Genomic DNA, 142,457 nt, shown 5'->3' with positions numbered 1-142,457 from the left:
CACAGTACCAGGCTCTTCACAACCAAACAGTTAAAGGAGGAAAGAGAACAGGAAGAGAAGGACAGGAACGAGACTCCCTCTGCGATCATTAGGTTTGTGTAAGTTTGTAATATTCCAAGGCCAGACCAGAGTCTTCTTCTGAAGTCCCATCATCCTGCCCTCTGATCATCACAGCCTTTGTCACAAAATGATACACTTAAACAGTATCCCCCTAAATCACACTTACAAAGTTTGAAACTAAGAAATGGAAAGCTCATGGCTTTTAATGAGCTTCACGTAAAGTCCTCTCAAACCTAAGACAACAATCACACTTACTATTCACACAGAGTAAAAAGGACATTTATTTTCAAATGTCACAGAAACTTAATAGTTATGACAGTTCCTCCTCTTGTCTACACATTGGTGGTTTATTGATATCTTTCTTTCCTTCTTTCTCTTCCTTCAGCTTGATTCTTATTCGTTCATCCTCTCCACAAATACTCCCTGCGGGATCTTGCTGTCTTCTGCAGAGAATCCAGAGAGAAAGTGGGAACAGTCACATCTCCTGGGAACACAGAGAGACATCCTCTTTCTCTTCCTTGTGGCAGCTGGAGAGGCTCTCTCTTCTCAGGGTGGGGACTAACTTGGAGAAACAAGGAAACAGGACTTTCTTATTAGGAATATCCAAACATCACTCCTCAGGTGGGCCCCAGCCCCCCCCACACACCTGAATCCTACTGAGCGTTCCTTGAAGAAGTGCTACTGCTTGCTAACCTGCTCAGATGGGATTCTATTGGCTTTAATAAATTCAGGAAGATCCATCTCACGTTATTTACAGTTTTCAGCTCTCTACATGTGTATGTTAAAAGTGGACCAAGGGGATGAGTGATGTCAGGGGCTAGGTTTAAGCTGGACCTTGAAATTCTGTGAACCTGTTTGACAATAACACTTCCCCCTCTCTGTCTCTGTGACCCCATGCAAAGGAGCTACCTCCATCCTCTGTGCTCAGCGTCAGGAAATCAGCAGGATCTGGCTGTGAATCTGTCTTCATGCCTCCTTAAATGTCAGGAAACAATATTTCAAGGGGGGCAAAGGTACTGTTCAGCTCCAAAATTTTCTCCAAATGGCGACAGGAAAATGTCATCCCTCGGCTTCCACCCCTAGAAGAATGTTGCAGGGCTACCTGGGCTTGCTAATAAAAGCGGAAAGTGTAAACGGACTGGTGATGACTGGCTCTCGCCCTTGGACGGAGAAATGAGATCACGATTTTCACGAAGGGCAAGAACCGCCGGTGCCGCCACTGCCGAGGCTGCTGCTGCTTCTCCCTGCGCGGGTCCCGCATTACATCACCGGTGAGCTCCTGCGGGGAGGGCGAGAGGAGGGTCGGCCGGAGACTCAGCCCCAGCCCAAGAAAGATAAATATAGAATAACAAGGATAGAGGGGGAGGGGGCGAGGGAAAGGGAGAAGAAAAAAGCAGGACCAGGTTTCCCACCACCACCCTGAGTGTGTGTATGGGGGAGGGCGTTGCATGGGCGCCGCACCCCAGATTCCGTTCCCGCATCGCCCCCCGCCCCCCAGCCGCCCTCAAGTCCCAATTCCAAATCCAGCGAAAACCGATATCCAAATCGGCCAGGGAAGCCGCCTTGAGAGGCCCAAGGGGGACGGCAGAGAGGCTCCCGGGGGCTGGGAGGGACGGCGGTGCCCGCGCCTTCTTGGGGGAGTCGGGGGAAGGCGGTCGCTGCTGCGCCCCCGCCCGGCCCAGCCAGCGGTGCCTCCCTCGCCAGGCGACAGCCGCCAGAGGGGGGAGGCAGAAGCGCCTCCTCCCCGCCCGGAGCCGAAGCGGCGGCGCAGGGGGAGGAAGGCGCCTCACCTTGCCCCCGATGAGGGGCGGATCATGCCATGGCAGCGCCGGGGAGCGACAGCAGCAGCAGCGGCGGCGGCGGCGGCGGCGGCGGCGAGCGGAGCCCAGCCAGCAGCCCCGGGAGCTCGACAAGAACCAGGGGCGCCGTGGCGGGAGCCCGGGGCAGCGGGGACGCGGGAGCCCGGAGCGCAGCGGTGATAGTCCCCGGCCTCCCTCCGCTCGAGGACTACGAGTGCAAAATCTGCTACAACTACTTCGACGCGGACCGGCGCGCGCCTAAGCTGCTGGCGTGCCTGCACACCTTCTGCCAGGAGTGCCTGAGCCAGCTGCAGCTCCGCGCCGCCGCCGCCGCCAACCCCGCCGCGCCTGAGCGCCCGCTGCGCCCGCCGCCCTGGCACGGCCCGCCCGGCGCCATCGCGTGCCCGGTGTGCCGCCACCGCACGCCACTGCCCGACAGCCGCGTGCACGGCCTGCCCAACAATACCAAGCTTGCCGAGGCCTTCCCGCTTGCCCGGCGCGCCTCTCAAGACCCGCTACCCCAGGACCGCCTACCGCCGCTGCCCCCGCGCCGCCCAGTGCCCGCCGCGGCCCCTTCTCCCGCTGGGGCCCCGCCGCCGCCGCCCGCGGAGCACGCGGCCCGCGGAGCACGCGCCTACGAGAGCTGCCAGAACTGCAAGCGCGCCGCGCTCACCGCCGGCTGCGTGTGCGTCGTCTTCTCCTTCCTCTCCATGGTGGTGCTGCTCTTCACCGGCCTCATCTTTGTCAACCACTACGGCGGCGGCGGGGCGCCCCCCGGAGGCGGGGCGCCCCCTGGCGCGGCCCCGGCAGCCGGTTCGCCCTCGCCTTCGCCCGTGGGGCCCATCTGTCTGTCGGTGGCCAGCATCCTAGCTCTCTTCTCGGTCGTCGTCACTTGGGTCATCTGCTGGCTCAAGTACCGGCCCGAGGGCGCGGCCGCAGGCTCGGCTGGGGGCGGCGGCGGCGGCGGCAGTGGCCCGAGGGCGCGGGCAGCGGCGACGAGAGGCGCGCGGAGGAGCGACACGTAGCGGGGCGGCGGGCCTGGTCTCCCGCCTGCACCTCCAGCCCAGAGCGGCCTGAGAGGAGGGGCCCTCTGGCCCGATGCGCTGGAGCTTCTCCGCCCTCTACTTGCGACCCCAGGACGCGCACCCCCTCATCTCCCGGCCACTTCGGGGCTTCGGTTTTCCGACTCTCTGGCCTTCCACGCCCCCTACTCCGCGCTGGGCCAGAGGGAAACCGAGGAGGCGGGGGTGCTGGTGGGGATCCCGGTCTCCACGGACTGTGCAAACTCAACTTCCGCTTCATGCACCACCCTCATTCTCTCCAGAGTGCACAGCTGTCCCTCCCTGGAGTCCGAGGATTTGCAAAGAGCGGAGGAAAGAGGAGTGGGAACCCCGCCGCCCCGCCTGGAAGCTGGTTGTCTGGCTGCCGTGACTTTGAGTTTCTTTTCAGGGTATAGGTGCGCGCGCGCACTTCTGCAGCAATTGTGGATGGGCATGAATTGTCCAGAGGAAGAATTGAGATGTAAACAGAGAGAAGGTTTCTCTGCTTCTTAGAGGTCCTGGAGAGCGAGTGAGCCGGAACACTGAGAATGATGGACATTCCGCGGGGGCACGGCGCCGGCGTGAGTGGGGCTGCTCAGACCAAACGCCCGCGTCTGTGCGAGATTGGGCAGGTGCGCAGGGCGCGTGCGCGCTGGGATCTGCCTCCCGACTCCTGGCGGAAGAGAGGTGGTGGCGCGCACAGGGCGGTGGGTCCTTTAGCTTGCGGCGGGGCAGAGCCCAAAGTCCCAGCTCCTGGAAATCTGTGGTTGTTTTATTCACATTATTGCTACCTGGAAGTCATTTCATCTTCTGTAACTGGACTCAGGGAGCTTTCAGAGCCCGTTCTCTCTTCTCCTTTCAAAACTGACTGACTGTTGCCCCCACCTGGAAGATACTGAAAACTATTCAAGCAGAATAGAAACTGTAGGCTTCCCCCACCCCCCGCCTTTTTTCTTAATTTCATTTTAAAAATTATTTATTTTCGAATATATAAATCTGGAAATTTTGTGAATTAAAATTTCCAGAAAAGTTGTTTGATAAGCAGTAATATTTCTCCGGTACCTCTAGTCCAAATACATTTCAAAATTAGGAGCAGAAAGTAAAGGCGTGTTGGTAATTGAATCAAGATTTTATGCTGTGAATCAACTAATGACTTTCAGTTATCTGATAAAATAGAAAATACGGCTCACAGACGAAACAAGTCAACTAAGAAGTCTTTCTTCCCTTAATTACAAATACATATTACACTTATCAGAAGAATATTATTTTGAATTTAGCTGTTTAATATTGTTAGAAATCACTGAAATATTCACATCTGATCCAATTAGATGAAAAAGAATACGTATCTATCCGATTTTGTTGTAACTAAAAAGATGAGCTGGGAGTGTATGTTCCATTGGGAGTGTTAGATGCTTTTTTTAAAGAAAAAACCCTAAATATTCCAAATGTATTTTATATGAAAACATTCTTTATTCCATCTTTTGAAATTTGGAATAAGACAAAGTTTTCATGCCTAAAAACCACAGAAGTTACTAAGGATATGCTGTTATTCCTTGTCTATTTATGCAAGCCGTCTGCATGATATTCTGACACTGTTCTATTAACTGAACTTGAATGGAGCATTTGTATCTATCAGAGAGTGAAGTAATTTATTGACCATTGATAAGTGGTATGGCTACAATTTAGTAATTGCAATATGGAGTGTTTTATGTTTGCACTGTCTTAATAAAAATAAGAAGCGTTTATAGAAAAATTATTTTCGTGAAACTTATGGGGAAATCGGTCAGTTATTTGCGTGACACTTTTCTTCCTGAAATACACATCCCCATCCAAATGTCTAATTTCACATTTTGAATGGGGCTGAAAGAGAAATATCTCACATGTGGGAATATATTACTAGTTTGGGCATTTCATGGAATTACTTCTCTCTCAGATTAATGGGACTCCTGAAGGCCAAGTGAGATTCATTGTATTCTAAGACATACCTATCCACTACTATAACATCCCCTACACTTAAACTCTCTTGTCAAATTTTGTTCTCAGTTTCTGTTTCTGCAAAATGTTTTCAGATTCCTAATACTAAGAATCACATTTCAGAGATTGTCTTTAATTTACTTTTACCTCCAACAAGTAACTTGTGTTATTTTTATTTCTGAATTCATTTTTATCTTTTATTCTTTGTTTACCCCCTGTGCTGAGATCCTGTTAGCATTCACAACTGTTTAGTTGTTTAAGTGCATCTACACATGTGTATGTATTGTGTATGTGTGTATACGTGCTAGTAACTGAACTTGGTTTTGTGGATGTATCCATATGTACATGTGGGCACACACATGTGTTTGTTATTTCAGTCCCTTAAATTGGCAACCTAGAAGTATGTGTAAATTTACTTGGAGGCCAGCTTGCTTCTGATAGAGTTTATGTGCCACAGAGGAAGGTACACCAGTGACATAAACTGACTTATTGCTCATAAATGAGAAAGAGATCTTTGATTGCCTGAGTCACAATCCCAGCCACATTTTGCTTCTTTCATAAGTTGCACATGTAAATTTCTTGTAACAAAATTTTTTAGTTAGAATGTTTTAAAATCAAATAGATACAATTAGTAGCTTAGTACCTGAACAAGGAGCATTTTTTTTTTCCTTCCCTCACTTTGCTTTATTGCTAATTTCTGACTTAACGTATCAGGAATTGAGTGGCAGGATGAGGTGATGGGAAACATTTGTCCCATTGCTAGTGGTTTTCTGGCATTCAGTTCTCCCTCCATTTTGCAGCTGTGATTTAATCATTCCTGTATATCTCAGAAAGTCCTAGTACACAAGAATCTAAGACAGAACATGAGTCTAGCAGAAATTGTTGAAAGATCAGTGAATTGTCTGGAGGGTTCCTGTAATGGTAGAGTATTTTTCCCCCTTCTCGTGGAAATTCTTATCTTTTTGGAAGAATGGCTCAATCCTGGACACTCTCTAGCTCATGAGTATGAACAACCAGTTAAAAGTCACTGCAAAAATCAGACCTGGTCTGGCACGCACAGCTGCTCAAGAACTCGTGGTTCCTACCGCCCAGGTTCTGCTTAGGTTCTGAGACTGCTGGTTAGAGTTAAATTTCACGTGAAAGAAGCTTATCTTGTGGGTGATAGGTTACATACTTAGCCAATGAAAGTAATATGTTTTGGTGAACAATGTGTACATCCATAAAGAACATTGGTTTGGGTTCTAAAGACCAATAACCTCACCAACAGATGTGAGTCTGAAGACTGGTTCTCTCCTTTCTTGGAAAGACCTTGGCAAGTCTTTTAAATTCTCTGAGCCTCAGGCTCCTCATCTATAAAATGGAAACAAAAATAATCAGCCCAGCTTTCCTTTTGGGGTTGGCATAAGGATTTGTATACAGAAGAGGTTATATGGATGAAAATGCTTTGGAAACAAGCCTTATATGGATCTATAGTTTTATTTTCATGAAAGTTTCCAAGGGTCTAATATCACCTACCTAGAGAGGTTGGCCCTGACCACTCTATCCACAACATCTATTGAAGTTTTATTTTCTTAACACTTACTACTATCTGCAGTGGTTTTATTTATTTGTTATATGCTTTATCTCAACCTCCTTTAATCAGAATGTAAAAACAAGAACAGAACCTTGTCTGGTCACTCTCTCTATCCACAAAGCCTTAGCCAGTTCTCAACATATGGTAAGTGGCAGATAATCTGTTGAGTTGGTTTAATGGGAAACTCTGGACTGAATATTAAGTGACTTGGCTCCCTTTACTCACACTGCCACTCAATAAATCCAGAAACTCTGGGGAACTTAGGTAAACAATTGCTCTCCCCGACTTCAGAAGGATTCATGAAGGGTGAAAATATATGCCAAATGCACCTTGCCAAAAAGCACCTTGAGTTTTGAGAAAATTAGTTCCATCAGAGGGAAACTACACTATAGTCAGTGACAGGAAATACTGGAGAGACTAAAGGATATCTGGCTTCCATTTCCTGTCATTTTCTGCATGTGAGATTTCAAGTTATGACTCCTTTTGGCTTCCTTCTTTATGAGCCTGTCTGTACTATTCCCTCCAAAGCTAGCAGCACCTATGCAGGTGGGACAAGTTTACATTGCAGTGAAGTTCCGCCACCACATTAAGATCAAGATCTATTAGGTTTCTCATTGTTTGTTACTCCCTGTTTTATTAATTCTTCAATCTTTGCCATTTGAAATAAATTGTCCTTCCTGGACTTGCTAAATTTATAATCTCAGTAGCTGAGTAATCCCCCATTATTCTGTGATCCAGCTCATCCTCTTTAATTATTTAATTCTCATTAGCTAATATTTGTATTTTAAATTTCTGGTATGATATAAAGGTGATTAAGTTCATGTCATGGACATTGAACTGCATCCCTGTCAAGTATGCGATTTCCCTTTCTTTCTCTGAAATAATACGTTTTTATTGTATATGTTAGTGTGTTTGTTTGAGGAATAACTAACATTCATTATTTCTGAACTGTTTCTGAAATGAGTATTAGAAATAACTGTAGCCAGATCTTAGTTCCAAGTTAGGTGTATGAAGAAATTGTGAGAGTTTATCTGTCTTTTGCTAGATATCTTTTCACCATCCAGTTAAGGAAAGCTTTGTAATATACACTATTAGCGTTGTCTTTCCATAAGTGTATCCAAACTTGTGGCTTCTGTTCTCTTATGCAAAACTAGAACATGCCAATGAAAGACAAGTTTGTTTCTGTGATAAATACACTGTCATTCCTGATCATAAAAGACTTTCAGGGAAGTAAGAGTGTTCAATGTTCAATTTCCAAGAATATTCCTAGGAGCTCAGGAAGAATGTGCACACTTCCTTTAGAAAAGATTGTCTCTGCATGTAAAATTGGATTATCTTTGGTTTAGAAATACCACATCTCCATGGGGTGGAAGAGAGGAAATGCTGAAGTGGGATGAAAGAGACTAGGGAAGACATGCAAGAAAGTTCTCCTAGCTCCTAATACCACAAACACAAATCCCAAAATAAATGAGAGAGAAAGTGTTTAATCACTTACAGAATAGAACACTTTTATTTCAATATTTATTATTCCAAGAACCATGGTAATACTTGAGTGGCTCAGCTATCTCTCACCACAACGACAGAGTACCCTCCATCATATGAAAATGATTCATTGATAGGATTTATATGTCTACTGTGTGTGCATTTAAAAATAGTCTTTGGTCAAACATGAGAAGTAGGGGGCAATTGCATCTGACTTGCAGTTTTGGGGAAGGATTAATTCCAAGTGAGAAGTAGACAGTTTTTGCTTAGAAGAAAATTTGGGACTGAACTCTGCAAGTAAAAGTTTTGGCTCTAGAGCCCACTTCTTATTAAATTCACACACAGCAAACTTACTTCCTGATTGGAGCCTTAGCTCAGCTCTGGCCGCAGGTTAGAATTACCTGGAGGGCTTAAGGAAATAAGAAAAATGCAGAAGCACCTGTCCCACCCCCAGAGACAAGCATTTAATTGGTCTGGGAGTGGGGGTGAGGTGGGGTGGAAGGCGAGGCACATTGGTATTTTTTAAAGGTGCCCCAGGTGATTCTACTGTGCAGCAAGATTTTAAAGCCATTATTGTATTTCAGAACATTTTCATTGAAATATGATGCTCTCCCTAGCCTCACTTTAATGAACTAAACGCTGCCATGTTTCTTAGAAACTGAGAAACTGAGAGATCGCGGAGCAGCGCTTGGATTTTTTAAGTGACCATACTTTGGGTAACTAATCGTTGCTCTGGTCTCTGACTTTCTCTCTCTCTCTGAAACACGCACACGCGCGCACATAGGAGTCACACTCCTGTTGACTTTGCATTCTAGGAAAGTTAAGTAAATATTTACATCCCCGTTTGGAGCGCTGTGATTTTTCCCAACGAGGCCAGGGTGGCGTCTGCACCTCCCCGCATAACCGGGCTTTTCCGTGGGCTCTCCTTCGCCCCTCAAAATAGGTGTGTACTTTCCAAATCCCGTGAGTCATCAAAATTCAGTGACAATGTGGGGATTTGAAGGCTGGTTGTGTGAATAATCAGGAAAGTCTCGAGGTTAAATGAGCAAAACCTCGCCATTTGACAGCTGTGGATGTCCTCGCCCGTGGCAGCTGAGAGCGAAGCTGCTGACCGCCAGCAGGTGTGGACGTGCGAGAGGATCCAGCGCAGAGTCGTGTTTAAAATACTCGCCGGGAGAGTTACTCAATTCCTTTAAAAGACCCTTCCGAGTAGCCGTTCTGCGTGCAAATTAATTCCTCACTCTCGGATCCAGGTGTAAAGGGATTTGCCCAGAGACCCGGCGACCGGTGGGCGGCGGGAAGCGGGAGATTACCTCGGTTTCTCTCCATCTCGGAGCGGACGCCCGCGGCAGCTCCTGGCCGATCCCAAGGACTCTACCGGGAAGAGCAGGGGCGCGCGGGGCGTCGAGGCTGCCCCTGCCCACTTCGTGGGGACCTCTGGGGGCAGCCACAGAGGCAGGTTCTCCGGGCGGATCCCGGGCGGGTGGGGTGGAATCGGGGTCCTGGGGCCCGCCTGTGCCCTCATCCCCACAGTCTCCTGGGTTGGAGAGAACTCGAGGCTGCCTGGAGCGACAGGCTGGTCCCCGCACAACTGGGCCAACGACAACGACTCGAGCGTGTCCCCTTCGCAGCCCCCGGCCCCAGCGCCCACCCCCATCACCCCGTGACTTGCGATCCGGAAGGGCAGGAGCGGGCCGGGGAGAAATGGAAGGACGCTGTCACCAGTCCACTCGTCCTGCGCAGGGGGAATCATCTGGCAAGGCATCTTGTCAACTCAGCCACTCAGCATCCCCGCCTAGCTTGTTTTGTCTGTTTATTTGTTTTGTCTTTGAATAGAAACTGGCCTTAAGCCCTGACCGTCCGGATTTTGTGACGCCCCGATTGCAGGGTCTGAAAGGTAGTTACTACGATTCGACTGTGTAGTTACCATCTCTGGATCCGCGGGCCCCTCCCAGCGCCCGCCCCACATCTCCACTTCCGACATACGTTTTTAAAAATAGCAGAGCAGTCCCAAATACACAGATTAAGAAGAAAGAGACACCGAGGGCGGTGGCTGCGGAGCGCGGAGCGGCTTGTGCGTCTTTCATTTGTCCGCTGCTTTCGGCCCCCAGCTCGAGTTCTCCGCGAGTCTCAGCCTCGCGGGGCTCCGAAAACCCGCCCCCCCTCGCCCGCTGGGTCCCCCCTTTACCCCACATCTTTCTAAGATGCAAAGGAGGTCCTGACAAACCCTCCCAGTGTCCGGGGGCGGGTCAGCGGGACGTGGACAAGAAGGGATGGGCTCTTGAAAATGCCTTGGGCGTCTTCGGGTTTCCTTTTGGAAATTCTTCGCAGTTCTCCTCAGGGGCGGCGCCGGCATCCCGCTCCAGCCCCTCCACCACCAAGAGGTGGTCCTGAAGAAGGCTAGGTTCGCCACTCGCCTGGGCACCTAGAGGGACTTCGAGAAGCGACACGTTCCAAATATAGCGTTGATCCGCAAGATTTGGATTCTTCCTGCAAACATTCACCAGCTGCCTGCCACGTGTTCTGGCAGAATTAGAGGCGGAGGGATAAAGCTAACGTGCCTCAGGTTTTTCTGTGCGTAGAAATACAGGCCAACAAACTCCCCCTTGCAGAACGAAAAAGGGTTGTTTAAAATAAGCAAAAATTTTAAAGTAGGTTTATATAACTGGATGTGTTTTAAAGGGGAACTGAAATGGAATAAACTCCTCAATAATTTTCAATCGAGGTAAGATAGTTCAGTGCCTTCCAGAGGCATTAAAAGTAAATTTCGTTGAAATTTATTTACAACCAGTACAAGGCAAACAATGAGAGGTAAAGTATGTAACCAGCTCTGAGGTGTCATTTCTCTGGGGTCTGATGCGAGTGTTGAGAAACCTGTAGGGCTTTCTAACTGAACAGGCATAGCAGGACCACATTGTCTGGGGTTTAAATCCTAGTTTTGCTGCTTCCTAGCTGTGTGACCTAGAGCAAGTTAAGTAATCTCTCTGGTCCTTTTTTTTTTTCATTTTAACTGGTAAAATCTAGTTGTTTTAAGCAGTAAGTAAATCAGACTTTGCAAAGAGCTGAGAATTATGCCAGTACTTATGAAGTCTTTGATAAATATATGCTATTATTCTTATATAATATATTACTGTTATATATATATAAATGATAATGCACCAGTATCATCAAGTGCTGTCATCACCACATAGCCAAGTTCCCCAGTTCTCCCCAAATAGCTTTTTCAAGATGGGGAAACCAAGCTGCTAGACCAAGGAGCACCAGGCCTTCTGAGCACTCATGTTGCCAAACCCCGGACACTGGGCGTGTTTTCAGAGAAGTCTCCTGGACTGTGTAGTCTGACTCCTGGGAGGGAGGCTGGGACAGGTGATGGAGAGAGAGCTTAGCAGCCTGTGGTGGTGGGGAGAGAATGGTGGCATCAAGAAAACCTGGTCTCCCCACCTTAGCACTTAGAAAATTGGTACCTTAAAAGAGTTTGTTCCAAGTGTTGGTTTTATCCATCCCTTCTCCCATCATCCTGCACTTCTGTAATGCATGAGCTGACAAAGTCCATCTTCTATTTCACTTTATTTTTAACATAAATAAACGTTAAAACCTTGGGAGTAAGCTAAATGTCTTATTCTTAAGTCAATACTAAGTAAGGATGTATGGGATGTGTCTGGCACAGAGTAGAATCATAACGATTTTATTTTTCTTCCGAAAGTCCTTTTCTTCCTTTCAACCCCCTGTATCCTGCTATCCCCAATCTACAAGTATCTCCCTCATGACCACATCTTCTGGAACAATGAAATGGGGATTCAGATCACTTCTCCCAGGACAAACGTATCCTGCAAATCAGAAAGAGATATTCCTTGCTGTCTACTGTGAACCCACCTTGACTAACATCAGTTAGGATGCTTTTTATCAGAAATACTTAGTCATAGTGTTTCTTCAGTGCTTTGCTATTCTCTCTCTCCCTCCCTTTTTTAGTCTTAAAGCAATCCTTCTTCTAGAAAGGATTTTCTCTTTCTTTTCTCTCTCTCTCTCTCTCTCTCTCTCCTTCTCTCACTCTCTCTTTTCTGTCTCTGAAACCTTCAATATTCATTACACTTTCCTGCTTTTTGAGTTCGGAAATCTTGTTTGATTTCTCCTGCTCAGAGTTTCTCCTTCACAGAGTTTCCAGTGCCCTAGGACCTAGCTCCTGCTCTCCTGGTCCTCCTCCCCAGGGAGACCACACCATTTGCTCTTCTGAAGCTGGGGCTTCCTCTCCATTCGAGGAATAGAGTGCATGCCTCCTCCCCAGCTTGAAAAATGCGATCTTGTTCTGAGAGACCAGTGATTATCATCTCTATTACAGGAATGACTTAGAATCTCATTGTGACAGGACAGCAAGGGCTTTCTGAGAACCTCCTCAGATTGCTTTGGAGATAGAAAACTTAGGTCTGAGATGCTATAGGGATTCCCTTTCCACGTGGGCCTTCTTACCTCTGCTGCCGTTATACAATGTTTGTTTTTTTTCTCCCCTGCTACGTAGCTCTAAACTCTAGTGGATTTTGCTTTATCAGTAGTTTTTCTGACAAGTAAGAGCTGCGCCCTTTTGACTAATTGTTCTGAGAAAGCCATGGCCTCCTTTCAAGCCCCCACTGCAGGGCTACGTGTTATTGCCTCCACCCCATAGGCTGGGTCCCTTGATCCCAAACCTTCACAGGGAAAGATGTTTTCAAAGCCTTCATATTAATAATTTGTGAAGCCTTGTGAAGACCTTCTCTCCTGAATGGCCCTGCTGTTTTCTTTCCCATTTACCTCTCTGGGGAATGATGACTGGTTCTCTAAGGTCTTGGGTTTCTCTTAGAGGAGTCCTTCGTCTCCCCCTCCTCTCAGAGTGGTGGCAGCTGCTGGGAATCGCTCACGAGAGACAAGCATATCTGCCCCCACTGCCCAGGTCATTTTCAGTCTGTTCAATACTTCCCTTGTCTGGAGGGAACTTTCTCCCATTTGCAGAATGGGAATGACAGGTCCAGGTGACTGTGGGTCCTGGACACCAAGAAGTTGGACCTTCATTTTCTTTCCAATAAAAATGCAATTTGCAGGCAATGGCACTGAAGGGCAGATGCCCAAGCCCATGCTGGATTTTTGAGCCACAGACACAAGAAAGGAGGAGGCAGGGAAGTCTCAACCTCCTGACCTCCAACAGGGACATCTACCTTTCTTGCAGAGGTGGGAAGAGGGGTGACTTCAAGGAAGCCTCTGTCTGCTGGTGGGAAGATTCAGCCCCATTGCAACCCTTAAGGTAGAAAGAGGACAATGGGAACATCTAGAGGAATTTTGAGCCCCAAAGGGATCCAACAGCTGCCTCTTTCCAGGTTTCCAGAGCACATCTGGAGGTTTGGCTGCCCAGGCCCTGCCTTGAGTTCACTCCACTAGCAGCAGTAACTCATTTAAGATGATGTCCATCTATGCAGTTCCTTCCCTCTCCCTTCACCCTCTTCCTTCCTTCAGCAGCCACTCCCTCCTGCCAGCCCTTCTCTGCAGTAGCTTACCTCTGCTGAGCCTGTCCAGACTCTCTCTGCTGAAACAGCAACACCCCCACCCTGCCCAGCATTGCATCTGCCCTTCCCCTCAAGCCCTTCGATCTTCTCCAGGGCTGTTTCATCCTTACAAGCAATCTCTTCACAGGTTGCATTGATATTCTTTTTGGCTATTTTCTGAAATTCAGTTCTGCCAGAATGAGGACTTTGTTTCCATCACTAGGGTAGACCTAGCCCTTGGAACAGCATATAGTAGAAGCTCAATAAGTGTGTGTGGAATGAATGTGGAGCTCTGTGTGCCAGCTCTGGGACAGGCTCTGGGGACACAGCAGGAAGGCAGGCTGACCATTCAGTGGGGGAGGCAGTGGTAGAGTAGGATAATCAAAATTGCCCCAGGATAAGGCTTCAAAGACTAGGTTTGCAAGTATCTGAGGCCCTGGGGGTAACCAATGAGTTAAGGAGTCTGAGCATTTAATGAGAATTTTCGGAGGGGAGAATGAATGTTGAGTGTTGGACACGGAGTGTGCCCAGCCTCTGCATGGAGGAAGCAGGAAAGGGGGCGATGCTCCAGGTTCTGTGAAAGCCAGGAGGATAGTGCTAACTGGCCACTGCTTTCCACACCTCTTGACTCTGCCAGCGCGCCCTAGAGCAGGACAGCAGATCGGGCTTCTCCTCGGCCATCCGGTCCGCAGGTCTGTAGCCCAGGGCTGGACAGCTCCAGGCACCGCGCTCAGGAGAGAAGCTCAGGTGGCACAGTGAGACTTCTCGTCTCCTGGGAAGGCTTGGAAAAGCCCGCCGGCCAAGAACTCCCAATCATGCAAGGGCGGGCAGACCAGTCCTTTGGGGCAGAATCGGCTGATGCCAGGCTTGAGGTTGCAAAACCAAGGGAGGCAACTAGAGGTTCATCTTGTGTCCCTCGGGTTTGGATCCTCGCCGTCCCAGCCCAGGAAGAGGGTTTGCTCAATACACACTTCAGCCGCTATGGCCTCGGAAATAATTGCCTTGTTAGGGCTTCTTACGGCAGAATCTCTTTAAGGGGCTCGAGTGGAAGAATCTGAGACCCGATGATCCAGGTTCAAGGTGCAGAGAGGACAGAATCCGCTAGGATGGCGATGGAGAGGTGAGGTGTTAGAGGGGCTCAGGCCCAGACCAATCCTGGCCAGGCTGAGAGGGGTGGTTGCACCGACACCCTACCCCAGGACGCTTTACAGAGTGAGCCCAAGGGCCCCTGCCCTCAGCGGACAGGGTGCAGCGGGGCTGCAGGGAAGGAACATGAATGGGGCGACCCCCATCTTCAGCCAGCTTTCCCACACAGGACCCAGAGGCTTGGCGCTTTCCTGGATTTCTCTGCCAACAGCTGGAGCCCCTCAACCCCCACCCACTCCGGCGCGTTGCAGGCGTTCTCTAGCACCCTCCAGCGCCCGGGAGGAGCTGGCCTCCAGGACGGCTTCTAAGGTCTTCCCCGCCCCCAGGGCAGCTTCTGGGAAGGGGGGGAGAGGTGCGGGGGGCCTGAGATTTCTGCTCTCCATTACGGTCGCCTAGCCCCAGGAGTAAACTGATCCCCCCACCGCAGGACCGCAGCTCAGCTCGGAATTGGGGTGCGCACAATTTTTGTGCGGCTCCTTCTGGGAGCATCTGAGGGAAGAGGAAGGTGGGGACCTGTGTGGGCCCTGCGGGGGACTGGAGGTGGGGAGGGCGAGGAAACAGGCCGTGAGGGGTGTTCACACGAGTCTGTGTTTGTGTGTGGGTGAACGGGCGGGTGCCCAGATGGGGGAGGTACGGGAGTAGGAGGGCATCCGGGCTCCGTCGGGTCTCCGGGAACCTTCGCGACAGCGCGCAGCAGGCTCTGGACTCGGGGAAAGGCCCGGCGTGGCTCCGAGGGCCGCGTATTCTCTGGCCGCGACTGCAGCACCAGCCCGGAAAGGTGGACGTGATGCGGGCAACGCCGGCCTCTCGGCTCCTTCTCCAACGGTGCTCTGCGAGGGGATTAGGCGCCTCCTGTACTTTCGCTTTGGGCCTGATTGATGCGAACTGCGCACCCAGGGCTGCGTAATTAATAAAGATTACGTCCGTTTTGTCGAAATGTCCCTCTTAACGCATGAAGAGGAGGGAGCAAGGGGTGATTTATTTGCATTTGGAAAATTCCCTCGGCGGCACGGGCTTTGCGGTGGAGGCGGCCCCTGGGACCCAGGACTAATTGGCCACCACAAACTGAGTCGTTCTCCTCTCGGGTCCAAGTGTTCCCCATCGTCTTCCTCTGCCCTCGCTGTCTCGGGGGACTACTCTCTGGGACTGAACACCCTCCTCCCCCACCCCTGCAGTCAGTCTAGCTCTGGGTGGCCGTCCCTTCCTTCAAAGCATGTTGCAGGACCTGGCGGGCACTCCCCTTTCTTGCTCATCCCCTCCTCCTCCCCGCTGCGTCTCCTCACCGCTCCCCCATCCCGTCCAGAGGGGACCTCCGGGAGCCGGGATCACCGACCCTTGGACTCGGCCGGGGCTTCCATCGGTGCTTTCCGGAAGGGAGCTCCGAGAAGGAAAGACGCGCTAACTCCGCGTTCCTAAGGCCAGGGGCGCGCTGGAAACGCTGGGAACCCATCCTCTGAGTGTGAATGTGCGTGTGCGATTGCGTGCGTGTGTCTCTGTGTGAATGCATCTAAGGACAGATGTTTGTGTATCTGCGTGGCTATGAATGCCTGCGTGTGCGGATTTCTATGTGTCTGCGTGTGTGCAAACAAGTGTGTGAACGTGTGTGACTATGTCCACTTGTGGTCTTGTGTCCGTGTCTCCAAGTGTCTCCAAGTGGTGCGTTTTGCTTAAATACCACCCTCTCTCTAGCCTTACTGTCCACCTGCTACAGCCCAGGGAAAAAGTGCCTCTTTGCTGAGCATGTAGAATTAAAACACTCCTGCTTTAGCCAGAGACATTTCCTCTGGGTGGAGTGTTCCAAGTGTTTCCTACCCAGCAGGGGCTGGGGGCTGCAGGTGGGGGACACCGAGTGGCCGTGTGGAGGGCCAGAGAGCCGGGAAATGGCTTCAAAGGTTTCGGTAACGACTCTTCGGTCTTTATTTATGCCCCTATTAATAAAATATCCATCATGTAGATATTGATCTTTATCCTTTAAACTGATACGCTAGAAATCAATTAGCCATGCAGATTACATTTCCTACATATCCAAATGTTAATCTTTCAGACTCTGGGCCAGTGACATGTATTTTTGCAGCCAGATAGTATTAGATTTCGTTTATAAATGAAAAGAAGAAGAAAGGCTCTCTGAAGCTCATTCCTCTTGGGGCTACTTGTTTTAACTCTTGTCCGGGCTGGGCACTGAGGGTCTGGGGGCCAGGATGCCTATCTTGGGGTTTTCCGGGGGAGGGGGGAGAAAGTCCAAGGTGGTGCCCTGCATGCGGGGCCACAGAGAGGATTCGGGACAGCTTTCTGTGACAGGGCTCCTGGCAGCCGGTTCAGCACCGGGTCTGCATTTCTGTCTGGCGCTGGCTCCAGCTCACACTTTGCCTGACCAGTTCCTTTCCATACTTTCAGTGTTCAAGATGGTCAGTTTTCATCTTTTTAGAGTTTTCCCTCAGAGTTCTCCCATCTCTCCACAACTGAATCAATTTTTTTCTTCCACTCCTTTCCCCCAAACCCAAGACTAGATCAAAGTTTCATCTCCAAAAAGGGAAACTTTCTCAGAAGAGAAAATAGGTGTTTTCCTGTGGAAAAGGAGATGGAGAGAAAGTTTAAGGTCTAGGAAGAAACTTAGTGCAATTCCTATCTAGAGATTGGAAAGGCTAAGGCATCCTGTTGTGGTTGTGGTGAACTTCATTTCCTTCCTTCCTTCCTTCCTTCCTTCCTTCCTTCCTTCCTTCCTTCCTTCCTTCCTTCCTTCCTACCTTCCTTCCTTCCCTCCTTCCTTCCTTCCTCCCTCCCTGCTCCTTTCCCTCTCCTTGTCTTCTCCCCCCTCCCACGCACATTTGAAAGGATGGAAGGGGTCAGGAGAGGATCTATTTCAGGGCAGGGCCCCCCCCCTCCTCTCCTCCGTGCCAGGTAGGCTCCCAGGGGCTGCCCTTACAGGGACGGGGTTGGGGGGAGGTGGCTTGCTGGGGGAAGGGTGTGCACAATACTCTTCCTTATATGTGTCCCCGGACCCTGTCTGAGCTTCTTGGGGCTCTGGCCAAATCACACCCGACGCAGCTTGTGGCGACCCGGACTTCTCCAGCTTCTACACCTGTTGCGTTTACCCCGCTGAGTTGGCCACTCAGTCTCCAGCTCTGGAAGCACTTTTAAAACCTGGGGGCTCAGTGTCCGAGGGCTCACTCACAGTTCTGCTGCCATAGACTCCCAGGACCCCACTGTGGCTCAGCCAGAGCTCCTGGGTTTGAATATTCTCCCAGATCTTTCTTGCTCCTAGTGTCACCAGCCTCCCATGTCTCCCTCCGAACTCCACCTCGGAGAGAAATTTCCTGCAGGGATTGGAGGGATTCAGGCCGAAAGACGATGGCATTTTGTGATGGTGGCTCAGGCACTGGGGCCTCATGACGTCAGAGAGAGACAGGGCCTGATCACAGTGCAAGGCCTGTTAGTACACCCCACTCCACCCCTTTCCCTCCACCCCACCCCCTCCACTTCTCTCCATCCCCCACCAGCAGAACACACAGTCCCAGCACTTCATGTCCTGACGCACACCCAGATACCCTGGGGCAGGAGTTCCTGGAGTGGTCACTCGCCTTCTTTCTGCTCCAGGATTCAAGGAAACCCAGCAGACCTCTTGTTTCCCCCAGCACTCACATTCACATTCCCAGCTGTGTGTCCACCCCACTTCAGATCCCCCGCCTGGCCCGCTTACTTCCTCTCTTCCCCAAGGCCCTGGCTGCCCCCAATGCCATCAGTCTCCCTCTTCCCAAGACTCTTCAGTCCTTACCTCCCACCCGGGATCCCTTTACCCATGGCCCTGCGTGCTCCCACCGCATAAACACACACCAGCAGAGTAGTTACCGAATTTCTCTTCTAAACTTTAACACCTCCCTCCTCACTCTTACCGAGTTGGACAGAACATCTTTTGAAGATGAATCGACCCTGGCATTTTGCCTGCCTTATTTGCATAAAAATAATTTTTGCAGAACCAAACGAACGTTTGTAGGAGGCAAGTTGCAGTGAGATCCTTTCTCTCCCTCCCTCACTGTCTTTCAAAAAAATTTTTTTTACATCTCTTTTCTTTCTCTCCCATGTTTCCTTTCCTCTTTTCCCTCCTTCTTTCTTTTCTCACAAACCATATGTCTTTATTGAGAACCCACTCACACATTCTGGAGTCACTGCCCCAGCTGCAGGGACACCGAGGGGGCAGAACCACTGCAGCTGGCCCACACTGCACTTCAGTGCGACGCCCAGATCCCCATCCAGTCCTTAAAACATAAATCCAACCCCATTCCAATCGATTTTCCAATGGGAGAGAATTGCAGCGCCAAAGCTTTTGCGAACAACTGCAGGGGTGGGGTGGGGCGGGGTGGGGGAGGGGGCTGGTGACAGTCACTAAACCAGGTGCAACATGGGCCACAGGTTGACCCAGCAATCACCAATTGGAATCCGTCCAAGAAACGCGAGGTCAGGACCTGGCGTTTTGATTTCGTCCTGGTGAACACGGGAAAGCCATTCTGCAGAACTGAGGGTTTCGTCGAGTTTGCTGAATAATCAGACTGCACCCTGAGAGTGGTGGCTGGGACCCAGTGGGCAGCCAGGCACATCCCCGTGAAACGACGCCCTCTAGATAACGCAAAAAAGATCTGGGTGGCAGGTGACCCCACCCCCTCCAGTTCAGGGACACTATTTTACACAGAAAATAAGAAGAAATTACATTCCTCCTAAGGCTTGTGTCTGGCTCAATGAGGTCATCTCTCAGGGCCCCAAGAAGTCCATGGGCCATGAAACGCTTGTGCCTGGGGCCCACAAGTGAGTTGGAGGTTCACTTGGTCCAAGCAGACTCCACTCATTCCGGCTGGACTATGGATACATGCATCCAAGCCGGCCGGGAGGGAGGGCCCTCTAGGAAACCGGGCATGCCTCCCCCAGGCTTGGAGGGGCAGCAGCCATCCGTTTCACCTGAGTCTCTGACGCTGGGGGCAGAGGGAGCAGCAGCAAGTTATTTCCTTTTTTTTTTTTTTTGTCTAATTATCCTGCTATTGTCCTCAAGGCTCCAGCTTTATTTTCCATGTGCACAGATAGTGCGGGTGGACACCACGTTCGTTCACAAAACTGTGGTGGAGACTCCCTTGGCTGCTTTCTAGGTAATTTGTCAGCCTGGGGAAATGACGCTGCCTTCCCAGCTTGTGCTCATGGCTGCAGGGCCCAGGCATCTGCCTTCCAAGCCACACTGAGAGGTCACTCTCTTGCCAATTAGCGGAATGGGGACTCTGTGGCCCACAGGTTCCGGGCGGCGGAAGGGGCCTGCTCCGGGGAGTCTGAGACAGTGATATCTTTAGCTTCCGCAGAGACTTTGGAAAGAAGTAAAGGGGAGGCCCAAACTTCAGAGAGAGGAAAAGAGTGGCTGGAGTTTAGAATCGAGGTGCGGTCTTTGAAACCAGTCTGGGAAACCGGGAACCACCCGCCCTCCGCGGACCTGTTGCTCGGGTGGTGCCTGCTCCAGGCTCTGGGCCTGATCTGGGCTGGTCTGGCTGTGAGTGGGCGCCACCGGCCCAGGAGCCTTAGCCAACATGGCTGTCCTGCACTGCCCGTCCCTTACCCCGCCAACCCGGTCTCGGACTTCGGGGATGTCAAACTCAGGGAATTTGGACTCCAGGGAATTTGGAAGTAACCCCAGAGCCCTACCGGCCCAGCTGCCGGGAGCCTGAGTGTGCCCTCCCGCCCTTCTCTGGGTCTCCAGGGTCCTCTGTCCGCTGCTAGGGTGGGGAAGGGACGAACTAATCTTCTGGCTACATTCAAATGTACTCAGAGCGCTCCCGAGGGGAGAGGCTGGGAAAGAAAGACCCCTGAGATGCAAGTTCCCACTCTCCACACCCTCTGGTCTCCATTTGTACATTTTCATAGCAGGTGGCGATTGGCTTACAGATGTGAGTACTGGACTGGCACCCACGGGCACTCAAAATCAATTTCACCCGTCAGTACCTCCATTCAAAGGTCCTCCCGGCTCCACGATGGCCATGGACGCGCAACCCGGGAGAAAGAGTCTGCCTGCCTCAAGCGCGTCCTTTCATGGATCCACAGGCTCTCGGGAGAGAGCACGCCCCGCGGGAGAGTGCCGGACCGCGGGGATGGCTTGGAGACGGAGCCCTCGGCTCCAAAACGAATGAGACTCAGCCTTGGACGTTCTCTAACCCCTCACCGCCGCAGGTCCTGGGATTCCTTTTAATTGCGAGTTGAGTCTGCATTTGCCCTCTTGAAACACACTTTGAGTACCTCCCTCCTCCAACGAGGACCACTGAACTTAGTGCTCTGGCTGCTCCACTCAACCTTTGGAGACAGAAAATTTGGAAAAAGCCTAGCTCTCTGGAAAGTAGCTTAGAAAACAGAACACAGGCTTTGGTGGCCCCCAAGTGTGCAAAAAGGAAATGAGAAAGTTTTCCCTTTGACAAATTGAATCATTTAATGTCAAACCAGGTTAAACAGGGCTGCATTCTAAGCAGCATCCTGCCTGTGTACTATGGATGCACATGGGGTGGGTGAGGGGATGTCCAAACTTTTTCAGGTGCTTCCAGAGGCCTGTCTCCATTGCTCAGAGGGTCAACCAAGCCTTTTAACTTTGGGTCCGGGCCGAAAGCTGCCTGCCTTTCCCTCTTGCGAGTGAATTTTTAAAGCGCCAACTCGCAGACCGCTGAGCAGCTAGACTTCCCCCAGTCCTCATTTTACTTTAGTTTGCCTTAATTAGGAGGTGGGGAGTTGGGGTTGGGGGCCTGAGTTCACGTAAAAACTATCAGGAGTTAGTTAAGAGAAGTGGGGACAAGAAAGAGAGGTGGAGAACTCCAGCCCAGAAAAAAAAATTCAAAAATTGTAAAAGGAAAAGAGGGAACTGGAAGCCCAGAAGTCATTGTTTCCTTTATTTCAAAGGGAAAAACCTGCCTGATTCTCATCCTTTTGATTGATTAAGGCCCTGAATACCTCGCAGCCCCGGAGTGACAGTCCCTGAATAGACCCAAGCGAATAAAGCGCAGTGCAGAGCGCGGGGCTGGCACTCGGGGGTGTAAAGGAGGCGAGTTCGCTGGCACTTACCAAGTTATAAATAAAAGGCTATGCACAATGGCACCTTCTCTAAGGACAGACAGTCTTTACAACACTCCTGGCGTCATATCCTGCTGGGGACACTTCAGCTCCTAGCCAAGACTTCGCTCCTTTTATTTTTCCAGCAGTTTAGTCTGAATACCATAATAAATTCCTGAGAACAAACGCTGCAGCGGGGCAAAACTTTAACATACAGACGCATTTCTGCCGAAGCATTGGGGGGATCTATACCTCCAGATTTAGAACTGGGGCTTCCTAGAGCGGGTTTTTTAATCAAGAAGAGGAAACCCTTTTCGTTTTCCTCCCCTCCCCAGCTTACAACTAGCCAGTCCCAGGGCCTCCAGCCATTACCTAAGCTTCACACTATTCCTGCCCCCAGACTGAGAAGACAAAAGAACTGATCAGCACACCCTGGGCTCCTCCTGGGAGGAACCCCACTGAGAAGACCCCCATAACAAGCCTAGGCCAAGGGGCATGGACCAGAGGAAGGAAGACTGAACATGTCTGGGGGCTTCAGTGCCTTCTTACTGGAATTGCGCCCCCTTCAGTGGCAGTAAGCCAAGAAAAATGGGAACAGGGAAGAGCCACAGGTAGAAAAACAGAGACATAGAAACACACAGAGAGATGGAATGAGAGGAAGAGTCGAAGACAGCAAAAGACACGCGGAAATACACAGAGAGAGACAAGGAGACGGAGAAATAGAAAGTCAAGGAGAGAGACACACACGCAGAGTGACAGAGAGACTCGAACCCCTCTGCACTCCCAGAAGGTGCCATCACCCTCGGGCTGTCTCTCCCCGTGGGTCTACCCTCCTCTCTACGGGGAAGGGGCGCCGCGCGGGTCCCTCTCTCGGGCCGGCAGAGGCCCCGGCACCACCGGGGATGGGAAGAGAAAGTGGCCGCTGTTGCCCAATCAGCGCGTGTCTCCGCCACCCGGGACGGTCTCCCCGTCGGCCAATCGCAGCTCAGGGCTCCTGACCAAGCTTTGGGTGAAAGAACTAATAAATGCTCCCGAGCCCGGATCCCTGCACTCGGTGTCACGACGGGAGGAGACTCAGGCCGGCCGCCCTCCCGCTCCCACCCCCACTCCCCGGCTCGTCGCGGCGCTCGGAACCCCCTCCCCAGCGCCCCCAGCCGCGGGGCCGCTCGCCCAGACTCGCACCAAACTTTTCCGCCTCGGGCTCAGGACCCTGGACTCTGGGCCTCCCTGCCCGCCCCTTTCCTTGGTTCCATCTCGAGCCTCTCTCTGGACTAGGAGCGAGCAGCCCCCCTCTCCGTGTCCCTCCCTCTCTCTCCAGCCTTTTTGGGGAGGGGCTCCCCAAGCTCGGGGGAGTTGCTGGGGGTCACCAGCGCAGCGCTCGTCTTTCTATTTTGCCTTCACCTGGAATATAATTTCCGAGCGAAGCTGCTCGAAGGATGACCACGCTGGCCGGAGCTGTGCCTAGGATGATGCGGCCGGGCCCGGGGCAAAACTACCCGCGCAGCGGGTTCCCGCTGGAAGGTAAGAAAAGGCCGTAGAGCCGCGCGGAACCCGGGCCGCGGCCAGGCAGCGCCACCCTGCCCGGAGCCTCTGCAGCTTCCTCTGAGCGTCCAGCAGCCCATTCCCGGGGTACTCCCACCCAGGAGGGAGCAGTCGGGGGGAGATCCCCCAACTCGATTTTTCCTGGGCAAACGGGGCGCCGCTCTCTTCCAAACAGCTCGCAGCGCTTGGAGACCAGGCCTGCTCCGGGGCCGGTCCGCTCTCCCCTGTTGTTTTGGAGATGCCGCGGTGGGGAAGGGATCAATCGACTTCTGAGCACCAGAAAGGAACTTCTTCGCATTTTGTCCACCCAAAGGCACTTCAAAACTGTCCCAGCTGCTCCCATATTTGCCGAAGTCTTGTTAATTCCGGAAGGATTTTCCTGCCGGTGCAAAGTTGTGGTGGCACACGCCGCGCAGCATCGTGCTTGGAAATTTTAGTATTACTTGATTCATTAATTAGAGTTCCATTCATCTCCAGAGGCATCTCAAAGTTGTCATAACCCGTTGGGGGAACTGCTTTTCAGTCAACCTGAAGGTTCTGGAATCCCGGGGAGTCAGGAGGATTTGCAAGGAGACTTTCTAGATAGTTTAGGAGGTTGGGGCGCCCGAGCCGGGATGCTGACGGGAAGGCTCCTGGCCTTGGCCCTCGGTCGGTCCAGAGTAGAACATACTACCCAGAGCACCATAGGAGGCGAGGACGCCTGCAAGCAGAGCTGACTGTCGTCTCTGTCCCCGAGGTGTAACAGGTGACACGTGCTGCCACCTGCGGCCTGCCTTCAGGAGCCTCTTTGACCTTTGGCTGGAGTGCTCTTAGCTGGAAACCTGAAGGACTGTCAGCTCCTCCAAATCCCTTAGAAAGAAAGCCACCCCAATTAGACAGAGTTCAGTGTGAACTGGAGAAGGCCAGTGCCTCCTGGCCAGGAGGATGTTCCTTGAATTAGATATACTTTATTCCAGCCTCAGGGTCTCCTTTCCCCGCAATTGTCCCCTTTCTTGGGCCCAAAGGGAGGGCAGTTTCACTGGGGAGAGTTATTTTGCCCTGGTTGTTCCCTTCACACAAGATTATGTGCCTCCAAGTTGCTTGATAATTTGAACAAAGTTGATTGGAATAGGGTCTGGCTCTGGGAGCCTGAATTGAGCAGTTTCAATGCTGAGGCTGTAACATGCCGATTGGCCAGAGGAGTATGAAATTAGTTGGGTTCATCTCCCCTCTCCCAAAATGACTTTCCGTTTGCTTCTCTTTTCGCCTTCTGCTCCCAGTGTCCACTCCCCTCGGCCAGGGCCGGGTCAACCAGCTCGGCGGTGTATTTATCAATGGCAGGCCACTACCCAACCACATCCGCCACAAGATTGTGGAGATGGCCCACCATGGCATCCGGCCCTGCGTCATCTCCCGCCAGTTGCGCGTGTCCCACGGCTGCGTCTCTAAGATCTTGTGCAGGTATCAGGAGACGGGCTCCATCCGTCCCGGTGCCATCGGTGGCAGCAAGCCCAAGGTGAGTGCGCCGCCTGGCCCTGAGGCCTTCGATCTGTGGTGTCCAGAGTTAGGGAAGAGCAGCCCTGGGGCAAGGACTGCCATCTGGAGCTTTCCAAGGAGATTTTCCCTAGTCCGGGAAGGGGTGTGTGTGTGTGTGTGTGTGTGTGTGTGTGTGTGTTGGGAGGTGAAGGGAAGGGACTAGATTTCTCTCTGAGCTGGTGTTCCTTGATAAATGCTAAGGAAAAACTCCAGCCTTTCTGCAAAAGGGATAAAGCATTTGTTTTTCATGCCTTAGAATCCTGAAAGCCTCATCAAATTATTTTAACAGGCAAAAACCTAAAGCGTGCAAGCTGTGTGTGCCCACCTGTTGCTGAGTTCTTCCCCAAGGATCCTTCCAGCTCCCAGCACTGCCCTTTCCAATACTAATCCAAGGAGCCACTTTTGGTTCCCTGATGATTCCTCTGCCAACTCCTGTCCCCAAGCGCCTCCAGTCCAAAGTGTCTTCAAGCAGTTAAAAGCTAAAGTGATTTTTCTTTGTAATGAGCCAGTTACTTTTTAAAAAGAAGTTTGGTGCTATCCTCAAATTATTTTGCTTCTCTTTAAAAAAGGAAAGAGAGCTACACAGGCCAGAGCTGAGTGGGAGTGGGGTATAAAGGATCTGCCTTTTCTTCTGGATGTGGGGGAAATTCAGTATAATTTTCTGGTTGCCACAGGGCAAAACCAAAGGAGAGTTCTGGTAAACTGAAGACTTCCAAACACCCACCTCTTCTCCTCCAATGCCACCCCCATTTGCAACCTCTCTAAGAATCTCTGGAAACTCCTTTTATTGGGGAAAAAAGGAGCCAGTCTTTTAAATTATCCATATTTGTTACCAGCTATAGTTTAAAAAAACCTAGATACTCACCTTTTGTATTTCATTTTGCTTTTCACTTTGGCTAAAATCTTATGCTCCTTTGGAAAGGCACAAGTCGCAGATCTAACTTGATTTTTCAGCTCCTCTTTCAAGCATTTCTTTTTTAGTTTCGTTTTCTTGCTGATTTAGTGTAAGGAGTTGCCTTTCTTTATTTCCATGGATCAGATAGCACCCTCCCCCAATGCGTTATGCTTCTTAATTTATCCTGATTATGAGAGCTGATTTGGGAAGGAGAGTGCCCAGTCTGCTGCGGGGTGGGATTGTTTCCTGTCTGCCCCTTTCTAAAGAAAACTGTCTCAGAGAGTTGAGATCCTTTTGCTAACTAGAGGAACCTTCCCATGGGGCACTGGAAGGAGCGTCTGGCCAGGCCCGGAGGCGGTAAGGCTGCCACATCTGGTCCAGAGGACTGGGTACCAACGCCTGCCTGCCTGTTCTCTTAAAGCAGGTGACAACGCCTGACGTGGAGAAGAAAATTGAGGAATACAAAAGAGAGAACCCTGGCATGTTCAGCTGGGAAATTCGAGACAAATTACTCAAGGATGCAGTCTGTGATCGAAACACCGTACCCTCAGGTACTAGGCCCATTAAGGTCTTTTGAGGCTCAAGTGTTGGTCGCTAGTACCCAGGCAGGTCGTCTGAGCCATAATCACCCCAATGATCAATCTAAGCGATCCGGAGGCGACCGGCCCTGCCCAAGTCTCTTAAATATTTATGAACTAGACATTTTTGACGTTTTATGGAGGGAGTGATGAGCTCCTTATCCTGGGGTTGAGAGACCGCCGCTGAGGGCTCCCCAAACAGGATTTCTGTCGAGAAGGCACGGCAGGAAACGCGAGGTGGAGGCCAAGCGTTTATTAATATTGATGTTCCCTTTTAAAGAGAAACAAATGTTTTGGTAACCCCAACCGAAGGGAGAAGTGGGGCCGCACCAATCGAGACTTCGCCGTGTGCGCAGAAGAGGGGAGGCTTCGGCAACGGCCGGGATTCCCCCCACCCCGAGAGTCCCAGGGACCAGCCGGCGCCCCCGGCGGCTGGGGAGGGAGGCGGAGGGAAAAGAGGGGCGAGCGCAGAGCGAGCGCGAGGGCGCGCGGGTTTGTTTTTAATTAAAAGGAAACTCCTTTTTTTCCCCTGCGAAAATAAGATATTTCAGAGCATGGATTTGTTTACTCCACTGGAATCTGGAAAAAATAAACGGGGGAGAGTGCATTTTCTTTTGAGTTTCACAATAGGAAACGATTCTGCAGTTGAAATTTAAACCCTTTATAGCCTCAAAAAGAATTGAATGGCAGGGGACGGGTCCGCTCTGATTCTTCCTCCCTCAACGCGAACCGCGGGGCTCAATGCCTTCAGGTTGAGGGGATGTGGGCTGGCAGGAGAATTCTCTTAGTCTGGAGATCTAGAGAACCGTCTGTGGAGTCCAGAAGGGAAACGCTTCCTACCGGGTAGAGAGGACAGAGTCGGCGGTTCCTGGCCCTATCGGGGCGGTGCGAGATTTCCAGGCTCCCGCCTCCCTGTTCCTACAAGCCGATTGTGTGATGGGGGGTGGAGGGTGTTGAGTGGGGAGGGGGTGGAAGGGCGAGGATGCCCAAAGATGCAGAAGGAGACAGAAGCCAGCTGTACAGGGCAGGCCTTCTAGGCCCCCTGCCCCCACCCCGATTCGGACTGGGGGGCTCCCTCCAGCACAGTCCCGCAATCTCAGTCGTATGCGCTCCTTTCCTCCTCCCGCCCCCAGTGAGTTCCATCAGCCGCATCCTGAGGAGTAAATTCGGGAAAGGCGAAGAGGAGGAGACCGACCTGGAGAGGAAGGAGGCAGAGGAGAGCGAGAAGAAGGCGAAACACAGCATCGACGGCATCCTGAGCGAGCGAGGTAAGCTGCGGCGCGTGGGGCGGCGCCCCGGGGGGCCTGCGCCCGGCGGACTACGGCGCTCGGACGCTGGGGGCCCTGAGGGCGGCGCGGCCCCGGCTCGTGTGAAGGTCTCTCCCCGCTCACATCCACTGCATCCCGGTAAGAGCCTTCACGTGAAAGACCAGAGACTCACTTACAATGAACACAAAAATCTTTTCTGTTCGTTTTCTTTTTTCTATTTTATAAATCGTTGTTCCGCACCACTTGCAGCCTGTCGGACTCTAGAATTTCGAACTGCGCTCTAGGTGCGGGGCTGCCCTCTTGCCCTCAGGCATCCAGGGCTGGGCATCTCTGAGCGCTTGGGGGGCTGGAGACTGTCCGTTGAACCTCTAGAGGTTAAAGGAACTTTTGCGCCCTTAGGAAAGGCGCTGATCTCCAAAGAGTTTCCTGCATCAGAAGAGTGAGGGGAGGGAGAGAAAGAGGGAGAGGGACGGGGGCTGGGACACGGACCGGGAGATGGAGAGACTCAAAACTCTTTAAGGCAGTGGCGTTCCAAAGTTGCACCTCATTGATTGCCTTAGAAGTGTGTATGTGTTAAGTTGGCTGTTTTTTCCTTTGTTTTAAATTGGTTTTCAAATGCGGTAGGGTTTGAGCTGTGTGTGTCTGGGAAGTCAAACAAGTCTAAGTTCTGGGTTACAAACCGAAGGGATCTGGGTTCTAGGGCAGAACTAGCACCCTTTCTCCGCTCAGAGGTGCAGACCACTGGCTTCTTGTTGGCTTCCATCTGCCAGCCTCGAGAGAAAAATCTCTTCCGCGGAGCCGTAAGTGCAGCCTGCTTCCCTTTGACCAGATGTGGGTTATCTTCAGGCTCTAGAGGTACCCCCACTCCCACAAAAGAAAGTCAGCCTTGTGGGAGTTGAACTGGGAAAGGCTCAGGGCAGCAGGAGGGTCTCAGTAGTTTTGCGTCTCAGCACTTTTAGCCTTGGGGATGATTGCGCCCCTTTAAAGGCGCGGAGAGTCGCCGGGTGCCCCCGCCCACAAGCGGCCTTCCTATGCCTGGACTCGGGACTTAGTTGGGCTGAGTTGACTTTAGAGTTGCTGTGGAAGGGCAGGTGGCTTTCCAGAGGGGCTTGGAGCGGTCACCCACTTCGACCAGCTGGGTCTGAGCCCTCAGCCAGTGGCGTCCAAGGTAGGAGAGTGGGTCGGGAAGCTGGTCGCTTCTTTTCCCAACTCTTGGGCAGACCGCTGGTCCCCCGAGCCACAGCTTTACAAATCAATGCAAAAATCTGCACACAACCTCGAAAGGACACTTAAATTTAGATGTTGCAAATCCAAACCACAGATTTCAAGTATAAACAGAAGCCTGGCCATTCTAGCACACACAGGCAATCAAGAAAAGACACCAAAACCCACAGCAGGTTGAGCAGGGAGATACATATGCTGTTTCCCCCCCCCCCTCCTTTTAAAGCAGAGGCTTCACAGGGACTCAGTTTAAGCCCCTCCTTTTGGAGAGGTGAGTTTCTGCCCTGGTCTCTGAGAAGACACCCCGGCTTTTATTCCAGGTCTAGATGCAACATGGAGGTATTGGGGAGGGATGAAGGCAAGAAACCAGCCAACCTGAAACCCAACAGGCCCCTGAAGGCAGCGGGGCAATGAGCCCAGAGGGCAAGAGAGGCTTGGGAGGGTAGGTGGAGGGGGCAAGGCTTTGCTACTTGTTGCTGGAGGCGCCTGCGCGGCAGACCGGCAGCTCCCTCGCAGCACCAGCAACCGAGGACCGGGAGACAAAACGCCCCAAATGAGCTGGTCAAACATTTGTACAACTTTTCCAGCTTTTACAAAGAAGGCCTTCTCTACACAATCTACACTTGGAGATGAACTTGGGAGACAAAGCCTGGAGAGTCCATTGAAACTCACACTTTAGCTCGGCCCAGACAAAGCTCCCGCTCCCAGCAGCTTGATGTGAACAAAGGAAGCCAACCTTTTTATAATTCAAGGAGAAAAGAAGAGAAAACAGCCCCACAAAGGGCCGAGAATAGACATTATGGGCTTGCAATGAGGGATGAATTATTCAATGAGCCCCAATAGCTGCTGCGCCAGGAAGTTTTATGGACTCTCCAGCGTGGAAAAAGTGGCCATTTCACCTACAAAATGTTTCTAGTCTTTTGGGCCGTCTAGCTGGGCCAGCTGCCATTCAAGGGCAATTGCTACCATTTTTAAAATCAGAGTATTCTCCCCAGCGGGGGCTGGACCGTTGAAAACACACACTTCTACACACCTCGGAGGCTGAAGTCTAATTTAATTTGGGGTTGTCAAGGAAGATGCAGCGTCAGTCTCTTCAGCGCCTCTAGCTCCATTTCCAGATGATCCCCCGAGGGCAAGAGGGGCCCAGAGAAAGGACACAGTGGAGTGTAGTTTGAAGGGAAGTTTAGAAACCCCCTCAAAATTCCCTCTGCTTTTCGGGACTCAAACAGTCCCGGGCTGTCCCGTTTGGAAAATAGATTGAATATCGATAAAAGGCTATGAGCGCCCAGGCGAGGTGGGAAGAGCCTGGCTGAGGAGGGACGTTTGGGTCCAGGGTCCGCCTGACCAGGGCGGCGTGCTCTCTCTCTGGAGGTTCCAAATTCCTTTCCGGCCTGCCGGATGTTGGAGAGACTGGCTTTCTTGGGTACATCTTTTTACTTGTCAGACTCTAGGACACAGAAGTACCCTGAAGGAGGTCGAACTGCCCTCGTTCTTCTCTCCAGGGTCTTGCTCTTTTTTCTAGATGGCCCCTTTCACCTTCCCAACTTTGCCTTGTCCCTTGCCCAATCCAAGAGCAGCTCTGCGGAGGGACCCGGCGCGCTCTGGGCCGTGTGCCCTGGCGCGCAAGAGACGCTTTGTGCCCCTCTTGGGTCTGTCCTTCCAGCTCTTTTGCCCTGGTGGAAGGAGAGGGTTGGGCGGCCAGGAACCACCCTCCCTTAACCTCCCCCCTACCCACGCTCTCTCGCCCCTAGTCAGCACCGAGAGCCGAACTGGCGCAGCCGGAGGAGCCAAACCCCAGTCGCAGCATCGGGGGCTGTGGGCAAGGCCCACGCTGCGGCCACTCAATGGGCGCCTCTGTTCGTCCCCCGGCGCGGCCGAGCGGGCCCGCGGGCGCCGCCACAATGGGCCGGCCCCCACTCCAGCGCCCTGAGCCAAAGCGCCGCGCCGCCCCCTCCCCTGCGCTCCGGCCGGCTCGAAGCTTAGCTCGCCGGGCTGCAGCCGACTCAATTGCCTCCTTTATGTCCTTCTCACTTTCATCTAGACACAGCCCGCTTTCCCCCCCTTCTTCTCCTCTTTTTTCCCCCCTTCCTTGCCTGAGGCTCACATTAGTGAAATTTCTGCAACCTCCCCCCATTTTTTTTCTTATTTTAAAGAAAGCCCTTAACACAAAAGCAGTGACTAATCAATAGAAACTGCTCCTTCATCAACTCCTCCTCCTCCTCCTCCTCCTCCTCCTCCTCCTCCACCACCACCACCAGCAGGGTGACGCTTTTCCTGTTTGTGAGTTTTGGGAAACATTTTTGCTTTGTGCTGTAATGGAATTAGAGGACAGATGAGGACTGTAAATGGACACGCGACTGCACGACTCTCGCTTAAATATTTAGATGCAAAGTTACAATTACTGACTTGTTGCAGCGGCTTTGAAGTGGCAGCTCGGGAGTGCAGGGGGAGAGAGGCCAGATTGCCAAATTGATGTTTTGATTGGGGCTGGAGATACACTTTCATGGGACTCTACTCCTTTTAAGAATCACCAGTGAGCGTGGGAGGTTTGCAACAATTTCAAAGATTGAGCCAAGAGACCCCAGGCATAGGTCTGTTGGAGCTTACACTCCTTTCATATCGCTCCCTTTCTAGTTGACATTTATGGAAAACAGTACTTTTTTTTTTTTTTTGGATGTGAGAAAGTAAAAGTGACAAAAGTTTTGCTCCAGTTTATAAACTTATGAGCGTTTCTAAAATTAACGAGGGAGAGATCAACTTTTCAGCAGGGCATAATTTAAAGCAATTAAAAACGCACAGACGTTTGAAAGATCCTGGAAGTATTTCATTTCCAGTGGAATCATGAAAAGAGCAGTTTATCCTTAACGGGAACGCTACTGAAATTGAGGGGAACCGAAGGCCGTCTCTTCCCCCTCCCCCGAGTTTTGGCGCGAGGAATGGAGGAGGGGGAGAGGCAAGCGAGGGTGAGGGAGGAACTTTCACACAGATTAAAAATCATGAGCTGTAAGATCTTACGTTCGTGGCATCGGAACCTTTATTAAAGTGGACGGCCCACTCCCCAAGTCCACTTGTTAGAATCACGAATTTAATTCCCAAGTCGTCTCTAGTCTTTTGGGTAAATTTCCTGTTTTCTGAAGCCCTTACAGTACTCAACAAGGAAATAGCACCCACTTTAAAATGTATTGGAAATATCAGAACTTGGATTAAAACACAGCACTGCGTTTACAAGGGTGCAGCGGCAACGATTTTCCTGATGGGAGGATTTAAAAAGAAGCACCAGAGTTCGGACCGTAGCTTTTTTCTTTTTCGCTGGCTTGTTTTGTTTGGTTGACTGCTGCGTGCTTGCTTTCTAGCCTTATTGAAAACATGCAGGTTTTCTAATTAATGCTTGAAATTGTATGTTTATTTTGAAGTTTGATTTGATTGTTGATAGCACCGGAACGGGGACGTAGGGGCTTCAAGTGCGTAATAATTACTGAAGGGTCATTTAAGAGTCCCCAGGGCTGCGCAATAAAACCCACGGGGGCGGTGAGGCGGAACCAGCAAGTGCTCCTCGGTTCAGGGAGTGGAATATGCGGAAATCCATCAGGTGAATAGGAGCGTTGCCACTGAACCCAGGTTCAACATTCATGAATAGATATATTTTAGGGACCAAAAAAAAAAAATCCTTCCTAACCAGGAGGTTAAATGTTTAAGTTGTACATAAATAAATAGCCGAAGAATATTAAAAGCTTGAACAAGAACAAGCAAATGCTGGGAGAGTTTGGCCAGGGCTAGGGCAGAGAAGACTCAGTTCGATTGGGTCCTCCCACAGATAACTTATTTATGCGGGTAAATAAAGATTAAAGAACCATTAAGAATGTACATAGATAACTAACAAGACACTAAAAGGCAATTAAGCAGTCAGTTTAATGCCTTATCTCACTCGCTGCTCTGGGGTTGTTTTACAACTAGGAATTAAAATCTGAAAAGGAAGTTTTCAGCAGCTCTGGCCAAATATTGATTAAGTAGCTGTTTGTTGATACCATTGTTACACATTAAAAGGCCAGGATCGCGGCCCCTCAGTGGCCATCTTCCATTGTGAGGGATTCTTAACCACTGAGATCAAAGCGGGATCATTTCAACTTATCTGTCTTGGAAAATCCTCCTTTCCCTCTGAAACCGCTAAGGAGGATTGACCAAATTCTCTTTAGGAAATAGGAACCGAAAGCAGTTACATGTCATAGGTTTGTAGAGGAGAGATTCATGGGGTGTTTTTAATTATCCTATGGTGATTTCTTGTTTAGAACTTAGGCGAAGAGGGTGAATTTATCATCATATAGATCCTCATTTTGGGGAAGGAGGCATGGAAGCTAAGATCACATGTCACTAAATTTCTAAAAAATGGAAGTTTCACTGAAACTGCCTTCCAAACTAGAATGATGTAAAGGAAAGATGCCAGAGTTTTATGTAAAACTAGGTGGGGAATAATTAAATACACAGGAAACGGAGTTATGTTGACTGCATTTCTCTACATGTGTTTCCACAATTTTTGTGTTTATAGATAGAGTCCCATGTATATTTTTAAACCTTCTATAATGTAGGACCAGATATGCGTTGGTTTGTGTGTATAGTTTGTGCATCGTTTAAGTTTATTTATAAGTTGGTCACCATAAATTATACTGGCAGTAAACTATACCCAGTTGCACACACAAAAAAGTTTATAGTTTATTTGTTCTATGGATTACACTTTCTAGAATCATCAGGATTTGAGGTAACAGCACAGTTTCCCAATTCATTTTCAGCAATGCTGTTGAATGCTAGGGAAAAAATTTCCCTGAATAATTTTATGATTTTTTGGCTGTTGATTTTGATTTTTAGATGAACTATTTGACATTTTTTTGGTTTAAGAATTCAATATATTTGGATTGATTTCTCTTTTATTATGAGAGCTGAAATTCCTGAAAAGGATCTTTGGAAATAGCATCTCTGTGCTTAATTTGCAAATTCCAACAAATCATTCTAACTGAGGTTGTGAAATTTATGCCAGATTCCAGTTTTGAATATTCAGCTGAGCATCATGGATCTGCCTGTGTGGGGGATTTTCTGAATCCCTTTCCCTGACTGTGTTTATTTCAATATTAAGTAATTGTGCATAGGGTTTTATTTTTATTTCACTTTGTTTTAATTATTTTTTTTACTCTTCCTTGTTCACTATTGAACAAGGTAAATCTTGACATACAGAGTCAGAATCATTAGTGCGTATTTTCTATTATTATCTCCCAATTAATTAATAATCTACCTGTGCTCAAATGTTCTTTGAAATAGTCCCAACCATTGCTATGCGGGACAGCTGCCTGAAATAGATTAAGCTGCAAGTGTGAATCAGCTCAGATCTATTATGGTTACCTTGTCCTTGGTCCAAATGCAGCCTTGGAGAGTTCTCTGTTGTATTTTCCATGTACATGTATATTTCATATACTTGCAGAGTTACAGTGACTTTTTCCTCTTATATATCAGGCTATGTGTTCATATACTGCCAGGGGGACAGCAGAGTCATGCTCCAAGTGAGGTCTGATCTCAATACCAAGGCAGAATTACTGACTCAACAACTGGCTTATGTCAATTATATTTCAATAAGGCTGGAAAACAATAAATAAAAATGTGATATTATTATTAAAAAAAAACTACTGCTTTTAGCTAGGGGATTGTGGTCAGAGAAAGTGAAAGGGAATTTCAGAAGTTGCTGTTCTCTTGGAAGATGCACAGCACAGTGGGAACAGAGGACAGTCCTCTGCTCTGTTGAGAAGGATTTTCTTGCCCATTCCTGCCAGTCTCAGGTAGAGAGTGTTACAGCTCAGTTTTCAGCTCTACTCTGCACTATTGGGCCAAACACTGATCTCCAATACCACTGAGGTTGTGCTCTCTAATGAACAGAATATACAGAATTTCCAGTTTGTAACTGGGACATGTACAGTTATCAAAATGCTCATTAACATTTAAAAACCATTTATTTAAGAGAGATGAATTTGAAACGTTACCATTGTCAAAGGGAGCTATGAAAACCATGGGAAGTAGTTGTTGAAGACACTTGAGGAATAATGGGCTTTATGAAGTCTCTTCTTTAATGTCTGTTTCCCTTCCTTCCTGATAAAAACTAAGAAGAGACTAACATAATTCCTGCCATGGAAACAGCCACTTTTCTTTAAATAAGTAATTGTATGTCAGCAAAGGACAATGCGATCAAATTTAGAACTTGATTTGATGCACATATCTCCTAGAATAAAAATCATCAAAAGGATTTTACCTTGTACATCGAATACAGCAAAGTTTGTAGCATTTAAATTTTTGCTGCTGCAATTTAAGTTAAAAACAAACAAACAAAGACAACAAAGAATCCCTTTTCTTTGGGTTGAAGCAGCTCGATCAAAGTAGTCTGAGTTTTTAATGTCTTCCTTCTTACTGCAGTGACTAGGAAATGAATCTTTGCCAGTAAAACAAATTAGAAATCATGATAGGCCAACTAGCCATATATTTGTCTCCTTAACCTCATTTAGTGATTTTTTGACTCTTATGGTTTTTTTTGGGGGGGGGGCAGATTTACTGCATCTACAACAGTAGATTAATATAAACTCTTGATTCTAGGAGCCAATTTCCCATTCATTCTGGATCTAATTCCATTGGATTCTATTTTAAAATAGCTGATCAAAATACTTTGTGAAAAGGAAGGGAGATTCTTCTTGGCTAACTAGTATAGTATTGAGGGAGAAGAAATATCACCAATTTTCAGCATTTAAAATTTTTCAGGATCATATTGAGAATTTGCATAGTATAGTTTTATGGAGATTAAATGTAAATTTTCAAAAATTTTACAATTGGATGGTAGGCGTACTTCTGGAAACAACTGCAGAACTAAGTGTACTTGGCTTTATGTCATTAGATGGAAACAATAAGTAAGTTAGGAGAGAATGGCTAAGAAAGGAAAGTTAATTGCCATGTGTAACTTATCCTGCAACATGGAGTTGGTATAATTTCATAGTTAATATGGTCACGTACAAACTTACATTTTTAACAAAAAGCCTACATTTGTAGGCTTGTGATTTTTAGAGGTACACAGATATGCTAAAAGGACAGCCACCATACCCTTATATCATCTCCCCTCCCCTCCCCTCCCCTCCCCTCCCCCTCCCCTTCTTCTTCTTCTTCTCCTTCTTCTTCTTCTTCTTCTTCTTCTCCTTCTTCTTCTTCTTCTTCTTCTTCTCCTTCTTCTTCTTCTCCTCCTCCTCCTTCTTCTTCTTCTTCTTCTTCTTCTTCTTCTTCTTCTTCTTCTTCTTCTTCTTCTTCTTCTTCTTCTTCTTCTTCTTCTTCTTCTTCTTCTTCTTCTTCTTCTTCTTCTTCTTCTTCTTCTTCTTCTTCTTCTTCTTCTTCTTCTTCTTATTTTGGCAAACCCTAATATAAGCATTACCTTACCCAGTTAGCATGGACTTAGGCATTGTCTGGGAATATTAACATCATTTTTGTTTCCTCTACAAGGTCTATTTTTTTAATCTTATTTTAAAACAATTATAGACTCATAGAGTCTACTTTCAAACACATATTTTAAAATTCTTCCAATATTTAAGTACAGTATCATGATTAGGAAAATCTTGGCCAGAGGGTGTGTATGTGTGTCTCCCAATTACCATGGTTGAGCTTAACCTGAACCAAAGAAAATTAATTGGTCCAATTCATTTTATTATTAAATAAAGCAACAGGTTCCTTCTTTCTGGATTCCTACTTGGCTAGTTTCCTGACTGAGGTTCCCTTAAGCAATTAAATGTTTCTTGCCTGACTTAAACACACCCCAAAGTCCTTTTTCATGTCTTTGCTTGCCTTATAACAGCATTGCATCCAAGGTAAAAGTGGTCTCTTCTTGCATCCCTAATTTTGCTCTAAAATTGAGACCAAGCATATTCCAGGTGTGACCCCTTGAACTTCAGTTTTGATGTCTGGTAAGATGGGGGCACATTATACCAATTTCCCAGGGTGATATGAAAATAAAATGAGAAGATGCAAGTTATACTTCTCTCATAGGAACACTCAAAATCTTGGGGGGAAAAAAACCCTCTGAACATGCAGAAAGTGACTAGTCTACTGGCAGATGGGCTCTGCCCAAGGGCAGATAAAAGCTTAATTCAGGCTTAGGAGCAACAATGAAGACCAACATACATACATGCACCCACGCACGCACACATCGCCTCACACAAAGTACACTTTTACTGAGTCAAAAAAATTGAGTTGAGTTGATAAGAAACCCTTTAATACAATAGGCTTTATTGATTTAATAGATTTGAAAAAAAAAGTAAAATTCGAAAACCATCCACTGAGATGTCAAAAGATAGTCTAAGTCACTTTTTCTCCCAGTTCTATAAAGATTACTTTTCTCTCTTAGGCTAACTTGGCTACTGAAAACTCTTCCAAATCAAACTTTTCTTTGTTTTGTTTGTGCATTTGTTTGCACAGATTCCCTCCCTCACCCCCCTCTGGATGGACAAACAAGTTGCTTTTGGAAAACAGATCTCACACATACGTTCTTACTCCTGAAATCCTGTCGCAAGCCTTCATTTTGTAGAACTGTGTTTGTATAATGTCTCATTTCATCCCTTCTTCAGCCGGCTTCATTGTTCGTAAATGTCTTTATAGCTCCGCACGTGAGATTGTGTGCATTCTTTCTTTCTGCGTGATTCTTCTTAATCCCTCTCCTTTAAAATTTGCGTTCAGAAATATTAAGGAAACTTTGCAAAACAGCATTTGTTAAGCTGGAGGATACATTTCAGTGACCTCTCTATTCAGTTTCCCTCTATCCAGCCCCCAACGCTTGGGGCTTCTGTGTGATTGGGGTGTGATGCGAGGGAGAATAGAAAGTAGCCTGGCTTGTAAGACGTGTGGGGGCTGGCGGGCTCCTGCCCTGTGGTTCTCCCGCTGGAGCAGCTTGGCAGTGGAGCCGCTGGAGAGAAGGAAGGTTGTTTTCTTATCCCCGCATGCACTGGGCTGACCTGTCTCTGCAGTAGGTCAGGCTGGGGCACCGCCAGTTTACGCAGCTGTCACGGCTTAGGCGTCGCAGCAGGCAGCCCGGGTTCCTTGGCCAGCCGGCCGGCCCCCAGTGAACTGATAAAAATTCGCTGGCGAGCCCTGGGCCTTCCTTCTGGACTCTGCTGGCCCCCCGAAGGCTTTGAGAGGCAAGGGGACTCCTGGATTATGGGGGCCAACTCTCAGCCTCAAAGGGGAAGTGTTCTTTTATCCCAAGGATTGCCCTCTTGCCCATCCAGACACTCAAGTGAGAAATATGTGCTTTGTCATATTGTATTCTTAAATCATCATATTTATTTTTGGCTGGATAAAACCTTTACTCTGTACATAATTCAAAAGATAGAAGAGGGGGAGGGTATAGCTCAGTGGCAGAGTGTGTGCCTAGCAAGCATGAGGTCCTGGGTTCAATCCCCAGGAACTCCTTTAAAAAAAAATATATACAACCTAACCCCCTACCCTTACTGAAAAAAAGAGTATACGGTGCTGTATGTCAATTATATCTCAATAAAAGTGGAAGGAGAACAAAATTTTAAAGATAGAAAAGGATGTTTTCCTCCCACCCGGGTCCCTCGATATCTTGGCTATCTTTCCAGAGAGTTTGCATAAACAAGCAATTAAATTTCTCTCTCTCTCTCACTCTTAAAAATAGTCTCTCCTCCTTTGCACAAGTGGTAGTCCACTGTAGAAACTATTCTGCACCTTGCTTCCCCCACCCCCACCTTCGAATAGACCTCTGCAGTCACTCCATGTCAGGATCTGAGGGTCTCCTCAGCCTGTTTGTGTAGCAGCATCGTACTCCATTCTACTGGCAAATGATGATTCATTCAACAGCATTTAGAGTGTTTCTGCCCTAACAGCACCATTTGGCACATGTGCGAGTTTATTTGTAAAATAATTCCACTGCGGGAGAGGCAAAGGGAATGACATCTGTAATTTTGATAGCTTTGGTGGATTGGGTTCTGCATTGGGAGCAAACGGTGGAGAAATGCTTAGCAAACATGGAGTGTGTGCATGTTTGCCTGTGGCCACCTGCACGAGAAAAATGAGACACTTCCTTCTACCACTGTACGTTGGTAGGGGCATAGGTTTTGAAATTTCTGCTAAGGAAGCTCCTCTAATATTCTGGTATTTCTCTAAACGGGACATTCTCTAAATCCAAGGAGAGCTTTTTGCTTTGCCTTATTGGTTCCTCTTTTTATTCTTTTATTTTTTTCGTATCTATTGCTTATTTCACTTCACCTCCATCAAAAATGGTACATGAATTTAAGCATTTTGACTTCTTTTTCTTTCTGTGCTGAAAAAGTGATGGCTAGCTTTAGAGCTATTCAGAGACAACTTATTCTGATTGTTTAGTTACAAAAAAGAAATTGTCTTTCAGGGTTACCAAGTTAGGTTTGAATGAGTACGAGTGCAGATTATGAATAATAAAACATAGTTTGTATTCCTAACTTTTGAAAAGTGGTGGTCTGATGCTCTTGGGATTTCTTGAGTTCGGGAAAGACTAGTTTTTAATTTTATGAACTTTTAGGGGGATGTATGCATTCCCTTATAGACACAAAAGACTTCTTATGTTTTTGCACATACCTTGCCTCCCTCAAATCATTTCAACCTATTTTCCCTTAAATCTGATGCTCAGGAATTCAGTTGTTGATGCTGCTGAGTACCTGGCTTACCTAAGCTGGAAGTTCAAGTCTACAAAGTGAGCCAGAAAGAACTGTGCTCCAACTACTGAGAAAAACAACCCTCTCCAATCTCCCCTGAGAAACCTGGAGCTGTGAACACCAACAAATATTATAAAATCAATGTATCAAGTCTTTCCTTCTTAGGACTGGGCCTTTCAGAAACAGGAGAACAAGTTTGGGGCTAAGGATTTACTTTTGAAAATCAAAATCTTGATTCGGTTTTTAAAAATAACGGAAAAACAGAAACAAGTCTTCTTTCTTGACTGTTCCCGCAGCCAGCCTCACAGCGTGTAGCGCTGTTCTACAGGGCACGCGGCAGGAAGGCGTGCTCTCCTAACGCCAGAACTTTTGTCTGTGCTTCAACAGAAACAGCTAGCTGGATGCCTTGGGTTCTCTTTCTGCTTCTCCTCTGACTTATGGAAATCTAAAGGGATCAGTCAGGGATGTGAACAGGCTGGCATTTAGAGCATCTGTGAAGAGCTGAGAGGAATCAAAAGCGGCTCCCCCCCACTCACTACCTCCCAGCTCTGTGCATAATTTGGATTGAATCAGACCCATAATTTGTGACATTTGATTACTACCTGCCAAAGTATGCAGCACTCCATATAGGAAGGAGGGGCTTGGGAGAGTTAATCCCAACGAGGAAAATTGAGATTTGTCAAGTTGCTGTGATGTCCTCAACAGAAAGCTAGACCATATAATGTAGGTGGGTTTCAAGTCCACATCAGCAGAGCAACCAAACTTTCGATTCTCAACACACCATCAGGCAGCCGTGCTGGTGTCCTCATACAGGTTCAGGGAGGGAGCAGGCAGAGACATTCTCTGGGGAATTGGCTGAATATCAGGGAGCAGGGGTTTCGGTGGGAGAGCTGTCCCTTCTCTTCTAATTTTTAGACCTGCAACTTTTTAAAATAAAAAGAAACCCACGAATTCATTTGAGGGAAACACTTCAACTTTCCATTGCATGATTCCCAAGTGAATGGGATCTCAGGGTCTGGAATTGTTGGTTCTATTTTGGAAATTTGGGGGAACTTCTAACATCCTCTCAGACCATTTCTAAAGGGGCCTTGGAGTTCGTTTCAGGAGGTCGCGGGAATAAATGAGGTCTCGTCACAGTGCCTCCGGGGAACCTACACTGCGCCAGGGCAGAATATGATTTGGGAAGCTATCCAGGGTGGAAACTTTCCAGGTGGTAGATTTGCTTGGCTTCTCCGCAGAAGGGGCACATCCGGGGCTTGAATGCACGCAACGCACATTTATCAGAGGGCAGTGGAAAGGCAGCTTCTATCGTTTCTTACTTGAAGCCAACCAATGTCTGCTTGTGGTCACTGGCCCTGCCAAGCTCTGACTACTTGCTGAATTTTTGTCTCAAACATGAAGGCAAACGGAGGGCTGAGGATTTAGCATCAGGTCAGAAATTGCAAAGAGCCTGACCTAAGAATGCAGGCACGAGGGGGTGCCTAGGGTGTGGAAAGTGGCCCACTCTACAGGGAATCAGCTCCATGTAGAAGGCCAGGGTGGAAACTCAAGGCCTGGCCCACTTTGAATTCAGCTTCTGGGCTCTTGTCAGTGAACTGTTTGGGCTTTGACTCCTGTCTGTCGTCTTCCTGCCCGTGGAAAGTGTCAGCTGGGGTTTCTTGGGGGCACCCTGCGCACAAAGCCAGATGGGGACTAGGAAAGGCTACCTACCTCATCTTAGTGTCATCAGAGCCTCAAATAAGTGGTCAGAGAGTGTGGAAACACACAGAGCTTGTGCAGGTCAAGGTGCTCATTCCCTGGCACACCCTTGTGTCATGGGGTCTGTCCTTTTTAGAAAAATTGAAACTAAGCCACTAGATAGGCTTTTCTTCCTAGTGCAGTAATAGCACATAACTTGGACACATAAGGAGCGGAACAATTTCCTTATTACAAAAGACAAATGACACAGAGAGCCAAATTTGGTCTGAATCTTTGCTGGCTGGCTAACTTTCATCGTTTTATTGAATTATTGTAATTTAATGTTACGAGTTTAGAGTAACGATTTTTCCCCCCTGAAATGAATCCTTTTTATTTATTTATTTTTAAAATTGGAAACCCAAATTAAATTTATTAGGAAAGACAATGACTATATTTCACAGGGACTTGGAAAACCCTTTTGGAAAAATTTTAGGAGACGGTCACTCAGACTGTAGTTTATAGGAAGCAATGTTACTGGAACAAGTTGGGTTTTTTTGGACAGGGATGTTTGAAAATCTTCCTGCCTGCCATCCTCCTTTCCTAAACCCTTTGAAAATGTTTTCCTCACTTTCCTTTCACAAAGGGTTCTATGAGCTGACTTTAGGTAAAAAGAGGGAGGTCAGCCTTAGCTGCTTTCCTATCTCCTTACCTATCTCCCGTCCCCATCCTGCTTCTGCCTGGCTTATCCTCCCCTTGTGCACCCCAACTCCACACGCACACATATACCATTGCTTCCACTGAGCCTTACCTCTCTCACATTGATCCTACCTCTTAAGGATATTTTCAGTTTCCAAAAGGCACCTGGCACATGGAGGAATGAATCCCTAGTGGCAGAATTCCAGGTAGCCACATAGGAAATCTTTTGAGTGAGGGCAAGAGATAGATTTCTGATGCCCCTGAAATCACACCCCTGTGCATCCCAGCTTCACCATGAATGGGCAGAACCAGTTCCACACTGAGGAGGCTCCTTGCTGGTGAGCACACTCTGCCATGGCGTGGTACCCCACTGAGCTCTCCAGGATGAGGCAGGTGAGGCCAAGAGCGTTCTCCCCTGTAGGGAGATTTTCCACACTTCCTGGATGCCAGGGAAGGGCCTCAGCTTGTGTCCTTTGGGCTTCCTGGCAACAAGCAAGGCCAGAAGAAAGACATACAGGATCTGTTCTGGCTTAGAGCCATGGACAGGGAGGGCGCTGTGGGGCCCATCTTGCCTCAGAGCTCAAAACCTTCCCAAGGAGCAGATATCTGATCTGAGTGTCCGTGCTTCTAGTGGTGGCTGGATCATTGTCAGAGGTCAGAAGAAGTGAGGCTCTCTTCCACAAAAGGAGTAGGGCCTGGGGCTGGGTAGCATTCATGATGGACCCACTGGCTAGGAGAGCTTCTGGAAAGTGCTCTGAAGTCTGAAAGACTTCCAGGAGTCTTCTGGAAAGCCAGAGGCTCTTGGACTCTCAGTACTGGGGTTCTGGAGAGCTTTAGAAACACGTTGCTTTGGAGGATGTAAGCCATGAGGTTTCCATTCACCTGCAATTTATGGGGCTCAGAGACAGCCTGCTGTGTTTGTGGACTCTGATGATCTTGGATTCCTGCTAAGCCCCCAAAGTTGGCACTTAGACTTGATTGATGCTTTGTAAGTACTAGATAACAACCAGGGATACAAGCTTCTAGAAACAGCCCCATCTCCCCCAGGCCCTCTCAGGTGGAGAATGAAAGAGGAGCCCTTGGCAGAGGTGGGCTTACCACGGAGCTAAGGAACACTTAGTTCCAGGGCCCCTCATCTGTGTGCTTGCCTTTCAGAGGCACTCCTGAAATTATAAAAGCCTTTAGGTCCCCCAAAACTGCATCTACCCTTGTCCCCATTCAGTTTAGGGTGGGAAAGGCAGAGTGAGGAGACACGGGCTCCCTGTGCATGGAGTATGGGCTTGGCACGGCCGTGAGTGACAGCAAAATTCTGCCATTACTGCTACTGATAATAAAGTCAATTAATTACCCTCCACTTGTGTCTTGGACTTTGGAGCTTCCAAGATGATGCTTTCTGATTTCCCGCGCCTTATCTCGTTCACTTACAGAGTCAAAGCCTGGGTCTGGCAATCCAGGGCTGCTGAGAATTTATCCATGCGGCCCTCATGATACACAACATGCTCAGTCCTTGAAAGGATCCCCTTAAAGGGATCACGGACTGAGTCCTCACAAGAAGATGAGGGACCTCTCGTCCAGTCCCTGGATGTGGCCAGATGGGTAAGGCCCTTAATTCTGGGGGCCCTTTCCCTCAGCTGTCAAGGCTGCATTAAGCAATTTTTAGATGTTTCTCGTAGGTCTCTGAAACTATCTCTGTGACCAGGCTGCTTTCCTTCTCCGGACCTCATTCTCCTTTCCTCTGAAAAACGGGATCGTTGGTCAAGAAGGCTACCATCTCCCCTACGTCTGGCAGTCTGTGGCAGCTGCAGCCATGTCCTGCTCTCAGTGGACTTTTGAAAGCCCCAGACAGCTGTTTGAGCAAACAGTGGGGCTTCCAGGCAGTTGGGGTATCAGCGCAAGAATGGGGAAGCCTGTGGCCCCTCAATGCCTTAGAAGGTGAGCAGCTCCCACCGGTCTTGTCTCTGGAGAGAAGGATGCCCTTCGTGATGGAATAGTGAGGGTGGGGACTTGCTGTGCCATTGAGCAGGTGGACACGTTGGCTCTTCCCCATCCAGGTGGGGAAATGCATGCTTTCTTGCACCCCATCATAGCTGTGGTTCCAGACTGGAAAGGCCTGGGGGTTTTGGTTAGAGAACTCCTCCTTGAGTTAGAGTTGCTTAAGCAGGACGGTAACATCCTTCTTTCAAATCATCTGTGCCCAGAGAGGGACACATGAGATTTCTGGTAAGTGATGAGGTCAAAGCTAGAAACTGTCTGGGCTTGAGGAGAGAATCAGACAATGGTGCATTCACTTCATCTGATTCTGCTGTCATAACTTAAACTTAAATTAGCTCCCTCACTAACAGTTCTCAGAAACTGAATCAATCAGATAAACAAGATTTTTTTTCTTGACTGTGATTTAAAATAAATGCATATACACTTACAAATAAAAAATCGTATTTGAATCATTTAAGAATTTCCACGTAAAACAGAGTTTGTGAGAAAACCCGTAAAGATTATATAAGGGATAATTACAAATCTGAAAACTTTAATTTTTCCCCTGAGGACTTTGCTATGAATTATTTTCGAAACTTGGAGAGAACATAAGAAATATTTTTTTCTGTGTTACATTGAAAACAATTCAAGGCAAGATGTCACAGCCTAACAAGAGGAGATTTTAATAATTTCCCCCCTCACTTTTTTACTCTTATTTTTGTTGAGGAAAATTATTTCAAAAGCCAACATCTACTAGATATCAATTTTTTAATATGTATTCTGAAAACAATGATTCATTCAAATGCTGCAGTCCTTAGTCACAAAGATCAAGTGATAAAATTGCCAATGTAAAATGAATTGTGAAAAGTCATTTTTTTTTTGTTTGAGGAATTCCTAGAGCATATAAAATAGCCAATCTAATATTTACGTGCATAATTTTTCTTATTCATCTGATATCAGTGGCTCAAATTTTGTTGTAGTTTTTCAAAATCTTAAGCAAATAGATTTACGGAAACATATGTAAGCCAATACTGCTACACAGTATCTACCCATCTTAAAAAGTAGAAGCTGAACATTATGAAATGAGAACATCAGGAAGAGAAAACTATACCCCTTTATACGTTCCGAATAATAAGCACTACTGCTTACCATACAAAAGAGTTTGTTTCTGTTTTTCTTAGTGATTATTCCGTACTCAGATCAAGTGTATTGCAGTTTTGAACTTTGAATCGCAAATTAAAAATTTTATTTGATAGGAAAGTCACCACTTGACCTATAGATTAAAGAAGAAATCTGATCTCAGCTACTTTTAGTCAACATTAGAAGTTTAGTTGAGTAACCGCGTACAAACAAAATAATTCAGGTCAATGCTGCCCCTTTACCATACGCATAAGCAAACCTCTGACTTACACTGACGTATTGGGTTCCAGCAGGTTTGAAGAAGTTGAATTTGTGAGCATTATGGCAGTCATTTGTTTAACAGAGTTTGAATAGCAAGATAACCGTATAACTTTTAAAACAGCAGGCATTTATAATGCTTTGCCAAGTTTGGGGTGGTGAGCAGTATTTGATCTGAATATTTTATTTCCTTTACTTATTTTTTTTGCATGTTTTCTTAGGGAAGTGCTAGTTGAGATTCGAAGAAGACTTGTTATTCTGTTTAACTATATAAAAACATTAAAATATTTTAAGGAATGCAAAAATACATATGCTTCAGGTTAAAATATTGAGACATCTTGGATATTTTAATAACATTTCCAATATGAAGTAGCAAAAGCAGACTTTTTTTTTAAAAAATTCCTTTATACAAGAGGTTACATTTGCTGGTTAAAGTAATTTGAACACATTGGGAGGACACTTCAACTTTCTGTTGGTGAGACATTCACTGTTTTCCATGCTGCAATTAAAAGAAGTGTTTTTTTATTTATAGGTAGAGTACCACGATGATTATTTTTATAACTGTTCAGAGGGATAATTTTGAAAAGTCAGTGTGAATGCAAATTTATACACATTGAAGAAAATGAGATCAACAAATGCTAAAACTAAACTGTAAAATGACATTCTGTAATATAAAGTAAACATACATTCCACTTAAAGAAGTTATATTAATAATACTTAAAGACTTTGTTCTGTAATTCAATTTGGATGTTTGAGATTAAAAATATCCCTTTAGAATTTGGAGAAATTGAAACTTGCTTTTGCAAGGAGAGGCAACAGCAGAGCAGAATTTATTCTAGACAGTACTTATTCCAAACATTCTTCAAACGCTAAGGATTTTGTATATTTTACTTCATAAGTCCTTTGTGAAGTTGATTTCTCACATTAAGATCAAAAAGGTAATTCCCCTAGAAACCAAAGGAAAAAAAACAACCCAAACCCCCACCAAACACCAAATTCACTTGTAGGGCAGATTACAATTTAGATTTGCTTTTATTCAAATGATAAGAATTTTGTAATGAAGGAAGTGAACTGAGCAACAAATTCAAGGAATTATAGCACCTACTTTGCTATACTGTGGTTGAATTTTTATTCTATTATAGTCCCAAGAGCTGTCAAATTACCTAAAGGGGACAATGAGCTTCCTCAACAGAAAAACAGAAAAAGAAAAAAGAAAATTACCCAGAGATGCTGCAACTTACAAAACAATTGTTCCTGCTAAGCTTCATGAAGCTTAAATACAATTGAATATTAATTCTATCAGACCTAGTTGACTTAAAAGCCAGGATGGATCAGGAGCTGATTTTTGGCATTCCTTCATTTTTCCACTCTTTTGTTCACTTGACACACAGCTTTTATACACTGGCTTTGCGGGAACCACGGGCGTGATCTCCAAACAATCTGTTGGAGGGGGAAAGGGCTCCTCCAACCAGCAGCCAGAGTTTTAATTAAATACTGTGCATCCTGTCCATCTCAAACAGCTGAAGAAATAGCTGTTGGCGTAAAGGTACCAATGAACTTATGTTCTTTGGCGCTAATAGGGCAAAGAACCTTCTTGGTGGTTTTAAAAAGAACCCTGAAATAACACCTCCCCCCAAATCATGTGATGATTATTTTTTAACTTAAGAAGAATCACAGCAAAGCAACAGTCTGGTTCTGCGGCGCTTGACTCTGTGTCACGTTGTAAAGGCTATGCAGGTTGAAGAAATTATTTTGTTTATTAATTCAGGTTACATGTCCTGCCGGGCTGGCTGGAAGAGAAAGGAAAGAGAGGTGTAACTTTTAAGCACACACTGATTTGTTCTTATTACATAACAAAAGTCTATTTCTTTATCATGTTATCATTCAGTTAATAAAAATTAGCTACAATAACAGCGTCAACTTAAAAACCCCTCAAAGTCCAGGGGATTTTCTTTCACAATGAACATGAATACTGTTCAGAAATACAAACAGTCAAAGGATAACTTTAGGTCTGAAAGAGAAACCTGGCAAGGGTAATTGAATAAGCCTGGGTCCCTTGACTGTGTCATGGTGAGGGCAGTCAACATGTCATAATTAGGTTTATTGAGGGCCATTCCAACAATCTGCTTCTATTCTTCCTGCCTTATTGTCCACAGCTAGGCAAATAGCCAAGGGACAAAAGGAATCAAGTGCTGACAAAACATGAAAGAGGAAAAAGATTTAGCTGCTTTTATCAAAGAAACTGAGAAGGACTTTGTGTAAATAAAATAAGTGACTGGCCATCCTGCATTGAGGCAATGCCGTTTTCATTAGAATTAATTCTTGACATATTGGAAGAGTTCCAAGGGAAGGATTTCTACTTCTGACAAGTTTAATTTGTAAATTAAAAACAGTTGGTTAAACATGAGCCTCCATCAACAAAACTTAACCAAAGCCATACACGGCAAAGGGCTAAGCAGGTGAAAAAGAGAATTACTTTGAAAACAAAGTCTTCCCCAAAATTATGCAAATTCTTATTACTTCATAACAAATGTTTCCCATTGAAGCCTACAGCAGGATGTCTGCTCAGAGAGGTTTGTTTAGATCACATTTTCTTCCCCTCTAAGCCTCTTTAGTTGACATAACACTTACTTCAGGCTCGGGCACCGCGCTGGTTCTTGGGAGAAGTGACAGTACAGAACATTTTAAAAGAAGTCAAGCTAATACCACTGTTGTAAGTCTACAAATTTCAGGACAGCTCGCTCTGCTTTTTCTTCGTGGAAGGTGAGAGCTCCTTCCAAGTGTGCTTTTGGTTCCCAACCGGGATCAACAGCAGAGGCTACTAGGTATGCTGCATTTCCTGAACCAAGTAATCCTCATACCCCAGGTCCGTGTCGTCTGGGCGGAGGGCTGCGTGCGATGCCGGCAGCGTTCTGGTTATGACTTGGTGACACAGAGAAAGTGAAAGCCTCCAGGAGAGAGATTCAGCCAGCCTCTGGACAAGGCTTTCTTTTAAGTCTAGACAGCCCTTTAATAAAACAGCTGTTTGTGAAGTTGGAGTACCTTTCCTGTTGCTTTTTTTTTTCCCCCCAGCTTGCAGGTTAAGCTTCAGAGAGGGGTCTTTTACATGGACCTGAATTTCAGAAGCTGCAAATAAGAAGGTGGCTGGAAAAGAGAAGGCTATCATGAACAATTTGTCTCTTGGGAATACAGAGGTTACTTGGGTATCGAGTGCCCCTTAGTTTTATTGAGAGTTACATAAGAAATAAGAAACCTATTATTTGGGTCATTTTAGTGACTAGGCTGTTCAGATTTAAAAACTTCATGTTGCTTTACTTCACCTGACATCAAGGCATGTTAGAGATTTATATTGCCTTATTATTCCTTGGTGCTTAAAATTAAAGTAAAAAAAATTTTTTTTATCTCAAAGAATCATATAATTCCATCAGACAGTGGGTATGAAAAATACTTCAGGAAGACCAAAGCCCTGGACAACTGCAGGATGTAGCCAGCATCATCAGCATTAGCACTGATATTATGGCTGCGTTTGAATGGAGCTTATCACCGGTTGTATTTAAATGACTGCAGCATCCTGGGGAAGCACTGAAGTACACGCTCTGAACATTCGTCTTGCGGCTCATTAAGCTGGTTCTGCAGCCTCTTAAAGTTTCTTCCACTTGTGGATTTTGGTAAAGAAACCACAGCACATTGGACTGCTGATCTAGTTCTGCACCAGATATAACTGTGGCTTTTGTGAAGGGTTTTGGAGTTAAAAGACTTTACTTTTTGGCCCCAGTTCAATCTCTAACTAGCTGTGTGATGAAGGGAAGCTCGCTAGCCGTTCTGAGCTGGATTCTTCCAAAGTGGGGGTGGTACTAACTTGCTCCATAACCTCAGAGGATGGTTGTGATGTTTCAGTCGCCCTGAACACATTTGAAATTCCGAACAAATATTAAGTATTATTTCCTTATAATCTGCCCTTTGCTTTCATATTTGGTGAAACAAGATTTGATAGCTGATTGATTTGTTTTAATGCTTTCTTAGAGTACAGTTTAACAAGAATAAAGTGGCTCTTCCTGTGGTCAGTCCAAAACACCCTGAAATAATTCCATACCCAGGTCATACGGCACCTAGTTGCTGGGATAACATTGCTTTATTATAAAGCAGCACACTGGTGCCCATCTAGTGGAAAAGTGGTATGGGAGAAACTGCATTTAAGGGCTTTGGGCAAAGTAAGTCTTTTGATTTCCACATTGTTCTGATGCCCGTTGGCTCATGTCACAAGACTGGAAGTCCCAGCAGGGCAGGAAGGAGTTTCTCTGGACGGAGTTGGAGATTTATGCAGATTGGCTGCCTCTCTGACATTTATTTGCTGCCCTTTCTCACTCTTATTTTGGCAACTGTGAACCAGATGGACAAGCTCATGGAAAATAAGGCCAGTGAAGAGAAGATGCTTTTAACTTCTTCAAAGATAAGGGAGAACGCTTTCTTTCTCTCTTTCTTTTAACACAGCAATGGCAATTTTATGTGCACGAATTCAAAACTGGCAAGTAAGTCACTTTTGGAGACTGGATGAACATTTGAACAAGGACCTTCCTTGTTACGTCATTGAGAGTAACATAAACTCTGTTTACCAAGGCATTCGCTGGAGAGAAATGTCCAGGCGATGGTCCAAATGTTGTGTCTACCAGAGGCCAACCATCTACTTTGTAGCTGGGCACCGAGAATGTTGTCTGAGCTTTAGCTCAGATGATAATTCAGCAGGACTGAAATCCTTCCTTAATCACCAACCTCTCCGAAAGGAGAATGATGAAGAGGGAAAGCATGGCTTACTGTTTCACTCTGTAATCATTTATGATTTGAGCTGTATTTTACCTTACGATGACCTCTGGTGCTGTTAGTAGACTTGTTCTATGCTTGGCAGCTATCGTATTATGGGGGACAAGGAAGACAGTGGCCGCTCAATGGTGATTTCTCTGGCAGAAACAGAAAATATGGCCTTCGTGCATAAAAAACTACTGAGATATGGCTTACTATTTTAGACCCAAATGAAATTCTCGGTACTGAAAGAGTTAGTGAAGAATCAATAATTGAAGCACAAATGTCCGTATCGAAAGTAATTATGTCTTGTGCGCTAGGACTTTTTTTTTTTTTTTGTGGAAAGTTACATTTCTTTCCTGTATTTTAAAATCATAACCTTGTCCCTCTGTTGCGTTACCCATGGTGCAAAATTTCAGACAGAAAATACTTCATCTCTGGCGTGTTGCTGAACCCTGTCCTTGGAATTTCAATGTTGAAATGTGGGATTAAAAATGGTGAATGGATTTGCTAATTAGGTGCAGCTTTCCTTTCTTTTTCTTTTCTTTTCTTTTTTTTTTTTTGTAAGGGAAGTGTGATGGGGGGGTGCGGCTCCCGATTTTCGTCTTATTATTTATCGTACGTTGTCGTTGTCTGTAGACGTTTTCTTTTATTTGTTTACTCTTGTTTGTTTGAACTAATCACTACTTAAGGAAAAGTCCTCTGGGGACGGCCTCCTCTTCCCGAAGCCTGGAGCTGCGGTGACCGCTCAGGCATAAAAACGTGCTTATCTGCAAATGAATGGTAGCTCTTTGCTTCATTAAAGCCCCTTTCTCTTTTGGCACTCGCATTGTGACCCTTTGATATTAATTCAAAGGGCAATTAAAGAATGCGGCCCATCTTTGAAGTAAGGCATTCAGGGCCAGGGTAGGGATGAACCTGGGCCTCTGATGGACTGTGTGTATTCAACAGGCCTTTTCAAGACAGTTTGAAGTGAGTCAAAGAAAATGGGCAGGAGAAGGTCAAAGAGAAAAAAAGGGCTAAAGAAACAGTCTGTATTTGTTCGGAGTATTAGCCAAGCAAACTGCAAATAGCAACAAAATGAAACAGTTAATAGAGCAGCCAGACAGAGCCATGTCAATCACTTAACTTGAACAGCATTAGGCCTACGCAGCTCCGTCCACTGTGTTACCTAATTATCTTGGGAAAGGCAGTAACTGGAAGTAATGGTATTGTATTTCTTTCTGCTTACTGCCCAGAAAAGGTGATAAATACTCACTGTTCCATAATTATGCAACATATATACATAAAGGAGGAGGAAGGGGTGGGAGGGGGCTGGAGTGGGGCGGGGGCCCACAGTGAAGTTGTGTTCCTAGTAAAAGGACCAAATATGGCACAAATATGGCATTTTCAAACATCAGCATGCTGGAGAATCACTTAACTCGTTTCATCTGGAGCTGGCTGAAATATGCATGATTTCCCCTTTAACAACCCTTAAAGACAAACATGTTTACCCATGCAAGAAAGTTCTTTTTCAGAAAAAAAAAATTAGCCTGCAAAAGCTGTGCTCAAATAATATGAAGGATTGGGCTGCGTCCCCTGCCTCCATGGAAACTGAGTGAAGCCGCACTTGGATCCTAGCTTTCCCCATCCCGCCAGGCTGTTGACACACCCTAGCGGGGTGGCGAGGTGGCCAGAAAGTCCTCCCCCACAGGGCGAGGAGCACCCAACCGGATTCGTTTCTATTTGTGTGGTTTGGACGAATATTTTTGGATTCCACTTTTCTTGGTCATCATAAGACACAAAAGAACAGAATCAGCCATCCGCTTCTTTGACCGTGTGCGCAAACTGATTTTAAAAAGATTTCCAACTCCCTCGGGGGTATATAGGTAAGAGAGGGGAAAACCCCTAGCACCCTTAGGACTGTCTGCAGATAGGTTGAACTTGTCTCTGAATTGCAAAATGTGGCCGCCTGTTAAAGGGGCCCATGAGGACTCTATTCAGATCCTTTGCAACATGGCCTGTTGCAGATTGTTGTTTGATGTTGGGTTTGTGCATAATAGGTTTTGTTTGGAGGGACAGTAATAGATCTGAAGGATCTGTTACACAGCTTTTGGACATACTGTTCCAGAATGCATCTATTAATATAACAGTTTCTGCCTTTGTAAAAAGTCCATTATTGAACTAAGTACTCAATTCCTCTGCATTTTAACACACCCATCGTGCACTGGCTCTTGAAAACTTTCTTCCTAAGAAAAAAAAACAAAACAAAACCCAAAACCAAAACCAAAATTCAGGGGGAATTGTATACAAAGCTAGTAAAAAAAATTATATAGTTAATTTTTGAACATATTAATAACTTCAACTATTTAGTAGAACCAATGCATAAATACTCTCTCCTGCTCTGTTTAATACCTCATAGGTCAGAACAATGTTGGAGGGGCTAACAGGCATTTCTATGTGGAAACAAAGGTAGCAGAACAGTAGCTACTTAAGGACCTGGAATTTCAGTGAATCTGCCAATTTCCTTAGGTGTCCTGTCTTGGAGACAAGTACCACAAAATACCCTAACTAATAATAAAAACTTAGTTAAATAGTAATTATCAAATAAAGGAAAACTCAGGCAATAGAATAATCTAGGACATTTTCCCCAGCAGTAACCACGGAAACTTTTCCACTTATAGAAAGAGGCCCTTTTTTTTCACACTAATTTGAAAAATTGTTTTATTTTAGTTTTAAAATTATGGAGCTCATTTTAATGTTCTTTTTAGGATGACTAAAAACCATAGTATCTGGAAATATTTAAGAAATGTCCATGATCTTGGAATACTGAAAATATTGACATCATTTTCAGGTCAAAATCAGCTCCAGGTAGGAAGAAAGACTGGGAGCATTTTTGTTTTTCTTTCTGTTCTTCCTAATCCTGGGTAATTTGCAAGTTTCCACCAACTTTTACCCTTCTAGCCTCTGTTTCCCACACAAACCCCAAATTTCTGTTGCAAGAAGTGAAGGCTGGGGAACAGTGGAGGGGAAGGACAATTTCGGTTCCCTTTGGTCTCCCATGTTAATGTTGCCCATCTTGCTGAACTCAGAATTGTGTGCAATCTCGAGGTGAGACTGTGTTTCTGAAGTCAAGATAAATTTTATCATTTGCCCTGCCTGTACCTTGGAGAATTTGTACTGAGATGGCTGAATCTAGCTTAGAAAGCAGTGTTATAGTTATTACACTTGTAGCTCCTGCTACATTCAGGTTCAGTGCCATATCCTTTCATAGGTTTACAATGTAGCAAACCCCATTCTGTCATCCCCTAAGCTGCTTCTTAGAAGTCCACAAAGAATTCCTGGAATCTATCTGTATGATCTTTGGGATCTCATGGTTTTTGGGATTCTTCCAAGTCAGAATTTATCCTTGGATCAAAAATCAGTCCTTCAAAGGCCAGTCAGATAACAACAAAGCAACAATATAATGTACTTCCTCTTTTCTGACTGAGGATGCAGACGTTTGGAGAAGTTGAGTAGCATAGCTTGTCAAGAGAGGTTGAGTAAGACAGTGGAGCTGGGCTGGAAATCCAGGTTTGCCAGACTCCAGACCGTGCACTCTTAATTGCCTGCCACACTGTGTAACTGGCTTCTGGCTTCTGGGAAGACATACGGCATTAAGAAATTATCGAGGAGGGGGTCTGATTTCAGGGAGTGTGCCTAGCACCTCTGCAGCTGGTAGGTCTATGAAACGATAATAGTACTTGCCTTATAAAATTGTGATAAATATTGTATGAGATGATACACAGGGGCACAAGTGCGCCTCAGGAAGCATCAGGTGTTTGTCCTTGTTAATCTTATTTGTGGGGTGTGGCTCAGAGGTGGGTTTCCCAGGAAGCTACTAAAGCTTCAACTTTAGGGTTCTTATGTGCATGAATCCCTGAGAGTGTTCAGAGTGCTGGGTGCTATAGAGTGTTCTAGGTGGGGAGAGGAAATCAGGCTGTGTTTCTATGTAAGCTTTCCTAACAAATCGCCTTGGATAAATACAAATGGTAACCTCCAGTAACTTATTGTGATCCACCCCCCCCCTTTCTAAACAAATATTTACTTTGTACCTGGATTTTATCATTGTAAATTTATATTCTTTTTAAGAGAGTCCCCTCAAACCTGGGTCAACTACTGGCTGCTGCCACACCTTTGGGCTGGCCCTACTTTAAAACCTGAGGAGAGATACCCTCTCCAGGCACTGGTAAGCCAGATTCTGGCATGAGGTAGGAGATGGTTACTGTACTGATTGGTTAGTTAAGGGTTTGATTCATTCATAGGCATTAACTGAGAATTCTACCTGTCCTGTCAGATTCTATGCATATGTGCGTGAACTAGAGATGTCAAAAGTACCTTCCTATTCTGGAATTGTTTGAAGTCTGGCTTGCTAAATGTTCTAATTCCCAGGATCCTGAAAGGGTCAGAGGGAGAATCTTGCCCCAAGTATTAAGAATCCACAGGAGGCTAACTTAGAACAATTGGGAATGCATAGAACCTGGGGAATTGGAATTCATTTTAAAGCAAGGGTAACAGGTCCTATATGAATGAGGAGAGGCTACCAGTTGTTCAGAAACCGTATCAGACTGCTTTATGAGAACCATACAGCAATCAGTGCAAATCAACCACACTTATCGAATGCCTACTATATACTAGGTTACTGGAGAGAATAATGATTAGTAAGATACACCCCCTTCCTCTCCAGGAGCCTATAGCTTGGAAGGGAAGACAGCCACATGAGCAGATTATGGCAATTTAATGTGTGGAAATGCTTTTAAAGTCCAGGGCACTGAGGCAATGCAGGGGAAGTTCATCTGGCCATCTCCAGGTTCAGAGATGTTTCCTGGAGGAGAAGATCTCAATGCTGAGTGTTAGAGGATGACCAGGAGCTGATCAGTGCAAGAAGGACTAGACGAAAGGCATCTTAGGCAGCAGGAAGATCAAGGGCAAAGGCACGGAGCAGTCAAACACACAGTGTATGTGGGGACTGGCAAGCAGCTGAAGACGACGAGGGGTCCCATCATGGCGCTGCTCAGTCTTAAAAGACAAAATAAGCCCTTCTTTCGTTTAGTCTTTTGTGTGTCAAAAATGAACAAGCAATGGACTCTAAAACACAACATTTTCAAAAGGCTAGGGAGGTTGCCTCCGCTTTTCCAGCTTTACTGAGATATAAATCACATATAACCTTGTGTGAGTGTATGGTTTTCAACGTGTTGATTTGATACACTTATGTATTGCAAAATGATTACCAGTTCAGAGTTAGTAAAAACATAGTTAGAATAATTATCCCGTGACATAATTAATATTTCCCTCTTTGTGGTGAGAACATTGAAGGTCAGCTTTCTTAGCAACTTTCAAGTCTATAATACAGTATAGTTAACTATAATCACTGTGCTGTACATCAGATCTCCAGAACTTACTCATCTTCTAACTGGAAGAGTGGACCTTTTGACCAGCACCTCCCCTTTTCCTCCAGTCCTTGGTAAACTATTCAGAATACACATTGGAGATAAAGGAATGGGGAGCAATTGCTTAATGGGCACAGGGTTTCCTTTTGGGGTGATGATCTCTATTTTCGAGTTTGGCTCTTTTAGATTTCACATGTAAGTGACATCATACTGTATTTGTCTTTCTCTGTCTAATTTTTTTTTCATTTAGCATAATGCCCTCAAGGTCCATCCATGCTGTCAAAATAGATACTTCAACATTTGTTATCAAGTAAGGGCTGTTTAAAAAGAAATTGAATATCATATACTTGAGTTTGTTTTTTATGGGATTAAAAATTAAAAGTTATGGGGCCATTTTGCAGGGGCAGTTTTGGGAAGAACAGAGTCTGAGGTGCAGAAGTGGGAAGCCCTCTGGAATGTAACAAACTTAACTCTAACTCTTCTTTCATGCTTGTTCAAGGGGGTAATCTGAGAATGGAAATTTTACTATTTTTCCCCCTAGTTTCCTTCTTTTTGTGACTTTTAACTTATTTAAAAAATTATCATATAGTAAAATAGACTTAATTTTTTTTATTGAGGAGAAGTTTATATAACATAGAATTTACCATTTTAAAGGGAACAATTCAGTGGCATTTAGTACATTTACAGTGATAGTGCAACCACCAGCTCTACCTGGTTCTAAACGATTTTCATCAACCCAAAAGGAAACCTTCTACCCATTAAGCAATTGCCCCCCATTTCTTTGTCTCCTAGCAACCACCAATCTGTATTCTGTCTCTATGGATTTAATAATTCTGATTATTTTATATAAATAGAATCATACCACATGTGACCTTTTGGTCTACATTCTGTCAATTAGTGTAATGTTTTAGAGGTTCATTCACGTTGTAGCAAGTATCAGAACTTCATTCTTTTTTATGGCTGAATAATATTCCATTGTATGCATATACCACCATTTGTTTATCCATTCATCCATTGATGGACATTTGGGCTATTTCCACCTTTGGGTTACCATGAATAGGGCTTCTATGAACATGTGTGTACATATATTTGTTCTTTTGTTTTTGAATTTTGACACATGTATCAATTCACGTAATGACCGTCACAATCAAGATATCGTTCCATCACCCCCAAGACCCCTTCGTGCTAACCCTTTGAAGTGACACTCTCCTCCCACTCCTAGCTCCTGACAACTACTGATTCATTATGAATAGAGCTGGCATAGGTGTTTGTGTAAAAGTTTTGTTCAAAAACAAAATTTGATTTCTCTAGAGTAAATGCCTGGGTGTGGGATTGCTGGGTCATATGTTAAGTATATGTTTAACTTTATAAGAAACTGCCAGACTTTTCCACAATGGCTGTACCATTCTGCATTCCACCAGCAATGGATGTGAGTTCCAGTTGCTCTGTATTGGTCCTAGTCCTTGGTAATACCAGTATTTTTAATTTTACCTGTTCTGATTAGACGTGTAGAGCTATCTTATCATAGCTTAGTTCACATTTCCCTGAAGACTAATGAGATTGAGCATCTCTTTATATGTTTATTTACTATCCATATATCCTCTTGAATGAAGCATTTGTTCAATTCTTTTGCTCATTTTAAAATTATTAATTTATTTTTAATAGCTGAATTTTGAGAGTTCTTTTTTTATATTCTGGATATAGCTCCTTTGTCAAATATTATGATTTGAAAATATTTGCTCTCAGTCTTTAGCTTGTCTATTCATTCTTCTAACAGTGTCTTTTGCAGAACAAAATGTTTTGATTTCAATGAAGTCCAATTTGCCGATTTTTCATTTTATGGTGGTGATTTTTAGTACTATGTCTAAGAAAATTTTGCTTAGCCCCTGGTCATGTAGATTTTCTCCTATAAAACACTGATTTTACGTTTAGGTTTGTGATCCATTTTCAGTTAATTTTTGTACACGGTTTTATGGTTAGGGGAAGATTTATTTATTTTTTCATATAGATGTCCAATTTTTCCAACACCATTTGTTGAAAAGATTATCCTTTCTCCATTGAATTGCATTTGCACATGTGTCAAATCAACTGGTGGCATTTGGGTGGGTCTGTTTCTGAACTCTCTATTCTGTTCCCTTGATTTATGTACCTATTCCTTTGCCAATACCACAATGTCTTGATCACTGTAGTTTTGTAGTAATTCTTAAAGTCCAGTAATGTGATTCTGCCAACCTTATTCTTCTTTTTCAAAATTGTTTTTAGCTATTCTAATGCTTTTCCATATACATTTTAGAATCAGCTTGCTATATCTACAGAAATTCCCACTGGGAACAATTTATTTTGTGAAAAGTGTTTTGGTTCTTAAGAGGTTTGGTAATCAGAGAGTGATAATAAAATGAATCTATTTTTATTACATGAAAAATTAGTGAAACTGTGTACCAAATTGGTGATGTCACTCTATTACAAACTCTTCCTCTATATGAAGTGTTCAGTTTTAGTGAAATGATTGGCTGTAAGTCAGAGAGATTGAGCAAAATCATGTCTACACCAGAGATAAACTTTGAATCACCACACATGTTTAACCTGCTTTTCGAATCGGTCACGCAACACTCAAAATCAGTCTCAGAGAACAAGGAAGGCATACGTAAAACATTTAATGTATGTTCATGAAGAACAGGTCAACCTGCCCTTGGCTTTTGTATCATTTATTTAATTTACATAGTTTAAGCCTTTGGGTCCTTTCAAAAACATTTGCAAATGTGCAATATTATAGGGTTTCCAGGCCAATGTTCTATCCCATGAATTAAAAACTAGATTAGGAACTCAAGGAAGAAAGTAGAAGGTAGGACATTTTGCTTTCTTTTTCTGCTTTGAGTGAAGAAAGAAATTACCCCCTGCTCTGCTTCAGCATGGGACACTTAGAAAGATGTTACAATCTTCTTGGCATTTTTTCCTTCTAGTCTGGAGTTTCACTGCAAAGTTCCAGTGAACTTTGACTGCCATATCCTAATGTTTTACACACATTGGCATGTATGCCAGGTATTTAGCGTGGCTTACCTACCCATTTCTTAACATTTAGAATAGAATGAACATTTAACACTTACACAGTCCATGCAAGCATTATGAAAATGAGCTTAAAATATAATCCAAGGATTCAACAAGTGAATCTCAAATTTGACAGAGGTCGTCGTGAAACTTTCAGTTTTTTCGAAGGAGGCTGTTAAAGTCAGTCATCTTGGACCAGTTGGCAGCCCATTATGTGCATATGAGATCTGCCAGAACAGTTCAGCTTGTTGATCTAATTTTGGAACCTTTGGGTTAGATAAAGTCTGCTTATTTTTGGTTACTCCTTAAAAACTCTATATTGAGATGAATATCCAAGGTTGAAGTTTATCAGTTAAGCAATCTTAGGAAATTTACATTGAGGCTGCACTGCATTGAAGGATGCGGTGCTGAACATTTGTGGCCACTTGAGTTCATTTTAATTATTTATACAAAGTCTAAGCGGCTCTAGATAATTCTTCTATTGTTACAAGGATAGCATTATTTAAAAATTTTGTGCTTCCAGAAATCCCTTTTTTCATTCCTCAACCAAGACCTTACGGTGTTGAAATATAGCCACGTGTAAACAAAAGTTAGTTCTCTGATTTCTTAAAGAACAGAGGGAAATATGGTTCAGTAAAAAGATCACAATTATCAGCAAATTTTAATGTTTTATTTTTCTACAGTTCTTTTACACATAGTTTTTATTTGCCACTTCCCGTTGCGATGTGCTGCAGAAGGGCATGGGTTTCCCCACCTCAGAGATGCAAGTGAGACTCAGAAAAGTTCAGTGACTGATTCAAGGCCACTGAGCTGGTAGCAAGCGGCAGAATCAGCATGCCAACACCATTCTCCTGAGGACATTCTACGTTTAGTTAGAACAAAAATCTGTGAGAAAAGGGAACACATGATGCCAAAGTGCTGAGGCAAAAGTTATTAGATTTATGGATTTTTTTTCCATTAAATAAAATTTAAAAAAAGACAAAAATGCTGAACTCTAGCACCAGCTCTGGTTCTGAAATATTTCAAAAAACTTAGGCACTTGCAATTTTCTTTCTCTAAACACAATCAACATTATTTCGCAGTGTAATTTCTCTGTTTGGACTGGTAGTTATAAGCCCTTGTATTCTGATGTTCTTAATAGATATTGATTGGTATAATGCTATGCCTAGTCTTTGTATTTGATACATCTTATAGTACCTGCAAAGTGCTTATTTGCTTTGTACAGTCTTTCATTCTTACCTTTTGATCTAGATATAAAACAGGCAGGAGCAATGAGAGTCCTGCCTTTAATGTAATATGATTCTGGGAACTAGGAATTTCCATCTCAGAATGTACCAGGAAGTGGGGAATGGGCTTACTCAACAATGATGTTCTGTTGGATGTATTGTGTTGGTTGCTCCTGTGTGTGTGTGTGTGAGTGTGTGTGTGTGTGCATGTGGGTGTTCATTTAGAAGCAGTAAGAGTAGGTTTTTCCTCTCCCAACAAACCACTCTTGGAAGGTAAATAGATCTCGGCAGCTGTAGATGAGGTAAAATATAAAATAAATATCATTTAGAAACATTTAAAATTTAAGATTTTTAATTAAAAAAAAAAAAAGGAAGCCGAGGCACAAATCTGCAGGAAGAAGTTTTCTTATTCCAGTTCCCTTATTGAGGCCAGTTTAGTGGCTTACTTCACAGTATGCCTCAGGGTTTGAGATTTTTTATAGTGTGTATAAAATCAGTGCCATGAAGTCCATTCGAGATTTGACCCAAGACAATAAGACTCAGGGAAAAGAAATTTCAGCATTACCAGTAAGAGAACTTCTTTTTCTTAAGAACCAAATTTCAGACCCACACTTCAGAAAGATACAGTCAGCACCCAATAAAACTCAGATTAAAAAGAATCCTCCATCTGCCCCAAATATTCTCTAATTGCAAACAATACGCAAGGTTTAGAAATCAAGTCCAAAGGTTAAAGGTTCTTGCTGGCAAGGCAAAGAGGGAGGAAAGAAGTATATTGATGCATGTCAGCTTCCAGATTCTGAGGTCAAGCTGTCCTGCCTAAAAGGAACAAGGGGTCTTCAGAAAAAGTGTGATTATCAAACAACAGGTCAAAGTTTATCTCTAGGTCAATGCAAAGGCGGGAGAGGTGTCATCACTCAGGCTATGAATATAAGCTTTGTATTTAAGTAAATTTGTGGCAAGGTACTCAGTTAAAAAATACCATATTGGGTTTATTGAATATTGTTTTATTAAATGTTAGGTTTATTAAATATTATTTAGATTTATTGCATATTATTTAACAATGGAATCGGAAAATTGTTCTCATTTAAATTAATATGGAGTAATAGTAGTAATAATAATAATAATAATAAAGCTTCACATCTATTATATGCTTTAATTCTCAAAACAATGCTGTGAAGTATACATGTTGTTATTCCCACTTCACAGATGAAATAATCGAGGCTTAGACACACGGACACTTCTTCTAAGGTCACAGTAAGGGGCAGATAAGTTTACTGTTCTTTCCACCACTATAGTTCTTTTAAAAAATTGGGTGATGTGAAATGAATTAGTCCTAATTTGATTTAACATCAAATAAAAATGTTCTTGAGAGCCCAGCAGAAAATCACGTCGGGTTTAGGGTGGAAGGATATCTCTTGTATATTTCTCTTCCTTGAAGCGGTTCTTTTTTCCTTCCCTTTTCCCCAGAAGCGTTTGCCGTCCACGCGGTTACAAAGTCCCTTCTGTCCCTCCTCTGGACGTTCCCGGCCGTGGTGGTGCGGGGACTCCCAGCCGGGACAGGACCTGGACAGGGACAGCGGCGGCGGGGCGACGCGGGGAGGCCCCGGAGGACACAAAAGGGCCCCTTCCCTGCCCAGCCTCCAGCCTTCTCAGATGAGAACGGCCTTTCACTCTTCACTACTCCTAGCTGGGTTTTTCTTTCTTTCTTTTTTTTTTTTTTAAGGAAAATATTGCAGGAGGGCATTCGGATCAGTGTGTGTTTGCAGGCATTCTGGTCAGCATTCAAAAAGATGAACGGGGACAGGAAGTTAATATGATTACTTTTTCTACACAAAATAATATTTTTGAAACAATGTCTGGAAAATAGGTAGTTTCGAGTGGAAGTCATTCAGAACAGAAGTCTCTACAATTAGGATGATAAAACCTCAAATAATAATTTTTAAAAAATTCACAAGCTATGGTGGTTTAAATTTTTCTGGTAGCTGTGGAGGCAGAAAAAATTGTTCTAGTGTATTACTATGCTCAAAACATAAACTCCTGTTGTTAATTGGCAGTTTGGCTGTGTGAGTTAAAAGCAAAAGAAAACAAAATACACCTTGAATTACTATGACGTCATAACCTCAGTAGTCGGGCAAAGACTGGAAAGAATTAGACATTATCCGAAGGTCTGAAAATGCTGAGACCTTTAGTCAACAAATATTTATTGTGTCCTTGTTAAGAAAAGGCACCTGGAGACCTTTAAGCAAAGTGGAATCAGTTTAAAATGTGTATCTATGTGGAAGATTTTTTTTCCATTTCGTAGTTTTTTCTCACCAAAAAAAAAGAGCCCGTGGAATGGTGTGTCTGTGTGAGCCTATTACGTGAATATTCTCCAGGCTTTACCAGCATGTTATACAGTATATTATAAATATTACTAGTTACATTTTCTATCATCTCCAATTTGCCTTATTAAACAAAACTCTCTCACCATTGCAGGGTCCACTTCTGTGATGCAGGTTGAGCTGACGTTTAGTGCTGGGTGGACCCACCTGCGCTTTGAGAGGCAGAGCCGTCTAGGGACAGTGTAAAATTTCAAAACGGGCCAGAGGGCCAATTCATCAGATTCGACGCCTGCTTTCTGACATGGGGTCAGGTTACTCTCCCTAAAACAAGTCGTGCAGTTGAAGCAGAACATTAGGAATCCCGCATTCGTACTCACGTTCTGATTTTTAGGAAACGGAAATTTAAAAGAGTATTAGTTTAAACATCGCCGTTACACACAGGGTTTAATTTTGTACTCCTGAGAAACGAGACTTCCAGGCTACTAGTAAAGAAAAGTTAATTCCTTGCAGTAGAGAAATCAAAGAGCGGCTTCCAAATCTCCCGGGCCGAGGGCCTGGAGGAGGTTCGGGAGTCTGGGCCTGGGGGACAGTCTCGGTGGGAGCGGAGAGAGAGAGGGAGAGGGAGAGGGGAAGATCAGGAAGTGCCGGCCTCGGCGTGAGCCCGAGGCAACAAGCAGGACCGCAGGGGGCCCGGAGCGGGCGGGAGGCGCCGGCGGACGCCAGGATGTCCTGCCCGCATCCAGGCATCTTCCAGGCGGCGGTGAGCACAGTCCTCGGGGCTGGTAGGACGGGAAGAATGGTTTTCTGTGAACAGAGAAAGTCCTTCGTGGAAACTCTGAAAATGCTTACGAGGCTCTGCCTGCCAGCCCGTTTGCCCCCCTGGAATGTGACTGATGCCGGCACACTCCCGATTCCAGAAGGAAGAGTCCACCGGCTCTGAGGCTTCCAAGGACAGGGTCTGGCGCGAGCCACAGGGAAGGGATTGCTCATTCTCAAGGCAGGTTCTCACAACTGCGGCGAGGAAAGAACGTGACTGGGCTGGTCGTTGCAGCGCAAGGGTGCACGGTTCCTTAAGGGCACTTGAGCGCCCCCTGTAAGACAGCACGCCCTGGGCCAGCTCTCGGCGGAGTTCCAGCGCGCTTCTGTTGGGCGCGTTGTGTCTGTCAGGGACTCCATCATCACACCACCATGCAAAATAGGAAGTGTTATCCCTGCTTTACACCTGAGTTCCCTCGGGTCGGGGGAGGTTAAATAACCTGCCCGTAGCCGCACTGATGGGAAAATGGCAGATCCAGGATTTACCTGTAGGTGCATCTTAGCCCAGTGCTCCAGCTTCACAGAAGCTGAGTCATACATGGAGAACCTGAGTTAGTGTATATATATATATTATATATATATATATAATGCTCAGAACTTTGACTGACAAGTGCTAGGTTAGTATCATTGCATTTAATTTCTGGGTTTCTTGCTTAAGAGAACGTTTCTGGGATCATCTTCAAGTGATTTTGATTTTGCAGATCTGGGGTGGAAATCAGAAATCATAATCTTTTAAACAGATATCTCAGGTGAGTCTGATGTAGATGCTGGTAGATGGTTTGGATGATATCCCCATGCTATGACTTCATCACTGAACGAAGACTCTGCAGCTAGGAGGTCCTGAGACCCCCTCCTCCTGTCTCCTTGAGACCTTGACCATATTTAAACAGGGCAGACATTTTCTACCACATAACCTCAAGAGTGGGACTACCTCACTCATTCTCAGTACTAAAACCAAATCCCATGACTCATGTTTTTGAAGATCATACATTCCCTCTCTTCCCAGTGAAAATCTGTAAATGGATTTGGCTATTGAACAAAACAAAATCTCTGTGTCTCTTAGTGTTGCAACTTGCCCAACTGACTGAGTTGAGAATAGAAAGCTTAAAAGTAAACCTTACGCTTATGAGAGTTTATGATAAATGCATGTTGATATTAACCGAGCTGTTTGACCTGCTTACACTGTAAGGTGGTATGAAAATAAGACCTCTGAGAGACGTCAAGTGGTCTCAGCCAGCCACAGTTCTTTCTTCCATCCTAAATAATCATGCCCTTGATGGAGACAAGTTTAGAGGCAGGGTCTGAGATGGGTCTCAGAGATGCCTTTGTGATAAAATAATACTCAGAGACTCTAGGAAACCTAGATTTCCAAAGGGCTTTCTTGGTATCGAAGAGACACTGAATTTTAGACCTTCAGAGTAACCATGTGTGTCTGGAGTTTTGGGCAATATTTGTTGTGGGAGGAAGCATGTCAGAACAGACAAGTGCATTTCAGCACAACAAAAACAATCTAAATGTAAGGTGAGAAAATGCTGACAACATGTAAAGTGAAAGAAGACTGTGACAGCTACTCACCCCCATCCCCAGGCAGAAGTATATCCACGGAACAGAAAATGGGATTAGAAGTACAACCATTATCTAGCAAACCATCTAACACGTCTGACTGAAAACTTAAAGTGAAACTCTCCATTTAAAAAAAAAATTGCAACTGGCATTTTCTGAAGATTGGATGTCAGGTTTTTGTTTTGTTTTGTTTTGTTTTTTGATATTTGCTAAACTGTGAGCTCTGTTCTGTTCACCTTTTTGCATGTACTGCTTTGCACAGACCTGGACATATAGTGGCACCAAATAAACATTTGGTGAGTAAAGAAATGAGGAAATAGAGAAAAATTTTGTGATGAGGTTATTAAAAACCTTGACCTCTATTTTTTTTTCCCCCTGGGAAATAAAACCTATGACTAAACCTATGTATGGTGTAGGTTATGTCCTGTTACCTGGGCTCTGGTTAAATCTTTGACAACTTGTTTTCTTGCTGTTTCTGGTGGGGCATCATCTAGGGTTATTCGTATAAACAGGGTCTCGGTTAGCATGAAGTTTTGGATCGTGAATCACATCCCAGAATGTCTTTAGTGTTTGAGAAAGTTAGCATACTCATGTCAAACCTGCATACGATTTTTATACTTCAAAATATAATCTACTTTTATTTTACATTTCTACAGTACTCTACATTTTTCAAAGTCTACTCATACCCCTGTAAATCTGTTCCTCATGATCACCCAAGGATTTTTATTACTTCTTAACAGATGGTAAATCTGAGTAATACAGTTCAGTCAACTGTTTGTCCAGCTGACCAGAGGGTTGAGGATAGAATCCTCGGAGTAGAATACTAGTTTTTTTTTTTTTTTTGAGCTGCCTCTAGCTTCTTTTTTACCAAGCAGGTGAATTTGCTGCCCTGGCATAGGCCACTTAGATAAAAAGGATGTGAGTGGTGTATGGGGCATCAGGGCAGAGGAGTGGGGAGTGAGGTGACAACTATGAGTCTAGCATTTCTGAGGGTGTAGCCAGTGGCTCGTGTCAGAGGTCACCGTGTTCATGGCTTGGAGATGCAAGACAATCCAAGAGTCTGAAGTCAAAGCCAAGGTCAACATTTAGGTAAAGTGACCATAGCAGCAAGACTTCAGACCACCTAGAAAACTGCTGTTCAGTTAAAAGACTTGCCTGGTTTTTGATCTCCTTGTGAATCAAGCAATAATTCTGGTTCTTGGGTGTAATTAATTCATGAGTTAGTTTTGGCACCTGCTCTATAAAGTTGAATAACATCACAGGGACCTGGATCCTCATGGGAAAAAAAAAACCCCGAAACTCTGGCTTCATTCATGCCAGGACATGGGGGAATGGCAGCAGCAGGAGACAGAAAGGCATCCCTCCATCCACACTGCAGACAGGAACTGGGACTTGCCTCACGCTATGGAAAAACGAGAGTTTGGGTTTTATATTCTGCCTAAGCCTGGGCGAAGGTAGTGGTGGTGGGCTTTGGGGTGACAGAATGAGAGGATGAAATTTGGCACAGAATTCATAAACACAAGCATCTGTGTGAGAAAGGTATATCAAATTGATACTAGTTATGTAACTCTCTCTGTGCCTCAGTTTTTCCCTCTGTAAAATGGAGAATAAAAATAGTGTTAGTTTGAAGATTAGATGAACGAAAGCAAGTAAAGATGTTTGACATGGTGCTTGGTGCACAGTAAGTACCCACAACATGTTGGTTATTGAATAGGCCAGGTACTGTTGTATCGACCTTTTCCTCTAAAGGGCTATATAGTGACTATTTTTAGGTTTGTGGACTATTGGTGTCTGTCGCAACTACTCAGTTTGCCCTTGTAGCGTGTAGCCATAAAAATGCATAAATGAATGCGCATGGTTATGTTCCAACAAACTTTATTTATGGACACTAAGATTTGATTTCATTTTTATGCACTGATATCATTCTTCTTTTAATTTTTTCCATCTATTTAAGAATGTAAAAACCGTCCTTAGATCACAGGACAATTCAAATACAGGCAGTAGGTCGTGTGTGGCTGACCCCTGGTATAGACCTTCACATCTTCAATTTGGAAGTGTTAATTTATTTCCTATTGCCACATCTCTGTTTATGGTGATTCCCATTATTAGAGTTCTGCTGGCAACTTCTGGTTCTGCAGCAAAGCCTGTGATGGGTGTCCACAGTCCTTCTTCATTCACCTAAGATTGGCTGTGCTCACGAGGTGGAACACGCCTAGGAGACAACTGAAGCGATGAAATAGATGGTCCTTTCCATGCAAATGTGCATTTTCAATTTTGTGGAGTGTTGGTGAAGTCAGCTCAAAATTTCACGTTTAAGAAATCTTTCTCAAATGATAATGTGTTAGGAACTACTGAGATCAGTGAAAATTAGTGCTTGTTCTATTTAAAAGTATGAAGAAATGTAAAGAACTTTAGTCCCAAAAGAGTCATTTGGTAAGTGAGATGCTAAGGCACTTGTGCCTAAAATACCAACCAATTTAAGCAAAAGTATTATTTTTCCTTATAACTTTGTAATCACTCCATTTCTTCTACTTCAATTTCTGGGGTATTATATCTGGCCTAAGTCTAGAGCAAGTCCCTCTTTCTTTTCATAATAATTTTTTCCAAGTTTCTGTGGTGCCAGTATTTCCTATACAAGTTGTTACAATGTTAATTAACGTGCATAGAATTTTTAGTTGTGCTTATAATTATTTTGATTTTTTCCAAGTTTAAGAGAGTGCTAGTCGTGTCATCTTTTAGGGACAAGGAAAGTTTCACATGCTGGCTAACGTGTTGAATTGACTCAAGGGTGTTTGCAAATTCTCATAAAAATACCCAGGCTTTACAGGGGTTACCTCTCAATACTGGAACTACTTCCATTACTATAAAAGTAACACATGTTCATAGCAAAAACTATAATCTTTAAAGTAGAATTTTACAAATTGTTTGAATTGCATTCCTTTTGAGGCTCATGAGCCTAAGGAACATGCACATGGAAGAACCAGACCCATGAGATCCCAACCTAGAACGTGTTCCAGGTTCCCAAGATGTTTCTTTAAGGTTAGAAAACAAAGCAAACTGGATTTCTGTACTTATCATGAGGTTCTCTGCCCTATCCATGACCTGTATGTCTCTGTTATCACAGTTTCTAAAATGGGCTTTGCTCATAGGCTGAGGAAGTAGCTACCCCTGAGGGTTGGCTTCTGTGGAACTGAGGAAGAAACCCCATGTCCCCATGAAAGACGCCAGGTAGTTTACAGTCATGAGTACTGGTTGACTGGTCTGCCGCTGCTATTTGGGGGGTAGACTGGGCTGTCATTGCTGTTGTCTGGGGATGTTTACACTGTGTGCATGGCAGGAAAGGCGGATGTAGACAGGGTATCTTTCTCGTGTGCTGTCCATTTAGGGACTCTGGTTTTACCAGCGGTTCATGAAGAAAAGTGAATTTACAGTGAGCCCTTACTGGCGAGGATTCCCTCCAAATCTTTGCAAAGGGCCCCCAGAATGTGTCACGTTGTCAAGTGATTTTGTAAAATGTGCAAAAGTAAGCTAGTTTCTTCTCCTCCTCCCTCTCCCCTCCCCCTCTCTTTTCTCATTCTTCTTCTGCTTCTTCTCCTCCTCCTTCTAATTCTAGTTCTAATTCTAATTCTTTCTTCTAATTCTTCTTCTAAAGGAACTCTGTTCCCTCAAAATATAAAAGCCTCAGAACCCACGAAATATGAATCTGCTTCTGGTTCTGTATTTTCAGGCTCAGGCTTACTTAAACCTTTTTGGAAGGGGAGAAGAAAAACATCCTTGTTGGTAGATATGTAGGATTCTGGAAGTTGAGAGTGAATCTTCCCTAAGACCTAAGACTGAAGAAGACATTGTGGAAAGTAAAGATTTTTCTCAGGGAAAGGAGCATGAAGCTTAGAGAGGAATGACCCTGTTGGTGTCTTCCCGTACGCAAAAAAAAAAAAAAAAAAAAAAAAAATCAGGAAGTTTGAAAAAAAGAGGGGCAATTATCTTTAGTTGATCAGAGAAGAACCTCATATACTCATTTTTATTTTCTGTTTAAAGTGAAAGGCTTACTTTAATGCCTCTTGAATTTAATATTGGCTCATAAAGTTTGGTGCTGCATTATCTGCTATGATCATGATGACAATATGGTCATAATGATAAAGATAAAAACACCTATGTTACGTGAATGTTACCATTTACAAAACACTTTCATGTATTTTCGCTCGTTGGTAACTACTGAAGCCAAGAAACAGTCACTCTACTTATGGCCTCTGGATGCCTCCAAAATTGACTGGAATCCTGTGAAAGACTGAGGGAGAATGGTCTTTATGCTCCTCTTAATTATTCCTTCCTTATTTTGTAATAAAGCCATGACATCATCAGTCAGTTTCTCTTCTTTTGTGAATTCTTCAGCATCATGTCAGTCAAAATAACCATTGAAATTTCTGACACACAAAACCATTTCTCTTCAAATGGCTTCTAATTTTTTGCTTGCAAAACTATTCAACTGGCAAGCAGAGAACCATATTCCCTTAAAACCTGTTCTTAGTAAGGCAATGTTGGCATTTGTTAGATTTGTCTGTATAAACTTACTAGTTGCTTTGCTGACCTCTGACTGTTTGACCCTTTAAATGAAAACGCACCACTGGGACATACAACTAAATTTATCCACATTCGAGGAAGTGGTCAATCAGAGAAATGTGTGGTTGCAGAAAAGTTGACCTGAATGCTTAGTCAATTATTCCATTAAGAAGGAAATGTGCTGATGGGATGGAAAAGATGAAGTTCTCCTGCAGTACAGAGAAAGGTAGGATATTTAGGATTGGGAAGTTCAGGGAAGGATTTGTGGAACTGGGTTTTGAGACCTGACATTGTATAAAGATGGGCAGAAAGGGCATTCTAGGTGGAACAGACAGTGAATTAAGGTGGAAAAATCAGGATATGACTAATACTTGGTCCATTTGGCAAGCGCATGGGATACTGGGAAATTGGTTTGTTTCAGTTCAATGAAAACTCTAAACTCTACTCACTGAACTCTTAGCAGATATTTGTGTACATGTTCAACTTCATGTTAATGAATAGTTTCCTACATTTTAAAGTTGATTTACTCAGGAATATATTAATCATTATTTCCTGCAAAAGTTGTTTATTAGTGCTTGGTATTTGGAAATACATGTTATTTGAGCAATGAAATTTGTGAATAATACTAAAAAAAAGATGATCTAGAAATCATTTTTATGCATGACTGGGGATTATCTCACTAACTCTGACACCTAACTGGCTTGCTGAGACTTTGGGCAAGTCTTTTAAACACTCTGAGTGTCAACTTCCTTTTAAAAACAAGAATAATAATATCTAACTCACAGAACTGTTATAAAGGTATAATGAGGTATCCAACTTTAAAAATTGGAAATAAAAACAGCACCATATTACGTCAAATATACATAAAATGGTTGAGATGCTAAACGTTAATTTTTCTTTCCCCTCTGAGGCCAATTTGAGCCCAAAGTGCTTGGTCTCATTTCATTAAGTTTTGGATTCAGTGGGTCTGGGAGGAGGACTCTAGTTACATAGTTGATTGGAAAACAGAAGTCAGTTCACCCACAGACCCACAGAAAGTTATGAGTGTGATAAAGAGGAAAGAACCAGAATTTAGAATTTAGTTTGAGATTTGACTCTGCCATTAACAAGCCAGGTGATGATAGAAGTACCACTTCATCCATTTGTTAGAATTATTATTATTTTTATCTGTAAGGTAAAGTGTGGTCTGATGATCTTTAAAGTGATTTCTAGCTTTTAAAATTCTATGCTAAGCAGCACATTTGTTTTTTATATTTTTTATTGAGCTATAGTCATTGTACAATGTTGTGTCAAATTCCAGTGTAGAACACAATTTTTCAGTTATACAGGAACATACATATATTCATTGTCACTTTTTTTTTTTTTTTGCTGTGAGCTTAAGCAGCACATTTAACATAAAACATGACCATCTCTGGCAAGTAGTGGAAAAATATTTTAAACAGTGATATATCCCTAATTCTGCCCCTCTGCAATTTACATTGTTAGTTACCTGGGATGTCGTCTTCCTGTGCTTCAGCTGGTTTTCTTCTCTAGCCACTGTCTCTCTTTATGCCCAGTCTTATGCTCAGACGTTTGCACACTGATCCTGATCTGGCTTATTCTACTAGGAAGAAGGAAATATTTTTAAGGACCCCTTCTTACTTAATTGCATCACAGTGTGAGGATTTGGGAGGAATGGTCAGGAAGGCAACCACCTCTGATGCCTCAGGCCTTTGACAAGCTTTTGTTTTTTAAACTGCGGCTTATTTATTGTGAGAGTGGAGAGAGAGATGTGGGAGAGTGGCTTCAGTGCTCGTTTGAATGAATTACATACCTGCCTAACATGAATGCAATATGAGTGCATGTCGTTTATCTTGGTCCTCATATATAGAGATGGACAAGTGCTTCTATCTGTACATTCAAATGTATCTACAAGGGGAGATGAGCAAATTGTCAGCACCCTACATAATCTCAGAACCCAAGTGAAATTTTCACATATCAAAAATACTACCAACCAAACAATTTTGTTCTTATTACCAAAACAACAAAGATAAATTCATTTGACTACTTGCTGGAGGAAAGAATTTTATTTACTTTTTAAAAGTGTATCTAATCAAGAAAGTTTTTAAAAATTTACGTTTTGTTAATAAAATATGCAGAACAAACAAATGGAAAGAAACCCAGTAAAGGAGTTTGGCAAATCTATCTGTCTCTCTTCATCCATGCATTCATCCACCCATCCATGCATTCATCCACCCATCCATGCATTCATCCACCCATCCATTTATATAATCTAGTCCCTAATTTAAAACCAATAGCGACTGTTCTGGATTCTGGGACTATCATTATTTTTTATTTTTAGACATTGCTCCAATTTTATTTTATAATGTAATATATTTTTATAATGTAAAGTCAAAAATGCAAAACAAAATAAGAAACGTATTTTGTCCAAGAAACTCTTCTTAGGAATAAATCTGTGACTGGGCGGTGAAGACTAGGGCTTGACTTTGCATTAAATTGGCAGCCTATTCTTTAGGTGTTGGCATTGTCCTGACATGTTGATGGGGTGAATTCCAGTCAAAATTACTGGCTGGTGTGGGAGGGAAGGATGAGTAGGACTGTCTTTGGTCTGCATCCAGGAGGGTCCTTTGTTTATTCAACGCTGCCAAGGATCAGGACATATTTTTGGACCCTCACCCCTGACCCTCCCCAGTCCCTCGGAGTAGGCTTTCCTAAGTCAGAAAGACTTGTCATCAGAGCCTTTTGGAGAAAGGAGTGCCTGGGATCAGCCCACTGACTCGGAAATCGCTTACTGCGTTATTACTCCTCTTTGCTAGGGAGGAACATTGAGCTTCTTCTCTTCTGTTTTCCTCTTTACTTTTCCCCTCCCTTTTACTCTTTCCTACCTAGGACTTCCTTATTCATTTCCCTCCAGCTCTGCAAGATAGTTCCTGAAAAGGCAATGTGGAGAGGCAAGGCAACTGCCCAACAATTCATGGAGAAGCTTGCTTTTGAGGGAGTTCTTGATTTTTATTTATTTATATTTTGGAGTTGGGTGCCTGACCTATTCACATTGACTGTGGACGCTAATCAAAATGAGCAGATAGTAAATTGCTCAACACTATACTTCATTTTGCTGATATAGATTCATATCAGTAAACACAAGTGAAGATGAGAATTTGCCTCCAAGCACACATACTCCAAGTTCTTTCCCATGGAAACCAAAACGAATGTTGGCAAAACGGAGAGGCCAAGTATACTTAATTTCTTTTAGGCAGTTTGCCTGATTTTTGTTCAGCTCAGCCTTCTTATTTAAGCCCTGAGGTATCTGGGTGCACAGAATTTATTTACTTCATACCAACCTTAATCATTAATCCCACAGCAGAGACATGTGTCCTGGACCAGGAGGCGCAGAGTATCCAGGCCTATATTTTAGATTTTTAAGGGAATTGGAAATGGAGCAAGAGCTGAACCTCCCCTTTAAGTGAATACATATATACTGGCTGATTACAGGCAGGATCTTCAGAGGAGGTAGCAGATGGGAGATTGGATAACACTCTTATTTCACAATTTTGGGAAGTTCTACAAACATCTTCAGAGCTTTGGTGATCATTTTTCTCTCTCAGTCTTAGAACATGGGGAGCAGTTTTCTCATGTTATTTATTTATTTTTTAAAATGCTTGGTGAAGTTGGATACGATGAAGGCGGAAGGATGCAGAGGGCTACGTTTTTGGAGGACATATCATACACTGGGAGCTCTTGTTTGCTTTACAAACTCTTTTTTCCCTTAAAACCAGCCTTTGAAGCAGGTGTTTTAAACCACATTTTACTAATGGAAGAACTGGTTCAGTGTTAAGCAGCTTGCTCCAAATCAGAGAGGAGGGGCCAGGTGGGCATTTGAAACAGACTGGCTTGTCTCTGAGCTCTCCTTCTACCATGACTCACAGCCTTGTTTGCCCAGACCTTTGGCATCACTTCTTCTGAGTTCAGTGGTGACTGACTGTTGCTTAGAGGCAAAGAGAAGAAAAGAAAGTTTCAAAAAGCAGCTGTCCCTATCTAACTAAGGACAGTGACAAGTCACTCGTATCACCTGCTTAGTCACCTTGACTGGTTTGCCAATTCCTCCTGGAGTCCTCTGGTGGGGGAAGACACTATTCTGGAAACCAGCCTTCCAGACGTGAGCATCATACCTTCGCAGGGTGAAGGAGAGAAACTGCACTCTCTCCTTCATTATTCCTTTCCTCCCAGCCTCTAGCAAAAAGTCCTCCTTGCACGGTAGGCATCCATGCATGATTTCTGATGACCCTGATGTTGCTACTAATTCATTTGCTGGCGAGAATTAAGCTCAGACTTCTCTCTTGCCTCCAGGAAAAGTTTCCTCTTTCATTTGTGCTCAGGTATTACCCCTCTCTATCTTCTAACAAGCAATAATTGACCCAGATAAGATTTGGATTTTCAAGACAAGCTTCCTGTGCTGCCCCTTTTCTTCCTTATGGAACCCAGTAGAAAACCAAAAGCAAAGAAACAATCTCGAAATGCCATATGGGAGGTGTCAGTTAAAGCATATTATTTGATCTCTGTATTAAGGATCACAGGCTCACAGAATCTATGGCTCTGTTGTTTACTAAATAATGTATCTAGGCTTTTCAGCCTTGACAAACCATTTAATCTTTCTGTTGCTGCAGGGCAAGGTTGGATTACCTTCTGTTATATACTACAGCTTGACTCAGTGGAAAGAGCACTGGAGAGGAAGTTAGTTGATTTAGGTTTTACTTTCTGAGTTTAAGCTCCAAACATTATTCATATTTGTATCCCTGGTGCCGAGGGCAGCGTCAGCCACACCTCAGGCGTTTGGTGAGTGTTTACCGAAAGATGTGTGATTGGGGCAACCCCACGTGCTCTCTCTGAGCTTCAACTAGGGAGTGGCCTCGAGTTTCTTCTGATGATTCTGCAATTCTGTAAATGTTTTGCTCTCTATTTCAGGTCTCTTTTGTCATTTATCTTCTTACCTCCTTTGGTAGGTTTCTGGCACAAAAAGTGTAGTATTTAACTTTCTACTTAAAACTGCCTTTCTTCTCTTTTTCAAACATCTCCGGTCATGCTAATCCTGACAAAGTTTAGATGTGGCTAAAGCTGTTTAGGTTTAGTGTGTCCTTGGGTTGTCTTGTCTTAATAAGGGTGGCAAAAGCATTCTTTTGTTTTCTACCCTCTGAAAGACTCTCTATGTAACTTGTCACCTTCTTTACATATTCAGCCTTAGTTTATTTGTTGACTTCTAAATGACCAATGCACACAATAGCAAAAATATTCAATAGGGGAAAATAAAGATTACAACAGGGTGGTTCTATGTCTTTGTCAATTGTTCACAAGTCTAATTGTGTCTTATTTAAAGCTCTGTAAATTTGGCTAAGGTTAGGTTTCATAGCCAGAATTCTTAGTAACTGTACATAACATAATTTCACATACACCAACTACCATGGAAAATACCACTCATTCTTTATGGTCATGTTTTCACAACTGGTTTACAGGATTGACTGTGGCCAGGAATAAAAAAAAATGTGACGATACTGGCCACAGGTTTTTTTCTTTTTTTTCAACTCCTATCAATGGTTGCACCAACCTACTCCTCAAATAACAATGCTAATAAAGTCGTGTATTTGAAATATATGATGTTATACTTGGGCAGCCTCTTTTAGTTCTCATGGTTCAGGTAGGTTACCTCACCCTTGAGACCTTATTTTTTTCTCATCTGTAAGAAGGGGATGACAATATCAAAGCAGGGTTTTGGTATCGATGAAAGAAAATGCACATAAAGAAAGCAGGGCTTGGCAAGCTATCGGTAAGTTGGTGAATAGCAGTTTTTCTTATATCATTATTACTGAGTTAATTTTGCCTAGAATGTTGAGGTAACTATCATAAGATGGGCTTTGAGAGGTCCATGCTCTGCCTCTTGTTAATCAGTTGACACAGAAATGATTTCAGAATTACGTTGCTCTACATGGCAGTGGATGAACCACACTTGGACCAAAAAATGTGGTTTCAATTCAGATGCAGTAACAAAAAACTAAGCTAAATTTCCTTATAAAGTGGGTGTTTTGCATCATGGTTTTTCTTTCCCCATTTAAAGAAATATTTTTCCAAAGGAGGAAACGAAGGTGAAAATAAAGTGGCTTGACACAATAATTTCTTAAACTGATATCATTGGTGCTATTAATGGTAAGCAACCTAGAATGAGAGCATTTCTAATATTCTGCAATCCTGAATAGATAAGGTATAAATGGAAGAAAGGTATAAATTACCATATGGAACATGATCTTATATTCTATTTCATTGGATTTATTCTTTTTTTCCCATTCACAGCATCTTAGAAATGCATATTTAATCCTGAGACATTAAAAATTCTTTTTCTTTAGAATTGTTTGCTGTGTTCTGATTTTTTTCCCCCAACTCAATTCCATTGACTATCTATGAGTTGTCACATTTTTAGCAAGAAATAACTATGTCAAGCTGTGCTGACAAAATATCCCAACGTAACTGTTAATAAGCATTGTCATTTTAAGCATGAAACAGTTTAGCTAATGATTTATCTCTTACAATGCAGCACTCGGGGCAGCTGTATGATTTGTCTCTTTAGCAAGTCAAGTAATTTCTTTAGCAAAATGTTAAGCACAGATGGGCCATAAGCTGTCAGTTAACATTATTGTGTCTGCATCTGCTTGCTTTCAATGCACTGTTTTATGTATTCAGTCAGTTACTTAGCTGCAGCTCCGTGAAAAGCTGAACCTACTCTGATTGGCAAATAAAATGTTCATTTGTCTCTTCTTCCTATTGTTTTGTTTTGGTAACACATGTCAGCAGCTCAATTACCCAGTTCATTAACAGCTCCCAAAGGACATGATGGCCAGCCCGTGATAAGAGGGCAATTGTGGCCCATATGGTCAATAATGGCCTCTCTCTTGGCAATTGTAAATAAAAGTCACTTGGCCCTTTTCCTTTCACAAGAACTACTGTTTTCCTGTTCCCCTTCAGTGTGCAAATTACCTTTCTTTGCTCCCTGTGATCCAATCCCAGGACACCAGAACCAAGCTTACTGCTTTTAGAGACATGGAGACTTTAGCACCGAGAGAGAGCTCTGGCTCTTAATTTTAATTATGACTGACTTTTAAGCTCTTGAGGGAGGAAAGTTCTTATCAGGGAAGACTATTCTTAGAAAGCTGTTAGCTGATTAATTAGTTAACTAATCAGTTTTCCTAATTGAATAGCAACACATTTTTCTGGGGGCCTTCGGGTCTTTTTTTCTTTGAAATACTCTGGCGGCAGTTACCAAGGAGTTTAAAAAACCATTTAAAATAAACAAACAAAAATTGCAAATAGAATCCCTTGCAGGGGTAGGTAGGGTGGGGAAGTGTGACTGGATCTTTGCTGGATGAGAGCGATTCATTGTGAAAAGGAATTCTTGTTACATACATTGAAGTCGCAAAGGGTTTAAGAAACCACTGGATTAAGCTGGGTGACTGGCAGGGTCCCCAGATCTAGCAGTGATTCCTTCTTCACTTTATGCCTTTGGAAGGAGGTGCTGGCTGAAAACAGTAGTTTGGGATTTTGTTGGCTCCCTTGAGCAGAATATTATTTGTGTCAGAGGAAGAGAAGGGACACAGCATGTTTTTACTTAAACACATTAACATATACAGCTCCTAAAAATAATCACCAGCGGGGCTGAAATGAATGAAGGAGAAATAAGCCTTTCTTTCTAGCTGCGTTGTTACAAAGGGGGCCTTTTACATGACTAACAGTGAGGTAGTGGCTGTTGGGAGAGAATCCCACCCTAAGTAACTTTCCTTGAAGCAGCATGGATAGAAACCCAGCACACACGTGAAATTCAAAGTTATTGGAACCTTAGGATCCAGGGTGTCTGTTGGCCCAGGCAGCTCAATGCCTTGGAGGCAGCTTGGCTGTCCTGCCAGCCTCTGCTCGTCAGCTCTTATCTTAAATAAACCCCCAATGGTCCACGTTGTGCATTTAAAGTCACTCCCGGGCCCTGGAGCACGCGGGCCCTCCTGGACTGCCCCCGTGGCTGGCCATATTCATAACCAATCTGTACTCTCCTCCCAGGGCAGCAGGGACTCGGGGAGTTGTTGAGTGTCAGGGTTTATTTGTGCTATTTTGATTAGCACCAACCTGGCAGGAGCTTATTTTCCTTCTAATGACCCCGTGCTGTGAGAAGGCGGCTTCCGAGGGAAGGACTTGGGTCAGAGGGGAGGGGAATAGCGTTACATTTCTGCAGCCTCCAAATGGGGGGGACTGCTGGGCAGGAACAAGAGGAGGTGAATAGCTGGAGGGTCTTAATTAGATTTAGAGTTTTTAAAAGAGCCTTTCCGAGAGAAAGCCCAGAATAGTCTTGCCATAAATGGTCCTGCCTTTTTTTTTTTTTTTTTGCACTTGCTAAAGATTCTCGGGCTGGCATATTTGGGAGAGAAGTTGTAGAGGCAATAAAAACAAAACAAGACCCTCTCACCTCCCAGTAAGCCACCGATCAGGTTATAAAACATCTCTCCTAGGATATCAATGAACACAGTCACAATTACTCAAATTCTAGCACTGAGTTATGAATGCTGGGAAGTTCAGTTGATGGCTTGATCATTTGTTAAGTCACATACACTTTCTAGATATACCTTAGGATTCTGTTGTAAATTTTTGGTTTGTTCCTTTCAGTGGTGTCGCTCTCACTCTCTCTTTTCTTCTCGACATATTCACAATTTAAAAACATTGAAAAAGTAATGTCGCCGATTACTCCTTAGCTTGTGAATTAATGTGGAAGAGAAGCTTCCAGGTGCTGAAGTGTCTCAACTGGCTTGGATTAACCCCTACTGTGCATCCATTTCAACCTCCCCCTCCTCCCTCCCCTGAAAAAAAAAAAAAACAGCCAACCTCCCCTTTCTCATCCACTCGGCTTCCTTTGTGTCTGCTGCTCCCCGCCAGGCAGGTGTCAGAGCCCTGAATGAGGGTAAAGGCTCCGTTGATGGATTCCACAGATGGAGCGTGGAAATCGGTAGAATAGGCCTCGGCCACAGGCCATTTCTTGGGATCCAACAAAAGCCTCCAAATAAGTCAACAAAAATCCCGAAGATCACAAAGGGAAAATGTCATTTGTCATTTACTCGGGGTCTGTGAGGGACTATCAGACTCCTCCTGGCTTTCCCCCGAGTAAACACGGGAGAGGTCATTCGCATCCCTCTCAGCTTAAAAGGGCCACTTCAGATCAGAAAACAGTTAGTTGTCCCATTGTCCACTTCATGTTGAATGGCCAAACTCACAAACCCAGGAGACACTCTACAATTAGCCAAGTAAGGGCATCCAACTTCACTCTGACCCGCTGAAGACCTCGTGGATATAATATACTTCTGAAATACCCTTCCGCTGTCAGACCCAGGATGAAACCACCTCCTGGGGCCCTCAGGAACGATTTCTATTTTTATCTTGTTCTTTTATCAGTGGAACACAGCTTTGAGTACCAACGCGGAAAGGCTTAGCTCAGAAAGATCAGTACAGACGGAAGGACCATCTGATTGGGTCTGAGGTCATCTTAGAATAAATGACTGATGACCAAGGAAGTTCAGCCTCTAGGCCCGCAGGGAGGGACTCCCCCCACCTCCTCCCGCGCCTGTAAACCGCATTGTGCTGTATCTGGGGCAAACACAGACTTTAAATGGTTGTCATGTTTTGATTCTTTAATTATTCAAATGAAAAAGTCTTGCTGAGAAGAAAGACAGTGTGCCAAATGTGTGCTTGTGAATTTTTTCGTTTTTCCATTTTTTGCCTGTCTCCTGTCTCTGAATTATACTGGTCTGGAAACCAATAATTATAGAATTCCACATGACTAAATCCCTATAAAATTGGGGTAAGATCGCATGTATAATAGCGTTAACTAGGATGAAATATTTCCCGAGGCTACAGGAGAGGTCACGAGGGGTTAACGGACAAAGACATACTCTCTAATTCTGTAATTCCTTCTTTAATTAAACTTCATGGTTGGTCCGCTGGTGGTAATATTTTTACCTTCTCCTCCCAGTTTGATTTGTTTCCGAAGGAAGACTTTGTAATCCTGTGGGTATGATTGTTGTCTATGCTTGATCTTTTTTTTTTTTTAAGCTGAAAAATGTCTATTTTCCAAAGGCTGATTTTGTGAGTTAACATGAAATCACTGGGATAACTAAAAATTTTGCTCCTAAGACCTACAATTTACTTGAGCTAGAAAAAGAAGCAACAAACTTCTTATTTTTTTTTTTAACATTTTTTATTGATTTATAATCATTTTACAATGTTGTGTCAAATTAACAAACTTCTTTTTGAAATAAGAATAAAGCACAGACTTGAAATGCTCAGGCACTTGGTGAGAAGTGATATTTTCCTGTGATCACTTGGACATTTTTGCTGAAAAACCTTGTGACTATTCCAACAGATTTCAAGTTATTTATTCCTGCATTTTAGTCTGAAAGGAATTTGAGGTTACTTTACAGCTCTTCATATCCTTTCACTAAGGCACCTTTAATACCAAAAACGACTTTAATAAAGATATAAACTGAGTGGTCAGTTAGGTTGCTCGTGATCCGTAGTAATCTCCAGGCTCACCCTGGATCTTACGACCCACCGTCTGTGATGGTTCTTAATGGAGACTGCGAATGGTCAGACTATTTTGATTTCTTAGACAAATCCATTCAGTGCTGCAGAAAAGTGATTCGTTTCTTAGTGCTTTCTTGTTGTTGGAAACTATACCTTGAATATATAAAGCGTTCACATTCAATCAATATTTGTTGTATTAAATTGAAATGGAAAATTGATTTGGTGTGTAATAGCGATTAAATTGTTGTACTTGTGTAAATTACATTTCATTCTAAGAAGTTTTGAAAATTTGGGACGAGTGAGAATAGTATGCAAATGGCTTACATTGGAATTCTTGTGTTGGTCTGTTTCTGATATTCCTCTTCAAAAGGGCTGTGTTTGTGTGTGTGTGTGTGTAAGGAACTCAACACCTATTTAGGACACTCCAGGCTAGAAGAGAGTCCTCTGAAGTCCCACAGACTTGGGTCAAAACCTAGCTTCCCAGCTGTGTGACCTGAATAACCTCTCTGAGTCTGTTTCCTTTTTCTGTACAATGGGGTGAGTATTTATTTCACAGGTTTTGTGTAGCTACATAAGGAAGGGAGAGAAATTCTCATCCTCTTAGTAAGGTCTGCTCCAGGTTCATTGGTGACATTGCGTTACACTAACATGTAAGTCAGAGAATGCATTGTGAAGGGGTCTTGGTAAGAGAGTCAAAATTTTCAAAGTCGAATGTGGATTGGGCTAAACTCTGAGAATTTTAATGACATTTAAAACAATACAATTTCCACTTAAAAGACCATGTATTATGTATTGATATGAATTTGCTTATGAGAACTATTCTGGAATTTCAAATTGGGGGAAATATCTCTATTTAATGAATAAGAAAGCAAACTTTGCGAAGGCATATGTAGAAAGTGACTGAGCAACTTAAATGTATGAAAGTCTCCCTTTAGTATTAAGGCCAGACTAGAAATAGCCTGAAGAAATTACATTTCATCTAGTCACATACATATCCTGGCAATTTATTAACATTTAGATAACTGTCTTGCTCACACAGCTTGTAGTTTCCAAGTCATGGCTGAAATATTCTACATAGAAAAAATAACACAATTTCTTTCTGTCACACTATCTGAAAAAGGCCTTGTTTTTACTTGGTGTAATATTTAGCAAGATTAGATACTTGGTGTCTTGTATCTAACTTGTTCTGCTATCTTGGGTAAAGTTAAATATGTGAAATAGAAGAACTTCAATGGAATGATTTAGGCTGTGCTATTAAAATGGGATTTAAGTTTTAAACCTGTTTTTGGTAAAAACTGAATGATTCAAATTCAGGACATTATTGAGAATCATGTTTTGTGTAAATAATAAAATTTAATTCTATTGAATGGTGTAAGAAATGGTGGTATTCCCATCTTTAGAAAGAGCTAGTATTTCCAACTGGTAGATTAATCTTGAGTTGCTGACTTACTATATCTTAAAGCCCACATCCTTTTGGAGTTTACAGAGGCGGAAAAGTCAGGATTAACTTGCAAGATTGTGGCTTCATATTGCTATAAATGATCAGTTGGTTCAGATAATTTTCCAGTAGAGAAATCAGGCAAATAGTTTCCTCAGTGTCATTTGAAATGATGCCATTTGAAGGTTTTTCTAGTTAGTGGCAAACTTTGGATTGCTTTTGAATAAACAGTCTAGAAATAAAAGTAGTGATTTGCTGGCTTGTTAAAGAAAATTTTATTTTTGGTGGTAAAAACTGTCCTATTGAACTCTTAGATATTCTGAGTCTTTTTTTTTTTAATTATTGGCTGTTGATGGTTCATCTTTTTTTTTTTAATCAAAATAGTCTTTGAAATAGTTGATAATTATTCCCTAGAAAAATACAGGCATGAAAATACTTGCAACAATTTCCAAGTCATTTTTAAGGATTCACAGACCCTCTTGCCTCCCAGGGGCCCAACCCCACTCAGCTCATTTGAATGGATGCTGGGTGGCTCAAAAGAGCAGAATTTCCATTTTAAAGATGTAAAACGGTGGCAGGGAAGTCAGTGTTAGTTCAAAACTTAAAATTTACCCTGTTCTTCTCTTCAATCAACATGTATTTATTGAACACCTATTATGTTCCAGCAGTGGCTTCTGCAATGAACCAGGCAGAGGAAGGGTCTTGAGCTTATATTCTAGGGGATACTAGTTGTTCAGGTGAAACATAGTTGTCTTGACCCTCAGAATTAACGCTAGCTGGTACTTGTACATCAAAGCAGCGCCTTTTCTCCAGAAACCAGAGATGATTTTGATTAATTGATCTGACAGTGCATGGCACACCATATTTACTTGGGAGGATTTAATAGCCCCAGAGACTCCCAAAGGAAACATGAAAATTTCCAATACTATTCTCCTAATGGGATCATCATAGGAGAAAATGCAAATAAATATTTAAGGTTCTCATAGGCAGAGGAAGCTTTTGGCTAGCTCTTAAATGCTGTTGAGTTTTTCACCTGAATTCAGATTAGATGGAAAAGTCAGGGCAATGGAAGCTGGAAGCACAGAAGGAAAACATTTTATGGAAATTAATTTTCTTCTTAGGGGAATGAGTAATTTGTTTCTTGGAGAGTATATTATTTATAATTGAAAAAATATAAAGGTGGAAGTGTATTTTTTTTAGATCAATTGTGGCAGGAAATATTTTATATATTTGGGAATTTTGAGGGGGAAATGAATAATTCATCTGGAATATTCTATAGAGATGGTTCTTAAAGTGTCTGTCCAGGGTCAGTAAAATCAGCATCAATCACCAGGGAGGGTGTTAGAAATGCAAATTCTCAGAACCCACCCAAGACCTGTGGAATCAGAAGTGGGGACAGCCACCCGGGTTTTAACAAGCATTTTCAGTGAGCATTTTCAGTGATTCTGATGCTCTAGACGTTTGAGAACCACTCCCCCACAATTATGCACAAATTATTGCTCTTTTAATTTGGTTCACATTTATTCAAGGTATACACATGTAAGTTGTATTGGCTGCTTTTGAAGTTTATAATGCCATGCATGACATATTTCTTAGCATGTTAATACTCCTGTAAAATATTCCTATACTTAAAGAAAGCCTATTTTACTTTCTTTAATATTAAAATATCCTAAAATAAGATTTATATTAAATTAGACCATTTTATATTAAATTAGATAACATAATTGAAAAGCCAAGCATAATGGCTGACATAACAGTATACACATTATATATTATAGTTTCCTTTTGCTGTTAATGCACAAATATTGGTTTTCTTTAATTTGTCATGTATATTACTAATGCACTCTCATGATTTCACAGTATTTGAATGTGAATAAAATGTAGAAGTATTAAAATATTAGAAAACTTAAATTATATTTATGGGCTATTTTGGATGTACACTGTTTGGAGCAGCTTATAACTGATACTGAAGTAGAAGGAAATTTTATATTTCTGTAAGGCAGAGTTAGGCTTGAGTTCAAGAGAAAAGAGAATTAGTAGAGCAGGTAATACTGCATTTTAACATTGCTTCTAGTGGCCCCTGCATTTCCCCAGGTCCTACCTGCCTGAGGGTACAAATGAGTTACCTTGACATTGATGTTAATAATCTACAATTTTCTGGCGTTCTTTCCTCACTTGTAGACAGCATACCTTGGCTTCTTCCCCAGAGGATTCCCCCAGTTATTTAGAGAGTTTTCTAAGAGCATCTGGAGGTGGTCAGGAGCAAGGCTGCTCAGGCCCCCGTGTTATGCTGAGTCTGCGGCTGATAGCCCGCCGATGGCCCTCTGCTGCTGCTGCGAGGTCCAGGGCCTCTGCAAGAGGGCTGCTTTCCAACTGAGAGCCCTGTGTCTGGCTGCATCCTCAAACCGCAGAGTCCACTATTGGCCAATAAGTGCTCTGTTATAGTCACAACTCACAGACACCAAACTGCATCATTAAGTTTCTAGCTCCCCTTTCCCTTTTGCAGGCACTTCTGTACTAAATTTGGAAGGCTTCCTTCCCTGATGCTACATGCAAATGTAGGCAAATTTAAGCTTTGGTGGAGAGGGAGCTGCAGCCAGACTGGCTTCAGGGACATGTGACCTGTGCAGTCGCCCAGGCCCTGTGCTTGCTTTTATGCTCTGTTGTTGCCATGTTGAAATTCGTAATAACTTTTGAACACAGTGCCTTTTCATTCTGCACTGAGTTCCTCAAATTAGGCAGCAGTCCTGGGCAGCTGCCCACCCGTTCAGCAGAGACCCGGACTTGGAACTTCTCTTTAGAAACAGTTTACTCAACTATGCCTGCTTCTTCTTGAGTCTGTTCTTGAGATTTGCATTAACAGTATCTAAACTCTCCTTCACGCATTTCCTACTGTTTGGTAATGAGATAGTAGACGTAATGTGGATTTTCTTATAGGAGCTGTACAGTCTACAATTATATTCTAAGAATATATGCAAATACATTACAGGAAGTATTGTAAGAATCCTGCAATGGCTTAGTATTATTGCCTTTTTAGATACTAAGTCAGTTTTGTAATATTTATTTAAAAAATCATTTTTTAACGGATTTCCTCCTGGTGTAAAAGTTGGTGAAAATTTATCAGGAACCAAACTAAATATGATTCATTCATTAGACAAAAAAAGTGTACCCATCAAATGCTAAGGACAAGGGCCAGAGGAAGGAGGTAAGGTTTGCCCCTGTTTTCTAAGAGCCCATAATGGGCTTAGAATGACAGACGCAGAGAGCAAACACTTCTGCCTGGGGGGGCTTGGGGATGGGAGTCGAGGCAGAGATGAAATACCATTTAATAATGTTACAGTGCACGGAGGGGCTTGGGGTCCCTGGGAGGACTTTGGCAATGCACTTTAAATGAGGATTTGAGTCATTATAGTTTGGTCAGAGTTGTTTTTTTGATTCCAATTAATCACTTTTTTTTTCTCCTGTGCTTTCAGCCTCAGCACCCCAGTCCGATGAAGGCTCTGACATCGACTCTGAACCCGACTTGCCACTAAAGAGGAAACAGCGAAGGAGCCGAACCACCTTCACAGCAGAACAGCTTGAAGAGCTGGAACGGGCTTTTGAGAGAACTCACTATCCTGATATTTACACCAGGGAGGAGCTGGCCCAGAGGGCAAAGCTCACCGAGGCCCGAGTGCAGGTACAGACGTCCAGACATCCGTATTCTGCTTACATCCAGACAGGAGGCAAGACTGTCTTCTCCTCGAAAGCGTAATTCAAACCAAGAAAGTAAATATAGTAGGGATGGTCCTTCATTAAGAATTAGAGCCCCCTCACATTATAAAATTCCTCCTTTCCCTCCAATTTCATTCCTTTATATTTTGCCTTGTCATGATAACCATATCATGGCCTCTTTTTTCTTTTTATTTGCATTTGTGTGGTCCAACTGCCCCCACCTCTACCAACCTCTTTTGTTTTAGATACGTCTGTGGCATATAGCAACATTTTACTTTGCTAGCCAGTCAGAAAACCGTTCTCTTTCTCCTCTTAGTAGGTTGGTCAGTTGAATTAAATTTATTGACAGGATAGCTGGCTTCTTATCCGTTATGTTGTTTGATACAAGTATTCTATATGTATAGATTTAAAAATGTGATCTATTTAATTAGCTTCCTCTGTATTCTTAGTATTTTGTGTGTGTGTGTGTGTTTATGAAAATGTACATTCTTATTTTAGACTTTGGTTATCATTACAAGGAGAATGTAATTATATTGGATATAACACAGAGAAGTGTGTCAATTCACATTTTTCATTCATCATTTCAGGGATTCTTGTTATATAGCAGGCACTAAATGGACTTTGGGGGTGGTATACAGATTAAAGCAAACTTTTGATTGGTTACTTAGTGCCAGGCACTGTTCTAAGTGCTGTGCATGAATTAACCCATTTACTCATCATTAAAACCCTAGGTTGGTATGATTAACACCTCCAATTTACAGATGAGGAAACTGAGACTCAGACTATTCAAGTAACTACCCAAAGTCACACAGCTAGTAAGTGATTGAGGCAATTGGGTGCCACAAATTTCCCCTCTATATATAGCCTTTCAGTTATGAAGATATGCAAAGTGGTACAAGGTAAAAATCCCTTCCTTTAAGTCTAGAAGCATTTCAGGTAACTATATTATTTTATTTTGTTTTATTTATTTATTTGTTTGTTTATTTAGAGGTGGAGGTAATTGGGTTTATTTATTTACTTTTGGGGGAGGTATCGGGGATTGAACCCAGGACTGTGCACATGCTAAGAATGTGCTCTACCACTTGAGTTATAGCCTCCCCCTTCAGGTAACTGTATTATTTTAAAACATTGAAAATTATCTTTTCACTGTTACAAGTGCCCTGAACCCTCTAAAGAAGGGTGCGTTGGTGTCCTATGTTTGTACTGAGTGGTAGAAAAATGAACTTTTCTCAAGGTAGAAAAATGCAGTTGGAGAGATTACACATGCCTCAGGGTAAACTGGAACTCCTCACTGGTCCAGGAGAGAAGTTACCTTGTCTGGAAATGTCTGTTAGTCCCAGATACTGACTTCTGTAGGGTGAGGCTGGGAACTCAGCAGTGAACTAGTCAGCTGATATGGTCTCTAGACTGCTCAACACATTCTCATATGCATCTAATTACCCTTCCTGTCGCACACTATGTTGGAATATTCTCTTCCAGTCTGCAGAGCCAAGGCAGAGGGATTGTTTTATTCAATTTGACTTTGTATCAGATCATCACAGTGCTAGGAAAGCCAAGGAGTGTGAAGATGAATTAAGGCAAGTTTCTCAAGGAGCTGGTGTCTAACTTGGGAAAGGATGAGACCTTCTTGGAGTAAACAAGAGTGACTCATGAAGAAGGGCGAGTCAAGATGGACTATTGAGTCCAGGCAGATATTCATTGCACAGGGAAGGTGGGAGAGTTAGTAATACGGAATAATAAGCAAAAGCACAGAGTTGTCAGATGATCTTTCATTTTTGCTCAAGTCACATTGAGGAAACAGTGAACGGTTCAATTTGATTGGAGGACAGGGAGTGGTAGAGTGGCAGGAAGAAATACAATTGGAAATCTAAATTTTAACATGTGATCTATTTAATTTCTTTCTTTGTATTTTGTGTGTGTGTGTGTTTGGTACTTATTTTAGACGTTGGTTATTATGAGGAGAACGTGACTATATCAGATAGTGTGCACGGAAGTGTGCTGATTCATGTGATTCACTCCTTTTGGGAATACTTGTTATATACCAGGCACTCTGTGGGCTTTAGGGATGGTGCATAAATAATAGCAAAACCTCGAGTGGTTACATACATCCTGTGGAGAGCCTGGGTTTCAGGCAAGGCGGCTAAACTTATGCAAAGGGCAGTGGAGGCTGTGGGCATGAAATAGGTTAGTGGCAGTGGGATAGAAAGGAGAGAGATGCCATGAAAGGTATTCAGAGGTGGGATGGAGGCAGCTAATTGTGTGAGCTAGAGAAGGGTGAAAGGGTGAGTGCAGAGTCACAGGTATGCCAGGGTTTCTTGTGGATGTTTTATAGCTGGAACCATTCAATCCCTCTATTACATTGGAGTATAGTGCTCCTTCCCAGAAATGACCAGCACTAACCACAGGTCATTGTGCTATATATATATATATATATATATATATATGCAAATATATTATTCTGTAAAAATATACAGAGTGTACATATTATAATACTTATAACAATAATGCTACATAATGCTACAAATATAACATACATTGAATCTATTCGCCTTTATTGTAGTTCCATGATCACCTGGTTTAAAAGTGAAGTGAGGTCCATTCATTCTTCCTTTCTTTCAGCGAACCTTTATTGAGTGCCTACTCTGTTCCAGGATTTGGTCTCTATGCTCCCTGGCTGGCCAAGCCCACATACTGTGTCTGTCCTTAAGACATAAACATTGGCTGTAAAGAAATCAAACAAAGAAAGTGGTGGAAAACTGAAAACAGTGTCTAGTGTTGCTCTATCTCATTGTTGCTTTGGCCAAAGATGAGGACTGGCGGCGGGGTGGGGGGTGGTGGTGGGCATAATTAATCTCAACTCCATGCAGCTTGTACAGTGCCCGGCACTTGCATCTGGTTCAGTGAATGTCAAAGGGGAATAAGAATGGCCCATTAACTTCCAGAGGACATGGGATCAAACCAATAAACAGTGGTTCATATTTTTCTATACAGTGACCTCCTCTCTAAAGCAGGGCCCTCATTAACCTCACAGCTGTCCTAATGTGGCTTTAACCCGGTGACTCTTTACATTCCTTATGGCTTCATTAGTTCCCTTGAGACACATCACATCTTGCACCACAGCTATGATCTACAGCCAAACAAATTCCCTACAACACCCGGCATATGGATCTTTTACTTAACCCAGCAGGAAAAAGAAGGGAGTAGTTAATCACTGATTAAAATGCCAGAACAAAATCCTTTAGTTTTTAGAAGGATCTGAGAAAGCAGTAGCTGAGTCAACTCAGTTTGAGTGATAGCCAGAGAGTGTGAGTTAGTTTAATTTGGGGCACCTGGGAAAACCCAACATGAAACCAAAAAAAAAAAAAAAAAAAAAAAAAAAATCCCGAAAACGAAAAAACCAAAAAACCAAACATAGCTACATTTCTTTTTCTTCCCCTCTAAGGAAAAAATAAACTCTAAACACTTCTGGGTAGACTTGAGACTACAGCTTTAATAGCTTAGGCCTTTGTTGGTATTGGATAAAAATTTGGACAGTAGCTACGTTACGTTTATCAGAGCTAAATCTGAGCACACAATCTAAGAACTATTGTACAGCAAAGGCTAATTTGCCTAATTCACCTCCTGAATAGCTGTTATTATGCAAATAATGGCAAGCACGAAAATTTTGTGGGGAAGAATGACTTGCAAACATTTATGATGTGTAAAAGTTTTCGTAAATATTCCAAGAACTCCATGAAGCAGGCAAGCACTGTTGTGTTTTACCATCAAGGCAGTGGAAGATAGGAAAGAGAGTTGCTTGTTGAAAAAACATTTAACTAGGAGTCAAAAGATGTGGATTTTGGTCTCAGCTTTGCCAAAGGTGTTTTGTTGAACAAGCCACTTAATTCTGTTGTAATCCTGCTGAGCTTCAGGTTTTTTTTTTTTTAAATTTTCATTTAAAATGTGGCATCTGGATCAGATGATCTCAGATGGTCTCAGTCTGGGTCTGTGGACTACCAGGATAATCGTGGATGGACTTCAGGAGATCTGGGAAACTTGAGATGTGTAGACAAACATTGTGCCTTTGCCTCTGTATGTGTGTGTACACAAGTCTTAACTAGGAAGAGGGCCCCTAGTTCTCATCATATTTTCAAATATCACCTTCCCGTGTTCTTTCCTTCAGTTTAAAACACCTGGGGTGTATGATCTCTCAGCCGCCTTCTGGCATCAGTAATTTGGGATTCTCAGGGAAGCCCAAAGTTGGTTTAAAGTCATCTAACAGATCTGTATAGTTCAGAAGTTAAGATAGGTATGGAATATTTGGCCCTGAACTCTATAACGAAGCAAAAATATGGTCATCCCTACAATTCTCTTTAGAACTTTGCTTTTGGAATGTATCAAAATGCAGTTGGTTATGCCTGCCTGCATGTATGTCATGATCTTCCGACATTCATGGAAGCATGACGTTTCTCCTCGTCAAACTGGCCTATCCTCTCCCCAACCTGCACTCCGTACAGTGGTCAAGGCCCATAGCAGGAAAGGTAGGAGGGCTGGGTGGGTGTGATATAGGAGAGAGGGAGTGGAGTGAGCAAGAAGGGCCCGGAAACAGGCAACTTGTCCTGAATTTACCTACTTGGAAAGTACTGTAATTGGCGCTTTAGTATCAGCTCTAGTATTTAAGGAAACATTTTTATAGTCTTGTTGTGAATTCTCTTTCTAAGGATTAAGTATTACATTCTCTTCCTATTTTTCAAATCTCATTTGAAATAAACCACCCGGAATAATGTAGGTTAGATCGCCTTAGAGGACCACACCAAAAATGTGAGCCGGCAATTTATTGATGGGCAGAATTAGGCTTACGCTCTGGGACACTTAGCACTAATCCAGGAAACTTGGAAGCAATTTGGACCTGAGCCTCCATTCAAGCCAAACTGGCTTTCAATTATTCGAGGTGCTGTTTGGGCACTTTCCTGTTTGTTCATGGGCACAAAAGGCTTTGGCTGTGGACCACGGAGCCCAGAAAACAAAACAAGGCTTTAATTCTTGGGTTTCTCAGACAGACGTGTCAATGTGACATTTTTACTTAATAACTAACGTTTATTGAACACAATACCTCTCAGATATTCTTTTAAAAGCTTTGATTGTATTGTCTCATTTAATTGATCATATTGTCTCATTCAATCTTGTAAACAAATTTTTTATTTCTCCCATTTAGCAGATGAGAAAGCAGAGGCCCACCGATATTAAGCAAATTATTCAAGGTCACAGAGTTAATGAGGGGGAAGGTGGGATTCAATTTTTGCCTGGTCTACATTGCTTCCATGTGAAAAGTACTACTGTTATCTTTTAAAATACTAAGTTTTTTCCAACGTGTATTGTTGAGAGTCTGGACAAATTGGTTACTTATTTTACTCCCGAAGAGAAAAGTTTATGAAAACCTATTCTTTTGTGATTCATTATCTTCCCCTCCTAGGTATCAGGATGTTTATGGGGGTCTTTCAATCAATTTAAATTTTGCATAAAAAAAAACAACTGGATATTGTGTTACACCAGAATGGATCTAAAGATCGTTTCTGAAAGGCATGGATATGGCTTTGTGGAAGGACTCTGAAGACAGACATACAAGCAGGGAAAGATCCAGGGAGCAGACGAAGATGAATCAGGCTGCAGTTCATCAGACGAGACAAGAACTTGCCGTGAGGGAAGGTTTTGACGTAGAGTGATATTATACAGGCAATTATAAGCAATTAAGTGTCTAATAGTAGTTATTCACCAATGTATGTCCCCTGCCCCTACTTCCTTACCACGCCAAGTGTGATGTGGAGGGCCAGGTAATGCTGCACGAGGAGAGTGAAATCACACTGAATTAGAGGTTGGAAAATGACACTGAACAGGTATAGAGCAGACTTTGTACAGCTTGTTTGTTTCCTGCCCTACTGGCTAGGAAATTGGTGGAACACATATTCTCCTCTAGATCAAAAGCCTGTTTGTCTCTGTTGCTATTGATACTTTTTTTCAAAGCTTCAAAGAGACATTTCCAGTCATTGTAACAACCGAGTCATAAATGGCTTCCACCCATTTTAGATGAACTTTTCAGTGTTGTACATGTGCACGTGTCACTCAGGAGACTGCTGTCTGTTAGGAAATCGTGATGCAGTATTGGAAGGGTTAGGCAAGACTTCTGAGTGCCAAGGATTTGTCTTTCAGTCAAAGGTGGGGTGATAACCACATCCCAGGATCATTGTGCTTGGCCAGTTTGGGTTTTTAACATGAAGATTATTTCAAGGGCACTTTTCTCTGTTCAGCGTAGAAGGTGTGTTGTGCTTTATGAGTTTCAAACACTTTCCAATTCGTGACTTCAGTGTGTTTTCCCTCTAGTGCTTCTTTTGGCAGTTTCAGCTGGTTCTGGGAAACCCAGAGACTGATAGCAGCAAGATGATAGAAAAAAGTGATTAAGTGGCCAGAGACAGGCAACCCAGTCTTCAGCAAGCCCTGGTTTATAGCCCTCTGGATTCATTTAGCCTAAATTTAAACAACATTGATATTCTTTCCTTTGGGAAACTCTTGAACCTCCTGTTGAAGGTTTGTTTTACAGTGAAGATTCGCTCCCCAATTATTTCACTTCAACTCTTATCGTAGTTATAATACATATTGTATTACAAATAGAAGAACTTTTAAATCCAACACCTGCTGGGTTTACTCAATGTCTTCAATATTTATTTGTATCATTTTGGAAAAATGAAAACAAAACGGAAAAACCTTTATCCCTCTAGCCTTTTGGATTTAATCTTTTGAAGGGATTTGTAGAAAGTTAACAATAGTTTTTTTCTGACTTATTATTTGAGCAAAGACATTTTTGATTTTCAAAACTGGGTTATGGAGGAATTAGCATGAATGTGAATCAACAGTAGGTTGAGACTGATGGAGCAACCAGGCAAAACCCACCCACTGGATAAACAAAATTTGCTTTATTTATCTGAAGGCTACAGCAGGGAGCTGGCACAGAGAGACTGGCAACGTGCTCTGATAATTTCAGAAGTGCAAGCTTCTAAATTCTTCATAAAGAATCTCATCAGTAGATTTTGAGGACAGTAAGTCTGAATGAATGAAGTCACATTAGCACTTTTGGAAATTCAACTCTCCTTCCAGCCTAGTACTTAAAGCTGAAGATGCACCGCACACAGGTTGGTTTAGATAAGTGTGGGGGACCCCTTCACCTGAGCCAGGCGTGCCTCATTAATCTCAAGGTTTTATACTATAAAATATGCTCACAGGGCATGGTATGGTCCAGTGTACTCAGGCATGAATTTACCCTAATTTCTCACCCTCAGCTCCTCAGGCTAACCAGCTTGTTCCAAGCACTTCTCTGAAAACAGTTTTCTTACCCTGGTGACTGTGGGAGTCATGGTAACAGACGCTTAGACTTCCAGTGAGAAAACACAATTGATGCAGACCTGAAATTGAGTGCTGTTCATGGTTCTATTATCCCAGGTGGCAATTTATTAAGTAAAACTCTAATTCAATTAGGCATCAACATGGGAAAATATTGACTTACCTTCTTTTCCTGTTGGAAACTTAAGGAGTATTAAATGTTAGCGTTCTGAGGAAGTTCACACAACTTCCCTCACCAGTTCTTGCAGCATAGCTAGAGAAGACCAAACTCCTTTTCAGACAAATGCTTGAATAAATAGCAAAACTTTAAGCAGATGCCCTGGCAAAGCATTTGTTGAACTGGGCTTTCTTGCTCCAGAAGAGAGATTTTCCTTCCCCCACTCTTTTTAAAGCATTGTGATTTTTAAAATTACAGTTACGTTGTACAATTGCTAACTCTGTTCCATAAGGAAATCAAGTCTCATCTTTTCTTAGACATGCTGGTTTCTTGCATTATCACTTCCAACTGGAGTGACCCCTTTTCTAAGTCATATCCAAACTTTAAAGTTAGTTGAAGCTCTGTCTCCACTCTACACTTTTCCTGATTCTCTGAATTTTCAAACATGGAGCTTCTACCTCTCGTGAGCCGTTGTTTTGGCGACCTTGCCTACTCTGTGAACTCCTTGAGGACAAGACTGTAGGCTACAAGAGCACGGGGTGCTGTCTTATCCACCTCTTCATCCCTCTGATAAAAAGAAAGGTGCTTACAGCTGTTGTTAAAAGAAATAATAAACATTATTTAAGGGCTCTTCATGGATAAAATACTTTCATTTCTTGAAATACTTACCTCTTCAGCATGTATTTCCACTGAGATCAGTACAAAGTCTCACACTTTGGAAGGGATGGTAAAATGGCCCTGTTTATCCTCTGGGTCAATTTATATTACTCTCCAGGAGCGATGCCAATGATATCCCTAGAAATACAGGGACACTGACAGGACTATAACATACAAAGTTTAGTGTAACAGGCAAGGCTGAATTAGGACATATGTTACGTGGGGGCCTACAGAGCTCCTGGATCCTCCCCAGCATTCTGTAGTACAGGGAGGAGGGGGGGTACTGATGGTGATAACGCGGAGTTCCTGTTGTTCCCATTCCTGCTCAGCCATCCCTGCCCATGCTCTGCAGGGGCTCTGTAGGACCAAGGAAAGCCCCTGAAGTCCCTCTGCTGACCCCTGACATTTAACTCTCCTTTCTCCCCTGACAATGCAGCCCAGAAAGTGGCGGGCTCTTGCATCTATCTGCCCTGTCAGTAAGGGGCCTTTAATCTGTTTTAGCATGAAAAATTCACTAAGAATGTACTATTATTTCATCAATGAAATCCTCAAATTCTAAATTAAATCCATAGGTCTGGTTTAGCAACCGCCGTGCAAGATGGAGGAAGCAGGCTGGAGCCAATCAGCTGATGGCTTTCAACCATCTCATTCCGGGGGGATTCCCTCCCACGGCCATGCCTACCCTGCCAACATACCAGCTGTCGGAGACCTCTTACCAGCCCACAGCTATTCCACAAGGTATGGAGCAAGGGTGTCAGGGGTTAAAATGTAACTCCCAGTTACTTTCCCTGCTGCTTATTTTATGCAGTGACAGCGGGATATCATTGTGTCTGTTTGTATGTTAACTGCATTACATCAGGTTGTCCTGAAAGTACCTGTCACATTTCAGAAACATAGTTTGTTCCATGACAAGCCTGAATCTCTCTAGATAAACTGTGTTGTAATATAACACTGTTTCAATATTTTAAAATGAAACAAAACAATGAAATAAAACAAAACAACCTTCCTAAATAAATATGCAATTTGCTTTTCGTTTGCTAAAACTTCACCTCTACATTTGTGCTCCAGTCTGCAATTAACTGAAGCTCTATGATGGCTCCTAACTGCAGTAGAAATAGAGGGAAGGTAAGCTTTGATAAAGTCACTCTCTGTTATTGCATACAGGTGAATGGGATAAGTGATAAGACTAAATTATTTTGGATTATGAAAGATCACATTCCAGGCATTCAAAACTATACTATGCTTTGCAAGTATATTTGCTAAGAAACTTGAGACTCGCAGTTATTACACTGGTTAATTCTCGTGTTGATTAGTAACATTCCTCACCAAAATAGGTTGGTTCACGCTGTTAATGTGATTTTTGAATTCCTGTTCCACGTGAGTGTGCCATGAAAGTATATAAATAAATTATGTACTTGCACATATGTGCAGAGATGTGGCTGTATTTGTTATGAATGGCTCTATACCCACATATCAAGAGATGCAGTTTGAAATTTACGTTTGGTTGAACAGTAGATACTGCTGATGGCTTGGTGGCTGTGGACTTTTGCACTGAACTTTCTCTGCTGGCCTCCAAAGGGACTTTATGGCTGACAATCTTCTTCCTTGCAGCCGTGTCTGATCCCAGCAGCACCGTTCACAGACCTCAACCGCTTCCTCCGAGCACCGTACACCAAAGCACTATTCCTTCCAACCCGGACAGCAGCTCTGCCTACTGCCTCCCCAGCACCAGGCATGGATTTTCCAGCTATACAGACAGCTTCGTGCCTCCTTCCGGGCCCTCCAACCCCATGAACCCCGCCATTGGCAATGGCCTTTCACCTCAGGTCAGTCCCGTGTTTTCAGACAGACGATTTGCTGTATACCAGAACCAAATAGTCAATTCCCGGAGGCGGTCATATAATGAATTGCCAAATTTAAACCATAATGTATTCTTTATACAAGCCACATGATTTCAGTTTTCTGGTTTCCTTTCTCTCCACCCTTCCCACAGGCTGTATCAAAAGTTGTAGCTTAGACTTAAAATCCCAGTGACTTTTTAATGTAATCATGGAGATTTTATGTTTATACTTAGTCGTCAAGGCATTCATCATCTCCAGTCTTAGTTCTGGGCTTCGGGTAAGAAAGTCACACACTTTTTCTTTTTTTTTTTAAGTGGTATTTGGTCAGCTGATAGGGTTGTGAGCAAGAACACCTAATAAGAAAACACCAAAGCTTTTATACAACGTTCGGAGAGGAAGCTAACAAGCTGTGTGGAGAGAGACCTGGCTGATGCCTACAGAACTCTGGGATAAATGAGTGATAAATGCACAAATTAGGAGAATTACCACTCTTTGGGAATATATAGATATTTGAATGTTGTAATTGTTTTTCTAATTTGCATTGGACTATGAGCTTTTCTTGAGAGATTATATTAATAAATTGCCTTGATAATTGCATGTCAGAGGGTTGGTTAAATTTCCTACATGTGGCATCTGTCTGAGGTTGACATAATTAGCAGTTGTTTAAATACAGATCACTTGATTTTATTAGAGGGCACTTGGCCCAGGTGGTGAGGAGAGCTGCCCGCTAAATTTGGAGAAATGTCACGAAGGGTTGCAATCTGTAATTGCAATCAAGAATCTCTTCAGGGCTGAGAGTGAAAGTTTTAACAGCTTTATCTTTTCTTAACCCCCTTTTTCCTCTTGGTGGTTAGAAAAACAGAGAGGAGCTCAGAATGACACAAATGAAAAGTGAAAAGACAATTATACTCAATTACACACTAATCACTGACTATCACCGCTGCCTGAGCACCAAGAGGGCATTCTAATAGGCAGAAAATGAGATTTTAATGGCACAAAGGGTGGCCAAAATAACGACTCATATATCTTTGCCTTCTTCGTTTTCTTCAACTTGTGGTTTGCGTCTTTGGAGTGGAGTTCCTGGGCTCTGCACAGCGGTGATAACTCTGAGCAGCTGAAAAGTTCAAAGCCGTTGGAGTTGAAAAGAATGAATAGCAAAGGCAATGAAATAAACATTTCTGCCTAAAGGCAAAAGTTCATAAATCCTTTTTTTGTAACAGTAAATGTAATTAAGTTTCATAGGTTCCTATAGCACATCCTGGGACTGAAAAAAAAAAAAAAGAGGTGGCTTTAAACCTCAACTGAAAAATAACAACATGAAAACAATGGACGTGCTTCCTGCAGGACTTCAGTACATTTAATTTCCAAGTGCTGGCATTTGTGAATGTGATTTTGCATGAAAATCATGGACTTTTATTAATAGATTCTTCTTTAAAATGCCTGGATTTGTAGTGTAGAAGCTTCTCCCACAGTTTAGAACTAACTTCAGAACTGGTTATCTCTGCGGTTTTAAACATACGTGGTTTTGGGCCACAGAAAAGCTTTTTATGAACATGACTTGGTTGGAAGTTTTAATAAAAGTAAAATTCAGCTCTAACCACTTCTGCAAGGTAAGACAGACCCAGGATTCTCTTGGCGTTTCTGTGTTCAGTCATAATAAAAATAATGACACGAATCTGTTTTCTCTAAGTGAAGCTGCTAGTTTTTTGTATTAGAGGTGCCTGCTCTTGTATGTTATAATAAGTGTGTTATATCGTTGTATATAAGTGGAAGTACGAACACTTGACCTTGAAACTGTTATTCTTGATTTCAAGAAGCCTGGCTATGATTCCAGTGTTGGTGGTAGGGCGGGAATCGTTCCAATATCAAGCAGTGGAAAATTCCACAGGCAACTTCTATATTTCTTTACTGTGCTCTGACATATTATGTTAACTCCTTACTTATTACTTTGCAAATATCCAGGACATTTTGTATTTCTACCGTATATTTCCTCTTCAAACTATTGCTAGGAACCCATGTTGTCTTAGTTCTTGCAGCATCCCCAGTTAGAAAGGAGACAGATAACATGAAGTTCCTCCTTATTTCCCCAGGCAAAGTTGGAGAACGAAATACTGAGTAAATCAGTATCTTGCCAAACATATTTACAAAACGACCGAGTGGGAAAATTAGGAGAACTGGGAATTAGAACTCAGATTTCTGTAGCCTTTAGGATTTACCTCCTCTTGGGAGCGCTTCTATTTTTTTTTTAACATTTTTTATTGATTTATAATCATTTTACAATGTTGTGTCAAATTCCAGTGTTCAGCACAATTTTTCAGTCATTCATGGACATATACACACTCATTGTCACATTTTTTCTCTGTGATTTATCATAACATTTTGTGTATATTTCCCTGTGCTATACAGTGTAATCTTGTTTATCTATTCTACAATTTTGAAATCCCAGTCTATCCCTTCCCACCCTCTACCCCCCTGGTAACCACAAGTCTGTATTCTCTGTCCATGAGTCTTTAGATTCCACATATGAGCGATCTCATATGGTATTTTTCTTTCTCTTTCTGGCTTACTTCACTTAGAATGACATTCTCTAGGAGCATCCATGTTGCTGCAAATGGCGTTATGTTGTCGGTTTTTATGGCTGAGTAGTATTCCATTGTATAAATATACCACATCTTCTTTATCCAGTCACCTATTGATGGACATTTAGGCTGTTTCCATGTTTTGGCTACTGTAAATAGTGCTGCTATGAACATTGGGGTGCAGGTGTCATCCTGAAGTAGATTTCCTTCTGGGTACAAGCCCAGGAGTGGGATTCCTGGGTCATATGGTAAGTCTATTCCTAGTCTTTTGAGGAATCGCCACACTGTTTTCCACAGTGGCTGCACCAAACTGCATTCCCACCGGCAGTGTAGGAGGGTTCCCCTTGCTCCACAGCCTCTCCAGCATTTGTCATTTGTGGACTTTTGAATGACGGCCGGGAGTGTCTCTATTTAAGCAAGGTTGGGGTGGCTGGGACTACTCTCTGCTTTTGATTGTTTGGCTTTGTTAAAAATATTGTGATGAAATTTGAAGAAGAGAGTCCACATCTAACAGCTAGTTTACCTGTTAACTAGAGAAGAGAGTAATGAAACGGTGGTGCCTTAGTCTTCTTGCTTATTATACAGAAGTGCTTATTAATGTATCGGATCATGTGACATCAAAAATGGGATTAATCCTACAACTACGTCCTCCTCTCCTCTGACTCGCTCATGTCCTCTGCCTCCACCTGGAGGCCTAATGTGCAGACAATTCAGCTGAGGCTCAGAGAGCTGGCGGCCCGCTGGAGGCCACCGCGCTGACAGCGAGAGAACTGGGACTAGATGGAGGATTCCCGGCTGCTAGTCTAGAACCTCATTTGTGACAGAACTCATCTGGGCGAAGAAGAGACATGTTTCATGAAAAATAGAGACATGGGGCTTTAGTCATATTTTAAAATCATTTTGTAGAGACTAAGTTTTCTAAACTTTCAGGTTCAGGTTAATTAATTCTTTTTGCTAGTACACTCTTTACATGGTTTTTTTTTTTTTTTGCTTTACAGATTTTTCTTATCAATCTTTTAACTTTCCCCAGTAATACAAAGTACTTCATAGTTATTGTAGGAAATGGAAAAATTAAAGAACTTAAAAAGGTATCTCTAGAGTAGAAAAAAATTCCCCTGGGCAGCCACTGTTAATGTTTTTGCATATTGCCTTTCAACTCTCTTTGGGTCTGATGCTTTAAAAAAAATATGTAATTGAGACACTAAGTATATGTAACTGTGCCTCTTGCCTTTTCCCTGCCTTTACATTTCATCATAGATCTTTCCCTACATGTTCGTTTAAACTGACCTGGATCTAAAGGGTTTTGGGTTATGATAATCAATTCATTGTAGATCTCTTTAGTCGACGCTATTTGACATGTTGAAAACATCCGTGTATTTTATTTTATTTTATTTTATTTTTCCTAGTGTGGAGATTGATGTATCATTTGCCATTCAGACTTGGAAATCATGAGTCAGAATGTGTGTGGACTCTTGTCGAACTGGTTTCCTAGTTTCTTGTCAAGGAATTAATAGACACCTTTATGATAAGTGAACTGTTTTCTTTGTTTGTGTGTGGGATTTAGTTGATTTTCCTTGGGTACTCTGACATATCCTTCGAGCAAAGATTCTTGTAAAGCTTGAAATCAGAGCCGTTAGTCAAACGGTGTTTCTTAGATGCCCTCCAGCCTTTTCTCAGAGAAGTTCTCTGCCTCGGAGGGACGGGTGTGAACCATTGGCTCAGGCAGGTTACACCTGTCCAGCTGGTCAAATTAGAGTTGCAGTAGACTGACATGCATTTGTGACATTCTAAATTTCCGATACTGATGAAAAATTTTAGAAACTGTGGTCATATCTTTCCTCAAGTTGCTAAAACCATCTTCTTACTACTTAATCATTGCAATGTGTATCTTGTTCTCAGGGAATTAGCAACTGTATTCGGGGAATAGTTCCATTTTATTTATGGAACAGCTGAGGCCATTGTGACACAGAGTCCCTTGCAGAGTTAGAAGACAAGTCTATCTTTCTTCCAGTTGTTACTAGTTCTTTAATAAACCAAATTACACATTTCACTTGCTGAAGAAGCATAACGTCGAAGAAAGTTTTCCATGGCTCCAATATTGATATTCAACTTGATTTTCCTGCAGGAACAGTGGAAAGCCTTCACAAATGCAGGTCTGGGCTTCAACCCTCCCTCAAAGGCTGGATCTGTCAGGGAACTTAAGATTCTTTTTAGTGATGGGTGAGACGGGGATGGGCTAATTTCCTTGAAAATTTTCTAATTTTCTAAATGCCTCTGAATTGCTAAGATTTTTGAATTATATAACCCTTTTAGGAGATGGGGCTTTTATACCGAATAACAAAACACCTTCCGAGAAGAAAACCATTCAGCTGGCTCCACCCTGCAGCAGCAGCCGTCTTTTGAAAGGCTGTGCTTTCTTGGTGTGGGGACACTACAGAAAGAACCCAGGGAGATAGAGATCATGTATTTTGCCTCCAAATCCAACGAGTATGTTCCCAGCACCTTCCTGCATGTGCAGGAGAGAAAAAGGAGTGCCGCCTTGGAATATAGAGCGCCAAGGAAATACTAACATGTGCTTGAGACATGAGAGTAATTAACATTCAGCCCATGTTCTTCTAATTAACCTTCTTTTGCAGGAAACATGACACTCGCTGCTCCCCCACCTCCAAAACACACAGAGCCAAACCCCCAAAACAAGGCCAATTAAATGAACAAACTTTATCATTTCAACCCCCCATCCCCGTTTCTACAAACTCCACAGTTTTAGGTGACAGCTTCTAATGATTTCTTGAGTGAAATACAGTATCAGTGTGTTACATGGTTTCTAGGACAAAAATGGGCCAACTTGGCTGCATTTAGGGTTCATCAACCATTGCAAATGATTCTTCAAATGTTTTGGGTTTGGTAAAACCTAAAACACATTTTGCCAAGCACTTTTCCTCCTTAATTTTTCAACTGTGTATTTTAGGGAAAATTTGATCCATATGGTTTTGATTCATTTACTCTTGTATCATTGACATTTTTTTTTCCTACGGAGACATTTGATATCCAAGAAGCTTTCTGAGCCTTTCCTACGTTCATTTTAAGCATTTTTCTCCTTAAAAAGAGGAAGTCCTCTTTGCAACCTCAGAGGCTATAAATTTTGAGTACTCTCTCAATTCAGCAATACTTAAAAATACATTTGGTATAAATCTGGATTATTATGAACACATTTTATGTTTAGAGCAGATGGGCAGATTTTCATTTCTGGTTTACGAGTGAAACCAATGATAAAATAAGAAAATAGGCTTAAGTTACAAAAAAAGTTTTGTTTTAGACAACGTTTAACTGTTATTAATAAATCCCCATGGTAAGATCTATGCTCAGAGGCCTCATTTCCAATTTTGTCCAGGTCTTGGGTAAGATGTAATTGAATAACCAGTACACCTGTCTTGTCTCATGGATAATCTATTGAGGAAAGAAAAAATTCTCATAAAGATTTGTGTACCAGGCTTAAACATGCTTGAGTGTTTGCTCAGCACTCAGCACCTTAGGAACAAAGAGTAGGTCTGCAGATCTCATCAAGTTTATTGACCATTCATCTGTTAAGTCTGGTTGGATCATCACAGCTTTGTGGGGATGAGATACTGTCTCTGAACTAGACCCAAGAAAGAGCAGATAGAGCTTTAGACTAATGAGATGGTGGTCAATGGCGGACGACACCAGGATCAACTTTTGTTCTTTTTCACATTTGACAAAAGAAAACCTCTAACTGTGCCACCCATCCAGTTGCTTTTAAAGAATAATATTGGAGTTGAGATTATTAGTGTGTAATGTATGTAAATTGCATATTTGGTGTCAGCTATGCTCATTAGGCTGCTTCTCCATTTCATGCATATATGTATTAGGCTGTCGTGGTTCCATTTCAAATTTGATTTCAATTGCTCAGCACAGTTTCTTTTGACAAACATTTGTTAATCCTGAAACTTATTAGGGAGAAGCATTTAAGTGTTAATATGTGTACACAGAACTCCAGACTGCTTTTGATTTTACTTGGCATGTTTTTGGACCACAGTGTTCACCATTATCTCAAATTCCTTAGCTGCAAGGCATGATGAAGGATCTTTTGTCCATGGAAGGTGTAAGGGCTTACTGCAGATGAGTTTGTTATGTGGATGGGGTACAGTCATTAAGAATGGCTGTGATGGGTACTCTCTGTGTCATGGAGGTAGAACATCCTTTTCCCTGTGGCACAGCAGTTCCTTCGCCTTCTCTTGTTCTGTTGATACGTGTGAAAGCAGTAAGATTGCCCCTGGTGGTAGGGCCAGTTTCTGTTTCAGGACAGCTATTTTTCTGGAGATCTGGGGGACACATCCAGAAGCTCTTGATGCCAGGACCTTGGTTTGGTTCATTTGACACACAGGCTGCAGATCCGGAGCCCTCAGCCTACCTTTATTGCCGTGAAGAACCAGACAAGCAGGTGGCCTGTCACCAACTCATTTCCCCACAGAGGCACTTCCTTCCTTTACACTTTCCAGAAATTCATCTGTGGAAAAAAAAGGAGTGCTTTTGATTAAAGATATTGGTTGGGTGTCAAACAAAGCTTAGACAGAGAGACATTCCGTACAAAAGTGGCAGCCTCTCCACAGTTTCAGCCCCTTTCTGTTTCATTTCCAAAGCAGTTCATAAGCTCCAAACCAGGGCTGCAGAAGCGTTACATGTTTATGAAGGCTCAAAGATGTTTATGATCATAAACAAGCCCTTTTCAGCTATACCAGAGTAGCCACTTGGCCCTTTGCGTGTTTCCATTCTGCCATATTAGGCTTTCAAGATGTTCTGCTCGGTGGTGAAAACACTGCTGCTAATCCATTTGTTGAATCAGTGCAGGCTGTAATTGACCTGGTGCCTTTGGTTTTTCTCCGAAAGCTGTGGTTGCTACCCTTACAGAGTCCAAGGAGAGCCCTGGTTTATGTCAGCTCTAGCTGCAGCCTCTTGAGTCAGTTACAGATTTGGAGAATTGTGAGAGAAAGAAGTTCTTGGCCAAACTGTCCTTTTTAAAGAAAGGGAGGGAGCAGCAGCCTCCAGTGACTGAATCTTACATCATGTCACTGAAATGAGCCACAAGAATACCTTTCTTGGTGAATTGAATTTTATTGGTGTCTGATGAATTGATTTGAATAGAAATTCCACCAGCTACTTTCTCCTGTACATTGTACACATCAAATGTAATAACCCCATGGTTTTGGGGCCCATTTGAATTTCTTTAGTCACTGAGGAGAAAAAAAATTGAGTGTGATTTCTTAGTCTATAACTAAGCTACTAGAATAAAAAGTTTTTCTTTGTAGTCAGTAAAACACAGGAAAGCCATGCTGGGGTCTAGTGTGAGGCCAATGGTCTGAATCAACCTTTTATATGTGGTCGGGATGTAATGTAAAGCTTTTAATTTATTACTGCATTTGCAAGATGGCAATATCTACAGAAATCTGAATACTTGCATATTTATTCAATTAGAAGCTGAATGTGTGCTTTGTACTGCAGACACAGAAGACTGGATTCAGCCATAAGTTGTGTATTATTTTTTGTGTTTTTTTTTTAAAGACTCTGTCTCTGTAAAACAGTCTGGGTTTCATCAGAGGTGTATATTTTTCAATGTGTAGTATAATATTTAAAAATTTATTCTTGATATTTAGCTAGCGTTCAGTCAACCAGAGTTTCTGAGATTAGTGGTTGCATTTTCTCCAGTGATCAATGGAAAAGATAAATTGGGAGACCCTTTGAGACTTTGCAGCTTGTTGAATCAAAGGGTTGTATTTCTACCTCATAGGGAATATTTCTTAGCTGTGAGATAACTGGGTAGGCAGTCCTCAGCAATGAACTAATGAAGGGCGCAGGTATTATTTAAAGAAATAACCATCTCCCCCCTCCCCCAATACTGATGTCTCATTTTGGGGCAGCTGGCATTAAAAAAATCTAATTAAACAATTGCAGATTAACAAACTCTCTATTAAGCTGATCCTCTATTTGTATGATTCTGTGGGAAAATTTCTAGTTAATTGTCAACCCTTCCATGACATTTCTCGGCAGAATTTGTTTTAGTCTCTGTTGATGCCACATTAGAGTGTTTATACCTTGTTAAACACATACTACACTGTGTTATGTTACAACACACCCATTCCCCCCTTGACTGTGAGCATCTACAGGTATGATACTAGGTCATAAGCATCTTCAAACACGCAGAAACCAAACAGTGTCTCCTAATAAAGGCTTGTTTCCCAATGTGGGCTCTTTGCAATAGCGGTTTGGGGGAAAAAGGATTTTGAATCAACAATTTGGTAAACGTTACAAGTTATACTCCTTTATCTTTCAGAGTCTCAGTGCACACTAACCTACTAAAGGCTCTGACAAGTCTTGCAGTATAGAAACATGTTTGCTTAATTCAATGTCCTCTGATTCAACCATGGATCCCTTTTGTTGAGGATCAGACTACCAAGTTTTGAGGAACATTTTCTAGAAAGTACTGAATGAAGTAATGAATAGAGTCCCAACTCATGATTTGTGCATTTCTAGAATGGTTCTTTTGATTTTTTTTCACTGGTGAATATTCCTTCTGTTTAGTGTCTGATGCTACCTTCTGCTTCAGTACATTGTCAACCCTCTGTATTCAACCTTAGCAAGGAAAAGAGTAATTTTACAGAAGCTATAAGCTGTTTAATAATGTGTAGATAAGGCAGAAAAAGGGAGTTAAAAAAAGAGGGCCTTCCTTTTTAGTGAACTGACTGCAGTTTAGATTTAACTTATTGATCTGAGAAGGAGCCCCCGAGTCAAAAGCACTAGACCCCGATACTTAACAGCCGCTCACCAACTGTAAGTCTTCAGGTAAGTTGCTTAAACTGTCTCAGCTTCTATTTCACCCTCTTGTTAAACTTGGAAGCTATTCCAAAAAAATCGTCCTATAGAGCTGTGCTGAGAAACAGTGCTCAAAAAAATTAAATGCTTTTTGATAAAGTAATAATTCTGTTGTATCAGGGCTTTTATTATTGTTTACTTTAAAATTTTGCATGGGCCTCTGACAAAAAGCGCCATACTTCTGTTTGTCCCTGACAAAGACGGCAAATGTGGAAACTGAATAATATCAAGGGAAAGGCAGTTTCTTGGTGGACTGAAGTATTTCCAGTTATTCTACTTAGACATTTTAAAGACCTAGGGACTCGTATTTGTGCCCATTCAGAATGCAGTAATTGTAACGCACCTGGGATATGACAGTCCCCAGAAAGACAATGTACAAAAACTGGTTTCGCTTGACTAATTCAGACAACAGGCACATGAGACCCCACTACAATGAAAACAAGAGGCAACTGTTCTTCATTCCATGGGGCTAAGCGTGGGGAGGGGACGAGGTTGTCCTGTTGTTTCCTATTCTTATTCTTGTTTTGATTTATTGAAATACAATATTGACACAAACACATTAGAAAGGTCGACAGCCCCACTTCTATGATATTAGATCCTTTCCTCAAAGGCAGGAGAATCTAATAGGCTGTGCTCCTCTCTTACCAGCAAAAGACAGAAGTAGCCAAAACAACAGGGGCACTAGAAAGGTTTTAGAAAATGAGGGGAAATCTAACTAAGTAATTTTGAATTAACTGATTGGGGAGTATTCTTTTTATCAGTAAATTATGAAGACTTTGTTTTGTCAAGATCTGTAGGAGCAGATTTAATTTCTGTAGCTTAAAGAACTATATACATGACCTCACTGTGGGCTCTCTAGGTTGCCAGCCTACTTCAGGCTCCTTGTGCATTAGGAGACAGAGCCACTGCCCCCAGATAAGTACATGTTTAGGTGGAAAAGCAACGGAGCATCTTTATTGGTCCAATGTCCTTGGAATCGAGAAGGGTGGGGGAATAAAGTAGGCAGGATTTTTGCTTAGCAGAATAGTGGCTTCTGGTTCTTGGGAGACGATTCTCAGATGTTGTCCCATATCTGTGGAGCTGTTACAAATTTCCATGCACCTTAAACGAGAGCTTACTGTGCCCTAACACGAAACCTGTGAGACCAGCCAGAAAACATTTCCTGAAGGGTAAGTTCATTCTCAGACTTTTGTAAGGCTGTGCTCTGCTTTCCTGTGGTTAATAGGAACAGTTTTCCTGTATCTACTCATTAAATCAGTATCACTTGATCTTTTCAGTTGGCTCTTGTCTCTGTCCTGAGATCATACCTTCCTTCCCATGAACAGAAGGCTAGGGAAGTTTCTCTTCCAAAATCTTCGGGTGTTTGGTCGATGGAGTCTTATGGCATGGACTTTGGGGAGCCACAGGAATATTATCCTATATCACACATGGTCCTGAAGAAAGAAGAAATTTCATTGTTGAGCTGGGCAACTTTTTCCTCCCTTAGTGAGCTGGAATGTCTGCCCTCCACATGGTTAGAGTATTAGGTTGGAAGGGAAAGCTTTAGGGGAATGAAGACGCAGTGTAGCCCAGCATCCCCCTGCTTCAGAGGGGCAGCACTGAGGCCCTTTTATTGAGGCAATATGGACACCTAGGCTATTGTAAGGTTCTTTGTGAATCTCAGACAGAGGTGGGCAGTTAAGATTCAGCAAGGTTTGCCTTTGCCAAATCATAATTAGGGTGAATTAGGTCTGCATTTCCTTGAATACAGGCTTAGCTTATGCGCAATTAGGGATAAAGTTTTAAACCTCATCTCATTGAAGTACGATGGGATGCCCAAGTGTAGAGCTTTTCCCTTTTTATATTTGGAATCCTAGGCCCCAAATTGTCAATTAATATTTAGCAAACATAAAGTCATCATGAAATTAAACCAAGATATACGTTTAATTTTCCACAGTCATGTTTTTAGACAGGTTTTTGAAACGATGGTGGGTTTGAGTGCTTACTCTTTAGAGGGCTACTGTGGCTGTGAGAAATTTCCTGAAATGAGAAGAGTTAACAGCAGGTAATGTCATTCCTTCCAGAAAGAGTTGGAGACTCTCTGTGTTAAGTGATGAATGAGGGTATCTGACCCACATCTGTTTTACATTAGAATGGAACATTGCCCTGACATCGTTAGGAGCATTTGTCAAGATTCCCTGGACAGAGCTTCTGTAAATTACATGCTGCAAATGTGTCAGGGTCAGATAAGAGGATATCATTAACTCCCCCAAGTTTACTCAGGGCTCTGTCAGTCCGTCTTAATATGCTAACGGCCAACAATTTTCCTTGAGCTGTTTTGCTGTATTTTTCATTCATAGAAGAAAAAAATACGTATGCTACACCCTCCCCCCCCCAGTATCGCACATGTTCTTTTCTCATAAATCATATTAATTGTAGACATGGTCACAAAGCATATTAAATGCAGGCATGCGTAAATGAATTAAAACATATGAGAATTTTATTACAGCCCATGGTGGGTCTAACATAGTCAAATGCCAACTGTATTAACTGGCGTACTTTTTCATTTAGGTGAAATGAGCTTTTTCATATTGGGCTTTGTTTGATTGATAATAGGTGGACACAATGTGATTGTTCATCGTTGTCTAGAAGGAGCGCTATACGTATGTATATACGTATATATGCATCTTACAAGCCATTTCTATGCTAATTCTTTGCCTCGATTTATATTTCAGTCATCAGTCTCTAAAGAATATTGCTCTCCATTTAACAGCTTAGATCTATTGAGAAATAGGTATTCTAAAGAACTGATAGAGTAAAAGTCACTCTCTAACTGTCACGGAGCTGGAGATGAAAGCACATGTCACACTTAGAGTTTAGCTGAGACAGAACCCACTGTGCTCTTTATAAACAGAACTCGACAATACATGCACCATATGAACCACACTTGTCTGGCACTCATACTTTTTCATCATGCGTGGAACTTAGGTACTTGTAAAACGTTAGCAAAGAATTAAAATAAAAAATAAGGATATATTTAGCCAGACATTGTACATGCACTGGTTTTCTATCTGGTTAGGTAAGGGTCCCCTATGCCCTTCCCATAACTCAGCAGCCATGAGTGTGGGTGAGAAGTTCACCATTCTTACCTTAAGAGAAACTTCTGCCTTCAGGCAACTTCCCTCTTACAGCTTTCAAACAGGCAGGGCAAAAATCTAATTATTTAGATGCTAATCAACTGCAGGATAATTCCTTAGGCACTTGAATCTGAAGACGACATTTTTAGGAAAGTCTCCACTGTTCAATTTTAGGCATTTTGGCCTCAAAGACACAGTTGCTGAAATTTAACCATTAGATGACTCCAATACCACCTATGTTGGCAAAAAGCATTTGGATAAATATTTGAATATTTTTGTTTGATTCTGGAAATAAGCTATATCCAAATTTTAATTTTATAATCATTAGACTTTTGGAGAAAAGGGTAGAAGCAAAAAAACAAAAAAAAACCCAAAACACAAAACCCAAAAGCAAAAAAACCCCAAAACTCTTCTGTATCATACAAAGCTATAATTCACAATGGTTTTCTAAAATACAACTCAATGTGCATCATTGCTAAGTCAGAAGAAGAGCGTTCAGTTACTTAAAAGCAAAAAAGAAAGTAAAGACATGGACCAGGATTCCTGCTAAGGAGAAAAAAGAAGCACCTACACATGCAGCATAATCTGCTAAATTATTTTAGATTTCTGATCAGCTCTGAGCACTTTTCGACAGACGGCAAAACCATAACACTTACGCCAAGGCAAATATTTTCCAGACACATTGTTTTAAATGTAAATCTTAATTTGGCTCATAGTTTTTTTTTTTTTATCTTTTATATTTAATCTTATAATAGGAAAAATTAATTCAAGAGAAATATGGCATGAAGCAATTGTAGAGTTAGTTTTTCCTGAACCATATAATCTTCCAATCAAGATATAAACAACCTATTTGGAATTCTGAAACTTGAGAATGAGCTTCAGGAGACCTTCAAAAAACATCTCTAATAATGGGAATGACGGGGGAACCGGCTGAAGTCCCAGTGGACGATTCTAAGGGTTGAATTTGTTTTTAAAACAGTTTAGAAATGATGTCTGGGAAATGTTTTTGGAGGTAACAATTTAGCGATATACTTAATATATATATTTTTTCAGATGCCTCACCTAAGAGTTGTACTCAACTAAAAGTAAAAAGAGAATCTCCCACGTCCCTTCCCAAGGGGCCAGAACAGAGATCTTTATAAAAGGGAAACATTTCCTGTTCATTGCAGCTCCTGGACTTATCTGACATTTGATAAGAATGTGGTTGGTGTTCGGTAGACAGATCTAAGTAGCCCTGAGTTTCTTTCTTTTCCTTTGAAATTGTGAAAACCAGGCAATTATGTTTCCTCCTACCTCAAATTTAAAAAAATAAAATAAAATAAAAGGCAAAAACATTAGCCCTGTAATAGAAATAGGTTACTAATGGTTTATGAGGAAAAAGACCCTACTTTGAAACCAATGAGGATTTTATTTTAGGCTTTGAATTACAATTGCTGTAGGAATAGCATGTATGAAAGAAATCCCGACAATATTCTTAAAAAGAAAATACGACTGGAAGACATTCTATGACCATATTGGGGGAGTTCTAAGAAGTTTTGTTTACCAACTTCTTTGTGCAGCAAAAAGAAATTTCCATAGCTTCTCTTGAACCACATGAAATAGCAAAATAGCTTTTAAAGAAACATACAGAGAAGTGGAATGGGACCCTCCCATAGAGAGTTGAGGTTTTAAATTGTTAGGGGAAAATAATGCCTGTTGTATTGATAGTTATTTTTCTTTTTCAACACAGTTTTACTTTTTAATTTTTAAATTACAAGTTGTTAAAATGTTGTACATTTCTCAAATTTTATCAGTGTGAATCATTGAAATAAACTGAGTTTCTTTTTTGCGTGAACAGTAAGTTTTTATTTCTATGAGACAAATCCCCAGAAGTACGTTGCTGAATGGAATAACGATAGCATGGCTGTTTTTTAAGAAACCATTAAACTGTTATCCAAAGTGACTGTATGATGGTACATTCCTACTAGTAATGTATGAGTTATTCAGTTTCTCTGCATCCTTATCAGCACTTGGTGTTAGTTATCACTATTTATTAATTTCCATTTCAGAGCGAATGTAGGAAAGTATTAGTGCCTCTTTCCCCATCCTTATACAATTCTTGAGAAAGAAGTCACAATTACTGTCTCTTGGGCTCTGTATGGGAAGTCAAAGGGATGGAGGGTAGTGGGTCTCTGGTCCTCTTGATTTTCTGACCTTAGCCTCTGCAAGACGGGCTGCTGAGTCAAGGGCTATTGCTAAAGCAGGAGCTGTCACTAACTTCTGGTGTGTGACAGTAGTAATGGTGACAGGAAGATCCAACAGGCATCCTTGTTCCAATCACACAGCAGCCATCCTTCCTAATTGGGTCTTCAGGACACTGTGCCCTGGCTCCTTTAAGGAGTCCTCTTTCTCTTGCCCTAGAATATGACCTTGGCGGATAATACTATGTCTTTTCCATCCTCCAGTAGATACATTTCAAGGTCTTTCTGTCCTAAGGTATTTTCTAATTCAGCAACTGCAAAAAGTTGCTACATGAACATGATAAACTGAATTTTGCTTCAAGGAAGGACTCACTTTTTCTGTTTTAGGATCTTCATGTTCTCTCCCTTCCACGGACAAAGTCATTGCTGCCTTCAGAGTCATGCAAACAGGAAGTGTCTGACAGAGGGTTAGAATGAGTTTATCACAAAAATGTACCTATAGCTCACGGGAGAGTGTGCATGTTTTAAATAAGATTCTGCTTTGATTCTCCAACTGTAACTGTATATGGAGTGTTCCATTGCTCCCTTAACATAGCATTAACAGAGTTTCAAGTAAGTATCTTCATGAAGGACACATTAGTTAAAAATATATTTCCTTTCTATCCAGGACACTGGATATTTTTCTTCTCTGAATTGATACAGTTACAGAGCTGCTTGTCCTAAGTGCTAATTTTTTATTTAGTGCAGATTATTTACACAGTACAATATTTGTGCCCTGTGTCTTAATTCCCCTTTCATTAATAAAAAATCACATTTTTATTATTTTTATTTTCCTTATCCATTCTTGCTCATCAGGCCAGTACACAGAGAGGTACCCCTGATTTGAAAGGAGTGTATTTGGCACTGAACAACATCTTTTTTAAAGAGTTAGATGTTAGTAATTTGGGCTGAAATAAAATATTTAATAAATTAGTATATCAATTGAAGTTTATGAATTTTCCAAATATGCACTGTAAAATCATCTGTATGAACTCAAAGAATGGCAAAAAAAATACATATATATAGGTGGAAGAACATTCAGAAAAAATTTAAATCTATTTTGGGTTCAGATTTTTAAAATGAGAAAATGAAGTGATTAACTTACTGTAAGCAGCAACGTGTGAGAGCCCCATGTTCCAGTGACTATCCATCCTCCTGGAGCTGTGACTCCTACTGATTCTTACCTTATTCTATGGCTTTCATTTTCCCCAAATCCCCAATAAAACAAAATTATGCTCTGAAATATAGTGGTTTTTTTGGAATATGAGTAATTTTTAGAGATTAAAAAAAAAATCTCAAGCTCAAGAAAATTTAGATCCCTTGAAATACCTTTAAAAATTTGAATATGACTGTGTTGCTTTCCCCACCCTGGCCCCCTTCCCATGTGCTCACACATGCAGGACTTCAAGTGAAAGGGAGGCAAGGAAATGGGAACAGGGACTGGGGAAAGGTGAGGGAGTCCGTGGCTTGTTACAATGGACCAAGAAAGGGTAATTCATAGAAGGTGGTGAACAGCTTCTCTTTTGTCCCCTCCCCTGCCTTTTTTTGTTTTTTGGGGCTAATTGAAGATGGATCAGTTTAAAGTTTTATTTCAAGAAGATTTTGTTTAGCTATGAGGATTATGCATACCTTTCCCAAAGGAGATTGTGGCCTCATTGGTTTTGGAATCTAATTTCTGGAATGCAAGATTCACCCCTCCCTCCTGCCTTGCTGGTACCCCTCCACCCAGGATTCTGTGGTCTGAGTTACCTTGGCTGGTGACACAAGGCCTACAGTCAGGGTTGAGTTTCATTCCTGCCCTCTCCTCTTGTTATTTGTACCCTTTAATCTCCATATGCCTCAGACTTCCTAAAATACAGCAGGATAAGGATGGAAATGTGCAATGGTGGCCCCTGCACTGAAACAATCTGTAAGCAGGTGACATTTTCCGGAGGCTCTTCACCCAGCTCTTCAATTTCTCCTGCAGTTGCCTTTTGAGGCCTGCCACTGACTTGGATAAAGTTGAGAAAAATCACTTCCTCTCTTGGGTGGCAGTTTTCCAGCTGCAAAATTAATTATCCACTTGCTTCCATCATAAGGTGTTGTAAGGGTCAGCGAGCTGGAGTTTGTTAAACTCGTCACCGTGCTAATCGGAAAGTTGTTCTGTTAGTACAGCTTTGTTTTTTTTTTTTTTTTAAAGTTCTCTTACTCTCCAGAGCTATTTAAAAAACCGAATGGACTATTTTAGAACATGTTTGCATTTCAGGCTCTTTAAAAAAACACTTCTTATCTATGGAAATGTTAGTTTAGAGAAGAAGTGAAAGGATTAAGTCATGGAGGCAGTTCCTCGGAGACTTGTTTACCATCCATCCATTCATTCAGTACCTACTATGTGCCAAGCACTCTGTCAGGTGTGGGAGATTTAAAGGTCTGTAGGTTTTCCCCTCTGAGGTCTCACAATTCAAAGTAGGTGACCAAGCACTGATTGCATGGCGAGAGGGGTGAGGAAAAAGCAAGGGAATATCAGGGAAGGAGTACTTACTTCTAATTACTGAAGGATGGCCAAGACAGGGAGAGGAATTTTCTTGAGAGGGAGCTCTATGAAAAAAGTCAGAGATCTCAAAACACTCAAAAAGAATTTGATTTGGCCTCATTTGACTTGAAAAAAAAAAACAACCAAATGCCTGTTTAAAACGACGTGTGTAGTGTCTATAGTGAAAAGAACATGAAAAGGAAGATACATACGTATAACTGAATCACCAGAAATTAACACATTGTGAGCCAACAATACTTCAGTAAAAAAATAAAATAAATAAACTGAGTTGAATTTTAAAAAAATGACACGTAAAACTTCCAGTCGTAATATTTGGTTAAACATTATTCATTACGAAGAGATAAAATTTCTCCGTCCCTTTGTCCTTCTGTCCCTGTGTCCCTGCATCCTTCCTTCCTTTCCCCTTCTTTGAATTTCCAGTCTGATTTTATCACTTGGGACACAGTGTAATCTCTGTCCTACCCTCTGTCCTTCCTTCTTTTTCTTTTCCCTTCCTCCCCTTCCATCCTTCCCCTTTCCCCCTCTCCTTTTTTTCCTGAAACGGCAGTCAGATGTTATCACTGGGTGTGATGTAATATCTCTGCCAGTTTGGATTGATGTCACCATCTCTGGGACAGCTCTTTAACAGACTTCCAAAGAAATGAAACTTGGCCTTTTCCGTTTATCCTGTTGGCTACAGGCTAGGGTCTGGTCCTCCTTGCATTTCTCACTTCTTCCCAATCTGCCTGTTTGTTTTAGGTAATGGGACTCCTGACCAACCACGGCGGGGTACCCCATCAGCCCCAGACCGACTACGCGCTCTCGCCTCTCACCGGGGGTCTGGAACCTACCACCACGGTGTCGGCCAGCTGCAGTCAGAGACTAGACCATATGAAGAGCTTGGACAGCCTGCCGACATCTCAGTCTTATTGTCCACCCACCTACAGCACCACGGGCTACACCATGGACCCGGTTACAGGCTACCAATACGGGCAGTATGGACAAAGTAAGCCTTGGACTTTCTAGAGGGTAGCTTGTCCTGGAAGGGTGAAGGCTTTGAACTCTTCCTTGAGAATGGGGAGGTGGCAGCAAGATTAAGCCTTCCGTCCCGGTATCAATTGTGCAGCAGAGCCAGCTGGTTGCTCCAGCAAGGGCTTCCTTGTATAATTATTTTCTTAACTGATGTCAACAACATCTTGCGGTTATTAATTGCTGAGACGTGAAAGCTGATTGCCACTAGGTAAAACACAAGGGTTGGCCCAAATGAAATAACCCCTGGCATTAGAAACACATGTTCTTAATGAGGTCAGCTCAAGGATCATATGGGGTATAATCCCAAAGACACAGAGTTCTGTCAAACTTGTCTCAGGAATAAAAATATTAGTCTCGATCCTTTGATACCCCGGTATTAAATATGACATTGTCAGCCTGTAGCTGATTTTGCCCCTTGCTGGGAATTGTCCCAGCCTGACCTGAAAAGCTGCCTGTGTTTTCTTACAGGTGCCTTTCATTATCTCAAGCCAGATATCGCGTAAGTGAACTGTCCACTTGGAGCTAAAACTGGCCCTGTTTCCGGTCTCCACAGCCTAGACATGAAGAATTTGCTCAGAAAAAAAAAAAAATCACCCTCTTGGGGGGCAGTCTCATCAGGAGACAAAGGAGAGTGATTGATTTTCTTTCTCCAGTAGTTGGTTTCAAATTCTTTTGAACGTGTTGGACAAAAGCAGTGGAGAAAAGGAAGACCCGGAACAATAAAAGACAAATGCAACATTTTAAGGCAATGATTTAACATGGCTACATATCAAATATCCCAACTCTTTAGCGCTGATGATCAAGGAGCTAAAACATTCCATTTGTGTGTGTGTGTGTGTGTGTGTGTGCGCACGCGCGTGCATGTGTGATTTATCTCGACTGGTTTGGGCAAGCAGACTGTTCTGAAATATAGTCAGAGGAAATTCGAAAGTAAAACGTGTTTGATGTCCAATGCTGACACGTCCACAACTTTAAAACTGCTCAGTCCATGAAGCGGGATCGGAGGAATCCTTGACTTCTACACACTGGAAATGGATATAAAAATAAATGCCACCATTTTTAGGAAGTTAGACTAGATGTAAAGGACCTCCCCAATAAATTATTTGTTATCGTATCCTCATTTGTAATTCGCTTGTCAATTACAGGTCCTGGGTGGACACCTCTTGTTAACAGGATGTGGGGGAACGGGAAGAAAAGCTTGTTTCCGCTCTCAGTGTGGGACAGGTGTGTGACATTTGCCCAATTTATTTGCATTTGGAAGCCAACCTGGGCAGGGAGTAGGGCGTGGTGAAGAAGTGATTTGCATTCCCACAGCTGCTTACCAGTGTGCAATACTGTGTACCTCACGGAGCTTTGGCAATGGCCAGGGCTATGGAAACAGAACCAGAACTCTTATTTTTGCAGGTGCTTTATTTTCGCAGCCCATGGTTCACTGTGGGAGAGTGAGTGAATGAAGAACAGTGATCTTTGCCATTTGGTGGACAACCAACACCCGGCTTGCTCCTTTTGATTAGAGACCATGTTCTAGAAAAATGCTTTTAAAATGACTACGTTTACATTCTTCTCTTTTCTATGAAAGGCAGGGCAACCACAGAAATGTCCACGTGGCTCTCATGCAGTTTTAAATTATACAATAATATCCGACATCAAAAGATTATAGGAACTGAGGTTTACATACGTTTGTGTGGTGACATTTTAGAATGTCAATAAATTTTGTTTTGAGATGTTAAGAGGAACAAGAAGGTGAAAGGCAGTGTTATTTATTTCTTGCTATTCTTGGAATCATGAACGAGGTAGACACAAATACATTCCTTTTAGAGCTAAGAACTATGATGTAGTGAGTTAGTGAGACTAGACATAGTACTGAGTTGAGTTCCTGCATTGGTCTTAGAGGGTGACGGATCGAGAGAAGAGCTATCTGTGCTGCAGCCTCAGCCAACAACAATGTGTTGTAAAAATGTCTTTCATGTAAAAAGTGCAGTAAATATTTACTATTTATAATGAATAAACAGTTATGAAAACTTGCGCAACACTGCTTTTTTGGGGGAACTGGTGAATGCAGTATTAATAAAAACTTGGAAATGGGGAACCAACAAAATATCTGCTTCACTTCTAGTGCCTTTTCGATCAGACTATCACATGGACGAATAAGGTTACATGACCCACACCTGTGTTCTCTCGAAGCAGCTTGGGTGGACATACTTGAAGGACTGAAGTTTGTATTTTCACGGATGTGGAGTCTAGAAAAGCCCCTCAAGCTCACCTTCCTCTCTCCTTGGTTCTCTTAGAGCTATCAGCGCCCTTCACTGGCACATGGAAGTGTGTTTTCCCACAGAGTACTTAATTCCGTCTTCATTGCCAACAGTCATATCCACTGAGATTTTTATTGAAAGTTCTTATGTTTTATTTTGTTTTAGAAACTTTCTTGAATCTTCATTGAAAAAAACATTGCTGCCTATTTTATCCATTTTCCTCCCTCCCTCCTTTCTTCTCTTCCATCTTTTCCCCTCCCCTCTTCTTACCCCTCCCTCCTTTCCTTTAACACTTATTTAAACACTTATTTATTTTATTTGATTTATTTTAAAATTCTTTAAAACATTTTATTTATTAATTTTTTTGAAGGGGGAGGTAATTAGGTTTATTTATATATTTTTAGAGGAGGTACTGGGGATTGAACCCAGGACCTTGTGCATGCTAAGCATGCATTCTAGAGCTTGAGCTGTACCCTCGCCCTCTAGACACTTAGTTAATGAGAATCTAAATGCACAGAGTGTGGTGCTTGGCTCTGATGTTATAGCAGTACTTACAACCTAGTAGGCAAGGCAGAGAAGTAAACATATGGCTACAAGAAAGCATGAGGGCTCTTTTTATTGGGGAAATGATCATAATACTCTTTGAGGCTCTTATTTGTATTAACTTATTTATTCCTCCCAACATCTTACATGAGGCAGGTGATGCCATGAGTATTCTATGTGAGATTGCCCAATGGCAGAGCTGGGATTTGGGACACCCAGGCTGTCCAACTTCAGAGCCTATGAGCTTAAAGTCACACTCTCCGCTTCCCCAAGGCCAGACTGGTATGAGAGAAACTTATAATCAGAAAGATCTAAAGGGGTGCTGCCTAGCTGTATGGCTATTTAAATTAAAAGTAATTAAAAGTAAATAAGTAAATAAAAGTAAAACAAATAAAATTAAAATTCAGTTGAACTAGTCGCATCTCCAGTATGCAATAACCACATGTGGCCAGAAGCTACCATACTGGGCAGTGATTAAGAACATTCCCATTGTTGCAGAAAAATCTGTTGGTTGGTACTGATCTGAACCATGTGAGTTCATCTTTTAAAAATGATAAGGAGTAGACGTGCAGTAGATAAAAATGTCCAAATTCTTTAAATGCTTTAAGGTCTTTTTAGCACGCACATTCATCCTTCCAAATATATCGCCCCTTTTCTGACAATTATCTATCCCAAAAACAACACAAGAGGAAAGGAAGGTAATCCTTACTGAACACTGACTTTTGTTATCTCGCTTAATCTTCACAAAATCCTTGTGAGGGGGGCATTATTAGCCCCAATTTACAGAAAAATGGACTGAGGTCCAGAATTGTTCATTGCTTTGGCCAAAGTCACACATGGTCAGAAACTGCAGAAGCAGGCTCTGACTTCTGCCCAACCTGAGGGCAGAACTCATTATGATTTCACTGTTTGCAGTACTTACTTCATTATGTCAGTCTATTCTCATGCCAGACTCAGGTTGAAAACGGGCATTTAGAAGACAAAAAATCATTCACTCCCGATACACGAGAGACATGCTACCAGGATGCGGGATTATTCAATAGAAAATGATCTTATGTATCACTTTCCCTTCCCTCCTGATCTCAGAGCTTGCCGTGTGTGGCTCATCTCTCTTTCTGATGTACTTTATACCCTTCTCTTATTTCTGCATGTCTCTGAGATCTGTTGCTCTGCTCATATTTCTTACGGTGACAGTCTCTGTAGATCACTTTTTCTTTAACTTTTTTTTGTTTGGTCTAATCCATCTCCAGGGAAATGGGGATCTGACATCCCCTAGTCCTAACCCCAGCAGTTGAGATCCCTGCTCTCACGCACTGGGCCAGGCAGCCCTCGGGACTTTGATGTCTTGGCATTCAACTGAGTTCAAACCTGACTGTGTGCGAAGGGTTTCCCCTCTGTCCATGTAGTTATAGAATTTAATTCGAAAGCTTTAAATATAAAAACTGCAATTTAGAGTTTAAAATTATTAAATCGTGGATATACTGATGTCAGCGGACGGGTCATTCCTTGGCAGCAATTTTCCCAGAGATAGATATATTTTACATCTGTGATGGAAACAAACATATTGCTTTAGGCTTTTAATTAGCCCAATTTTGAAATGCACTTTCACACACACTTGGATATTTAGGGAACATCCTTATATTAGACGAGATGTTCATTAATGTTGGCATATGGAACCAGTGACATGGACCAGGTCACTGGCTCACGGTTGTGAGTTTAGAAAGAGACTTAAATGGGGGAGGGAGATGGATTAAATAATGCCCCTTTTGTGGACATGCTGTGGAAGAATCAATCCTGAAACTGCATAATTGTTGCATGGAGCCAGAACCAAGATCTCTGTAGAAGGAAATCTATTTTGAGGATGGGGACTTGGACCTCAACCATTCTGAGTAAATGATTTTTGGTGTTTAATCATTTATGGATAAGAAGAGCTGGCATCAGACCTCAAGGAGCAGAACAAAGGCAAGTGACATTTATACAAAGAGATCCACAGGCCAGCCTCAGCCCTGGACAAGCACTCATGGATCCAAACTCACTGTTAGGTGATACATGAGAGGATAGGAGGAAAGAGGGCTTGGTTTAGGCTTCTTGCCAAATGCCAGTGATGTAGGCTAGCTCCATCTTCTTCATAGATCCACTCTTTGACAGTGCTGACCCCTGTAACCCCAGGGCCTAGTGCCATGCCTGACCTGTAATGAGGACTCGGCACCTGTTTGTTGAACACATGAACAAACAAGTGAATGGCCCTCTTATACCATCCTAACACGATCTTCTGAAGAAGGGTCTCGACCTCAAGGATGTGTGAATTGGGGTGCACAGGTTTGATATTATAATAGCCCCTGAGGTATAGGGGCCAGGCCTTTTGGCCCACGTAAAAGCAAAGGCACATGGCATTGGTGCAGAGTCTTAGGACAAGAGTGTGCGGGCTAACAGAGGGCCTCGCAAATCCCCGAGAAGCTGTATTTTTGATGTTTCCGACTGATGCAGGTGCCCATGGTGGTGATTTTTTTAGATTCAAAGAGGATTAGAATGGAAAAGGGAAATAATCAGTTGGTTTATTGCTTAGAGCACTGGTTCTTAGCCCTGGCTGTGTAGTAATCTGAGGAATTATGTAAAAAAAAGGCTAGTGCCTGGGCCTTGACCACTGGACTCAGAATGCACAGGGATGTGTGCAAGGAGGATTTATGAAGCAAGAGCTCAGAGAGAAGACTTTGGCTGCCTTGAAACCTCGGTCCCTCTTGACCAGAAAACTGACGGATGAGTTATCGGAGACCTGAAGCAGTGGTCAGAGTCATACACAACAGCACGGCTGAGAGGAGAAAGCCATTTTGGCATATGGAGACACAATGGCCTCATCTTGAGCCAGAGGGGGTAGGGTGGAGAGGTAGCAGGCCAGTGGTGCCATGTGAGGCTGAGTTGTGCAATTACTCTTTGGTTGGCACTGTGCTATGAGCCCATCATGCCTGCAGCTGGAGGTCTGTAAAACCCCACCACAAAGTCAGTAATGCTCGGGCTTTTCCCCAAAAAGTGTGTTGACATCTGGTTCCCTAAGGCTCTTGTAATTCTAGGCCATTCAGGGGAGTTTTAATCATGGCATTGAAAACCTTTTGATCCTGCTAAGATGGCTCACCCAGCTCCATGAAGCTGAACACTCATACAGTTTCTGATTCTTGAAAATAACCCACACAAATGTCAGCTTCTTTCTCTACTTGTAGAGTGAGGGGTAGAGACAGTGTTTTTTATTTCCTAATTAATAAATGTGTTGGATACTTATTGAGCTCCTACTGTATGCTGGGTGGTGGGACTATAATGGGGAATGAGACAGTTCTGGGTGTCAAAAGACCACCAGCTCTGAATCATTAAACAAAGACTTGGAACACAAAGTAATGTGTAAGGAAAAGTTAGTATGGGAACCCAAGGAAAGCATACATTACTCCACCTGCATTAGAACACTTTTCAGGGGAGAGACTCTGAAGCTGAATCTCTAAGGATAAAGAGAAAGTTACAGGGCAGAGGCAGCAGCAAAGGATGTGTCAGCTCCATTTTCATATGATGTCGGCTGTGGGGTTGCCAGACAAAAGAAGCCAGGGAGGTCAGATAGGGCTGGAATCTGAATCTCCAGTGAGACAGAACCACAGCTAAAACCTTCTGGAAATCTCTAGCTTATAGGGCCTAGAGAATCTGAGATTAGGCAAAATAGGGCAATTATTTTTTCCATAAAAATGGATTGAGAGACTTTCAACATTAGGGGCCTGATAAGAATCTAGTGGGAGAAGGAACATTTACCTGCCATGATCATCGCTTGCCTAAGCTGGCCCCCAAAAGCTTGGTAAGGGTGTAATGCCCATTCTTAGTGGCCCAGCTGCATTTTCATCAGTGGAGAGCTCTTTGTTGGAAGCCTGGTAGTTGCAGTGCCTTCATTACAGGCTGACAGGAATGATCCATTCTTACTAATTATCCAAATGTGTGTAATTGGAAGCTTGGTCGAGGATGGATCTCAAGATATCTTTGCCTAACCTTGATAGGCAATAGTGGGAAAAAGAGCCTTTCTTTCTCTTTTCTTAAGCTCCAAGTTTAAACTCTTCTTTGGAGCAAACAGAACCCCTACTCCTTCTTTCCCAAACACACTCCAGTGGGTCTCTTTGTTTTATAAAGGGAAAGCAAATACCCTACTCTGAGATCAAGAGTAAAGACTTTATAGATGTATGTACACGTGATGGAAGCTGAGCGGTTTTCAGAAGGATGTCAAAGTCTACCTTTGTAGGTGGAGTTTTATGTTTGCCTATTTCATTTACTTGTAAGAAGTCAATTACTTCTTTCTGGGCTTGGAAGAATAGGGACCTGCTCAAGGGAAGTAAACTCTTCCCCAGAGCACAGTGGCAGGCTGAGAGCCCTGGTGGAAGCACTTGGGTCCGTGGTTGCTGTCCTCTCAGACAAGCATGGTCTGTATCAGTCAGGGTCAACAGAAAGCAGATGCCACACTTGAATTTGGAAAATTAGAGAATGGTTGTTAATAAAGAGACTATTTACAAAGTTGGGGGTGTAAGGGGAATCCCGATGGATCATGCAGAAACCTGGGGAGAGTAGCAGAGCTGCTATGCAGTGGAGAGGGAGAGCTCACTGGAACCTGGAGGGAGAGACTCACAGAGAGCAGTTGGCTCTGATGAAGGGATGTCCAGACGTCCAGAAGCAACTGCAAGGGAGGGAGCCAAGGGAAAAGTGTTCTGGCTTCACATTCGTCTCCTCTCCCAGCTTCCTCCTGGGGCTTCTGTTGGCTGACCCCCTCTAGAAGCCAGAGGGCACAGAAAGTCAAGCATGTGGGTCCACATAGCATCTCCTTACATTGAGAGTAGGTTGGAAAAGGGTGGGGAGGGGCTGGAGAGGGGCTTTGGAGGGTCCACAAATTGTACCTTAGGGTTAAGTTTTCTGCTTTGCATTCTCTTCCTCCTATCTCCCACCCTATAGAAAAGACAGGCCTTAGCGATCATCTTCGGGAAATAAGAGGAGGATCCATGCCCAAGTTGGGGAGAAGTGATGCAACATGAGCAGATGCTACTTGAGGAAGGCTGGAGTGAGGAGGCTCGAGGTGTCATGCACAGCAGTCACCCAAGGTCAGGGAGTTGACTGAGGTGGCAAAGTGAGACTTATACGAGATGCAATCATTTACCAAGAATCCTCAGGGTAGTTTGGATGAGACGACTCTAGTGGAAGGCTGGATTTCTTGGGGCGAAGCAGGATGGGTATTTGCATTCTAAGGAGCTGGGCATAAAGAAGTACGTGAAAATGTTCTTTTATAGTTCCCATAGCAAGAGATCTGGAGCATCGAACTTGCCTCCATAAACAGTTTCACAACTGTTTTAAACTTGTCTATCTCCTCCATAGTTTAAGTTTCTGGAAAATGAGGGCAGTGTCTTGGTTATTCTTATATTTCTGACTTTATTTTGCTAATTGTCCACCTACTTGATCTGTTTATTGAATGGAGTCAAATTTTTGCTTACCATTTATACTTGGCCATTATGCAGTACATGAATAGTTCTTCATATCTTAAATATAATAGATTAACTTATTTTCAGTTATTAATTTAAATATTAAATTCTGTAATTGTGTGTTTTAGTCCTTATAGTTTGCAGATAATGTAATATAGGTGGTGCCTCACAAGTGGAAGAAATAGGAAAGGTATCTAGGGCTTCAGTGAGTTCACTGCATCTGCTCTATTTCCCACAGTTGGGGGGGTGATTAAAAAGACAAAATAAATAACAATTTATACTTTAAGAAGCCCCTAATCTATGAATGAATTTATAATATAGTTTGTAAGTCCAGTTGATGACAGCTAAATTTCAGTATACTTTTGTATTAAAAGTAAAGAAAGGGTTTTCTAAGAAAATTATGGTGTAAATATGATTATGTTAATATAACAAGCCTACTTAATAAAATCAGGTCTTTGAGGTCACAAAAGGAATCATTTGAAAATGAACAAAGTTGTATGGCAATTGTAATTCAGAGGAACATGAATTTTTTTTTTAAAAAGAACTCCTAGAAATTTATACTTGGTAACATTTCATTTGTTGGTAAAGTTACTATACATATTTGATAATAAAGCTAAATTTCTTAAGGAATTGTCTGTCAATTCAATTTTGCTTCAGTTAGAAAAATTAAAGACAATAGTCCAACTCTAGAGAGAGTGTGACAGACATGTTGTTCTGACAACATCAGGGACATTTTTTCAGCCTTATGTATTCTTTTCCAGTCTTTAGTTAAGTAAACCAATGTATTTTCATGATCATTCAATTACCTTTATCTTAGTCAGTTCAAGCTGCTATAACAGAATGTCATAGACTGGGTGGCTTATAAACAACAGAAATTTATTTCTTATGCTTCTGAAGGCTGGTAAGTCCAAGATCAAGACACTGGCAGATTCTGTGTCAGGCAAGAGCTTGCTTCTTGGTTCACAGGTGGTTATCTTCTCACTGTGTCCTCACATGATAGCAGGAGGAAGGCAGCTCTCAGGGCTCTCTTTTATGAGGGCAGGAATCCCACTCACGAGGGCTCCACCCTCACGACCTAATCATCTCCCGAAAGCTCCCACCTCCAAACACCATCACATCAACAACTGGATTCTGGGGGGACACATTCAGTCTAGAGCGACATTTAAAACAACATTTTTTAGACAGTAAAATGGAATTTTAGAAAGGAAAAAAGATCACTGTGTATGCCAGTTCTTACTTAGTTGTCTCATTTCTCCATGTATCCACTGTAATTTTCACAACTTTTGGTTGTTGGCATGATTGAGACTGAGTCACAGAGATTTCTATGTGTTCTATTTCTCTTTTGTGCTCAGACTTCTGCTCTGCCTACAGTGTACAATAAAGAAAATGCTAATAAGTAAATTTCTTAAATCTGTTTGTTTTTTTGCAAGATTTAAGCACTTTGTTTATTTGTTTGTTTTGGCTTCTTATCTGACGTTACCTCTTTCCCTTTTTTTTTTTTTGTTCTTACAGTCAAATTTAACATTGGAAATAAGACACCATCTTAAGAATTGTTTGTAGGAAAATGTCACCATACATATTTCTATATTTGTAGTCTTTCTCTTTAATTGTGGCTATCAAAGAGTTTGAGGAGTAGGAGTTCCGTATCTGCGATGGTCTGTATAACACTTTAGAATTTCAAGGAATGTTCATATATATATATATTATATTGATCTTCCCAATATCTTCAAGAAGAAGGCAGACCAGGAATACAGTCCTCATTTTACAACAGGGATGTTAAGCAACAGAAAGGTCAAGTGATTGTCCGAAGTTTCACATTCAGCTGCTAAAGGTAGAGTCAGGAATGCAACTCAGGTTTCCTGATTCTATTTAGTTATGTCTCCACAATACCATGCTTCAATTAGAATATGTCCTTGGTGGGTACTTAAACACCCACAAAATGCTTAGCATCGTTGTCTGTTAGGCCTCTGCTCATATTATTTAAACTTGTAAGAGCTACTGGCTTTCTAGGTTTTATTTACAAGGCACTGTGAATCACTGGCTATTCCTCTAGTATAATACAGAACTGGTTTTTAAGATATTGCCAGCTGGCTGGTGGAAAGTATAATGAACATAGTCATTCAAGTCATACAGTATTTGCAGTTCCAGAATTATTTTGCAGATGTAGATGGTGGAGAGTAGAGGGGAGCAATGAGAATGGAAGAAAGGGAGTCTAAGCTGCATTTGAAGCTTATTGATAAATATAATGTCAATTGTCCATATGATGAAATAATGAGCTTGAGAGGGAGCCGGGCTCAGTCCAAGTGCCTTGCATAATATCATGTTAATGCCTCTGTATTTTATTCTAAAGGTGAAGGGATACCACTGATTAGTAACTTAGGAAATCATAAGTGTACTATTTTTTTTTGAGCTTTGGCAAAAATGTAATGTTTAAAAATCCTTACAGCAACTCAAAAATGTGGTAACACTGTCTGATACTCAGAAAGTTTAAGCACCATGCCTACAGCCACATGGCAAAACTTTTGCCCAGTGAGATGCTGAAGATGTAGAAGAAAGAGGTCAGGTATGGACAATGATGGAAGAAAGCAAGTCCTTGCAAAGTAGGAAGGCAATGAATAAGATGCAGTGTGCATTGAGAGGGACTGATTTATCCAGGAAACAAGAGAAGCTTTTAAAACATTTTTCTACTTAAATCAGGGAAGTAAGGGAGAACATGGACATATTGGCAGTGGATGCGGAGTCCACAAGGTTGCAGAAGTTCTCCTCTGCTGCCTCTGTTTTCTCTGAAGCTGAGCACAGCGGGAGGAGGTAAACATCTTAAACGGCATCAGTGGAGCAGTGAGGGATCAGTCTTGGGACACAGAGAGGACGTGCAGCAGCCTTGAGCATCTAGGAGACGGCGGGATGATTTTCTTTAGCCGTGCTTCATGGCTCAGGCATAGGGACTGAGTGTACTGGAGATTGGATCGATTCTTTTAGGGGGATTTGCAGCATCACCAGCTAAGGGTGAGTGGTGAAAAGTTCACTGGAGAGGATGGAAGGGGCTGAATCTTGCAGAGCTTTGAAGGTCATTGTAAGAGTTTCCTCCTAAATACATATGAAGCTGCTAGACTAAGGTTTTAAAGCAGAGAGAAACACAACCTGATAACACATTGGTGGAAAGATCATTTTGGAGAGCTGCTTTTTGGTGTTTGGGACAAGATCCAAGATGGGATCCACTGTACACCAGAGAACAGATGACCTCATCTCTGCCTGGGGATTCCACAGATACAATGAAAATGAACCCCAAGCTACTGTGCTTGTCAGGGTTACAAAGTATAGGGGACATTCCTCTGAGACAACCCTCCTCCTACTCCTTTGCATCTTTGTGTCCTTAAAAATGACATATCACTCAAAGTAGTCTTCTGAAGGCAGTGGAGCCTAATGCTATAGATTTTAAGGACTCCAAACCTAGGTTTTAAATTCTCAGTGGGCAAACTAAATTTTTTCATGAGCTGATCTAATTTCTCTAAAATAATTTCAAACTCTGTAAAGAAAGAGAAATGGTGATAGCTTCTTTGCTGGACCCTACTGAGGTCCAATTAAATGTTAGATAAATTAAATGTTATCTCGCATATGCCTGGCCGATGGTAAACAGTCACTGAATGTTAGTAACTGATATTATTATTTAATCACATTAATTATAATATACAGATTATAAAATATGCTCCTGGTTTTTAAACTTGCACATTAACCCATCCAGTCACTAAAATAATGGAGGGATAATTTTGAATGACCATAAAAGGAGAAGCCACAAATAACCCTTTTATGTGAACTTAATTTATTGAGCAGATGTATTCATAGTTTCTTTTTTATTGCCATATATGGTCATAGTTTTCAAATGACTCTTTCTTACCACTGAGAGTTCTCAAAATAATGAAACTGAAGCTGCAAACAGGAAAATGATAAGCTGACCTCTGCTCACAAAGAATCCTTACTGTTGATGGCTTATTTATTAGGGTGATGTTTCATTCTAAAGTATGTTTCTAAGATGCAAAGGAAGCACCAGTAAGGGTCAGTCTGAGACTGTGGTCTCCAATGCCCCCACCTCCTGTGCTTATACACAGAGGCATGTCTCACTGCGAGACTGATTCTTACAGCGTGTGATGGCACTGGGGGAGCAGTTACTGGGGATATCAGGAAGGTCCTGGATAGGAGCATTTCTAGTTATTTTTGGTTTGGACTTTATAGGGGTGTGTACATGTAGGGAGGAAATTGTGAGAAGAGTTTTGCAGGCACAAGTCTGTGGGCTTTTAACCATATGATCCAGGGCAGGAGGTGGTCTACTGTTTGATGATGCAAATGGTGATTCCCGTCTGTCTTCTTTGCTGGAAAAGCCCCAACTTTGTTCAGTTGTGTCACAGTCATGTACCCGGGCCAGATGAACCCACTGAAATCCAGGACGTAGTGGGGAGACAAGGAAGAATTGCTTTCCACCAATACCACCGACACACTCTTGAAGATGAGAGTGAGGCAAATACTCAAAATCATGTTAACAATTAGAATGTGACCTAGGAGTCATTGAGACCTGGGCTCTAACTGTTTTATTCGCTCATTTGGAAAATGCTTTTTGAGAATCTTCTGCTAGCCAAGAATTGTTTTAGTGTCTTTGATGTTTTGTTCAACAAACAGACTTGGTTCCTGGCTTCTGAAGCTCATGCAGGGAAGATAGATATAAATGAGTAAAGATGTAAACATATAATTAGAAATTATGCTGAGTGTTGGGCAGGAAAAGAATAAGATGAAAAGAGAGATTAATGAGACCTACTTAGTCTTCAGGGAAGGCCTGGCACGGAATGAAAAGAAATGAGCCTTGGGAGGTGAGTGGAGAAGTTTTCTAAGCAGAGGGACTAGCATATGTGGTGGCCTGGATCTGAGAAAGAGCTTTGCTTGTTTGAGGTACTGAAGGTAGGTCCTTGCATCTGGATGCAGAGGTGGACTGTGGCAAAAGATGAGGCTGGCCTGGGCTGGGTCATGCCTGGTCCCCTGGAGGCCACAGTGAGGAACGTGGATTTGATGCTGTATATGCAATGGGAAGGGACTCAGGACTTTCCATTTTGGAGGAGGGAAATTATCTAATTTCTATCCTCCGTGGAGGATGTGTTGGAGGGAGGCAAAACAGGAAATGTTGGGAGCTAACATAATGAGACTTGACCTGCATGGGTTGTACTGGAGAGAGTCTGGCTATGAAATCACTCAGATGTGGATTTGGATTCTGATTCGATCTCCTCTTAGTGTTTACTTATGCCCTCCAGGCAGTAGCCCCTTTGAGCTGCCATTTTCAAAACTGAGTAATAGCTCATAAAATGGTGAGATTAACTAAGTTCATTTTATGTGTCAGAACACAAGTCTGGTGCATATTGTGAACTCCCAAGAAAGGTTAATTTTCTTTCCTTCCCCATTGTGTGTAAAGGACCCAATATTCTACTTCTCAATGAAGAAATGTGTGTGGCACGGAGGCCCATAGTTTGGTGAAAATAAGGCAGAAAAAAAGATGTTAATCCTTACTTTATGGGGTAGCAATGTCTGTTAGTATTTACTTCAGAACATTAAAAATTGTTTTCATTGTAAAAATACTAAAATCCCATTAAGGAAAAATTAGAAACCAAAGAAAAGCCTAAAATTAAAAAAAAAAAAAAACTCATCTAAAGAGCCACAACCTAGACCTAACAACTGGTAATGTTTTGCTCTGGGGATGATAATGTTAGGCAATGCCGGCCCACTTGTTAGGGATGCTGAAAGAAAAATGAGATATTTGTAAAAAGTTTAAAAATTTTTGGATAAAAGTTACCACATAAATATAGTGCTCTGCTGTTTCCTTTTCACTTTCAAAATGATCGTTAAAGATTTAAATATTGTGGTCCTCTTTTGGACTGGTCAGCCTTTCAGATCCTGAAGAATTGCCCCAATATTAGGGAAAAGAAGACATCTTGAGGAAGAGAACTTTGCTATCTCATAAATTATTATCCTAGCAGCTAATTGGATTTTATGCCTTTTAAATAATTTATTTCATTTAAGAAAAAGTACCGACCATGGCAACCTGAGCTTATGATGCCCTATTGCCGCAGAGATGGATTGGAACTAATTTCTTTTTCTAGTGATAAGCAGTTACATTGCATTTCTGACAGCTGGTAACTGGAAAATCTTCATGCACGAAAAAGGAACTGGCTGAGTTACTACACATTCATAGCATCGTATAAAACTCCATTGTCTAAGTGACTAATATCACACCACAGGAAATCAGCACTTGGGCGCAAATGTCTTCCAGTCTTTGGAAATGCAGTGTATATTATCCAGTTACTCAGTCTGTGTCATGAAATATGAAAATAGTCTAGGAAAGTCACATCCCGCTTGACCTTTGCAGAATGATTTAATAAAGTTGGCTTGATACAAAAATATGAAAGAGTAATTGCTGATGAAAGCGGAATTGTGGCTTCCTTCTTTCAGATCCTCCTTTCTTTGGAAACACTTCACAGGCTTTATTAACTCTTTAATGTTTTGGTAATTGGTGGCATTTGTCCCCGAGGCCATGTTGCCAGCCTTGGACTTGGGTTCCATTACAGCAGAGATTCCGTGTCTCCTAGGTTTTCATCCCCTTTCAGCACTCATCTTGATATCTTTGTCTATATAATTAGGCAAATATGTTTTCAATTGTTTTTACGTGTGTACACATTTCACCCCTTTTACTGCTATCTGGATTGATGTTTTATGGGATACATTTTTCAATGGGTGGCCTCCTCTGCTTAGAGAGGTGCCAACGTTTGCTTCTGCATCCACTTAGGACTCGATCGGTTCCATCTGCAGGTGTAACTGAATATGGTCCCTCACTTTCCCAATGAAGCCTTGATTTCCTGGGTTTTCTAACTGAGGGCTCTATTATCCCATTGTTTTATTCACTGTTACATTATTTATTAACTGTTTTTATTATTTATTTATTTCAACTGTTATTCTGCTTCAATATGAAATATAGAGAAAATTTGGAGACTACAAGGAAGTTTAGAAAAAAAGCTTCCTTGTGGTTTTAGAACTATTATCATAATGCAATCATCGGCTGAAGTGATTTCTTCCCAGATGCCTCTTTGACGTCCCAAACTAGTCACCCTCCCAACACATTATATGGCTTTATCTTCATCAGAGGGTGCGTCATTACCTGATATCTCCTTGCTCACTTATTTGTTTTAATTGTGACAGTGGGGAGCTTGTCTTTCTTACTCAATGGTACTTCTCCTGTGCCTATAATGGCCTGGGATATATTTGGTCCTCAATAAATACTTGCCTAATTTAATGAGTGAACTGATTTATATTCTATTTTGCTCTTTTCTTTTTGGGAGGAGGAGGAAGGAATTAGGTTTATTTATTTTTAATGGAGATCCTGGGGATTGAACCCAGGACCTCATGCATGCTATGCACACACTCTACCACTGAGCTATACCCTCCCCTCTTGATTTATATTTTAAAACAATCTTTTTTTTTCTCTTAAACATCTAAAATACTAAAAAGTTATCAAGTAATTACTAGGTTTATGTTTTTCTTTAGATTAGCATTTCTTTTCGATGTTGTATCAGCCAGGGCAGGCTGGGCAATGCTGCCATAACAAACAAGCTCAAATCTTAGTGTCTTAGGACAATGAAGATTTATTTCTCACTCTCTCTGCATGTCCAGTGAGCTCTGCCCATCAGGGTCACTCAGAGACTCTGGCTGATGGAGGTTTTATCTTTGCACATGCTTTCAGCAAGGCTGGGACAGAAGAAAGGAATGGATGAACTGGGCATTGGCTCTTAAAACGTCTGCCCACCCAGACAAGACACATTTTATATCTGTTAATAAGAACCAGCCTGGCCTGGCTTCAGAAAGATCTGGTTGGCAATCCCGAATCCCAATAGGTACTCATCAGACCTCATGAGTCTTGGTTTTCTCAGCTATGAAATGAAGATATTAACACATTCCTTACAGTGCTGACATGAGCAATACATGGGATAATTTTCCTGCAACCTAATGGCTGTTCAATAAAAATTTGTAGGTGAGTGTTTCAAGTCGCTGAACTTGAGTTTAAGGGATTATTCATATTGACTCTTACTATAATAGTGGGTAACAGGGAGCACTCAAATGTGCAGATGCCATGGAGATTCATTCTTTTTTTCTTTTCTGTTGTGTAAAACTCGAGTTTTTAAGAACAGAAAGGAAACTGGAGTTTGTTAATTTTATGATCTTAAATTTCCAAGGCACACAAGTATGCATAAAGGCTTGGACATAAAGATGGAAAATGACACCATCATTAAGATCCTTGAATACACACAAAAATAACCGTGGAAGGGGTGGCCATGACTGAGGCTTTCAGTCCTTTTAATATTATATACCTCATGTAAGTTACAAACTATCATAAATAAAGAGAACAAGGCAGGAAAGGGCCAGTGAGTGAAGGTCTAGCACTAGGTTAAGACCTCGGGGTTTTCCCTGTCAGCTTCCTATGTCCTAACTGAAAATATGTACAATGTTGAGTATCCTGTTATGGAACATCATCACCTACTGGAACATTAAATAAGATGCAGGTGAGCAAAGTATAAAGTATTACTCGCTGAGACATGCATTCGCTACATTTTTTCTTGCAAACTGTCTGTCTTACACTGCTCATCACAATGGCCATCGTTGTTTGCCAAGTGTGCATGTGGTGTCCTTGGATCTATTTGATTCTATTCTACTCTATTCTATATGATGTGATTTAATTCAAGTCTATCTTGTTTTATCCTATCCTGTTCTATTCTATTAATTTCATTAAAAGAGTTCTGGTTCTGACCCCTACATTAATTTCATGGCCAAAACTCACAATTTGCAAAATCCCGCCCTCAAAGATTTCATTTTGTTTCATGGCATTACTAGCTAGCCATCTAGAAAGTGATGACACCCAAATTTACATATTTACTAGAGTGACACATTTCACTTCCGCTCATATTTCATTAGCCAAAACAAGCCACGTGGTCATTCACTGCAAACTTAATGTATCTGAAGTAGAATTCTTTACTCCCCATCATACTGATTCCATCATACTACTCCTCATCTAAGTAAATGGCTTCCCTATTCAGCCAGTTGATTGTGCCCCCAAACTGGAGGTCATTTTGACCCTTCTTTTTCTCTCATGCTGCACATCCAAATTAACAGTACATTACAGTAGCTTTAAAGTATGTATCTTAAATCCAGTCATCTCATAATACTTCTGTTTCAAATGTTCTTGCATAGTCATTGCTCTCTCTTACCTGGATCACTACCTCAGTATCCTCCAAATGCAATCTTCACTTCCACTCTTGCCACCCTACCCAAGTCTGTTTTCCACACAGCAGCCACAGTGATTCTTTTAAATGTATGTAAAATCTTCTAATGACGTTTTCTCACATTGGAATAAAATTCAGTCAGTGTTTTTTCAAACTGTAGTTTATGATCTGTGTGTATGTGTGTACATGTATGTAGGCATGTGTTGGTTTGTGATGATAAAGTGTTTTCCTCACTTTGAATTTCAGTAAAAAAAAAATTGAAAATCCAAGTTTATAATCTGGCTCCTAGATCCCTTTACAATGTCTTTGTTCTGCTCCTCTGGTTTATTCAACCTTAATCACCAGGGCTTCCTTGCCATTTCTTAGCATTCTAAACAGCCACTACCTCAGGGCCTTTGTACTTGGTGTTGACGCTTCCTGAAACATCGATCATCCAGATATTGTAGAACTTCAGTTTCCTTTATCTACTTAGAAGCCCTCCCCCAGTTTTTCTTTGTCATCTTCAGAGGCCTAAATGTTGGTTCAAAAAATTAGACTCTAGGACAAAGGATCAAAAAAAATGGGTATGGGGTAAAACTCATCTATTTTTCTCCTTATGGTCCTTTATTAGTATATGTATATAAAATTGAATGCTTCTTATAATCAATCTAGAAAGAGGCACATAAATAAAAAGTTAAGAATCTGCATCTCTTGCTCCGGACTCCCAATGCTAACAATAGCTGTCTATTTATTCCTTTTGCTTATACAAATGTATAAACCTGTATTTGCACATGTGGAGTTGTTTTTGTTTTTTTGCACATTACTGTGTTTTATTTTTTATGTTTCTACATAATACTGCAGAGGATCTGTCATAATTCATTATACCATTTTCTGATGGAAGGACCAACATTCAGGTTTCTTTCTGCGAGCAGATATACTGCAGTAAACGTATGTATATATCTTTATCATCTCTAGCTCCAAATTCTATTTATATCTCCTTCCATGTTTGCTTCTATAGTGTGGGTTTCCGGAAGTGAGATTTTTGTGGTAAGCTACTTTCTGTCCAGTTAACGTCCCACCCCTGCAGTAACCTAGCACCCTTCTGGCCCTAGTTTGATCGTGACTCCCACCCCCAACCATCCCATCAAAGTGCACACAAGACGATGACAGCATGGGGTGAAGTAGCTGTTGTGGCTCCTGACCTAAGTTGTTTGTGCATAGTGACCCCACCTCAGAAGTAGTCTGCTCTTTTGACCACTGACAAAAGGGGCAATTAATATAAAATTCATGTGCTTTTTGGATTGTATTCTGAACTACTTACCTTTCAGAGGACTTTGAATAAAACTAAACACGTAAGGGACTTAGGAAAAATTTTATATGGTTCACAACAGAGGAGGGGAAAAGTGTGGCTACTAAATGCTCTTCAAAGTCCCATTCAGTTGTGTTGCTGGTGTATGTACCCGTGAGCGTGTGAGAAAGAATACAGTAAATATATCATTAGAGTACCAACATACCATAAACATTTTTTAAAGATAATTCCACCATATAATATGGAATTTAAATCTGTATTTTTATTAGAATTCGTTTGACATTAGTATAATGGAACAACTTTTTTTTTCTCTTCATCTTAGCTTTTCTTTCATGATTTGCTTTTTCTTGGCTTTATCTTTTAGAGCTTCTAAGTTATTTAATTTTCTTATTTTTCAAGTTTAAAGCAATTAATATTGGCAATTAAACAAATTTGTGGTTTAAAAAATCCTTAGTTTTAGGTTTAACTGAAATAAAGGCAACAACAAATAAAAATACCAAACTCAAAGTGAATGTGTGGACCAGAAAAAACATAACGAAAAAAATGGCTATAAATTCACCAGGAATGAAACAAGTTAAATAGTCTGACACACACACATAGTCAACAATAAAGTGAATATTCTATTTTAGGATGTTCAAATTTAATTTATCAAACTGATTAACATACACAACCTGAAACAATCCCTCTATTTTAAAGCGAATTTGAATGATCAATTCCAAAATGATATAATAAAAAAGCCAAAGGGTAATAATATATAAAGACCATTATTAAATGACTCTACATGGCAGTGTTGGCTACCTGGCTTCACTGTATCAGAGATCTCAACTCAGAACCTAGGACACTGATCAAATAAAAATCAATAAATGAAAGGGGATTTCATGACTTCATTATTGTTGGCTATATTCTCTTAGCCAGAGGGTTTTTTTTCTTTTTTTCCCTCCATGAGAAAATGAAGAATTTAATTCTGGAGAGCGGTGGGGGTGTGCACAACTACAGTGCTATCGCTTCTATTCTGATCTTGCTCAAGTTCATCAGGGAAAATTAACCTTGGCAGCTTATTCAGTGACTAAATCTTGATATTTTTCTGGCTTAATTCATAACATAACTGTAAGCTATTGCTCCATGTTTATATTTCCCATTCATTTCTCACATTTCCAAAGCATGCTGATATGTGATCCGGGCAGTTTAGCTACCATAATTGGCATTTTTCTTGGGCCAAAAGGAAACAAATTCCTTATCCTCCATACTTTTTTAATTTCTGAAAAACAACAAGTAACATGGTTAATCCTCTTTTTGATCTTTTTTTCCTTTTGAATTTTCCTTATATTCTTTCTCTCTTTTAATCTTTTACTTTCTTTTTAATCTTCTCATTTTGCCCCACCCCTTTTATTTGATTTCTCGTTATGTATTTCTTTAAAAGAATTGGTCCAGTCTATGGAAATGGGCCTTTAGAGTCTGTTCAAAGAGCCATTATCCACAGTTAGAGGCCCTACTCTTTCTTTAAAGAATTTCATTGCAGCATTTGCCAAGTTGTCCCAAAAGACTATCTTTCACAGTATTAGCAAAACAAAACATAAATCTTGTGGGAAAGTGATGTTCAATGAAATTATTATTTTTTGTGATGAAAAGTTAAATTAAAATACATTAGATTTTTCATTTTCTGCATATACATGGTAAGACAAAAGGTTATCTTAACAAATCAGAAAAATTGGTAATTGATTTAACAGGCTACTTAGCTTTTTCAGTCAGAAGCATCCAAATACATCCTTTTCTTTAATTCCTGTTAGACTACTTTGGTGACGATGATGGCAGCAGAAGGGCAGTTTAGTTTCAGATGCAGACACTGTTGAATTAATCTTTACTTTCTTACACTGCTTTGAAACTCACATAGCAGTGATATTGTTCATGTGTAAAGTACATTTTTAAGAGTAGCCAAAATTTTGGAAAGGAATGAATGTTAGGGAAGTTAAAAACAAAAATATGTAGGCCTTCTACCTAACTTGAAAAGACTCATTTAAAATGAGTTGCCTATTTCTCTTATAAGTTACATTTTCAAAACACACTCATAAGATGTTTGGCTGCTGGTCTAATGTTACACCTTTCTCTTTCATCTTTCTTTTTACTACAAACCCCTAATGACAAATGCAGGCCAGCCAGTGATACTGATATACCACAAGCTTAGCATGTGAATTAGTCATCAGACAATCAGTTCAGGGGTCAGGCTTAGAGAAACAGTGCAAAATTTGCAAAATGCAGGTCGGCAGAAGTGCTCTCCACTTCAAAGGGGGCGTGCTTGGCCACGAGAATTCGGATCCCAGGCAGAAACAGCTGGGATTGTCGTTTGTTCAGAGATGGAAGGTTTGTGTGTGTTTGAGCATGTTTGTAGCTGAGGTAGAGTTTCACGACTTTGTAAAACAACAGTTTACTTTAGGTGGCTGTGCTGGTAAAACACAATAGGAAGTTAGTGTCCACAGAAATCCAGGTCACTCCTATCAAGCAAGGGGACAGACTCCACCAAAAAGACATCTGAAATGTCCCCATGCAGTTTCCTTGCTCAGAACTGCTAATGATTTCATTTCTTGAGAAATTTATGAAAGCATTTCCTTTTCTTGGGAGTGAAGTTAGAATATGGTCTTGTTTGTTTGGGAATCGAAGTGAAAAGATTAAATTTTGAGTGTATTCTGAAGATTTTGGAATCTGCTTTTTCTATTTCTTTTTTTTCCCCAAGGACACATAAATGAAATGAAAGGTACGTTCAGATTTTTGTTTGAAAATACTATGTAGAAAACCAATGTGTCCTTTTCCACTTCAATTTATTTTTCCTGGAACAACAACAAAAAGGGGGGGGGTGGTAGTCAAGTCTGCATGTTACTCTAATGTTAAAACTTGTTTTAATTAAACTTGCAATGAATTCACATTTGTATTCAGTCTGTAAGTGCATTTTAGTTTCAGTTTTAAAAATGAGATTTTTCTGTGTGTGCTTAGGGCTTCAGGGCAAACCATCCATGATCAAGTAGCCAGAATTCAGCAGGTAGGGAAGTTGCTGCCTTACAAAGGAGGAAATAAACAGGACACTAGCTTGATCTCAAGCTGAAGTCCCTTTTCCATTCTTCACAAAGTTTACAGTGTGAATCAGGAGAAATGGATTCTTGCATCTCTCGGTGTTTTTTCAACTACTGGAAAGAAAACTGGAAAGCAAAGTAAAAAATGCTACAGAAGAGAAAAAAAAAATCCAAAATCCAAACCATATGACAATGCCTATTTCTTCATTTTCTTTGTCATGTTGTTTTACTCTTTCCTGGCATTAACTGTCTTTCTGGGTTATAGTCCTTCCAAGAAAGCCATTTCAAAGAAAGATCTTTACCAGGAGTTCAATGAGAATGAGCACTGAAACAAAAATGTGACCCTTCCATGGCGGAGAAGTATTACTTTGAAGACGAAAGTATTCTTTGAACACTGAAACAAGGATACTGTGCTAAATACTTGTAGAAGGTTCCTATCTCAGGGAGGATGTAGCCACCTTATTCAGCTAATTCCAGCCTGATAAGCCAAATTATTGCCTAAACGCAGATGATATATCTGAAGCAAAAGAAAAAAGACAGACTTTCTAAAAAGCTGATTTATTTGCAAAGAACTTTAAAGAAGCAGCATAACTTACAATGGCTTTTTTTTCTTTTTATAAGTCAGTATGAACATGCCACTAATTTATCTGAGAACATCAGTAATGGATCTTTTTTTTGGATTGTGTTCTTTCAAGTTATGGGAAGAAAAAGAAACAAAAACTGTTCAAATCAAGTCTGGTGAATAGTTTGAAGGAATTTGTCACTTATGATATTATCTGGCTATAAAGATCGTGGGTTTTTGCTTTCACTGGGAATTAACTCCGGGAGTACATGCAGTAGAGCAGAACACGTTTTACCCTTCTTTATGAACTAACACTACTGAATATGGGAATATATCAATTCCCTCCTCGCCACCCACCCCCGCCTCCAGTTGAGTTTATATGCAATGGGAAAATTATTAGCACAACATCTGCAGAACATAATTACACTGCTGTTTTATATCCTTTACTGGAAAGCTAGGAGTTGAAAGCTGACATTTTTCCCCATGACTTGAAAACATTCATAAACTTATAACATGAATGTTTCTCTGATGTCCATGATTATTTATTTCCACAGGCTATACCCATGAATGTTAAACAGGTAAATTTTAAAATACTTAACAAGTTAATACAAAAGCACAGTATATTTAATGTATATTTATTTACAATGTATCAGATTGTCTAACTCTTTCTGTCAATAATTTCTTTGACATTGTAGATTGATTTAGAGACCCCTCGTGTTTGTTTCGAGCATCAGAAATTTCAGTGGCACTCTTAAAAGTGTTATAAGAATAACAACATCACCTGTATTAACAAACATTACATTGCAAACATTATTAGTAAATAAGGATGGTTCCCACTGTCTACAAATGATTGTGTTGTGGCCAAATTTCACCAGTGTATAAACTCATTAATTGAGTGCCCACTATGTGACAGGCACACATCTAGGAGCTGGGGATCTTCATGGAGATTACCTCCTAGAGGAGGAGACAGACAATAAATAAATGCCAGGTCAAGTTATAATGGTAAGGAGAAAAATAAAGCAGGACAAGAGATTAGGGTCAGGGGTGCTGTTTTAGGTAGGAAGTTAGACCCAGTGTGTCTGGGCAGGTGATATTTGGGCAGACTTGAATGACAAGAAAAAGTTAGTTATGTGATGACCTGGGGGAAGAAGATTCTAAGTGAAGGGCTCAGAAAGTGTGAAAGCAATGTAAAGGGGGAAGAGCTGGGCATATTGGAAGACAAATTCAACTGGAGAAAAGTGAAAAGGGAGAGAGTCGGGAACGTGTGTATGGGAGAGGGAGAAATGCAAGCCCTTGCTGGTCATGGTAGAAACATCGAATTCTATTCCAAGCATGAGGGGAAGACATTGGAGGGTTTTAATGATTGTTTTAAAAGGATTACTCTGACTGTTGTGTGAATAGACTCTAGGGAGGCAAGAGTGGAGCCAGGAAGCTGCTGAAATGGTCCAGGAGAGAAATGATGTATCTTGGACACACGGCTGCCCACATAGCTGTGCAGGTTGTGCACAGGCTATAATTCTCAAATGCAGCTCTGCTCCATCACTCCTCCATGGATCAGTTCTGTTCTTGATTCGAAATTCAGTTTTGTTTAATCTTAGTGCGAACTTCAGCCATAGACAATTAAGATGTGAAATCATCCTCACTAATAAGCATCATTTTAGATCATGAAATTGTTGTTCATTCTTTTAGTGCAATAAACTATAATGTATTGCACCTTTGGCATATTATAATTTAAATTTTCATTTTTTTGGATGTGATAAACTCATTTAGGGGAGAAAGAAATAAAATAGATGGATAAAATTAAGATAAGGAGTGATGGATAGCCAAGTACTAATTTAGGAGAAACATTCCCAATAAATTTATTAAGTCATTACTATTGCAGTAAAAAATAAATCCCCAAAACTTTAGCTAGTGATGCATGAAGGGGTGGTTATACTTTGAAAAAGCAGCATGATGATTTTATTAGCACAAATTAAATTCTTAGAAGAACTGATAAAGAAATCTAACTCTTATCAAATGCTTCCTTTGTGGCAGGCATTTTGGTAAACACACCAATTGCTTTATTTTATTTAATCATCAAAACAATTCCAGGAGGTAGATACTATCATCTCCAATCTTAAGACATTTTTCCAGTGTCATATTAAATACAAAAAAAAAAAACCCCTAAAGACACTACCAAAAAACTATTAGAATTAATAAATGAATTTAGTAAAATTGCAGGATAAGAACTAGTATACAGAAATCTGTTACATTTCTCTACACTAATAACAAACTATTAGAAAAAGAAATGAAAAAAATTTCCATTTACAATTGTGTAAAAAATACCTAGGAATAAATTTAACCAAGGAGGTGAAAGACGTGCACACTGGAAACTATAAGATACTGATAAAATAAATTGCAGATGACACAAATAAATGGAAAGGTATGCAGTGCTCTTGGATAAGAAGAATTAATATTGTTAAAATGCCCATAATATACAAAGCAATCTGTAGATTCTTGAGAAAGAAGAAGAAAGCAGGATGTATCATGCTCCTCGAGACAAACTATATTACAAAGCTACAGTAATTAAAACAGGCTGGTACTGGCACAAAAACAGACCCATAGATCAATGCAACAGAATAGAGAGACCAAAAGCAAACCTATGCTGTTATGGTCAATTAATCTATGATAAAAAGTGCAAGAATATGCAATAAGGAAAAGATGGCCTCTTCAACAAATGGTGTTGGGAAAACTGGATAGTTACATGCAAAAGAATGAAATTGAACCACTTTCTTATACCATATACAAGAATGAATTGAAGACTTAAATGTAAGACTTGAAACCATGAAACTCCTACACAGACAGCAAGCTCTTTGACATCAGTCTTAGCAATATTTTTTTTGGATATGTCTCTTGAGGCAAATGAAACAAAAGCAGATATGCAAATGGGGCTACATCAAATTGAAAAGCTTTGCACAGCAAAGAAAACTGTCAATATAATGAAAAGCAACCTACTGAATGAGAGAAGTTATTTGCAAATGATATATTTGACAGGAGGTTGATATCTGAAATATATAAAGAACTCATACAACTCAATATCAAAAACAAACAAAAAAAAAACATTTAAAAATGAGCAGAGGACTTGAATAGACATTTTTCTAAAGAAGGCATACAGATGGCCAATAGGCACATAAAATGATGCTCAACATCACTAATCATCAGGAAAATTCAAGTTAAAATCACAGTAAGATATCACTTCATGCTTGTCAGAATGGCTATCATCAAAAAGATAAGAAATAATGAGTGTTGGCAAGAATGTGGGAAAAAGGAAACCCTTGTGCTCTGTTGGTAAAAACGCAAATTGGTTACAGCCACTATGGAAAAGAATATGGAGGTTCCTCAAAAAATTAAAAATAGAACTACCGTATTATTGGTAATCCCACTTCTGGCTATTTATATGAAGAAAATGAAAACACCAGTTCAAAAAGATACATGTATGCCTTTGTTCACTGTAACATTATTTACAATAGCCAAGATATGGAAGCAACTTAAGTCAGTCTCTATCTATCATCTATCTAAAATAGTAATAGTATACATATATTATATGTATTATAATATTATAATATATAATATTAATATTATATGTATATAATATTGCTCAGCCATAAGAAAGAATCAAATCTTGCCATTTGCAACAACATGGATGGATCCGAAGGATAATTATGCTAACTAAAATCAGTCAGACAGAAAAAGACAAATACTGCATGACTTCACTAAAAACCAAAACAAACAAAACAGAACAGACACAGACTCATCAACAACAAACTAGTGGTTGTGGGGGGATGGAAGAAATAGGGGACAGGGATTAAGATGTGCCAGGTTCCAGTTAAAATAAGTCACGGAGCTGCAGCGTATGAAAAGGGAATATAGTCAATAAAGTTGCAGTGACTTTGTGTGATGACAGATGGCAATTAGACTTATCATGTTGCTCATTTCATAATGTATAAAAACATCAAATCACTATGTTGTACACCTGAAACTAATATAACATCTATGGTAATTATAATTCAATGAAAAAGAAAGTTGTGCAATGTTACACAAATGGTAAGTAAAGCTGACCTAGATTTTGAACCCATACTTGTTTACCTCCAAAGCCTGTATTTTTTTTTTTAACTATTAGTTACAGGGCCTTATGCCTGGCTCATTAGGACTTGTGGAGAAAGGAAGCTTGTGTGGTTTCAGAAAATGGCAGATGAATGATAAGGCTGACTAAACTGGGGCTTTGCATTATAGTCCTTAAATTCTCCTTGATTTCTGGACAAGACATCCCAGGGGCCAAGGAATGGACATATGGGAGGAGATAGGAGTGATCGGGGTGGGAGATCTGCTGAACCAGTTGTGGATGAAGGAAACTTGTATGGACAGGAACCTAACAGGGAGTGAGTAAAACGTTTTTTTCCTCACATGTCTTCTAAGTGTCTGTGGTCAATAACTGAGTCTTTTAAGAAACAAAGTTCACAGATGGAGGATTTATCTATGTGGTGCACTTGTTGGTTGCTAGCTAGTTACACTGCTAATGGCCTCCCCAGCATCTATTTCCACTTCCCTTCCTAATGGAACTTGGATATTACTTGGGTATTTAGTCAACCCTGTATAGCTGTGTGTCTCAGAGGAGGCTGACCCCACCCAGCCCCAGTGTGGATGTGACTTGTCTAGAGAGAGTCTAATTGCCCATGGTAATGATTTGTTTAAAACTAAGCATGCAGCTCAAACAAAAGCAAGTCTATCAGCTGGTTTTAAGGGGAAGTTTTGCCTCCCAAGAAAAAGTCAAAGGAAGAGACAGACACTTTTCTTCTTCCTGACACTGTTTCATGATGTGATATCCTGTGCTAATTTGACCATTTTGGTCCAGCATGTGATGTGGGCAGAAGAGAGGACAGGAAAGAACCTGGATTCCTCTTGACACCATTGGTCTGCTGACTCAACCAACCATGAAGCTTTATTCAGCTTTAGACCTTCTGTTACGTGGAATTAAAGTTCCTTTTTGTTTCAGCCAGTTTGAGTTTGATTCTGTTGCTTATAGTCAAACACCATTCTCACTGGTATAACCTCTTATTACTATGGTGCCAAGAAAATTTTGACACGGCCTAATTCCATCACCTCCATGGCTGCTTGGGTAATATTAGGAAATATCTACATGTTTTTTGACTTGTATTACTCTAAACAAACAGAGCTTCTAAGTTGGAAGTGCTACCACTGGACACCACTTTCCCCATCTTCCCTCTACCCAGAAATAGAATGTTTGGAGATGTAAGAGGTCCTGCTCATTCAAGATGATTTTTCTCCTTTATTTCTAATTCTTTCTTTGAATTCTGTAACATAACTTTTGAGTTTTTCTAATGCTGATTTATGTTTTGGTTGTTTCTGTAATATCTTCCAACTCATTTTGAAACAGTCCATTACAGTGCTGATCTGGTTTCTGAGCACGTCTTTCTGTCATGCTGCATGTTACCGCCCTTGTGGCACTTTTGTATGAGATTTGACCTTAATCTTTTCAGTTACTCATTTTTACATGAGTTTGGTTTTCCTGATAAAAACTGAGTTCAGAGAGCTTTCCGTCTTTGCAAAACTCTCCCTTTGTTTTTCACATGATAAATAACCTGGCAGCTTGTTTTCTGAGCTTTCCTGGCTGTTCTTCCTCTTGGCCCCGCTTTATCGGAACCACCTCTTTCCTTCATCTCTGTTTCCCCTGTTCTGCTCAGTTTTAATTTTCTTCTGGTAGTTTCTCTTCAGGCTGGACCTCTGTCCCGGATGGTAACCTGGGGGCCAGTTGTGAGAGTTCACAGGAGCTACGCTGCCTCTGCCTCTTCAGGACTCCTCGGACAGCTCCTTGTTTGCATGACCCCTTCCAGCCGTGGATTTTAAATGGACTCTCCATATTTCCCAGAGAATATCTGTGTCTACTCTTGTGATATTTTCTTCATCTCACGTTTGCCAGATGCCCTATTGCTTCCCCTTGCTTTCATCCATTCAGACAACAGTAACACACAGACCTAGAGGCTGTTGGCAGTTTGGCCCCACCCACTTTTATTTTGGGGTGTAGGACTGTTTTGTTACTTAGTTTCATTTTGCTTTTAATTGAGGTGAGATTCATATAACCTAAAGTTAACCATTTGGAAGTGTACAGTGTCACTTACTACACTCGCCATGTTGGGCGACCATCACCACCAGCTACTTCCAAGACACTTGCACCACTGCAGAAGAAAATCCCACAGCCGCTAAGCAATCATTCCCTATTCCCCTTGGGTGCTAGCCTCTGGCAACCACCACTCTGCTTTCTCTCTATAAACTGACCAGTTTTGGACATTTCATGTGAATGGAATCATGCAGTACGTGACCTTTTTTGCCTGGCTTCTTTCAGCTAGCATCGTGTTTTCAAGGTCCATCTACTTTGTAGCCTGTATCTGTCCCTCATCACTTTTTATGGGTGAGTGATATTCCATTGTATATACGTATCATGATTTGCTTATCCATTCATTCTTGTCACTGGGTTTTATTGCAAATATCCGTGGGCTTTTGATTTTGCTTTCTAGTTGCTCTCTTAGTTTTTGTGTAGGGATTCAGAAAGATCCAAAAACTGCTACTGCCACTGAAGCCATCTTCCCAGAATGCTGTGAGGTTTTAAAGTCTCAGAATCCTGGGACGTTAAGTGCCTGAGTCAGACATTACTAAAACTAAGAGGAACAGCATCTAGTGTTACATGAAAAGAAAGGTTCACAAAATCCTGCTGAGGTCCTGGTGCTTGCCTTTCCTTTATTCTCTTTGAGGCTGACTGTCAAGCTTTTCTTTGGATTCCGTAAGTCCGTGTTTTTATTTCCACCACCACCACTTCCATTAATTTTAGCCAGCTCGGGTGGGGTTCTGTCCTTTGCAACCCAGCATGCCATGACACCACCCCTCACCCCAACCTAGCACTTGTGTTTCCTCTATAATTTCACCCTGAGTCCAATTCCC

At 42.2% G+C, this 142,457-nt stretch overlaps 2 protein-coding genes and 1 long non-coding RNA gene across 5 annotated transcripts; 2 read left to right on the top strand and 1 right to left on the bottom strand.

The window, feature by feature from the left end:
* Nucleotides 1-485: 485 nt before the first annotated feature.
* LOC116280545 (uncharacterized) lies at nt 486-1,761 on the bottom strand. The gene is made up of 3 exons (XR_012073186.1): nt 1,163-1,761; nt 970-1,035; nt 486-622 (listed from the first exon to the last, which is right to left on the bottom strand). It is a non-coding gene; the product is annotated as an uncharacterized lncRNA (long non-coding RNA).
* A 101-nt stretch (nt 1,762-1,862) lies between these two features.
* On the top strand, nt 1,863-3,448 carry RNF228 (ring finger protein 228). The gene has a single exon (XM_072962123.1). It carries the CDS (start codon nt 1,880-1,882, stop codon nt 2,882-2,884), a length of 1,005 nt encoding a protein of 334 aa, XP_072818224.1. The 5' UTR covers nt 1,863-1,879; the 3' UTR covers nt 2,885-3,448.
* A 19,190-nt stretch (nt 3,449-22,638) lies between these two features.
* Nucleotides 22,639-113,704, top strand: PAX3 (paired box 3). 3 transcript variants are annotated; one of them, XM_072961734.1, is made up of 10 exons: nt 22,639-23,161; nt 24,442-24,677; nt 26,014-26,143; nt 27,304-27,438; nt 84,357-84,562; nt 93,355-93,520; nt 94,394-94,608; nt 112,694-112,940; nt 113,435-113,465; nt 113,623-113,704. In XM_072961734.1, exons 1-10 carry the CDS (start codon nt 23,077-23,079, stop codon nt 113,687-113,689), a joined length of 1,518 nt encoding a protein of 505 aa, XP_072817835.1. In that variant the 5' UTR covers nt 22,639-23,076; the 3' UTR covers nt 113,690-113,704. The 3 variants fall into 3 exon arrangements, with proteins under 3 accessions (XP_072817835.1, XP_072817834.1, XP_072817833.1); XM_072961733.1 differs by having other exon boundaries at nt 26,017-26,143; nt 113,435-113,704; XM_072961732.1 differs by having other exon boundaries at nt 113,435-113,704.
* The last annotated feature ends 28,753 nt before the right edge of the window (nt 113,705-142,457 follow it).

The sequence above is a fragment of the Vicugna pacos genome, chromosome 5 (genome assembly GCF_048564905.1).
Source record: "Vicugna pacos chromosome 5, VicPac4, whole genome shotgun sequence".
Lineage (NCBI taxonomy): Eukaryota > Metazoa > Chordata > Mammalia > Artiodactyla > Camelidae > Vicugna > Vicugna pacos.
Note: the sequence above shows the minus strand (reverse complement) of the source record. Positions and strands in the feature narration are given on the sequence as shown.

Coding starts and splice junctions, on each gene's coding strand:
- PAX3 (XM_072961734.1), top strand. CDS start 23,077: ATGACCACGCTGGCCGGAGCTGTGCCTAGGATGATGCGGCCGGGCCCG. Junction 24,678..26,013: donor TCGGTGGCAGCAAGCCCAAG/GTGAGTGCGCCG, acceptor GTTCTCTTAAAG/CAGGTGACAACGCCTGACGT. Junction 84,563..93,354: donor TCACCGAGGCCCGAGTGCAG/GTACAGACGTCC, acceptor TTAAATCCATAG/GTCTGGTTTAGCAACCGCCG.
- RNF228 (XM_072962123.1), top strand. CDS start 1,880: ATGGCAGCGCCGGGGAGCGACAGCAGCAGCAGCGGCGGCGGCGGCGGC.